Source organism: Periplaneta americana, chromosome 10 (genome assembly GCF_040183065.1).
Source record: "Periplaneta americana isolate PAMFEO1 chromosome 10, P.americana_PAMFEO1_priV1, whole genome shotgun sequence".
Taxonomy (NCBI): Eukaryota; Metazoa; Arthropoda; class Insecta; order Blattodea; family Blattidae; genus Periplaneta; species Periplaneta americana.
The window spans coordinates 15,710,278-15,832,173 of record NC_091126.1 but is presented as its reverse complement, the minus strand read 5'-3'; the positions used below and the strand labels follow the sequence as shown (position 1 = coordinate 15,832,173).

The 121,896-nt window shown below is 34.8% G+C and overlaps 1 protein-coding gene across 5 annotated transcripts; it reads left to right on the top strand.

Annotated features, from left to right (window-relative positions):
• The first annotated feature begins 10,815 nt into the window (after positions 1-10,815).
• LOC138707452 (epidermal growth factor receptor kinase substrate 8-like) lies at positions 10,816-121,459 on the top strand. Of its 5 annotated transcripts, none has more exons than XM_069836922.1 (19): positions 10,816-10,849; positions 31,393-31,478; positions 40,157-40,233; positions 43,169-43,380; positions 44,254-44,409; positions 48,562-48,742; positions 68,561-68,762; positions 73,688-73,808; positions 79,013-79,248; positions 79,564-79,720; positions 81,091-81,230; positions 83,684-83,972; positions 84,952-85,119; positions 87,411-87,516; positions 104,075-104,248; positions 108,994-109,159; positions 110,553-110,688; positions 111,034-111,250; positions 115,312-121,459. In XM_069836922.1, exons 2-19 carry the CDS (start codon positions 31,414-31,416, stop codon positions 115,389-115,391), a joined length of 2,883 nt encoding a protein of 960 aa, XP_069693023.1. In that variant the 5' UTR covers positions 10,816-10,849; positions 31,393-31,413; the 3' UTR covers positions 115,392-121,459. The 5 variants fall into 5 exon arrangements, with proteins under 5 accessions (XP_069693023.1, XP_069693022.1, XP_069693024.1 ...); XM_069836921.1 differs by lacking the exon at positions 10,816-10,849 and adding an exon at positions 22,046-22,485; XM_069836923.1 differs by lacking the exons at positions 10,816-10,849; positions 31,393-31,478 and adding an exon at positions 38,042-38,118.
• The last annotated feature ends 437 nt before the right edge of the window (positions 121,460-121,896 follow it).

Genomic DNA, 121,896 nt, shown 5'->3' with positions numbered 1-121,896 from the left:
TCTTATATTAGATGGAGATATAGATCATACCTGTAAGCACAGACATCATTGGAATTAGCAGCATCCTTAGTCGAAGTATCTGCACTCTCATTGCTTAAAGACTTGTGTGGCCACGCACCACAATAAGCAGATGTTTTATAGTATACTCCAATTTGCAGTGTCTGTGGCTCAAGCACTAGCGTGCTGGTCTTCTATCCAAGTGTCCCTGGTTCGATCTCCAGCCAGATTGTAATGGAATTTGTTGTGGAAAAGCAAACAATTCAGAGGATTTTCCTCTGGGTACTCCCATTACTCTCTCTCATTCCACCAACACTCTCCACCTTCTCATTTCATATATAATCTTCAGTAGTCCAAAACAGCCTGCGTGAAACTTTTGGGGTAGTTTCGGTACGAGTTTCCGATGCTAATATAGGAAGGCTTTAGAACTCTGAGCCTTGGGGCTTATCAGTTATAAGGTACTTGTCTGAGGATAGGACCTGGCTCTCTCAGGGCTGAGGCAGGACGTCCCACCTGCCAGCATCGAATTCACGAATGTCATCCGCCTGACTTGGACAGTCATCACATATACAGAGTGTTTAAAAAATACGGGGCATAATTTCAGGTATGTATTTCCCACATGTAGACAATCAAAATAGTTCATTACAACATGTGTCCGGAAATGCTTCATTTCCGAGTTATGGTCTTCACAACATTGAAATTCACCGGAACGTTTTTCTTTCCGCAGGTCGTTGTCATTACAGAAGATGTTCAAAATGTCCACCTCCTGCTTGAATACAGACCTCACATCGATGTCTCATTGACCTGCGAACACGATCCCAAACTCCAGGAGTATTGCGTATGTCCTCAGAACATGCCACAATTCGATTCCGAAGGGATTCCAAATCAGGCACCGGAGACGAATAAAGCAATGATTTTAAATGGCCCCACAAGTAGAAATCGAGAGGGTTCAGATCAGGTGAGCGTGGAGGCCAAGCAATTGGGCCACCTCTACCTATCCATCGATCAGGAAACCTTCGATCCAAGTACCGGCGAGCCGTACGACTGAAGTGTGCAGGAGCGCCATCATGCAAGAAGTGAATGTGTTGACGATTGAATCCCTTCGGAATCGAATTGTGGCATGTTCTGAGGACATACGCAATACTCCTGGAGTTTGGGATCGTGTTCGCAGGTCAATGAGACATCGATGTGAGGTCTGTATTCAAGCAGGAGGTGGACATTTTGAACATCTTCTGTAATGACAACGACCTGCGGAAAGAAAAACGTTCCGGTGAATTTCAATGTTGTGAAGGCCATAACTCGGAAATGAAGCATTTCCGGACACATGTTGTAATTAACTATTTTGATTGTCTATATGTGGGAAATGCATACCTGAAATTATGCCCCGTATTTTTAAAACACCCTGTATAGAAAGCACAATGGGTCGAAGCAAACCTAACTGCAAGAATCCGTCCCAGGACCAGCGTTCAAAAAGTCAACCCAGTACCGATACCTCTTGAAACTCTTTCACCCCTGTTTTTAAATACGCAGTGCGGCTGCTAATGTAATCCTTACTGAAATTGTGTAGATTTCATGGGCAGTTTTCTTTTCTAAGTTGAAATAGTATTTTAACGTGTACTTCAAACTTGGGTTGTTCAGAAATCAGGATATGGCGATAGTGGAATAACAGTAGAGAATCCATTGGTGTAGCTTAGTGGTACAACGTAAGTTCGGACTCCATTTGTGCTGCTTTTCCCTCCCAAAAGTAATTCGAAAGTCAGGTAATCATGCGAAGCGTCCACCGCTGTGGAATAACGGATAGCATGTTTGACCGTGCAACGACCGGGCTTGGGTTCAAATCCTGTTTGGGACAAGTTACTTGATTGAGGTTTTTTCCGGAGTTTTCTCTCAACCAATTTAGATCAAGTGTTGGGCAACTTTCGGCGCTGGACCCTGGACTCATTTCGCTGAAATTATCACCTTCATCTTACTCAGACACCAGATAACCATCGCAGTTGATGAAGTGTCGTAAAATAAACCAATTTAAAAATCATGTGAAATAACATCTATTACCAATTCTACCGACACTAGATAACAGCCAGCTGACACAGTTAATTTTAACAAATTATTTAAAAAAGAGTAGCCTAGAAAAACCGAAGTACTTGAAGGAAACCTACTCCACAGTTTATTTGTTCATCACAATTCCCAAAGAACCAACCAGGAATCGAATCCTCGCCACTTTGGTGGCTGACGGCTGTAATTGAGACAAATAAATTAATTAATAAACCTATGCAAATTAGATATCGATTACTTAAAATTGCCAGTAATACATTAATTGATTTACCAGCCCCATCAAGTAGAACTTGATGACTTCTGTATTAGTCGTATTCAATCTGGAATATGTTGGGAGTAGAATGCGTAAAAGTAACTTACGACGTCACAGTTTCTTACGAAGAAGCGCACGTAATTTCGTGAAGGCTTCCAAATATATTTAACTTGTCTTATTGCGCAATTGCAAAGATATGAGATACCAAGACAATGAAATGTGTTTACATGAATACGAAGAATGTAGGACATTAATCTCTTGTCATAGTAATCCTTATTTTATCTACGTATAAATATATTTCGAAAAATATGTCAAGCCTCACTTTCAACACTGAACTTTATCCTCTCTTTTATCTTACCTATGAGACGTAAAGAAATAGATAGGGATCCCATAGCGACATCATATCTTGAATGCTATCATCGGCAAACCGTTCTATTTTCGAGTACAGATAACATATAGTTTCTGTTATTAAGTTATATGCGCCGACTGTACAGAGAAAGGGGTCTCCCTAAGTCAGTTTAATGATAATGATATCGTGGATCAAATACTGAACAAAATAAACTTTATATTTTGAATGTAGAATTTTAATATTTATTGCTTTTTTAGTTTAATTGAAAAAAAAGCAATAAATATTAAAATTCTACATTCAAAATATAAAGTTTATTTTGTTCAGTATTTGATCCACGATATCATTATCATTAAACTGACTTAGGGAGACCCCTTTCTCTGTACAGTCGGCGCATATAACTTAGTAAGTTTTTAATTGGAGTCGACCTGGTTGGCAAGTTGGTATAGCGCTGGCCTTCTATGCCCAAGGTTGCGGGTTCGATCCCGGGCCAGGTCGATGGCATTTAAGTGTGCTTAAATGCGACAGGCTCATGTCAGTAGACTTACTGGCATGTAAAAGAACTCCTGCGGGACAAAATTCCGGCACATCCTGCGACGCTGATATAACCTCTGCAGTTGCGAGCGTCGTTAAATAAAACATAACATCATTATAGTTTAATTGGATTGTATGGAAAAGGTTTATTAACCTGAATATTTTGTGTTTATTGTTTTTACATTCATAATTATACTTAGATTTAATTCTAAGAATTTAATTTTGGAAATAGTACCTTCAAGCTATATTTTTTTTTCTTCTTCCCCCCCCCCCTAATGTTTTGCATTTATATTATTGACCCCTTCCAATCTGGATTCAGAAGCGGGCATAGCACTTCTACTGGATTATTGAATTTAACTGAAGATATATGAGAGGCTATGGATAAAAGACTAGCAACATTATTAATTTTATCGAATTCAGCTGTGAGCAGTATGGGATGAAGATAAATGCAAACAAGACGAATACTATGGTCATGGGAAGAAAAATAAAAGACGTAAACTTCTAAATGAGGCAGTAGAGCAAGTGGATAGCTTGAAATACTTGAGGTGTACTATAAGCAGCAACATGAACTGCTACCAGGAAGTCAAAACAAGGATAGCAGCGGCAAAGGAAACTTTTAATGGAAAAAGGAGCACTTCTGCGGGCCTCTGGAAAATGAACTAAGGAAGAGACTAATGAAGTGCTTTGTGTGTATTGTGGCATTGTATGGGACAGAAACATGGATATTACGACAAAATGAAGAGAAACGACTAGAAGCATTCGAAATGTGGATATGGGGAAGAATGGAGCATGTGAAATGGACAGACAGAATAAAAAACGAAGCTGTGTTGGAAAGAGTGGATGAAGAAAGAATGATGCTGAAACTGATCAGGAAGAGTAAAAGGAATTGGTTTGGTCGCTGGCTGAGAAGAAATTGCCTACTGAAGGATCCACTGAAAGGAATGGTGAACGGGATTAGAGTTCGGGACAGAAGAAGATATCAGATGATAGACGACATTAAGATATATGGATTATATGCGGAGACTAAGAGGAAGGCAGAAAATAGGAAAGATTGGAGGAAGCTGGATTTGCAGTGAAAGACCTGCCCTTGGGTAGAACACTATGAATGAATGAATGAATGAATAGTAAAGTCTTTGACTCTGTTGACATGGATCTACTAATAACTAAACTTCGAGTGTTAAATTTTTCTGATAGCGTTATCACCTGGATGCACTCCTATCTTACTGGCCGCCAGCAGCGTGTCGTCTTTAATAATCAGTTCTCCTCCTGATGGACTGTAGAGTCAGGAGTTTCTCAGGGTTCGGTATTGGGTCCACTGCTTTCTTTCTCTATATTAACGACATCGCTAAGTCATTCGAACATTGCAGACATATTTATGCAGATGAAGTTCAATTATACATTTCCGTCAGTTCTGATAAGTTAAGTGAATGTATTAATAGACTAAATAATGATCTCTAATCTATTTCATCTTTGTCTCAACTATTCGGACTTAAATTCAGATAAATCACAGACTATTTTATTTGCGAATAAAAGATTAATCCCCGATATAAATAAGCTGAACCTTTCTCCTGTGAATCTGAATAAAGCGATCATTCCATTCAGTTCAACTGTAAGAAACCTGGGTGTTCATTTTGAATGCAATCTTGCTCGGGATACGAATATCAAACATACACGCAAGAAAGTATTTTACATCCTTCAGTCATTAAAAAGATTGTACTATTACCCAACTAAATCAAAGCAGACGCTTGTACAGACTCTTATTATGCCTCATTTCGATTATTGTGATACTTTATTCAGTGATCTCAGGGTGGATTTAACCCATAATCTGCAACGTGTTCATAATGCGTGTGTTTGTTTCGTTTGTAATGTCCACTACTATGTTCACATTTCACCTTCTTTCAATAAATTATCGTGGCTCAGGTTGTACGAGAGGAGAAAGTTACATTCTCTTTCTTTCTTATACCGAATTTTGTACACTTACGCCCTCTATTACTTATTTGTTCTTTTCCACAATCTTTCTCGCTATCATAACTTAAATACTCAGTCACAACACGATAACACGCTAGAAATTCCGTTTCACACATATCAGATATGTATTCCTTATCTTTCAGTGTTGCTACTTTTCGTCACTGGAGTTTTCTGCCGCCTAAACTCAAGGGCTGCCGAACTTTGATTTCTTTTAAATATAAATTAGAATACTATCTTATGATGAGTTGCCGGACTTAACGCGTTTTAAATATTTAATGTAACGTGTTCCTTTGTGTTTATTTTTATTTTTTGTTTCTTACTTTATTGTGTATACTTAATTAAATTGTCTTTATAATATTATTATGTAAATAATATTTCCCTCTAATTTAATGCTTACATGTTTTCCACAGTGTTCATTTTTGTTTACTCTTTATTCAAATGTCTGTTTATGATTTTACTATGTAAATCGTGTTTATTTATCACTTAACACCGATATGTATTCCACTGTGCTTGTGTTTTATTATTTTTATTGTATACATTTTATTCAATTGTCGGGTTCTGGTTTAATTATGTGAATCGTACTTGCTCGTAACTTAATACCATTATGTATTCGAATGCGTTTATTTTTATTTATGTTGTGTAAATTTCAATGAATTATCGATTTCTGATTTTATGTGAATCGTATTTGATTCTAACAACATTAATTAATATGTATTCCACTGTGTTTATTTTTATTTTAGCCTAGTCGGTAACTTTTTATTTAACTACCTCTTTTGATATCTTAATGTAAGTTGTATCCATCAAATATAAAAAAATAATAATATGTAATTACTTGAATCTGATACAGTTGTATGTTCAACTATGTAAGTAAGTTTTAATCCTGGTTGAGTGTAAGAGAAGGCCCTACGGCCTTAACTCTGCCAGTTTAATTAAAGTCGTCATTATTATTATTATTATTATTATTATTATTATTATTATTATTATTATTATTATTATTACATTACTTTATCGTTGTGCGATGTGTAGGCTACAGCGATTCTTCCTAACTATGGGAGAGGCTCTTCTTATATTCAGTATCAAGAGTCAATTTACCCGAAAATGATCCATATACAACAATGTAATCGTTTTCACTACAAAGAAAGAGTTATTTATTTGAAATAATAATACAAATCAGCGATTTTCTGGAAAAGGACCCTAAGATTTCCATTCAAATTTTTCTTACACAAGTTACAGTGATAAACGAAGTGTTGCAACTCGAGACGTTTCCATATCAGAGAAATTAATTATTATTTATATTTATACAACAAACTGAGGGTGTATTAAAGTAAAAAATATTCAGATCTGAAAAATATCTGTAAAATGTCCTTTTCAAAATTAATGTAAGTTAATTCGAGTCATTAAGGTATGTAGGTTTGGAGGAAAATCTACATTTTTTAACCAACCTTTTTAAGATATTTATCAGACAACATATGAAAGTAGACTAACATAACCATATATCAGATACTTCAATTTCACTTTTTGATTCCTTAAAAAATAATTAATTAAAAATTATTCTATTTCTTCAAAATGCCATATATTTTCTAAAAATTACTCAATTTTGAAATTTCTTTCACTGAGTTTTTGCTGTTTATGCGTACAATGCTCTATACTAGGATTTTGCAGCTAACATTATTACAAAGAAAATTTTAGTCATAAAAACGCCATTTCAGACGTTAATACATACCTTAAGGAAATAGAGTACAAACAACTTTCCTCTTACAAATTAATATATATGTCCATCTCTAGCCGTTACGAAATATAGCAACGAGAAGAGGACTTGGCTTGGCTTTTCCAAGGCCGGAACAAGGACTGATCCTTGCACTTAGGTTTGCTTTCACCCATTGTGCACCCTCTAGGCCTATATGCAGTGAGTTACACAGTCCTATAGGTGGGCTGTGGTGGCATTCATGAATTCGATGTTGACAGGTGGGTCATCCCGCATCGGCCCTGACACAGCCAGTTCCATCCTCTGAAAAGTAAGTGATAAGCCCCAAGCGCTCCCCGTGTATTCCGAGCGTCCAATTAATACTCCGGCAGAAGGGTTTATGTTAGATACCAACATAAATTTCTACCACCACCATACAGAATTAATACATTTTAAACTATAAGAATGCGTTTAATTAAAATTGTTCCTAAAAATTAGTTGCGACGGCCTTCAACCATTCTGAATAGTTTGCCTTTCTTCATCAAGCACAATTTCCATCTTTTCTTAAAATCATTTATAAAATAACAAATAGATTTCTAATTCCCTTAAAAACGCTCTGTGAACACTCTCGTATTTATAATCTAGTCAAAGCATACTCATATAAAGATTCTGAAGAGTTTTTCTTCTCGAGCATTAATTCAAATATAATCTTTACGAGTCACCGAAGACTGTTTTGCTAGCCGTCACCTAAAATAAAAGAATTTTGTAAAAAAAAAAAAAAAAGGGCGCACGTTTGCCGTTTAACCGCAATATGGGGTTTAAAGCCTAAATGTTTTTTTGTATTTTGGTAAAAAAAATCCGTGCGAGTAAGTGCTGATTTTTTTAAAATCTCAGCATAAAAATGAACTTCATGACCGAAAATTCAGTTTTCATTTCAGTAATTTCGACATTATAATTACAGTATTAACGTGAAATAAATTAATTTAACTTTTTATAAACCAAAAGTGCATTCTTTTGGGCAGACTTTTCACGTGGAATTTAAAAAATATACTGTTGTTAATCTTTTCGAATTCCTTTCTGCTTTACGGATTTCTGAAGTACAGACATCTGATTAGTGTTTACAGTGTAGAAACACCAACTTCAGTGACAGAAAAAAAAAATATTTTTTTCCACCTAGATTGAGATTCTGGCCCACTATGCTGTGGGAAGTTTCCTTCTCTGTAAAAAAAAACAGTATAAAATACTAAATCATCGAGGACAATCTTAGCATGATGTCACATGACATGTTTCAGCAGCGTTAAGATGCGGAGTTTTTATGTTTGAGCTACTCTTTTTCGGACACTCTCATTTCTTTTGCAATATTTTTATCATTGTACCATCATCGTTTCAAGAACAACGGAAGTTATTTATTTCTTGTTGTGAGGGCTGCTTTTGCATTCCTTCTACTTCCACGACTGAACATTAACCTAATTACATATTTGGGCTCATACCGGAAGAACACGAACTTTCTAATTGTGATTCGTAGCGTTCCTGTTGCCATACTTGTTAGGAGTGGTGTAGAAGTCCAGATTGGAGTGAGGAAATTAAACGCACATCATTAAAAAATAACAGTTAAAAATACACGCTTAGAAAGGACATTATTATACCGTTTGACGCGATGTAAGAACGCTACTTACGACGGAAAAAAAAAAAAATCGGCATGAATTTCTGAATGTATGTAGGGCTAACTGTTTTATAGTTAAACCTTTCATTTTGAATCTTGCGTACACCACTTTTAACACTTGAATATAATTAATTGATGAACTAGTGGACTTACTCGTGTTAAATATGTAATATTTGTCCGGCTTACAGCTGTTTAAGTGCTTCACGCACCATCTTCAGAGCCTACTAGATCGCGGCGTCATCTCGAACTTCTCTGCCTGTTAAGAGGGTGTGTTTTATTGTTGGAAGGTGCTGAAGTGTGGAGTCGAATAGTATGTGTGTACTGAAATTGATCTATGTGTTGAGGATTTGATCGGGGTGTGTTTTAGTGTGTTTGTATATTTCGTATTGTTCTAGTGTGTTGAGTTTTTGGTTCTTGGGTTGTGTGTGTAGGATTTCCATGTCCATATTTATGTTATTGTATGTATGGTTAGTATTGGTTATGTGATCGGCGTATGTAGATGTATTGTGTCACATAACCAATACTAACCGTACATACAATAGCATAAATACGGACATGGAAATCCTACACACACAACCCAAGAACCAAAAACTCAACACACTAGAACAATACGAAATATACAAACACACTGAAACACACCCCGATCAAATCCTCAATACACAGATCAATTTCAGTACACACACACTATTCGACTCCATACTTCAACACCTTCCAACAATAAAACACACCCTCTTAACAGGCAGAAAAGTTCGAGATGACGCCGCGATCTAGTAGGCTCTGAAGATGGTGCGTGAAGCACTGAAACAGCTGTAAGCCGGACAAATATTACATATTTAACACGAGTAAGTCCAATAGTTCATCAATTAATTAAACCTTTCGCCAAATGTAGAAGAAGCCGATATACTAATACTCGTATTTCTAAAGAAACGTCTATGATTGAACCACAATTTTTCATACCAGTAATCGAAATGTTGGAAATACACACGTTACAACAGGACGTCCTCATTATTATTGTTTAACTTGACATATCATTGAAATTTATCTTTCGTTTACGTATGTATATCCTTAACCGCTTCTGTGTTCAGCGCGGTGCTTTTTCAACCAGGCGGACCCGGGTTCGATCCCGGGCCAAGTCGTGATTGAATTTGTGGTGGACGTTGCAGAGAATTTTTCTCGGGGTACTCCCGTTTCCCTCTGTCATTTCACCTTCCCCTCATTTCGTCTATGATCTGCAGTAATTAAAATAGACTGTGATGAATTCTTGGGGACAGTACGGGCTTCCAGTTGTGATATAGCAAGGGCTTTGTGATCCGGGACCTGGGACTTATCAGGTTACTCACCTGCTGATTGGTTTGATTTTATCAAGGTTGAGGCAGAATGGCCAAACTGTCACTATCGGATTCACGAATGCCATCCAAGCCACCTGTCGGACTTAGGCCCCTTACACACTTGAAGAGATCTCGCTAGCGAGAAATGTATTGCGAGAAAAAGGCGACGAGCCCTCCTCCACACACTTTGCGAGTTCTCGCTATCACAGATCACACTTCGCTATGATCATCTATGCCAGGCCTGCAGAACTATAGCTCTTGAGAGCGACTACTTTCCTCCCCTTTCTTACCCCACCCACCTTTTCTACCTGTGCGGTCACGGCGTTCTAGTTACGCTCGGCTGCATCAACATTCATTCTCGGGGCGAAAGTCGATCATCCCCAATAGAAGTGGAGTGAGGCTGACGTCATAGTTCCCCTCCTTGCGAGTTTTGCAGGCCTGATCTATGCACTGCCTTCATGCAGTGAGTATTTTTCTGATTATAGTAATCACTCGTCGGGGGAAATATTACAGGTTATGTATTTACGTATATTGTAATATTTAAATATATAACCTGTAAGCAATGGAATTTTTTTCAACAGATTTTATTGTGAAAACGTTTCAGATCTTACTTGACATGAGAGTATATATCTTCACGTAAAATATTCAAGTGTGTGTATAAAATCTGCAATGCTTGGGAAAAGTGGCATAAATCAATTTCCACAAAATTTTTTTGCTAGTTTATTGACAACTTAAGGAACATCTGCTCGCTTGGGAAAAGAGACATAAGTATTTCTCCCATTATAATAATTCATACAGAACAAAATCAAATCGACATAAACTACTGTGAAGACAGTTTTTTCCTTCTCCTGTGAAATTAACATTTTTGACTTGTGCCACTTTTACCGAGCACTACAGAAATATAACGTGTTAGCGTTTAACATGGAGATAAACATGTTTCAATTGTCTCAACTAGCAACTTGAGTTCCTACGTATCAGTACTCGTTAGCAAGTGCGACTGAACACAATCATCTGCTTGTTATTCGTAAGTGCGATTAATTGTATACACTATCCTCTTGCTCATTCGTTCCTTGAAGAACTTTGGTCCAAGTAGGCTTACATAATGTGGTGGACTTATTCTTGACCTAACAATAGACAAACATTCGGATTCACGCTTGTTGCCTGGAGTAGACACGGTACCGGGTCTTCATCATAGATAATAGGGATATCTTATGCGAAGTTTTACCGTTAGATGGCAGGAGCGTTCCATGCGGCACAACATGTTGTAGGGCTATATTACGTCATATGCTACAGTTGATTACGTTCTCCCGTTTGTTGTTTTTTTGTGGGTGTCAAAATTATATTTATAATTATTTTGTATAACCTAGTATAATTTAATATAATTCAGTATTTTCTTACATCATAATTTAATTTACCATAAATAATAGCGTAAACTTGTATAATACTTAGCGATTCCCCTTAAGAGGTGGATGAGGAAATCTGCAGTATGCAGAATATAGATACGAGTAAATTGAATATTCATGAACCTAAACGAGAACTTTGAGAATGAGGTGAACGAATAAAAAAAAAATAAATAAAATAGGAACTTTGTCGAAAGTAAATATTACCTCTTTAATCATTAGTATTGTAAGTACCGTAGGCAAAAAACAGGATATGCAGCCACCAATGTGTTTTTTTTTATAGGGAAGGGACTATCGAGATTGAATTCCTCGTATTTTTTTTCCTCTAGTTGCAGAAAGATTAAATGCAATATTTGATAAGATTATATAATATGATCGCAGTAGCTATATAGTATCACGATTATTCCTGTGTTTTGTAGGTTAAGGACAGCAGTTTTGAATACTATGTAGGATGATTTTGAAAATTTGAAGTAAAAACATGGTTTTAATAATTAATCTACAGCACATTAAACATATTATTCACGAAATGGATTTCACTATGAATTGTCCTGGATAATAAACATTTCAGTTAATCGAGAGTTTACTGCAGGCGTGAACTTCGGAGACCCCTAGAAGTACTGAATATAATCTAAGCTAACTTAGCTTGCTGTCGAGTTTGCATATGTTTTTATTAATTTACTTTTCCCTCTTCCAAAATGAAACTGTAGCCAGCAATTCCTTACTTGAAGTAGTTATTTTTGTTTAATTGCTAACACTTTCGAGGCGCAATTTCATTAGTTAAATTTTTAAGGTTCAAAGCATATATTCAAAATATTTCGGGACCTGAATGAAGACAAATGCTTTCCCTGGTTTTTACATATAGGAACACAACAAAAACTTGCCATTTTGAGTTGTTTTTAAGAGTATTTAATGTACTAATACACTACGTAAATCCTCAATGTTTATATACCGGAAAACAAATGCATACGCAAAGCGCATCCCTCAAAGTACATGTGCGCTATCTGTTAGTGCTAGTTCAGGATATCCCTATAACAGTGTCATCTATATGATAGGCCTATTTTGTCATTCTATATTTTATACATTCCGAAAAAAAAAACATTTCTTACGTTATCAGTTACACTCCTCGCTGTGTGAGATAACCATATTTTTAAGACTGCTACAGTGTCTCTGTGCTAGTTTGTTAGTGTCATAAGCAAAGCTCGGAACTTGGGGACTTGTGTCTTTGCACGTGACTAAGCGACTGGACTTCCATGTCAACAACTCCCGCTTCCAGCACGGAGGTACAGTCAGGTCTGCTATAAAAGTAGTTTCTGGCTGTATCAACTTATTGATTGTATTATGGTAGGTTGAAACACTTAATTTTACAGCATATGTATAATGAAAATAAACACGAGAAATATATCAAATTTACTGTTATGCTCTGTACATTTCATTACAGTGTATGACTACGTAAATTCGAAGATTTTCGAACCCGTAACTTCTTCGCCTGTTAGTTAAACATGATTTGAAACGAGAGAAACTTATTCCCACTTCACATGAAATGACGGTAACAAACTTAAAATACTGAATGTTTTCACTGTCACTGTTTTCTATTCGATTTTCAGTAGTTGCTAGCTATCTGAGAAAGATAAGTATTTCCCAAATTTTTCTCGAAAATAGTTTTCAATTTGTGTGTCACTACTAGGGCAGGTCCCTCTACGACTTGTTCCATGGCTGTGGACAAATTTTCCACCGATTTAAGGGACTGCAATGTCTTTCACCGTTTCCAACCTCTAGTTTATGTGTGGCACAACTTACAAAATATAAACTTGCCATTCTCAGAAAATAATGTATCTCCTCCGAAGTCCTCCACGAAATTCTCTACCTAAAATTTAAAAAATGTATTTTCAAACTTCTATAATACTCATTCGAATAACACGTATTTTCTAATTCCTCAAACAAACGTTTACCTGTAATTCTCTGAATGTCATTGGCTTCGACAAGACACAGTTTCCTCGTCCATCTTCTTGTCGTTCGATGTGACCACTTTCTTAGTGTATACGACTGTCCCTGAGCACTTTGCAGCGTGAACATTGTGTACGTTGTACCTGTAACCTTACTCATGCACACGACACACAAGTCCCCAAGTTCCGAGCTTTAGTTATAAGCCAGGGTGCCCGTGTTCAAATCCCTCTCGATCTTGAATTTTAACTTGTGTTGGGCAAGCACGTGGTCCAGGAAACAGAGGGATTTCTCCGGGTACCCGGTTTCCCTCTGACATCCCTATAATTCATCATCATCATCATCATCATCATCATCATCATCATAATCATCATCATCATCACAAGCAGAAGCAGACAAGGAAGGAGATTCTGAAGTATCGCTGTCTTTGTCTGCAGCATGTCGTCTCATGGAGTTTGTCTGTGTGGTCTTGTGCGAACTTAAATTTACAGTCTCCGATTTATTTTTTCCGCTATATGAAGCTAAGAACTACTTAAAATTAAGGAATGGTGACTTCGTGCATAGCATTTGGCTGCAACAACTTGCAGGATAAAAGAATTAAACGGCAATTCCACACGCAAGTATTCAATTCATCACTAGTGCGGGATGCATACTTTTCTGCCGGCCTCACCCAGTAGCGCTTGGAAGCCGTTCCAGTTGTGAAGCATAGAGTTCAATGACAAATAAACATGAAATTGTGTTTATAGAAGAAGAGTAATAGAGGAGGAAAGGAAGAAAGAAATGAGGAATAAAAGAAACGGGAAAACATAACAAAAATAGGAAAAATGAATACATTTTACTCCATTTATAAACCAAAGTTTTAAGTAGATTTACGTAATACAATTTTCAGAGATTTAGATGAAGTACCTATAGTATGTCCATTTCAGAACTTTCCACCTTGAATAATTTTAGATGTGCAGGGAACACAAGTCTGAGTTCAAAACCACTGATGATTTAATTTTCTGTTCCATACCTTTACCTTTTTACCTTTTACCCCTACACCCCACCCCACTTTTGAATTTCAAATTGCACTCCGTATCTTCAGACATGTCATTTTAAATGGGATGATAAACACTAACCGTTTATAAAATAATAATATAATAATAATAATAATAATAATAATAATAATAATAATAATTCGGTTCATCCGTTTCTGAGATACAGCCAGAAATATAAGAACTTACCGTTTAATTAATTAAAGTTTAGTTGATAGCAGACCTATTATGAAGATGCGAGACAAATATGTTTGCTTGGTGTGAGTGGAATTCCTGTTTTGGAATAGTCCGCGGCTTTTTGTTGGTTTGTTTATTTATACAATAGGCCTATACTTTAACATCTTAAATCATATCGCGTGTGTAGAATGTCTGGATATTTATTGGTAGGCCGTGAACTTCCCATTGTTATAAATCTGTTTCTATTGTCATTTGTTTTATGTGGCTTGTATTCATTGTAACCCCTGTAATCGTGTTATTTTTATGCATTACATAATACCAAAAATTGATTCCGTCCATCCGTTTCTGAGAAAGAGCCAGAAACGTATAATTTAATGAATAAAGATAATACGATTACAGGGGTTAAAAATGAATACAAGCCATTTAAAAGAAATGACAATAGAAATAGAATCATAACAATAGGTAGGCCTAGTTCACGGCCTACTTATAAATAGCCTACCCAAAGATCCTACACACGCGATATGACGTAAAATACAAAAGCGTGTTTAAATGAACTTAAAAAATACTCCTTATAATTCAGTGTAATGCTTGTCTTCCGATAAGTCTAATTTAGCCATTCATCGAGTGAGGTGGCTTATGCGTCCTGCAAGGAACTCGTATTCGGGAGGTCCGTGGTTCGATTCCCGGACCGACCAACCTGACTGTGGTCTTTCCGTGGTTTTCCACAGTTACTTAGACAAATGCCGGGTTGGAATTTTCGTTGCCACGGTTAATTTCCCTTCCCCTCCCGTGTAGAAAAAGAATTTAGATTTCATATCATTCATCTTCATCTCATTCAGGTCAAGACGCATGTCTTCGTCGGCTTAGGGGGAGGGGTCCTCTCCACAAACGTTCCTGGGTTCCCAGCCTTCCACAATATATCTGCCAGGATTCATTCCTTAAGAGCACTTCCAAGGGCACTTCGACATCTTGGAAGGGCCGTTCTATGCTGTTTGGTCACCTTGGCGGTATGAACTTAGGGCAGGGGGGTAGGGGGCCCCCATTGGGTCAGCGGGTGAGGGGGCCACATGCTGTCGGTGGGCTGGTACACCTCATCCTCATTCATTTCATAAATTCGGGGTGCACAGTAGGTCTCAGTATGGCCGACGTGCAAAGGGTCGTCCCTAACCCGCCCCTATCCACCGTTACCTAACCTAATCTAACCTATGTATTTTCGTCTAATGACTTACAATTGTAACAAGTACATAACGTATAGCAAGCCTACAACAACTGAACATAACAAGAAAATTAATTTTGTAACATGATGTGAAGCTCATTTGTTAATTGAATTTGCAATTAAGGAATTCTATGACTTATTTTAACGTCATATAATTTTTTATATACAAAGCAGCATTATATTCACGATAACACATTCAGATTTAATAATTTATACAGAATACTATCTATAATTGTGATCAAGAGACTACGCATTACTGTTTTTATTATGACATATTTTGGTTAGATAATTCATACTGAATATTACTGAATTTAAAACTATGGTATTACTTTGTTGACATTCGTCTTTCGCAACACTGAGATCTTGTAGGACTACTTCTTCAGGCGAATTTTTCTGTTGCACTAACTGAATTGACATTGAGTCACAGGTTCGCGGGTTCAAACATGGTTGAGAGTGATGGAATTTAAAGAACAATACATGATTTCCTAAGGGAGGCACCCGGGTATTAACTAGGGACTTCTTCGTCTTCCGTCGAATGCTCTACCACTGAACTATACTTAATATGATCAAGTTTCATATTGCATCAAGGAACAATACAACGGTCGAGAAGTCGGCGGATTATTTCTATACCAGTATGGGCGAACAGTTACTTAAAAAATAGTTATCGACACATTTTATAACTTATTTTATTTTGTTCGTGGGGTTTGCTGCACTCGACCTACAACCTCATTTCGCAAACGTCCCTACTCACAAAATAAAATGTCGTTTTTAATACTTCATACTTCCATCGTAAATAACTATTGATTCATATGCGTCAGTATGCGATGCATTGTTTTTTATACAGTGAATATAAAGAAAATTCTTCCAATTGTCCTGAATAAATTGCAGTGGCGTAGCATGAAATTTTGAGCAGGGGAAGCTAATTCAAGTTGTCTTTCATGCAATATGAGAAAACGTATTACAAAAATATAGCCAAAATAAATAGTAGTCAATGTCAAGTCAGCAGTCGAAGATTGGTTGGAACCTCGTAAGTAACACCAATAAGGCATGACCTCAAATGGTACGTAGTAAAATATGATTTCACGGTTTACACATATCTCTAACAAATAGACACGTATACGTATAACATTAGCTCACTCCCTGTCATACTTAGAGGAATCACAATATTAACGGTCAATAGATACAGTATTAGTATCATTACGTATGTATGCATCTGTCTTTTGGTTGTTCCTTCATTAACAGCAAGGGAGTCGGTCATTTGTTTTTTAGATCACACTTTTGTTCTTAAGTCAGTCTTGATAATAGAATTGTCCTAAAAATTCAAGTAAATTAGTGTCGGGAACTGTTATTTCACTCATTATTTATTATATCAGCCACACTGCACACTAACACTTCAACTAGACACAACTGACGAAAAGGGATAACTCGGAAACTACTTATTTTCAATGTTAAAGCTAGCTTCTTGCGAGCCTTGCGACCAGGGGCGTATTTTGCGGGCTACCGGGGCTACTGGCGGTAGCCCGAGGAAATTACAAAAGAAAAAGTTTATAATATAACATAATGTAATAATTTTGTATTATTAGTTTTACCATAGCAATTAAAATTAAAGCAATTGTTAGATATATTTTGTGTAATAATAGGGTCAGCGGTATCCCAAACCCTTTAACCAGTATACGCCCCTGCTTGCGACCAGGATAGTTTAGTTAGAAAGGGATGGAATATCTGCGGGGTGGGTTACACAGAAGAATGAGTGTGAGAAACCAGTTTGCTTGGAAGCTGGTGTGTGCAGGCTTCTAGTTTACTGATGCATCACAAATCATCCTGAGCTGCCGCATCACAATATTTAACGCGTAATCATAAATTCTATTAAAATTAATAAATAATTTTGTCCATAGACTGCAGGTTTATTATGAAATTATTATTCATTGGGGAAGCTGAGCTTTTTAGCTTACATTGACGCTACGCCACTGATAAATTGTTAATGAGAAAGTATGAATTAGACCTATTAACTGCGGATATTTGTTCACTGTCTTTTTTTTGTACTGAGGAGGGACCCGAAGGCTTACATTGCAGCCTGAGGCTTATTGTGCTTACCACTCCTATTCTGTGAATGATTGGGTAGCCGAACGGCCACGCTCTTGTACAAGTACAGCACGCCATACCTTGAACTAACCCGGGCCATGGTATGGATGATGATGATGATGATGATGATGATATATGAATTAATGGTGTTCAAATGAGTCCGAGGTCCAACTCCGAAAGTTACCCATCAATTCTGCTTCAGTTAGGGAAAACTCCGGGAAAAAACCCAACCATGTAACTTGTCCCAACTGGTATTTGAAACCGAGCCCGCTTGTTTCACGTTCAGACGTGCTAACCGTTACTTCACAGCGTTGGACTTTGTTCACTATTAGGGCAATTTTTTTTTCAATACCGGTACGTTTAGAAAATTCATACGTTTTTTCGTAGATTAAGAGGGATGGAAACCTCACGGTTGTGAGGTTATGAGTCGTGAAACTACTGAAATCTTCTCTCAATGACCTTTCTTACTTACTTTATTTATTTATTTAATCCACTCAACAATGTAATTACAGAGTAGATAAAATGAAAATAACAGTAGTAATACAGTACATAATAATGGTATTAAATTTAAACAGTTACAATCCAATACTAAACAAAAGATATTAAGCAAATATTACATGTAAATCTCGGTTAACAAAAACAAAAGTATTTACAGTATGAAGAAAACATGAAATGCAAATAACTAGTCACAGATTAGTAACAATAATACAACAACTGATGAGGGGCTAGACCTACGTTAAGTCAGAATTAGGAGCGAGTTCGTAATGATAATTGATATGAAATAATTTAAGAAGGAAGACCAAATATACAATATGCAAACCAGTTAAGACCTATTTATTAGTAAAATACTTATTTAGTGTTTTGAATGCTACCGGTATTTATATCTCTCAAGAGTGTGGTTCTATCCTGAAAGATGTCAATATTGCTCAGTTTATTATAGAAGGAACAGATTCTAAGAAGTGTGGAGTACTTATAATAACATGTCCTAGCATAGTTTAAATTAAATGTTTTACTGGTCCTACAGTTCTCTCTTGGTACATGTATTGCTATCCTGGACAGTAGATGACTATTTACAGAACTTGTTAATAAATTATGGAGGCATTTTATATCAATATTATTTCTTCTGTGTTGCAAACTTTCAAAATTAAAGAGAGACAAAAGAGATGAGTACGAGATACTACTTTCATTATTCCAGGAGGGATAGTAACCAAATGATTTAAGAAACAAAAATCTGATGAATCTTTTTTGAACACTCTCAATTTTGTAAATGTATTTAATTTGATAGGGGTTCCATACAGTACTGCAATATTCAAGTTTTGATCTAACTAATGAAAAAAAAATAGAATTTTTAAACTATCTGGAGAGGAGAATTTTGTGATATGTCTTTAGATAAATCCTAGAAGTTTAAGCGACTGAGACACAAGTTCAAGTATATGGATGGAAAAATCCATATTATAAGTGAATACTATGCCTAAATCTTTTACCTTGTCAGTCATTTCCAGGAATTCCCCACCCATTGAGTATCTGTAAGTAAAATAAGCTTTTTTCCTAGTATATATATATATATATATATATATATATATATATATATATATATATATCTCATATGACATTTATTTAAGTTGAAATACAGTTTATTCTTCAGTGACCACTTGTATAACTCATTTAGATCTCTCTGAAGCAAGTGACAGTCATTAGCTGTAGGACAAGATTTAATAATTTTGACATCATCAGCATACATTAAACATAGTGAGTTTGATATCGAGTTCGGTAGGTCATTTATAAATAATAAAAATAAAAGTGGACCCAGATTTGATCCTTGAGGGACCCCCGATGTCGCTGTAAATTCTTCAGATCGACATTTGTTGAAGACAACGAACTGTTTGCGGTTTAATAGGTAACTTCTAAATAGATTTATAAGAGAATTACTAATCCCGTATTTGGCAAGCTTCTTTAACAATATATAGTGATCAATAGTATCAAACTAGTGTTTTATTCTTTAGGCTTTATCTTCCTAAAGGCACGCCTTCATTTCACCTTTCAAATGAAGGAAGACTCGAATTATGAGTGTGATACGAACTAATTAAACATGTATTACGTTGCTTTGCTCTTTATAAAATATTTACTTCGGAATATGTGTGATAAGAACTTTCTTGTGTTAAATTTTAACGTACCTTGTTAACATGTTTCGACCTATTTTCGGTCATCTTCGGAACTGGTCGTTGTTGGTCTTGGTCCGAAGATGACCGAAAATAGGTCGAAACATGTTAACAAGGTATGTTAAAATTTAACACAAGAAAGTTCTTATCATACATATTCCGAAGTGATACAGTGTTAAAAGTTGTGTAATCAAGATGTAAAATATTTACATTTTACTCTATAAATAGACTGGTTATGAAGTGATATTTCATGAATTTATATCCTGATATTCATTTTCTGTTCTCAAAATTGCTTCCAAAAGCGCTCGTAGTTCGCGTCGGTTACTATACATGCAAAATGGACGGAGCGTGCCTGTCACCCCCACTTCTTGACGAGCTTCGGCAAGCTGCCAACTTCCTGCGTGTGAGGGAACTACGCAACTTACGAATGTATTTCACGTGCACTCGTCGATTCGTGAAGGTGGTTGTTGTAGATTGTATTAGGTTGTCTATCTATACTGAAGTTTGTCCGTGTATAAAAGAGAAAAAGCTAGTGGAAATTAAATCCGCCGCAATCTTTACCCATCATTAATTCCAAACCTACCTACCAAGGTCATATCTGTGGCCTTCTCGCGTCCAGTTCCACAATAGCGGTCAGAGTTACTCTGTGAAAGTATGTGTGTATACCGTTTTAATAGGACGGTATAGTCTCGGAACAAAACTAACGTTAAAATGTCTGTTCTTATTTCATGTGAGTTCGGGTAACCTACTTATAGCACTTACGTTGGAACCAACTCAATTCAAATATTTCCTGAATTCTAAGATCGCCTGTAACATATGTCTTCGACAGAAAACATTCCTGGATTAGAGTGTAAATTTAAATAAATGCCTTATAATAATGTTTAAATTAAACTTTGGAACGTACTGTTACTTTCTCGATGTCATACGAGAAGATAGTCTCGTATGTCCGGAAACCAGTCTCCTGCGGAATGAACTTCACTTTGTCAGAATGCTACGTCGCGTCGGTGAGATGAAAGGTTTTATGGTATGGGCGTTCTGAAATAACTTTACCTACAACTATATAGATGGCATCCAAATATTCTTAGTTGCGTAACGGGAAATTCGCCTTCCCTGTGCACTCATGTTTCGAGACATCATCATCATCATCATCATCATCATCATCATCATCAAAATATGTTGAAGGGCTATTCATTTCTGTTTCTCAGAGCTCAAATTTTGCTTTTCCGTCCATTTTTTTACATTTATTTATTTATTTATTTCTGTAGATCAAGTATAATTGATATAGGACATGTGAAGTACAATATTAATTTACAATTTGACCCTGAAATTTTCAAAAGTTACTATAACTATTGTAGTTGAGTGTATGTAACACATAAGGACCAATGGTGTGTCTTAAAAATAAGAGGGAGGCCCTCCGAAGTTGTCTTTTGAGGCCTCTTAACGTATTTTTTTTAATTTGTCACCAGGATCGAACCAGGGACCTTTAGATCTTCAGTAGTACCGGTATTTGATTTATTTCTACCGGGATCTTTTTCTTGTATTCAAATTCGACAACTGAACACTAGTTTGCATATATAAGGAAGAAGCGACAATGTTTATGACGTACCTTCGATGACTCCGCAACCACGCCAAGGCATGTAGGGTGAGCTTTCTTAGAATGACCCTGAAATTTTCAAAAGTTACTATAACTATTTTTTTTTTATTTGTCACTTTTTCTTGTATTCAAATTCGAAAACTGAACACTAGTTTTCATATATAAAGAAAAAGCGACATGGATACGTTAAGAGACCTCAAAAGACAACTTCGGAGGGCCTCCCTCTTATTTTTAAGACACACCATTGGTCCTTAGGTGTTACATACACTCAACTACAATGTTTATGACGTCGTTATATAACTGATTCATAATAAAATACTGAAAGCGGTGCTTGGAACGACATATTGTTTTTTAAGTTTTCATCATTTCTACGGGGGAATAAAATGATCTTTCGAGATAGATCTATAGTACTGCAAATGAGATGTAGAAAAGCAAGTGGCAAGAAACTAGACGTCAAATGAATGCTGCAGACTCTAAGGAATGGAATGTGTATATCCCTTTTCACCGCAGTATAGTAACTGTTAGTCACGCGTTGGAATTCCGGCATGTATTAGACGTCAGATTGTCTCGAGCCCCAAATACCTTCGGGCAAAACATGTGTTGCGTTGTTTTAGTGCCAATAAGGAGTACTGATATTATGAATTATGCAAATAAACGAAGTTCTATATAAGCTGAAAGGTGAAATAAACGTTGAGGTGTATGTCATTAGTGTTATGAATGACATGTTCTTTCCGCCCTCTCAAGTAACATCAAACATAGTAGGCTCTAGTTACGTACTGCGAGAACGACACTAGCGCCAAACTATACGAATGGCGAGTTGGGGACATGAAAGTGGTATTGTGTACGTGGGTTGTTAACTGCGTTGGTGAAAACCACCTGTAGATTCATTCTGGTATTCATTCTATTTCATGCAGGTGTGATAAAGTGACAATTTTAAGTGAACGACGTCATTACGTTGTATCATATTGTTAAAGTGAGACAGGAAATTCATATCTCATATTCACGATATAAGTGTACGAGAAAGTTTGTGCTTAATATGGAGTTTGGTTATCACTATGTAAGTCAAAAAATAGTATGGATTTGTACAGAGGATATATGTTATTATTTTAAGATAGATTAATTTAATTTTAAGCCAACTGTACAGCCTTGAAACAGGAGTATGAAAATCTGGATCAGTAGCAGTGCTCATTCCATCGGTGCGAATCGTTCAGTTACATGCAACCTTGTCATTAACAGTTCATCAATTGTTGTCGGGCTCATCAAACATTTGTGACATTCTTTCGTGTAGAGTTGGGCGCGGCCTCTCGTTTCCCATATTGGTCCTTCCCGTTTGGATGGAATGGAATAGGCGACATCAGAATGGCGTGTTAGGCATTATCGCTAGCTATAACCAGTGTGCCGTGAGTTAGAATGGACGAAGTGCTGATGTTTGAAGTCACGAAGGTTCTGATTTACTAAACATTTCATGAAGACACACTTCAGCGTGACCTTATTGCTATGCTATGACCTGCATTCCTTACCACTGTCGGTTTTATCTGTTCTGTAATTACTAATGTGTCACTTATTGACACTTCAGTGCTTTATCTCTATTTGTTTACAAATATGTGTCGTGTTTATCCTATCACATCTGTAAGCTGTAAGCATACTTTAAATGTTGGAAGGGGTGAGGTCAATTTATATGAACTGCACATCAATCATATTCTTATACAAAATAACGCAGGTATTTCGTAATTCAATTTGCATTTGTAAATAATGGACCGTACTAAACTATACAACTCTTATTACGGGACTTAGAATGCTGATGCCTTTTTGTTTGTGAGACAGAAAGTTTTGAATTTGACGTGTTGTTTTCTTCTATGAAAAATTGGTTTGAATTTTGTACTCTGCAAAATTAAGATTCATCCCTTGACTTAGCACACACGCCCACTTACGTCTGTAAAATACATGATTCACTAAACATTTTGTCATTTTGAGAATGTGAGTAGTTTTTTTTAATAACAATTTTGATGTAGGCCTACTGTATTAATTTTGAGAAAAAGTGTGAGATAGAACAGTAGGTAATTCAGTTGAAGGGTTCTTACCAGAATGACCTGGGTTGCGTTCTCGTCAAATCCTGAGAGGTGACTTGGTGTACAACTACCATGAGGCAGGTTTTCTCCGATTGCTATGATTTATTCCAGCATTATCACTCCAGTAATATCTTACTTTACTCTTGTTTCCTCTGGTAACATACTTCCATCGTCTCTTAATAGTCTCTTTGGATTAAAGTGAACGTCAAGTAAAGAATTACAGCTAAAATAAATGACATTATAAGATTAATACCATTTACTTAGACTACACCTCATCCTTCGATATCCAGACCATTCTTTCGGCATATTTTATTGAAGTTTTCAAACAGTTACTATTTTTTTCCACGTTCTAACCATTAAGCGGTGTTTATGACAGCAATAAATTTTGTTACTGTTTGTAAAACAGTCAAGCCAATCAATCGAAAATAAATGACTAGGTTCTTAAATGTTTTATGATTTCTTCCTGGTGGACTATAAACCACTGCACAATAGGGTCATATTGCCGTTTCCAATTGATCTATAAACAGCTTCAGGGCATGACGTCATGAATTCCTGAATTTAGAAATCGAAAAACAGAGATTATTCTTTTGCTTTCTGGTAGATGCTAGGAGAATAAGCATTTAATTGTTTTTCGTTTGAACAAAGCATGACTGTAACAATAGTAAATTTCTTAAATCGTAAACCAGAATACAATTCAATGTTATAGTTCGGTTCGGTTCACATCAGTCTGTTACAAGGGCCATGTATATAAGTCCTAATAATGTCTCATGTTGAAAGGCGTATATAAACAGAACCTACTTGGTTCTTTAACACAATATTTTCAGGGTTTTAGGCTATAGGCTACTACCGGTACTTGGAAAACGGAGCATTGTTTATGTTGTAGATGACTGAAGAAGTCCACTGCTGTGGAGTAACGATTAGAATGCCTGACCGTCAAACGAGCGTATCCGGGTTCAAATCCTGTTTGGGACAGGTTACCTGCTTTAGGTTTTTACAGGAGTTTTCCCTCAACCCATTAGGAGCAAATGCTGGGTAACTTTCGGCACCGGAGCCTGAACTCATTTTTCTGGCATTATCACCTTCATCTCATTCAGACGCTAGATAACCATAGCAGTTGGTAAAGAGTCGTAGAATTACTGAAGAAACTGTGATGGTTTTATTTCATCCATAAGCAATCGTTTGATTACCTTGCTATTCATGTAGACCAGGAATGTCAAAGCGCCTGCGTTGCGTGCTCTCAAGAACCCGCACAATATTTCCTTAAGAGCGATGATTGCACTTTATCTTGATAAAAAGTGAACCTTGTTGGATTTGTATTGCTTGTAGTATAAGCATGTAATACAGCCACTTTGATATCCCTGATGTAGATATAAGTAGGCTACTACAGTTCCCTAACATTTTTGTTTTTAAATAATAAAATTGGCGGAAAATATAATTAAAGAAGAACTTTAAATAACTCTTGATGAAAGATTTGATTTAAAAATCAACCGCCCTTTAATGCGCATGACCACAAGGATCCAGAACAATCATAACAAAGGTCTTACAATCTTGAAGGCAATGTAATGAATATAAAGGTAAATTAATTTGACAATAATAAATATTTAAATATTGGCTTATTCAAAATTATTTAAAAAATAGATGACTCATTTAAAATGCCGATTAAGATAAAATAATTGAAACCTAAGATTTCAATATAACATGGGTACATTATTTTAATAGAGAGCATCGTGCACCAAAAAGAACACCTTCAACAATCCATTTGGTTGGTGAAATGTTATATGTCTGAAGCATAGAATTCAAGGCTCATAAATCAACTTCTTTTAATTGTCAGTGGGACTGCATTGCATCTCTCGAACCGGATGGTGGGATTTAGTGTCAATCATATATTGCGTTTTGTATCAATGGTGACAATGTTGACCCGTCTTTTTAGTGGACCTGTTCATTTTATTCTTTATAATTCAATTCCTGTAGTACTTCACGTGAAGTGTTATAGGTTTGCATTGATTGTTTCAGATTTTTAAGAAAAAAAAAAATGCAATGATTTTAGACCATGAAAGGAACAAACTTGTATTTCGAGCAGAAACTTAGAGATCTGTGGTTGGCAAAATAATTGAAGTAGGGAAGAACAGCATTCTTCGGGTATAAAATTTTACTTAGCATTTCTCACTAAAACGTCGCTATTCGTCGTCGCATTATAACTTCACTAACTATGAATAGCCTTCACATTTAATAAAATGTATGAATTAAAACAGCTGCGTATCACGTTTTACAAACCCATGGGCTATATTCATTTCTTTCATTTCTCTTGTAGATTGTTGAACAAATATCTACTGAAGCACACAAAGAAAGGAAAGAAAAGATAGGCTACATTTAGACATGACTTGGTGAAATAATTCAGACTTGCGTTACGAAATGTAAAATGTTTGTTCTGCTACATATCTTTATGACACAAAAGAGGGTTAAATTGCTTAATAATAATGATAAGGCGACTTTTTTTTTAATCGTTGCCATTGTTTTCTGTTTGTCGAAACATGAACAATTTCTCCGTGAATTAGATTTATTACTCATAATATTTTATTAGGCATACACTGCATAGCATTAATTCTTATTGATATTTTGGTTGGCAAATGAAACTAAATTGTTATGACAATTGGTTCACTGGTTAAAACTCTGGTAACACACCCATGAACTTGATAGTTCCTTGTTCAGCTTTGTTAAGAAGGCCAGAAATGTTGGTATGCAGCCTCAGGTGACCTTGTGGGATAACTAAAGTATGTAAGGTCACATGACTTTTTTATACTTATTTCTTTACGTCTTTGTCTTCCTCTCTTTCTCGCCCTTTTGTATCTGTTCCTTCTTTCCTTACAATTCTACTCCATTCTTTCTTTTCATTCAATCCTCAGTCGTCAGATCTATTGTTCCATATTTCCATATTCTAAAATTCGTTTTGTGTTGCGTAATAAAATTAGCTTCTGAGTTAAATTAATTTACCTTCCGAAGGATCATGGTACAGCTAGTCATGTTTCACACTAATTATCGCGTAGTGTCGCAAGCTATTTAACATAGTGAAGTCAGTTAACATCACAGCTTAAATCTAGTTCTTAGCTTGTACCAAATACTATCTAACATTGTAGAGTATTTGCTTGTACTAACATTTGTGTGTGTATGTGTTATATGATGACCATAGCTATGCAGAACACTGATTATCGACGAAATACACGTACATTTTAGCTTTGCAATAGAATGTAACCTAATGTAGCATGTAGCCTAATTCAGGCTACGTGCTTGATATAAGTTAATTTGAACAAAAGTTGACAATGAGACATAAATTATAGGCGTAAGTAAATATAATCTGCACTGCACAGTAAGAATTCAGAATAATGGGCAGGTGCATCAACATTATTCAAGTTTTAACAACCATTAACTGCTGACTTAGTACCTGTTAAGTTACAAGTACGGTACACCAACGATGATTGTTAAAGGTTTGCCTAACAGCGTAAACTTTAATTGTGATCGATAGCCAACTAAGTTAGTTAACAATAGTTAATTACTTTGAAAGAGCACAAGATGGCGGAAATATTCCACAATGATAAGTTTGAAAATGAAATGCTGTATTTATATCTAAATCAAAATGAAGACCAACGTATTAAATAAAATTAGGACACCCAAAGAAACACAAGAACAAAAAATGTAGAACTATTTTTGTTGTATCTGTCCCTCCATTATTGCTTTGTTTTTTCTATAATTTTATTGTTGTTAATAATAAGATTTGCATTTTTTTATTTGGACTGAAACCCGCCCGTAAGAACAAAAATTACTTTAATTTTCCAGTCACCTTCACATGCAGAATCATTACCTAAACTGCCGATATCTATATAGCTACGCCTTCTGCTACGTCGCCGAATTGGTGCATGAATAAAATACTTTATTCTGAATTAAACTCATTGTTTATACACACACACACACACACTTGTTCATTTTCACTTCAATATCTTTGGTTAAACAAATAAGAATTCATTTTCTTTTAAGCATGAAGAAGTTTGATTTGGAACACCCTACTTCATAAAAAGACACAGCCACTACTGCTACCTGCTTCGAGAAAGACTTATAAAAACTACGTCTTATAACTCGTTGCTGTCCATAAAGGAAACTCAGCTGATTAGTGAACATAACCTACCTGGTCCGTAAAATGAGGTTTCAGTGTATACAAAATTGCATTTTGGTTGAAACTAATGTAGGCCTAATAGTTGATATAACCAATTACATTATTTTTACGTTACAAATAATGACGAAACTATGGTATCTCCCAACACTACACAATTCCTCGGCCTCATATCACTTAAATAATCCCATAAACTAACCCACTAAGCTTGTCACATACCTCGGCCCAATGCCAATTAGCTATTCTCTCATTTAATCATCGAACCCATAAAGAAATTTAAATCAGACGTCAGTACCATGTTTAGTGTGGGGTGATATCAAAGATTGGCCCTGATAATTAAAATATTATTAGATGTGTTTGAAAAAATGTAATTAGTTTAAATTAGTAGCATACAAATATCTCGGTGAAATTGAAGACAAGAATCATTATACACTGCATAGCATTCCACATTGTTTTAATGAGTAATCAAACTTCATATTTGTTAGAATGTTAAAATGTTATGTTTTATTTAACGACGCTCGCAACTGCAGAGGTTATATCAGCGTCGCCGGATGTGCCGGAATTTTGTCCCGCAGGAGTTCTTTTACATGCCAGTAAATCTACTGACATGAGCCTGTCGCATTTAAGCACACTTAAATACCATCGTCCTGGCCCTGGATCGAACCCGCAACCTTGAGCATAGAAGGCCATAGAGAAATTACGTCTTTGTATTGACACAAACTCTCTACCAACTAATTCCACTTCATATTTCGAAAATTTCCTGTTCTCAGTCTCTTCTTAATTTGATCCATTTTAACAACAATATCAAAGCTTTCGTATTGCGAGCCAAGCAATCTACAAACGGAACGACTAAAATGCGTTCAATTTTACATTCAGCGGAGAAATCGGTAGATTGAAAGGTTGTAGGTATTAATCGTTAAGTTCAGTAGGTACACCCTACAAACTGTTTTAATACCCGTAAACTTTAGTAGTCTTTACGAAACGAGGTCGGTGCACTTGGCCATTAGACTTTTAAATGCGTTTTATGTTATAACTTAAATAACAGCGTAAAAAGCTTATGTGCTATTTCCGTTGAAGCACAAAGCAGTTTTATTTAGCATAAAGTGGACGGCATGGAGGTAGCCTAATCCATGTTGTTATAAATATAATGCTTGCCTTTTTAGTTTATGTCAGCATTTAAATTGCGGAACCAATAAATTGGGCTAAATGTTAATTCTGGTCAGTACGGAACATTTTGTAGTTACATTTCTTGCGAAAGTTTTAAAAAATAAGATAATTTATGTTGAGGTACATAACTGATTTTTGAATTAAATACTATTATAGTCACAATCATGCCATGGTATGAAAGACCGGAGAACAGGAAGTCGCAGGTTCGATTCCCGCTCGAGGTTGTGAAATTTTTCTTTCATACCATGGCATGATTGTGACTATAATAGTATTTAATTCAGTAATATGTCACATCAGCGGACGTATATACGTCATCCAAACATCGTAAGATGAAGATTACATAACTGATGTTTGTTCCGTATAAACTGGTACAGACACTGAATTGGGCTTGACTTGTATAAATCGACACAATTACCTAGCATAGACTAACATATAATCAGCTGATTATAAATGTAAAGTGGAAAAGAAAACCAATGAAAAGTGTCAGTCATTCAGTATCTTCTCAGAACAGAAAGATCATTGCACACGGTACAATACATAAACATCATATATAATGCAAGCGTCCTTCCATATGATCATATGATAATACCAAAAGAAAACAGATGGCCTGTTAGTGACACAGTTTTCATGTATCTGATATGTTTGGCCTTCTAATTATGTTTACGAAACTTGGAGACGCAATCTATAATGTGCTAACTCTAGTATAGTCAAGTGGAAAAATTCAGAAAATTTTGTTTCTGTGTTGAGAAATTGAAAGCTTAAATACCGGTATTATAAAATTATGCATATTAACATCTTGAGAGAGCAAGGAAAATGAAAATTATGTAGCTAAAATTTCATTAAGTTTGGAGAAGTTAACATGGAAGACTTTGTGTCAGTTGACAATGGTCTAGTGATCTCATAAATCTGCGATGTTGACATGATTGCGGATAATGCTGCCACTACTGTTCAAAGTGAAGACAGTGATGAGTAAATTGAATCTGCAGAGGAAAGTGTCCCCACACCAAACGAAGTCATCGAAGCAGTAAATGTGCTTCGAAAATACATTAGTGTTACTCCTAGCATTGTATCAAGTGAAGTTATCTGTACCGGTAGTTCCTTGAATTGCATAGAAAATGTTATCATTTATACTAATAGTAGTACAAACACATCAAACAATAATAAAAGAATGTTTTCGTATGAGATGAGCTCTTAATTTGCATTTTGCACTGCAGCTAATGCACAATAAAATATGTTTCCTCTGAAGTGGTGTCTAAATTGTTTTTCCCATTTCATAAATAATTTCCCATCTATAGTGCTGTCCCGCTTATTACACTTGATGGCCATAAACTCTTGACGAGCCCATTAATGGGGTTATATATTCGTAGACATGTTATGGTTTATTTAGTTTATTTAATAATGATATAACTAAAAATTTGGAAGCGTTGTGTACCGGTAAATCTTCAATTAGAGAGACAATGATTAATTCGGAATACTTACACGAAACATCTTCACTTTCAGGAGAGGAGAATATAGTTTATAAATTATGAAACTAATAATTTTATATTTTTTATATGCAAATGACATTCAATATCTGCGGTTTTCCAGAAAAAGGATGTCGTAAATGATTTTTCTGAAATTTCCTTTATAAAATTTGCGATGAAACATTAACTTATGTATTTTGACATTATTTATTTTCCTGTTCACGCAAGAAACAGATTTGCATTACGACATATACCAGTACATCTGTGCAAGAGCTTGCTTGTTTATATTAATAAAATTGAGTAGGTAATTAGAAGAGATTTTTTCCCTTCATAAATTACCTTTGTGGTAAGAGTGAAATTCAAAGTAACATTTCATTATCTGTATTGTAGTGAAAGCATAACAGTTGTAGGTTTCTGACTATATGTTATTTTGTTGGTATGACAGGATTACAAGATTCATATTAGGCTTATGCATAGAGCATTCTTCATGACGGATGCTTCTTCTTGCATGTCAATGTGAGAAAGCATTGTGATCATTTGGTTACTTGAAATGAGGATACATATTTGCCGTTCATTGTAATATTGTCTCAGCTAGGGTCGTAAGTGACATTAATTTTTTATTATTTGTCCATGAATGGAGAACCCTATGTTGCATTTATTTACTTGAAGTTTCGTGGTTTCCTGCCAGAGAAGTAAATATTTATTTTCCTTTTATAGACATTGATTGTGCGTATCCCTTCACTTGTGTTTATTACGTTTTGTCTGAAGAGGTGTTATGCCATGCTCATGACATAGCCAGGGAATTCTGCCACTTGTGAATGTTTGGTTTTGACGATTCTCATAAAAGAGTGAAAACAAGTGAAACACTTAACCTTTAAAAAATGTAGATGATGTGACTTAAATGTGTTAGGTATGATATTTTTACATATTTTGTTATGCTTTCGGAGAAAAAAATACTATATATTAATTTTCTTACTAGTATTAATAATTACGTATTATAAATATTCGCGTTTCCCAATAGGTTACAGTTCTATAAGTATGTATATAAAATTTTATTTGTTGCAGCAGTCTTGTGTTGAGAAAATTTATTTCTTTGCTTCTAGCCCCTTGAGTAAAGGGGAGTCATGCCGGGAGTTGAAGGGCAGCCGTCGCCGTCACCGGACCATAGCTGGGACGCACACAGCTATAGGTAAGTTGGAAAGAATGAGATGCATAGCCACAAATTGATGGAAGGAAGTATTTTATACAAACATTATTTTGTATGAGGCTTTATGAAAAAGTATTGAAGGTAATTTGGAAATTCTGAAAATCCTCTGCTTCTCTCTATATATGACAGTCCCACCAATTGACTAACTAGCAGCAGTTATCAGTCATGAATTTCAAATAAAAATATTTTTTTGGCAGATTTCATTATTATGAAAGATCCAAGGGATTTTGTTGTCTCGTTAGTTCTCTCACATTCTTTTCTTATAGAAGGTAAAAGTCTGTATACACACATTGAAAGATACAAGGAGCAGGGAGGTAGAGTTCCCAGGCTTTCTGAACTTCGGCACTAGTGTGAGTGCTGTTGTCAGTTTCATATTTCATTTGCCTGTTACCTCTCTTAGGGCTCAAAATAGATTGGAAGAGACCAGAATGGTGTTCCAGTTCGTGAATTTCAGGAACCTGTCCATTCCATCTCGTAAGAAATGAGTATTGTCCATTCTGGATCGCTTTAATTTAGTATTAATTATATAGGGCTATGATATTTCAATACATATTTCAATTAAGTGTGAATTAAATTGTTAAAAATTCTGACGACACTTTTGACACTGTTGGTACTGCTTTATCGTACTATAGCATTTACATAAGCTTTTACTGATTTATAATACTCTTGCTATGTTTGACTCTGAATTGAGTATTGCTGAGATGCTGAATAAAGCACGAAATTAATTAAATTAGGACTGGGACTGAGCAACACTTTATCATTCCATATCGAGCTAATTAAGAGATGTTATAGGCCACTGCTAGACATTGAGTCAGATTTCTTATTGTTTACAGTGCAATCTGATTATCCATTTGAAAGACTTCGCGAAACAAAGGTTTCTGTCATAAGTGTAGGGCTGGAAATTATTTTCTTTCACTATTAATATATGCGTAGAAGTAAATTATTAAAGATGTTTGCATTTTATTCAATATATATATTTTTTCGGCTCAATGTAGTGATTACAGTTCGTGATTTCTGTTTGTGTAAATATGATAAGGGGATGAAAATTTCTGAGGACATGTGTCCGAAATTTTTATATTAATTATTGTGTATATAAATACTTCATTGTAATACTCGGCATCATTCCACTGGCCATCAGTTTCATCGTTGTCATCAATGGCATTATGTCCACGAAAATAACAGAGCTTCTGGTTTGCGAAAACGTCCTTTTCAAACCCGACCACTGTGAAAGTTCTATTACTGTTTTGAAGGAGCCATTCTTCAAGGTGGCAAGATGAAAAATCCTACTACTACCAGGGACTAAACCCAAGATTTTCAAGTACATAGTCTGTCATTGTATTGGAAATGGTAACTTCACTTCTACGTAAAAGTATAATATAATTTGATGTACACAATGAATATGCCTAAATTGGTAGGAGTATATTATTCAGGTACAGATGATGATGTTGCTGTTATTACAGAAATACATTGTTCTAATCATAATCATGAGCATTAATAGAAAGCTATAATATTCCACCTTTAAGCTTAATTACTTTTCAAATAAATTTACTTGAAAAATATTGCCTGTCTTAGAACTTAAATATGCATACAGTAGTGAAAGCCATAGGTATTCGATAAGATATATAAAACTACCCCATTACCCAACCATAAACTTCGCATATTAATGTCTTGCGTTATGTGTTCTGTCATCATCTGAAACTGACTTGTTTTTCACTTACCTAATGTATTTAACATTTTTACCATTAAAAATGCTGCCCCCTCAATATAAATACTAGTTTAAGGAATTTTAATCGAAACGAAGACAGAGAATTGAATAATCAATACTCAAATGAAAGTAGTAAAGAGGAAATAATGCACATTGAATAAAATTAAATGTGCATTTCAAAGTCAGTAAAATTATAATTGGTTTGTTTACTCACCAATACGAGTTCACTGCTGAAGAGGTTTCCTTTGTGCTTTCAACTCGGCAAAAATGCCGGTCATATCATCATAATCTACAGTTCCTAAGAGGTCACTTTCAATGCATAGAAGAGGTAAGTCCTGATAAATTTTCCTGAGGTAGAGAATAACGAAGGTATGTTCTGATTCGTCATAATGATGAAAACAAACTCCCAGCTGAGCTGTTGGATGTAGTGGTGCACAGAAACAAACGCAAACTTATATCCACATATGGATAAGTTAACCATATTTTTAAATCCTTCTGTCTAATCCTAAAACTCATGATCAGTTTATTTTCTGATTAATCACTACAATACAATTTCTTGTAAATACCAGCCTTTATATTTTCTTCACATTTACTCTTTAGTATAAATAGAAATGTACCTATTTTTAAGTGACAATTGTTAAGGATATTATATAGTTTTATAAACACTGTATTAAAAATAATATTCAAACCCTTGTATCAATCCATAATTCTTTTAAGTTTTCAGCCTGGGAAAATAAAAACAATATGTTTCACTGAATAACTTTATGATATCTTTACTGTGTTAACTTTGAAATTTACCTGGCTAACACTTTGGACAATGAAGGATACTACTTCGAAACTAGTCAGCCAGATAAATTGCAAAAGTTAACACAATAAAGATATCATAAAGATATTCAGTGATTATAAATGTTAAAAGAGTATATCGAACAATGAATGCTGTAATATGTTTCACTTCTAATTTTGCCTGCACAGGGGACAGATATCCGTTCCCACATTTCCTCTTCTATTATTCTTTAATTTCCATACACCAATCTCCATCATGCCATGCCAGCTCTCTCCTCTCTGGTGTTAGTTCTTAGGTATTCCTCACGTTCCCATATAGTTTTTATATATCTGTAATTCTTTAATGACCTTAATTCACGTACATTTTGGTAAAGTTCTTGTCTTAATATTCCATTACTCCTTTCCTTTATGATTTTACATATTGCTCTTATGTACCTTCCATAGCCAATTAAGCCCTAATCTAAAAACATTGTTTTCTAATTCCCATAGTCAATTATATTTCAAATTAGTAAACTATAGAAAGAATAGATATTTCTTCATAATAATAACTTCCCCCATCATATAATACAGTAATATGTTTTAAAAGTTCAATTTTTCTCACTTGCATAGTGTCTATAATAATTACTACCTACACCCATTTCACATCTAGAAGCTAGGTTAGATGCATTCCCAGGGATTCCAAGATATTTTTTGCTGAAATTAGCTCTAATTATGTAAATGTGATCACCAGATATGTTATTACTCTGTATTCTGTATAGAGTCAGGTTAAAGTAATAGTGGATTTGATATGCAGTGATTTATTGGCCATGTAACTATCCGATTGGTACTGGTCAATGTAGTATTTATGTTTAGCTATTAATGTGGAATATTTTTGCGATGAGTAGAATTAAGTACTGTTGAAATAAATAATATGACATTGTGTGTCATGCAAAGGGAAATTTATATATGTGTGTCCCTAAATGACACCTGTTTGTCATTGCTCTTGCACTCTCTGAAGTTTGATGTGTGTCTTTTCCTCCTTTTACTTCGTTATTAACAACACTGCTGACTGAACAGGTACCTGTAGAGCACATCATTTTAATACAGAAAACATGGTTTTAAATTCCTTTACACTAATTTGAAATATTTGGTTACCAAAATTTGGATAGATTTTAGCGGGGTATTTCTCTATCTCCTACTATTATTTCACAATTTCTCCATTAATAATAACAATCATCATCATCTTTGGTGTAACATAGATCCACAGCCATAAAGTGCACTGCAAGCAATGTCTAATACAGTAAAATTATCTGTAGTTCCACTGTATTGCTCCTAGAGGGGACACTAGTCAACTTTAACATCAATAAGGCATCACTCATGAGGTAACCAAGCCAGGAGATAATTGGGTAGGGTGGCCAGTTCCTTTCCCCCTCCATTGAATATATTGCTGACTACTGACATATTACACTAGCCACACTTCAGATGTATACAAACAATTGTTCTTCCTCTGACATATATTGTCAAGTGAGATGTACCTGTACTCCCTGTTAATACATGTAGGTACTACATATCAGCCAGAACCTCTATCAGAGGTAACCTGGGCCAGTGGTGATAATTTTAAGTACTTGTCGTTGTAGAGGCTCATGGAGAGGAAAGGAAACTTCCCTATAATGCAAGATAAGAGAAAATACTCTGATGCTGCAAAATAACGGATTTTGAGATTTTCTCGGAAACATAGTTTTCCAACATCCGTCAAAGTGGCTTTCAGGGATAGTGCTTATATATTTGTGTGTACAGTTTTTCTCTGAAGTTACTGGACTTATGTTGTTAATATATTTGAGTTACCGTAATTCAATTGACAAATTTGCAAGTGAAATGTACTAACTTGCAGTGTGAACATATGTCCCCAAAAATATTTGCTTTAGAGGAATTGTAATTTGATTTACTCATAGCACTTATGTATCAGTTTTGTTGGTAACATGTTTAAGTCTTCAGGTTTCTTAATCAACATGATGTCTTATATAAGCATTGTGTTGTTTTCATGACGAAAAGAGCACTTTGAAATCCTTCTTGACAACATTGGAAGTTTACTTAATTTTCTTTCCAAGAAAATATTTTTGCTAGATTCCATATGTTTTGCCAACGTGATTAGAAGTCGTATACTTCTATTTGTTCCGTTTTTCTTATTTAGATGTCTGAAAAAAACATTTCATAACATTTGGTAATTTACAAGTTTAATTCTGGAATCATATATTTGAACTATAAAAACATTCTGGTATGAATGTATATCAAATATTTGATAAGATTTTTTATTTACAAATTCGGTCATAAAGTCATGTATAGTTCAACTACGAGAAGTATTTTATAAAGAGAATTTATAATGATTTCTGATGATCTTTGATGCTGTTGTAAATTAAAGAAAAGTTTTTTTTTTTTTTTTACCTATACTTATATCATTTGACATAACATTTCGGTACTGGTATGTTAAATTTCTTTCATGTTTGGTACAGGCTTCTTCCATTTTCGCTAAAAAAATTCTCTGTTTCAACTCAGAAAGTTATTGTTGTTCGTATGGAGGAAAACCTTGCCACCATTTTTAGTCCTTGTAACCATGTCTGCTATTGCTTGGTGTATATACATGAAATGAAATCAGTTACCTGGACACAACATTAATTTTGAGGAATATAAAGTACAATTTTGATCATTTACTCTTAAACCTTTGCTCATTGCACTGCCAGTTAGTGTTACAGGTATTTTAGTCAATGGGTGGAAGGTTTGAAAGGGAGTAGAATTTAATCCCCTTCAAAAAGTCGAAAAGCAGTTGTGTAGACTTTCTCTGAATACATTTATTTTCTCTTCATTGTTCATTCCATCATTACTTCATTGTCTCTCTGTCACTAACTTATTTGTGACAAGCCTCCCATTTAAATAAATTAAATAAAGAATAATTTAATCAATCATATCTGATTAACCTTCCGAAATTGAAGGACTTGGTGGAATAAGAGCCTTTCCCATTCTTCCATAAAAATTACTTTTTTTATTGCAAAAAGTGGAAGCGTATGCCATCTAGTGTGTACGTTCGCGAGCTTTTTTTGTTGTGGGATATGCCTAACCTCCTGTTATCTTTGTTGTTGAAGAGAGGAGCACACCGCACTGTTTTCCTTCTTGGTGAACGAAGATTCGTTTTCTTCAGAAGTTTAAAAACGTGGAATAGGCCCTTCTTCCATCAAGTCCTTAAATTTTTAGATAAAGATTTGTAACAAGCTGACTCTTGTATAATGGCTTTAAAGTTTATCCTGACTGTTTTGTTTTATCTGATAATCAGTTAATGAAAAGATACTAATGTGTTTATCTTTATTTATTAAAGTTACAAGATTTATTGAAAGACTTCTTTGTTTGATAAACCAGACAAATATTAATGATAGATTACTTTTAAATATTTTGATGTCTGGTATTTAGGTAGGTACTCATGGGATGGTGAAGTTAATAATATTTGCTGCATGTTTATGGAAAGAATAAGGACCTTTTTTTTTAACCAAGGCCAACATAAAAAAAATCCTTTGCGTGTAATGAGGTATAAAGAAGCAAAATATTTCCAACTAGATATTAATTACTAACTACCAGTACTGACATTGTTCTTCACACGAATTCATTGGTGCTCATCAGAATTGTTTTTTAATTCCATCGTGAAATTCAGCAATACTCCTCATACTTTAACATTGATAGATCTGATGGGTTGTAAAGGCGAGTTTTTAATATTTTTTTTACCCCTTTGTAGCATTTAGCAGATGAGAGAGAAGCGTTAATAACTTTCTCTACTCATATGTAAAAATTGGATTCGTTACTCACTTTTTCAGAACCACAAATTAAGTGAAAATGGCGTTCCCATAAGGATCCTTAGCTCAGCTGTTCAGCTGTAACGATATTGTAAACACTTACTTCCGCACTTATCAGTAATTAACGCAAAATTTCTGCCTACTTCTCCGCCTGTTCTCTGCATCTGGGGCCTGAGATGAGGAGGGAAGGGAAGAGGGAATGCTGCAAGCTGTAATGCCACAACCTGGCTCTATACCTTCCATGTGCTTCAGTATAAATGTCAGAAGTCGATCCTTTTGTGGTAGCAGTACTCAGCACGGGGAAATCATATGTTATTGTGTGGGTGTAGTTGGTTATCCTATTTATTTCATAAGTAAAATCCAAAATTATTTAGCTAAGTACACTGCATATTTATTTGTTATACCACTAAATTAAACAAATATTTGAAATTGTTCTAAACATAAATGAAAGACTGAAGTATGATGTAACTATTAACTAATAACGTAATGGAAAAGATAAAGATAAGCATGGGGCCATAGAGGTAAGAAAAGGTCAATGCTTACGCCATTCGGAATTGAAATGAGATAGTGTAGTCGACATCATGCTCCAATCAAATTGTACTCCCAAGGAAGAATAGGTACTCAGTTTCACAGGAGGCTGCATGGACTTCCAGAGTCCAGAGTTATTCTGAATGTTTTGACAATGAGAAAAATCACGCCATCATATGGGATTTTGTAGTCCATAATTAGTTGCTCTACCAACTGAACTGGCTGCTTAAAATAATATATAATTGATTAAATGGCGATCTTACTCGTGTTAGTTGTGTAAGCATGTGCGGCTTGCAGCTGTTTCGGTGCTTCTTCACACATCCTCAGAGCCTGCTAGATCTCGGCATCATCTCGATCTTCGCTGCCTGTTGTGTGGGTGCGTTCAATTGTGGAATAGTGTTGAAGTGTGGTGTCAAATAGTGTGTGTGTTCTGAAATTGATCTGTGTGTTGAGGCTCTGAGGATGGTGTGAAGAAGCACCGAAACAGCTGTAAGCCACACATGCTTATACAATTAACACGAGTAAGATCGCCATTTAATCAATTATTTATATTCAAGTGTTAAAAGTTGTGTACGAAAGTTTCAACATATATATATATATATATATATATATATATATATACTGGGTGTTCATTTCAAAGTGTGTCATGACGTCACTGTTGTTGGGTCACCGATTTGAAGCGAGTTTCAGCTTATATGTTAGAGAAGTTTCCTATTATTTAAGGCGTTCTTCAATCTGAACTTGAGAATGTGTACTGTATAACTTGAACGTCGTAGCAACAGATGGCGGTCTTTATGGTCTGTGTGCTACCATAACCTCTTTTAAACTGTGTTTTGCGCCAGCAAGTCGTACGCAGGGTATTTGTTATCATCGGTTGCGTACGACAACATTCCACAATACAAATCAAATGCACCGTGTCCATTTTGACCGTCGAAGTTAATGTCAACAAATACGTAAGTAATCGTCTTAACCCTCTCCCCATATCCCGACAGTACGTATTTCCAAACAGTTCACATTCCTGCCACTACTGGCGTTACCGTACGTATTGGTACGTACTCTTCAGAATGAACGCCGTACTTGCTAGGCAACTTCTCTACCTCATAGGTTATACACCTCTGCGGAAGTGTAGGAAGATTGAATTCTCTAGGCTCATCGGCTAGCCACATGACGGCATACAGCGAGCCATGACACACTTTGAACTGAACACCCAGTATATATATATATATATATATATATATATATATATATATACTGCTGGTTTGGAGTTAAAGAAGTCATCAAGCCAAGTTTATAAAGCATCTTAATTGTGGTAGTTTGTGAAATGTGGGACACAGTAATAATGCCAGTAATCAAATTTCTGCCATTAATAATATTAAAGGAATGTGTTACCTAATGAATCACGAAAATGTTTCACTCACAGCAGCAGCAGCTGTTTACGATCACCAATTAAATCAAAACAAAGGGTGGGTCACATTATAGATAACTTGACATTGGACTTACAAACTTCAGGCAATGCATAAGTGACACTTCATGTGATGCTTGATTTGTATTGGATCATAAGTTTATTAAGAGAGCTATTTTTAAGGATGTTTCACACATCGGAATTTTATGACAGCATTGAAACCTATTGGTTATCAGTATTCCTCAGAACTTATCAATCATGATACAATTCAGCATTGCTGTGAACACTGTGTCTTCGGTCTGATAAAAGTGACAATAGTGAAGGTGTTACAAATATAGTGGATTAATGATTCTTCAGCAGAATGTATTTCTGCGCACAATTTTATTAACGAAAACTTAGGCTGTGTGTGTGTTTTTTTTTATTACAGATCATCATATTCAACTGACCACATTCCTACAATGTCATACCACCGCTCAAGTGTCCATTCCAATGGATATTCTCCAGGTAAGTTTCATATCGGTACAAGTGTGGAGAACTGAGAGTTAAGCTGGATATGGGTAGAGTATTCAGGTAGTCATTATTGATACGATGTATTACCGTAGTTGGATTGTTAACAATATTTTTATGAAGAATGTTGCAGTGTTTAATGTGTTTTATGAGGAATGTACAATTTTAATTTCACCATTAACCTTGAAGTTGGGAATCTGCACAATTTTATGATGGTCACTTTTTAACAATTGCTTTTAACTCTAAGTCATATCTAAACATTCACTCATGCCATAATCATCAAGATTATCCACTTGTTGCATAAATAACTATTATGGGCTACTTTTTTAACCGTACCCGTAGTTGCATTTCTTCAGTTGAACTTGTTCCTTTAGAAATTTATGACTCTTTCATCAAGCAGTAAGTTTAATAGATATGATTTTTATTGTTTTCAATAATTAAACATAATTTATGGATATATTGTTATAGATGTCTTTCAAGTTCTTATGTAAAAATTTTACCGAGGTTGACAGCTTGGGACAAAGTGTAAAATTTAAATGAAATCCAACATAGTTTTAAAGACGAGTTTCCTGACAAGCAGAAAACAGAACTGAATGTGACGTGGATGTGATTATATTCAAAGTAAAGAAAATTATGAAAAATAAACCAGTGAACATGAAAAAGATATTTCAAATGAGGAATTGGAGGAACTCACAGAATATGGAAAGTATTTTGTCAGCAGAAACATATTATCTAGTAGACTATAACTAAAAATCAGACATTTAAAGTGATTTCTGGTCGAAAGGATGTGAAGGATGAAATTGAAGTATATATATTTTTTTAAGTTAATGAATTCACAATACAGAATTCTTCAACTAGTTTCTGTTATTTTTACAAATTCGTTCTACATTAAAAAAATTTTAGATGAACTTCTTTCTTTTTTAAAATACGAACATGACATTGCACGTCTCCTAGCTCTTCAAGAGAGTGAGTCTGGAGCTTGGTTATATATGCATTACTATCTCCTCACATCAGCACTCTAATAGATAGTACATCCTTTAAAATCGCAATGGCTTTACGCCTTGGTTGTAAACTCTGCCAGCTACACCAATGTATTTGCGAAGGAATTGCTGATATTTACGGCCATCATGCACTCGGCTGTGCGAGGAGTAAGGGTCGCATTCCCAGACATTCATCACTCAATGATATCATTAAAAGATCTCTGACTTCTTGTGGCATCCCGTCTCTTTTGGAACCACCAGGTATTAGTCACATGGATGGTAAACGACCTGATGGTCTCACCTTAATTCCACGGTATAGAGGAAAATCTTTAATTTGGGACTCCACTTGAGTTGACACTCTAGCTCCATCTCATTTGCCGAATACCTCCAGACACACAGCGTCTGCTGCTGAATTAGCCGTGAAAAAAAAGCCAATAAATATGCACATCTTTTAGACAATTATATCTTTATCCCTTTTGCTGTGGAGACCTTCGATCCTTAGAGTCATGAAGCTGAAGTTCTGGTATCTCAAATTGGCTAAATTTTGATCTCCATTACTGGTGATTACCATTGCACTAATTATTTGCATCAGCGCTTAAGTATAACTATTCAACGCAGAAATGCAATGAGCATTTTAGGTACTCTTACCGAATCCAGCCCTTTGGACGAACATTTCCCTCTTTAAAATTTATTAAATTTTCTGTTTGCGTAAGTTTATTTACTATAAATATAAATAGTGATGTACCGTAATTCTATTTCTGTCACTAACTGGTCTGGTTCAGTAAAATGCTTATTTCATTAAGTGGGTCATTTAGGAAATAAAAATGATTAAAGTATTTTGTACACGTGAAATTGTTTTAAAATTAATGTACTTCATTCTCTACTTTTAACGTAGAAATGCATGTATTGTAAACTGTTAATCAATTTATCACTTTGTTAATTGTAACACAAGATACACCATTTTCTTATTATGGTCAGTTGTACTATAGGTTATGTAGGCTACTTGTTACAATTCTTTTTGACACACAAGCATGAGTTATATACTATAGTTGATTAATATGAATCAGTGTTGTAAATTATTATATATTTAATTATCTGTTGTAATATTGTAGATGATAAATACACATTAAAATATAGTGAATTAATTCATATTTTAAAAAGCTCAAAGTTTCTTTGATTCGAACATATTCATTCAGACAATTACATTTTGTTGTATTGTCGTAATGTACAGAAAAAAAAGGTGTATAATAACAAATGTGACGTGCTTGGACATGTTATTAACGATAGTGTGTCTGCTGGAACGTTAAATCTCTAGAAGAATAGTTATGTCTATACAGTTTGAAAAGTTGTTTATATCCATGAATGTGTTGTCATTATTCTCCAGAATTATTTTCAAGTTGGCAGTCTCGTTAGATATTTTTTTTACGCGAGATCATAGTTAATGTAACTCTCTCGTTAATAATAATTTCTCAAAACTTCATAATTATTTTTCCTATTAACAATAATAAATTGTACGTATATTATCATGATCGAATGTTCTGGAATATTCGTAATGTTTGTGTAAAACGAGAACTTTTAGTCCTGTTACTCCAGACGAGAAGAAAATAAGTTTTTGAATTTACATATTCTAGTTCTGAATAATATAGATGTTAAAGTAACATAGTAGACCTACCTGGTTGTAGTATTTTTTTATATTCAGTCTGTGATGGATTAGAGTATTCCTTTAATTTTGTTTTGAAATATTAATATTATTACTTAAATCACTAAAAAATTAGTGATGATTATGATGATGATGATGATGATGATTATTATTATTATTATTATTATTATTATTATTATTATTATTATTATTATTATTATTATCATCATCGGAGTATATTATATTATATTATATTATATTATATTATACATTTGTTTTTTATTTAATTGTGAAAATATCTTTCTTTGTGTAGATGGCCCGCAGAGTGGGATTGGAGAAGAAGCCCCCACATATCTCATGGAGCATCTGGCAACATTTACAGTTGCAAAAGAAACAGGAATTGTATATCCAGCAGATGGAATGCGTAGACTTCTTCAGCTTGAAAAATCGAATGGAATCTGGTCTCAGAAAATGCAACTGCGACTTGATATGTCATGGGTGCTTATAATGGACTACGAAACTGGGGTAAGAAATCTTCGTGTTTAGACTTTTTTTGTGCATTTCTATTATAGAAGTACCTTGGTTAGATACACATGAATCAATTGATGAAAAAATCCTTAGGAATATCTTAGGCATATTGAAGCTTAATAATAAACTTAGCTCTCCATTTCTTATAGGCTTCAGAATATTCACGTAAGCCTAGCATTCTTTGTTATTTTATGAACGTCTCATTACATTGCACATTTGTATAATTCAGTACTTAGTGAAGAGACTACACACGGTATTTCAGTACCTGTGTTACAACTTAGAAATCCATACCTGGAAATGCTTCTCTAGCGTGTTATAACCCAAGACAATTTTCATTAGAACATCAAACTATGCATGAATATTGGGATGCCTCTCACATAGGCGATTCTGTCAAGAGATCAGTAACAACTCTTCCGAAATCCTGAAGTCATTGTTGTCTTGCGGATTTTGGAAAACTTATTTATAATATGCTAATGAAGTTTTCCTGTGCTACAGACGTCACAGTATAATACATTCGAGAGAATGTGTCTAGTTTCTTGGCAATTTAGTAAAAATCACTTTGATTTGTAACTCGTAACTGTGGCGTCTGTTACGAAATTGTTTGACATTACTTGTTCCACTTGCCCTAAAAGTTTCTAACATAACTTGAAGAGTCCTTATATGCATGATATTTTACAAGCACAGTGAACATAAATACACTCTACAGTGTTTTGAAAGTCAAAACGCATTTTCCAATCATGCTATTCTAAACGCCAAAAATGTTTCATTATATTAATATATGTAATGGGAAAGATACAATCAATGGCAAGAGTTGAAATATTTCCTTTGACAGTACCCAGTTTTTATATTTGTTGTTAATTTGTGTTGCAGGCAGTGATGGAGAGATTTCCAGTGGCACTGATCCAGGAACCCACAGCCTTTACAAGTCACGACCCCATGGAAATGTATAATAACATTCTTGTGTTCATTGTGGGTGAAGAAAGGGCAGAACGCCTAGGCTCTCGTTCAGAAATGCATATTTTCCAGGTTTGTTATTAGGCCTACTAATTTTATTTATTGTAAGAAGTCAACATTACAGAAATTAGTAAGAATCTTAAAGTTATGTAGCAGAATAATTTTAACCATTTTATTAATACAGGGACATCATTTTATTTTTACTAACATTTTTAATATTAACCTGGCTATGCCTTTGGATCAACACCGTTTCCTACCCCCTTCCACAACTGGAGTTCGATGATACTGGCGTAATATACAAACAAATCACTTTACTACGTATAGGAGGGAAGAAAAGTAGTTCATCCATTTACGTAAACTAGGAAATATCGCGCTTTTGAGTTTGATCATTTTCATTAGGTTTTTGTTTAATCAAAATACAGTATAGTATTAACAATGAGTGTTTTTACTCATGAACTGAGCTGTCCATGTGGACGTATTCATTATGCAGTGTATATTATACTGTCTACAGCACATTACCGTACAATATAGAGAATGAAGTTAAATTGAAAAATAACCATAATATGGATATTTAAACACATTTTTGAAAATGGTGGCCGTTCCTTTCGATACAGGCTTTAGTTCTAATGTGCATATTATCGCACTATAGACTATTGTACCTAATCCCATGTTGAAATAATTCTGTACCTACTCTATAAAAGAGTACCTTACGTACTGTAAATTCAATCTTCACTTCTGCCCGATCCTAAAAGATAAAATTACTCAGACATACTACCTACTGTCCGTCCAAGTGGTTATGTCGTAGGGTCGTAGAAAGGGAGGAAATCACGCGACAGTTAATTACTTAATGAGGCCCTTTTATTTAAGTTGTTTTAAACAGTTGTATAATATAACGTAGACGTCCAATTTCTAACAGAAATTAATGGTCTCACAAAAGAGCTAAGACAACAGCCCAGCCAATAGCTGGCGAATAAAAGCTGGTAGGGGAAACCGGGATACGACATAGAAAAATGGACGACAGTACCTGTGCGAAAATGGTTCAATATTGAAAGCTCTTTCGTCACTGGAAAACGCGAACATATTTTTGGAACGTACTGTTTACTATGACCATAAGGCTACTATGACTGTATATGCGGTCTTCGATCTGTGTGCAGGACGGTTCAACTTCATTAGTAGAAGGGGTGGGAGTGAAGTACATTCAAAAACTGAGGTACAATAAAAATTGAAGTAAAAATAAAATTATGTCCCTGTATATTCCAATCAATTCAGATCATGGAACTTGAAAATTAATTTCATGGTAATGAATTTATTAACTAATGTTCTACATTAAATGGATTACCAGTATCTACGAATTCTTTGTCTGACTTTCTTATGTAATGTGTACAGAAAGAATAGCAACACAAAAATGAGATTATTTTTGTAACATGTACATGATCATTGCGTGTCCAGGCAGAACAAAGCTTTTAAAATTCTGTCTGTCAGTGCCTTGTCAATTTAGTTAAAAGACAGAGTAGCTAGCAACAGTCCCCTACTTCAAATTGCAATATGATAGCTATGCAAATTGACCAAATGGGGCTGGAGAGGCGATTGTGAAGTAAACATGATAGAAAGTTGCCTTCCTTATGGCCAGCTGGCTGCACTTCACTCACAGTTTAGAATAAAGGACGAAAAATAACTGTGAAATGAATATTTAAGTCTTCTCTTTGCCTGTCGTCATAACTCGAGCCTTAAATATGCCAGTATAATATACAGTGGCATAGCATGAACTTTTGAGCAGGGGAAGCTAACTCAAGTTGTCTTTCATGCAACGTATTACAAAAATACAGTCTTAAAATAAATAGTAGTCAATGTCAAGTCAGCAGTTGAAGATTGGTTGGAACATCGTAAGTAACAGCAATAAGGCATGACCTCAAATGATACGTAGTAAAATATGATTTCACGGTTTACACATATCTCTTAACAAATAGACACGTATACGTATAACATTAGCTCACTCCCTGTCATACTTAGAGAAATCACAATATTAGTATCATTACGTAAGTATGCGTCTGTCTTTTGGTTGTGTCCTTCATTGACAGCAAGGGAGTCGGTCATTTGTTTTTTTAAATCACACTTTTGTTCTTAAGTCAGTCTTAATAATACAATTGTCCTAAAAAAATTCAAGTAAATTAGTGTCAGGAACTGTTATTTCGCTCATTATTTATTATATCAGCCACAATGCACACTAACACTTCAACTGAACACAACTGACGAAAAGGGATAACTCTGAAACTACTTATTTTGAATGTTAAAGCTAGCTTCTTGCGAGCCTTGCGACTAGGGTAGTTTAGTTAGAAAGGGATGGAAAATCTGCGGGGTGGATTACACAGAAAAAACCAGTCTGCTTGGAAGCTGGTGTGTGCAGGCTTCTTGTTTACTGCTGCATCACAAATCATCCTGAGCTGCCGCATCACAATATTTAACGTGTAAATATAAATTCTATTAAAATTAATAAATAATTTTCTCCATAAACTGCAGGTTTATTATGAAATTATTATTAATTGGGGAAGCTAAGCTTTTTAGCTTACATTGACGCTACGCCACTGGTAATATGTTAGTAACAATTGTTTACACTGATATCATTGTGCCAGTTCCATTCACAATGGATTATAGAATGTATTGTATTATAGTTTTTGCAGTATAAGGTTTCAAAGAAAAAAAAAATAGCATGCCATATTTCACAAAGTACATATCAATGGCTAAGAGCACAAAGGTTGTAGGTCCAAAAAATTGAAGAAGAAAGAAAAAAAGAGTTGTTCGTATGGTACTACTTCATTTATCTTTGTGTAATCCTCATTCTGGACAAAAGTAGTGTGTCCTTCCTTGAAGGAAATGTCATAAAAATGATTATGACAAGAAGTCAAAATCCCATGATTGACTACTTTGCAAAAACTTATTTTGCCATTTCCCACAAATGTTGTTTTATGGACATACAACCTTTGTATTCTTACCCATCGATATTGACACATAACTTTTATGGTACTATAACTTACAAGAAGTTTTGAAAATGCAGTAATGAATTTTGAAATGCCTGTTATTATTCTGTTGAGAAGCTTTTGTTATCTAGTCTGCTGTCAAAAAATCTGAAAGTTAAAATATAGAAAACAGTTATATTACCAGATGTTCTGTATGGTTGTGAAACTTGGACTCTCACTTTGAGAGAGGAACAGAGGCTAAAGGTGTTTGAGACTAAGGCTCTTAGAAAAATATTTGGGGCTAAGAGGGATGAAGTTACAGGAGAATTGAGAAAGTTACACAACGCAGAACTGCATGCATTCTATTTTTGACCTGACATAATTAGGAACATTAAATCCAGACGTTTGAGATGAGCAGGACATGTAGCAAGTGGTATGAGCAAATCCAGAAATGGATATAGAGTGTTAGTTGGGAGGCCGGAGGGAAAAAGACCTTTGTGGAGACTGAAACATAGATGGGAGGATAATATTAAAATAGATTTGAGGGAGCTGGGATATGACGATAGAGACTGGATTAATCTTGCACAGGATAGGGACTGATTGCCCCGGGTTCCTTAAAAACCATAAGTAAGTAAGTAATGAATTTTACATGTAATAATCTTTTTGGATGGAGATTATTTCTTTGTAACTATAGGCCTACACAAGAAATTCTTCAGACAAAATGGATCAGAAAGCTATTCTGGAATCTCTTCCTTCAAAGTTAGTAGGAACCATTTACTAGAAATGCTATTTGTAATTATCGGTGTCATCATATTGAGAGTGCGGAAAAAACTAAAAAGGAAATGTTTATTTCGAAAGGTTGGTTTATGTGGAATAGTTCTAAAAACTCGTAAATTTGTTGGCATAATACGAGTCGTGGGAAAAATGTGAGTGATATTCTGTACTAAACAGATAGTCATTTTTATGTATCACATGCCTATTTATAATTTACAATTTTTAAACAACACAAAATTTCATCCAACTATCATAATTTTTTTCTCAAGATATGGCGAGAAATTTAATGTGTCTTCAAGTGGCTGTCTCTATATAAGTCCCTGATAATTTCTTGCACAAAGTGTTTTAGTTTTCTAGTTTGAATAATGTTCATTTTTATAAAGTCTTGAGTATTGTTTCAGAATTATTAAAATTATTTAATACATCATAATAGTGCTGTTGATAACTTAATCATTTTTGTAAATTAATAATTGGAATTAAATTATTTATTTTTCAGTGCCAGAGCATTTCTGCACAGGATCTGGTGGAAGATTTAAAATTGTTACGAGCAGGGAAGGTTCCTGCTCGCCGTCGTTCACGCCATATCCCTCCTCCCCCTGCCACACCCCCACCAGAACCTCCAGGAAATGGAGTTAATGTTCGAGAACAAGTGTCAGTATTCAATGCAGCAGCTCATCGTAAGTAACATTAATTCATTGTTAACTGTTGGTTGTGGCTTGATATTTGATCTAATGATCACTGGGATCAGTTTTTAAATTGTTTTTGTGTGATGTAACAGAGTAGATATTATTTTTAAATAAAGGCATGACTTCTTTGTGCAAAATATGAAGTTAGTGAAAATTAGAATTCCATAATGACAGCTTCTTTTAAAGGTGGCTGGTTGTATTAGGTTCATTCCAACAAGCGGTTCACGGATCAGTTCATGTACGGTTCCTGTACCATCTTATGCGCATGTGCTAGTTGAGCATCTGCTATGGGATGGAAACTGGACTGGACGCTGTTGGAACGCTTTCACGGATCGTTATGTACTAAATCCAGAGATGCTATAACTGTGATCATCTTTGCTAAGAACGGGATGCTTATTATTATTATTATCGTTTCGCAGCTAATTCTAATTGCAGAAAATAGAATTTCGATCATTTTCTATAAAAAGATGACAAAAAATATGGAAGGCAAGAATTCCGCTAATTCAATGTGTACTGGGGGACTCTCATCTAAAATAGTTCTTTTTTAATTATTAATGTATGTACGTTATTTATTATACTTTTAATCAAAGCTGCATTTTGAAATTGTAATTAACTATTTCAATATCCAAATAATTTCCATTCCCTTTCTTTTTGGCGAAAATTTAAATTAAATGTCTAGTTTTATTATTTGTCTGTACTGTCATGTCTTTCTTCAGTATCCAGGAGACGTTGGTGAGCTTATGCGCATGCGCGTCTTGCGTACTCTTCCGTACATGCCTCAATCCGCAGACTATTCCTGACCGTTCCGAACCAGTGTCAAAAGCTTGTTGGAACGCCCGACTGCAGTACATATTTCCGGTTTAGGACTGGTTCGGATTGTGTTGGAACGCTTTTTCTGTACTGCGCATGCTCACGATGGTTACGGACGGTTCCTGACTGTTGTTGGAACGAACCTATTACCTGCAATTTTATATTTATGTAAGCGAGTCAATCGTCAGTTGGTTTTAAATATTATGCAATTTTATTTCATGTGGCCATTATTATTACGCGATATGTTTCACTTTGGGGAAAGGTGTTATTTTAGCACAGGTGCAACAACTTAGCTCTGTGTATGTCGCAAGTGTGTGCACTCACTTTACAGGCAGTCCATAGGCAAAACAGTGGCTTCTCATACCAGGGGTGGACAAAATTATTTACTTGAGAGCCAAATGAAAAACCAAAATATTTGGCAGGCCAAAGGTTTTTATTCGTTAATTTTCCTTCAATATACATAAAAAAAAACTGCAAATGCACATAACAGATTATCATGAATTCATGAATATGTTAAATTTAATCACATATTCTTAATAAGCCCTAATTAAAAAACCATACTTACCTAAAAACCGATATTCATTTGTATAAATCTGGAATAAAAAAACACGTAAGACAAACAGGCTTATTATTGTATTATGTGAAACAGTACTTCTGCAATCACTCATCTTTCAACGCTTTGCATCAAATTTCCGTTTTTTAGAAGAATTAGCCATTGTTTGAAAATAAAATATGAACACAAGATTTTACATGGAAGCAAGTGAACTAGGTGTCATGTGCTGGCAAAGAAGCTGGTTTGCCACTTTTATTGAATAATGCAAGAGGAGGGGTGTCAGAATGGAATCGTAACTTAACTCGGCCATCGAGCAGCGGCTCTGCGGGGTTCACTTAGAATTCTGAAACATCACCTCTGTAGCCTACTTTATGTAAATCTTTTGCACGATAAACTTAATTAGGCCTATCTAACATCAATCTCCTTTACATATTTTATTATAGTCTTTTTTTCTTTCCTTTTATTGAAACAGTTTCTAAAAAATTTACGAATGTAATATGTGATTTTCGACGTACGGCAATATTTTACTGAGAGTGTGTTATGCTGCATTCTGGTGATGTGGCTCAGTTGAACCTGAGGCAATCATGCTTGAATTGTGATCATACAGAAGAATGCTACAGCTTCTTTTCTTTGTGTATGTAGGAGATCTGTTTCTGTATATCTTGATATGGCTTGCATTGTAGCTGCAATTTTTGATTGGCAACTCAGGACTCATAAACTGAACTAAAAGAAGCATGCGAAAAAATCATAGCATACTACAATATCAAATTCCATATTTTTGCTTGCTTCTCATGTGCATTTTATTCTTAAATAAATAGTTCATTGTCATAAACTGATTTACTAATTTATTTTGCAACTGAAATGATTACCTAATTATAATATTGTTAGGTCATATTTTTTATGTTATAGTGAATATTTCTGGAAATTTTAAGTCATAAATGCATATTTTGTACTGCATATTTTGGAGATTTTTAGGTCATAAAAAACCCAGCCCTACTGATCAGCTTCAGAATGGTCTGTATATCATATTTTTGGGAGCTAGTTCTATTGGTTTAATTTCTCCGTCAAAATTATTTCCGTTGTGTTCCAAAGAATTTACAGTTCCTGTTTGTTATTTAGGTAGGATCCCTTTGAATAAGTTCTTAGCCAGTTTTGTTCTGGATACTTTTCCTGAAATGTGTTAAGTGTAATTTGTCGTAGTACATCTGATATGTCTTGTTTGCCGGTGAAGCATATTAGTTGTGTTTCTGTTCTGATGCTTATGTAGTCTAATGGGCTGGTTTAAGTTGGTAGATGATACAAATTTTGCTGCTGTATTGATTGGTGAAAGTTTCTGTTCTACGTAATATTATTTGAGTCTATATTGCGTCTTAAGATTGGGGGTGGTATTGCTTTTCCTGTACCAGCTGATTGTATCCATTTTCTTTAATCTTTCTTGTAAGTATAATTGCTTTCATGCAGGGGCGAATGCTAGTCACGAAAGTTAGGCTTGCTCTTTTATTCATAGGGGAAGATGGGAGGATATAAAAATTCATAATTAATAAAAATAATCAGAGCCACATAAATAATTTATTTTATAATTATGAAATCATTATGAGTCATGGATCATATTCGCTTATCAGATGTAGAAGTTCGACATAATATAACAAACATGGCCAACAAAACAGTTTATTTAGTTTTCTCGACCCTGCCAAACAATGCATATTGTTGTATTGAGCTGCACTGAACGAGCGCACATATTCTCTATAATGTCTGTCTTCTCTTGAATAGTCCTTCGGGAAAATGGATTTAATAATAAGGTTTCAGTAACACACAATTTCGAACTCATTGCAATACTTCAAATTAATGTTTAAGAATTAATAATACATGCAGCAGCTAACACATGCATTCCGCTCATACAATTACATTGCACTCGCAAATCACAGCACATTCCCGCTGTCAATACTGCTCTGTGTAACGTTAAATAGTCGTTGATGTAGCTCTCGGACCAGAGCTTCAAACAACACATAACAGAAGCATGTGCGTCTAGGACGGACTAAGGAGAAAGGCACTTTCGCACCATCATATTCTCGCTATTTCTACGTCTTTCCTGTAGCTCCGAGAAATGAGCAAGCATTGCGATACTTGCGGTGTGCAACCTTCGGATGGTATTATGCCTATACAGTATTCCAAAAATCAAAATAAATTTTAATGTACGTAATCCCATTTTTAGAAATACACATTCTACGAAAATATTGGGCTTGCGCAGCAAGCATAGCATGCCCTGAGAAATCGCCCCTGCTTTCATGTCATATTCAGTGTTTGCATTAAGGACTGCACATTGTAGCTTTCGATGTTGTTCTGACAGCTATTCTTATTAATCTGAGGACATTTGTGTGTGCTATTTCTAGTTTTATTTGTTCATATTATTCATTGTTAATTCTTAAATAATAGAGTACAGTTAATAATGGTGAAATAGGCAGCCAAATTTTTACATACGTTTTATACCATATTATTCCAGTTATACTCGTACTTCGGTTTGTTCGTCATTAGTTGATTGTAGTTTACACTCTCTCACAACTGCAAGCTTATGCCCATTGCTACTCACGGGCACCTGCAGAAAATAGACACATGCTGACCCAGTTTTGCACAAGGTCACTTCTCACAGTGGCATTAATGGCTCTTACTACCTATCTAACTTTATATACTTTCTAGTGTTATGCATAACGAAATAGACAGGGATGTTATATCCTGTGGCAGCGAAACAGAATACTCATTTTCAGTAGTGAACACTAAACTACCGTTGATGTATTAGATATTAGACTATCCTCAACTTTCTCTTTCTGCAAACTTAAATTCTTTTGCTCTTCTCTCATTGCCACATACACCACGACAATTAGGTAAACTGTACAGTAGAACTGCTTTGTAACGAATCTCTGGGTTATTACTTTTTCTTTTCCTTAAATAGGTGTTTTCCTTAAAAGGGAGTTTACATAAAATGGAAAGGAAAGGCTAAAATAAGAGTGTTGTATAAAAAACTTTATTATAACCATTTTATTAGACCTACAATTATTATTTATAATAAATTTCATTACACTATTTTCTAACTCTTCAAATGGTGCAACACGAACGTTTTTTTTCTGTTTGGTTGAACCCGAACCACACTGAAATTCGGCATTTAAAATTTCTTCTTTCTTCTTTATTATTCCCTACAATGAAGTAGTTGGCAAACCGTGCTTTTTGCCATATGAAGAGTCCACTGCAAGAATGATGGATGTCACTTTCTTGTCGAAAATGAACCAAGACTGTCAATGCATAGCTTAAGACATATAGAATATATATAGAGAGTTATATGGCATTAACACTGGTAGTCATTGTCCAGTAATGATCGGAAAATCACAGTTAAGCTTTGGGCGCTAAGCATTTCAAACTTTCAATTGCTTCTCCTGAAAAATGTATTCCAAATGACATCCATCATTCTTGCAGTGGACTCTTCATATGTGATAGTGTTATTTGAGGATTAGCTTTGACATCCCTTATTATTTTCTCTTTCTGTCCTATAGTTAATTTCTTCCGTTTAATCACCTTTATGCTGGGTAACTTTCGGTGCTGGACCCCGGACTCGTTTCACCGTCATTATCATCTTCATTTCATTCAGACGCTAAATAACCTAGATGTTGATACAGCGTCGTAAAATAACCCAATAAAAAAATAAAAATAATCACCTTTATAACGATGCATAAACAATATAAACTGACAAAAAAGAAATTGGAAACAGGATCCAAATAACTTGAGAGAGCAAAGCGAGCAAAGTAACCACTCTGTGAAAGCAACACAAAGCTAGACCATAAAGAACGATAAAGAATAACGCTGCCACATGACACCACATTACTATCAATTGAGATGCACTATCGTATATGCCAGTACTATTGATTATTGAAAGTCGAGTCGATATTTCGAGTTTTATTATTACAAACTCACTTGAAAAGTATTCTTTAAAAGTAGGATTTTCCTTAAACTGGGTTTCCTTTAAAAGCGGGAATTAATTATATTATTCTTATGGCAATTTGACTGGGACTTTACAGATTATTCCTTAAAGATGGGAACGTTAAAACAGGGCTTTACTGTATTGAATGCATACCATTTCATACAGAAGACAAATGTTTCTGCTGTTGTGGAATGAACCTTCCCACTCTCAAGTTCTCCCTCTTCTGTTATTTGCATCAATGTATTTATTAGTACGAATTGCATATGTTAATTGTACTCAGTGTGCTTGCTATTTTCTCAGTCACGTGTTTGCAATGATCAATACAATCAAAATTTTAGTTTCTAAGCCTCTTTCTTTGCAGCATGCATAAGAGAAATGTTTAAGTGAATGATATGAAGTATCCCTTATCACTATCGTTATAAGTGCTCACAAATTAGTTTCTTTTCATATTTGAGCAATATCCTTCTCTCTGAGTTTAAACATCTCTCTCATTACATAATATTGCAGCCTAGTGTTGCAGTACATTCTCAGTAGGAATTTGTAGATCAATGGAATTTAGTTTAAATAATGTATTCACTCAGCTCTGTATTGTGTGTTTTATAATAAATCTAGTTGGGTATTATTTCCATGACTGGACAAGGTGATCAAAAATTTTGGAGCCAGCAAAATGTTTTGGTTGGCAGGCAGTAAACAATTTTAAATCTCACTTGCTTCCCTCTACAAGCCCTCTGTTTGAAAATTCTTGTTCTATTAATTGTATTGCATCGAAATATTCACGTATATCATGACTCATATTAATCATCATTAAAATAATCCATGCCATCTGTGATAAAGAAGATCTGCATTTTTTATTTATCAGTAGATTGATAACACTAAATCCCCTTTTATATGAAGCTGTGACGTTGGTAATACTCTAGAAATGCTGATGAGTTTCCTTAGAAAAGGAAATCTTTTACTCATGGAGACAAGTTTATCAAGGAGATCACAAAGTGGTAGCTTCTGCCCAATTACTCAGAATTCATATCATTCACTCATTGTGACATTCAACATTTCTTCCTCTTCTTCACAAATCAGTTTTGTCTTGGAGCAAGTAACCAATTTTATTTTGTGCTTTTATCACAGATATCTATAAAAATCAGAAAATTAATTTTGTTTAATTATACACTTCATTATTAATGTCGAGAAAATGTAAATAACATATATTGAAGTAATATCGGAATAGGATTTTAGCAGTCACAAATTGAATATTTTTGATGCCAGATTAAATTTTTTCATTGCCAAGGTGACCTGGCGCCTGGGAATTGTCTGCTCCTGGGTATTTCTGTGGTTAAGTATTAATGCTAAGACCTTCTTGGACATCAAATCTTTAACAAGTTTATTTACACAGTAATTTGTGCACCTTTATTGTATGTCATTTTAATTGCAATTAAAAAAGCAGTTTGGGAAATGTAAGACACTACTATCAGTATTTAGTTGTCTTGCAATCTCTATCCTTGTAGCAAAAGTAACATCTCCTATTATATTTCGTGAAATTGTAATAATTTTATTGTACAGGCAAAAATGTTCTTTCACTGTATCCACCATCGTGGTATTAAAGACAGAGACTAATGTACACATTTCGTCTGGATTTCACTAAAAAATTTAGCTTTGTAGATAATTTTACACCAGTGAATACATTAGCTACCCCAGTAGATTTCGACCACAGTTTTATTTCCTGTTTGCATGTGCTATTGTGAGATGTATTTTATTTCCTCATTGATTTGCATATCCACACCTGTGGAGTAACGATCAGCACGTCTGGCCGCGAAACCAGGTGGCCCGGGTTCGAATCCTGGTCGGGGCATTTACCTGTTTGAGGTTTTTTCCGGGGTTTTCCCTCAACCCAATACGAGCAAATGCTGGGTAACTTTCGGTGTTGGACCCCGGACTCATTTCACTGCCATTATCACCTTCATATCATTCAGGCACTAAATAACCTCATAAAATAACCCAATAAAAAAAATTGATTTGCATTATGCTGGGTTATCAAGCTATGGTTTCTTGTAACTGATTTGTTACAAACTTAGTAATGAGACCGGCTTTAGATCAACTAACATTAAGTATAGTCATCATACTTACTTACAAATGGCTTTTAAGGAACCCGAAGGTTCATTGCCGCCCTGACATAAGCCCGCCATCGGTCCCTATCCTGTGCAAGATTAATCCAGTCTCTATCATCATATCCCACCTCCCTCAAATCCATTTTAATATTATCCTCCCATCTACGTCTCGGCCTCCCTAAAGGTCTTTTTCCCTCCGGTCTCCCAACTAACACTCTATATGCATTTCTGGATTCGCCCATACGTGCTACATGCCCTGCCCATCTCAAACGTCTGGATTTAATGTTCCTAATTATGTCAGGTGAAGAATACAATGTGTGCAGTTCTGTGTTGTGTAACTTTCTCCATTCTCCTGTAACTTCATCCCGCTTAGCCCAAAATATTTTCCTAAGCACCTTATTCTCAAACACCCTTAACCTATGTTCCTCTCTCAGAGTGAGAGTCCAAGTTTCACAACCATACAGAAGAACCGGTAATATAACTGTTTTATAAATTCTAACTTTCAGATTTTTGGACAGCAGACTGGATGATAAGAGCTTCTCAATGAAATAATAACACGCATTTCCCATATTTATTCTGAGTTTAATTTCCTCCCGAGTGTCATTTATATTTGTTACTGTTGCTCCAAGATATTTGAATTTTTCCACCTCTTCGAAGGATAAATCTCCAATTTTTATATTTCCATTTCGTACAATATTCTGGTCACGAGACAATCATATACTTTGTCTTTTCGGGATTTAGTTCCAAACCGATCGCTTTACTTGCTTCAAGCAAAATTCCCGTGTTTTCCCTAATCGTTTGTGGATTTTCTCCTAACATATTCACGTCATCTGCATAGACAAGAAGCTGATGTAACCCATTCAATTCCAAACCCTGCCTGTTATCCTGAACTTTCCTAATGGCTTATTCTAAAGCGAAGTTAGAAAGTAAAGGTGATAATGCATCTCCCTGCTTTAGTCCGCAGTGAATTGGAAAAACATCAGATAGAAACTGACCTATACGGACTCTGCGCTATGTTTCACTGAGACACATTTTAATTAATCGAACTAGTTTCTTGGGAATACCAAATTCAATAAGAATATCATATAATACTTCCCTCTTAACCGAGTCATATGCCTTTTTGAAATCTATGAATAACTAATGTACTGTACCCTTATACTCCCATTTTTTCTCCATTATCTGTCGAATACAAAAAATCTGATCAATAGTCGATCTATTACGCCGAAAACCGCACTGATGATCCCCAATAATTTCATCTATGTACGGAGTTAATCTTCCCAAAAGAATATTGGACAAAATTTTGTATGACGTCAACAAAAGTGATATTCCTCGAAAGTTACCACAGTTGGTTTTGTCCCCCTTTTTAAAAATAGGTACAATAGTATAGTCATCATATATTTAATTAACTGTAAACTTAGTTGATTAATGAAGTCACGTCATTCAATTTTTTCTTTCACCAAACCTTTTTTTCGTTTCTCTCAAAATGTACATATTGATACTCATTTATGGATTGTTTCACGAGTTGGAACCTTCACACCAGGAACTCTTTCTGTAAATAGTCTTCCAACTTGATGACCAGACTTTGTACACACACAAGAATTGTACATGATCACACGATTTTCTAAATGTAACCTAAACTCATATTACTTTTTAAGGAAATACTGTATTCTGAATACACATATGCATTGTAACCACAGTTGAATGACTCAGATGGACTGAGAACACTCTACACATATGTGATGTAGTTTGACCATAATGCGCAAGGAACCATCTGGTATTGAGAAACACAGCATGTGGCCTACATTAGACTGAGACACCCAATATTGTATATATAAGACTGTAGCTGGCGACTTATACATAAATATAGAATTAAATTAGTACATAGACGTAAATAATAATATAAAGAGTGTTACACCTTTAAGTTTTAAATGTCCATAGTGAGTTTATGAAGCTCAGATCAGTTTTTATTGTTGGTACATCCATGCAGTAAAGAAATTACAGTAATATAAAGTATTAAGAATGAAAGAAAGTATTTCGTGTATTTTCTTCATCCATTTAATAGGCATTGGCTTCTATTAACATATCTGTTTGAAATTGAACGTGTGGATTGCATCTCACTGATGAAAGCAGAATCTTATTTAGTCACTATCAGGATTCCCAGCTTATATTTATCATGTTAGTATTTAGCTAAGTTTATTGTATGACAGGGGAAATTATAAAAATGAAAATAGTAAATATATTTGACACGTTCCTCTTAGTATTTCACGGAAAAATGAAAATACTAGTTCACACCTGTGGCGTAACAGTCAGCACGTCTGACCGCAAAACCAGGTGGCCCGAGTTTAAACCCTGGTTAGGACAAGTTACCTAGTTGAAGTTTTTTATGGGGTTTTCCCTCAACACATTAAGAGCAAATGCTGTTTAATTTTTGGCATTGGATCTTGGACTCGTTTCTCTGGCATTATTACTTTCATCTCACTCTGATGCTAGGTAACCATCACAGTTGATAAAGTGTCGTAAAATAATTCAATTAAAACATATACAGTAGAACCTCGATTATCCATCTCTTGATTAACTAATCATTGGTGCCTGACTCGTGTGTTTCACTGCAAACTGCACTTGAGTCAACGGAATCCTCATGAGGTTTTTGAAGAAAAAAGGTGACACATTAGTCTCGGACATTATTTGAATTCCAATAATTAGAATGGAGATCAGAAAAAAGATCGCTGGAAGTAAAGTTCAGAAAATAGTGACAGACTTATTTAAAAGAACATAAAAATAAGGTAACAACAAGGAGAGTCGATTATCCGTTTCTTTAGATTAACTAGGAATTCAAACTATGTATATATATATTTATTTATGTATTTTCGAAGGATAGTAGCTTATTTATGCGGCTTTAATGTCTTTAGAGGACCAATTGTTGTGAAATACTTATTCATTAATAACAGCAATGCAATAGTCCAATCTGTATTATCTCTTCTTAACATTGTACACAAATTGTTTTAAATTAGGAAACAAAATTTGAATCAAATTTCGTCTTAATCAGCACCGTGGTGACTGGGATGGTCTAGGGATAATGAGAGGGAGTGATGCTCTGAGATTCGAATATTGCTTTGAGCTGATTATCCAGCTTCTGAGGCTTTCGCCAAATGTTAGACAATATTATGGTGAATTCTCGAGCTCATCCTGCCAAATACAATCTCGCTAATCACCAATTTCACTGACGTTAGATAAACTCGCAGTTGATAAAGCATTGTTAAATAAAAGAAAGAAAAGAAAAACAGATACAGACTATTGATTTGGTCGAGCATCACTTAATGTATTGATTTCTATCACAACCGATGCCTCTTCTACTATTTGACTTGTATTTATATGCCAGCACTGAAGACCTATTATTATTATTGTTATCAATTCTCTGTAAGTGTCTGACGACTTACTGTATATCTTTAATTTTCTACAACCTGTGTTATCTCAGCAACCTTTGTCTCTTCTCTCCATCGTTATCACGAAATAAATCATTTCTAGAGCAGTCTTTAATGGGTCTTAGAAACTGCATTCCTTCTGCTGTTAGATACCACAGCATTGTTTTTTCTAATTTCCCCAAGTTTCACTGCCATATTTATTGTTACTATTCTGTACAACATGTGGTTGTATTTTGTATTTTCATAGCAAAAATGATCATAAAAACAAGAACAACTCTTTGAAAAATAAATGTAAGCATCCATAGTCAAAATGAAGGATGACTTGCTTTCGTCAAGATTTTCAAGTGTGACGTGATGCTTAAGTTTCCCTGCCTCTAAGCCAGCACTGACTGATAACATTGTTATAGAAGTGAATAGTCTGAGGAGGATTCTCAGTCGAACATCAATTATATGCAAAGGAAAATTAAGGACATCTTTGCAAATGTTCGAAAATACTGATCTGCCCAATGTAATGTTTGCTACAAACAATTATTATTTAGCAGAATGTTAACTTATCACATATATTAAATGAATTATTGCCTTTTGCAGTCATTCTTCGGCAGATTATGGTTTAAAAGAATCTTTTCCACCAAACTTTAATAGAAGCTACTGAATTGTAATCTCTGTATGTAATCATTGCCTAACTTTATCTGTATCAGATAATGATATCTCATGTTCTGAAGGACCAGCTAAACGTATCGTGAGTTCTTTTAACCTTTTGCCCAGCAGTAGTGTAATGTTCCTAACTGTGCTAGGTCTGGCAGTGGCAGAAGACTGTTTAAAAAAGAACACTTGATAGAATTTTTGGTAGATGAATGTGCAATTGATGAAGTTTTCTTATTTTACTTCAGTATTCTCTTTTTGTGACTTCACCAGTTCTCAAGTATAGTGTTATAGTGTAATTACTGCTGTTTCACACCTCACCTGCCAGCACAGCATGTACTCGTATTACAACAAATATGGTACCAAAGGTATTGTATCTGACCAGTTATCTCAGCTGAATGAAGTTTAGAAGAGGAAAAGAAGTTACTGTTAGGGTAAAAAATAATGCCTAATATTAAACACTTATGAAGTCATTCATATACAGTCTTAGAAAAATGTTTTGTCGCACAGATACTTTATAAGCCCCAGAAAGGAGGCAGTGTGCATGATCAGACATACAAGAAACAAAATTAATTCTATTACCTCAACTAGTCCTTCTCTTCTGAACCAGGTAGCTCGTCGTCTGATCATGCGTACTGCCTCCTTTATGGGGCTTATAACATATTTGTGCAACAAAACTTTTTTCAAAGACTGCACATGACATATTTCTTAAAAAAATAATCATACCGGTACTTTTGCAATCATACGAATTCATCTAAAATTGGGAAGTAGTATTTTCATTTTTTTAGTGGGTTATTTTACGATGCTGTATCAACCAACATCTCAGATTATTTAGCGTCTGAATGAAATGAAAGTGATAATGCTGTTGAAATGAGTTCGGAGTCCAGCACCAATAGTAACCCAACAGTTGCTCATATTGAGTTGAGGGAAATTCCTGGAAAAATCCTCAACCAGGTAACTTGCCCCGACCAGGATTTGAACCCGGGCCACCTGATTTTGCGGTCAGACACGCTGACTGTTACTCCACAGGTGTGAACTAGTATTTTCATTTTTCCGTGAAATACTAAGAGGAACGTGTCAATTATATATATATATATATATATATATATATATATATATATATATATATATAATTTTCATTTTTATAATTTCCTCTTTACGAGTGGATGTCAATGTTAGAGTTGATGGCATTTGGAAAGGTGATTGTCTGCTATATGCACTGTAGGATTTCTGGTATGTGACATCACAAGCTTGTACAGTAGAACCAATCAGAATCAGTCGGTAAAAAGTGCTTCCCGATTTCGTTTGTTCACGTGTGAGTGTTTCAGTACATTGAATAAGTAAAACTAACTTATACTGTGTATGTGTGCAAGATAAATAAATGGAAGGAGAGACTGTAAAAAGACAAGTACTGCGGAGGCAGACACGTGAAATAGTGTTTAAGATGTATAATTATTTTAAAAACGTTGACTTGCAGAATGCTGTCGGCCATCATGATGTTGGCTGCAATATTGCCAATGTGCAAGAAACGACTGCAGAAGTATGTGATGTGGGTTTGAGAACCGTGCAAAGAATATTGTTAGTGAAGGGAAGAGGGTTTGTTTGATGTCATGTTTACAGTAATCAACGGCTAAGGTCATTATTGTCTTTTGATAATTTAAATTCTCTCTAGCGCTATTTGTGTTGCACATGTGCATGAAGTACAATATGGAAATATTGTATGCTGCCTTGCTCTCTCTATCTCTCTCGACGCAAACACTAGCAGACGACCGCCTTCCCAATTGCCGTCAGCTCTAGCTAATGGTCATGATTAGAGAGTTAGCTTTGATATAATTGAAAGCAATTTTGCTGTGTAATGGAAGCTATTGTTTCCAAACTTAAAATTGCCTGTAATTTGACACAATCATTTTAATTTATAAGGAAAGGAAATAGAAATCATACAAATATTTGAGGAATATTTTTGACTACTTATACTGTGTTGTGGAGGTAGCTATCACCAACAGAGGTTTCATCTTCAGAGGGAAGAGAGATAAATGAAGTGCAGTCTTTCATAGTAAACACACTTTGTTACCAGTGAAGGATAACCTTTTAAGTATACGTTTGACAATTGGCCATTTGTTTTCTTTGCTAGAGGAATAGAGGTAGTTATTGGGAGGAACATTGAACATTCCTAAGCACTTCGGCCCAAAGAGGCATTTTGTGTACCTGTGATGGAATGCATTGCATGCTAACTATACTGTTCGGTTAAGCAGGTCCCACCATCTGCCACACTACACATTCCTCTCCAGCCTAAACATATATCATACCTCGAGTGGTAATTTGCTGTACGTTATAGTTCTATTATATACAGAGTGTTTCAATAGGAATAGTAAACATTTTAGGGGATGGTAGTGTGGATTATTCTGAGTAAAAAAGTTCACATATACATGTGTCCAGTTTTCAATGGATGTGGAGATATCGCTGTTTGACTAAAACACAAAACAAGCTCTACAAATGGTATGAAGGGACGATAAATGACTACGTACTATTGACTCTGTACAAAGGAACAGTATGTTTCACTCTTCTGAAATCGCCTGAAGGCAGCACTGTTCAAAATTAATTAATTAATTAATTAATTAATTAATTAATTAATTAATGTATTTATTTATTCATTCAATTTATTAATTTAATTTAATTTATTTAATTAAATTAATTAATTAAATTTATTTATTTTAATTAATTCGTTTAATTAATTGATTAATTAATTTTATTAATTTAATTTAATTAATTAATTTACTTATTTATTTATTTATTTATTTATTTATTTATTTATTTATTTATTTATTTATTCTGGTGGAGTTAAGGCCATCAGGCCTTCTTTTCCACACCACCAGAAATACAATACAACTACAAGAAAAATACGTCTGTGCAGTTAATCTACTGTAATAACGAGTTATAGAATGAATATCACTTAAAAAAACAACTGAACAAACAAATACAAATTGAAAATAATAAAAATTAGTCTAACATATTAAATGATGCAAAAAAAAAAAAAAAAGAAGAAACAAAAAGTGAAAACATATACAACAAATACAGACACAAAATAGTAGTGTCACTCAGCATTATTGTTATTAATCAAGGGACAATAAGCTGTTCTAGTATCCTGGCACAAAGACAAGATAAATAGTTAATCTAACAAAAGGAAATTATTGCCAAAATACTAAAGATAAAAACTTCGGCATAAATCTAGCAACTTCTCAGAAACACATAATGGGTGTAGAGAAACATCTGTTTATAATTCCCTTGGCTACAAGGATGGGCATAAATCTCACATTCCCAGAATGCTGAATTGGCTTCAGTAGTCACGTGCATTGGCCACCAAAGTCCCCAGATCTTATTCCTGTCTATTTTTGTCTGTGGGGATGGATGAAAGGCGATATGTACAAAAACAAAATGAACACAAAGTATGAAATTGGTTGCTATCACTATGAATCATTCTGTCCTCATAAAATTACAAGACAACCTCAGAAGAACAACTGTTACTATTGTCAACAGAGCGGAAATGTGCATTGAAGTGTTGAAATGTATTGATTGCTACCATGTAAAGAAGCAACAAATGTAATGATGAAGTCATCTGTTTTTCTTCTTGCCACTTATAACATTTGTTATGTGTAACATTCAAACAGCTGTATGTCCATAGCCACTGAAAATTGGATACATGTTTACACGGGCATTTTTACTAGAATAGTCCATACTGCCACACCCCCTGAGATATTTACTAAATCATCCTGTATATGTATGAGATGTTATATCCCCGCCAGATGTGAGATCTGAGGAGGGAGGGCTTGGTGCTTCTTATACAAATCTATGAGACATCAAGAAATCACCACCACTACCATCTACCAATTGATGCCCTATTTTACGAGATGGAGATTATAATGAACGGTTGATTGATTGATTGATTGATTGGTTGTTTATTCTATACGTGGATGTACACGTCAGATATAATTACATTATAAATAAGAAACACAATAGGATTGAAAAAACACTATGAATTAAAATACATTTAAAATAAATAACATATCAAGCACTATTACATATATTATAATTTAAGAATTCTAAGGGAATTGTGTAGTGTGTTGATGTAATAACAAGAGGAAAAGAGAGAACCCCAATAAAACTCTCACAACCTTGGGTTTTTCCACTACAAATACAAATGCCATCATCCAGATTTGAACTCGGTTCCATGAGCAGTGCTCTGGCTATCAAGGTGGATTTTATCCTTGTTAAGTCATTGTAGTCTAGAGAAGGAACATAGGTACATCGAGCATTGTACATTTTTGCACATGCTACTTCCACGAAGTACTGTAACATAGCCATAACTAACCGCAAATGTCAAGTTGGGTTATTGGTACATCCCAAATTTGGTTGTCTACAGTTGTTTCTAGTAGTTAGAGTGATCCTTCTTGTTATTTTCGTTGTGCTGTACCGGTACTCATTTAAACAGTGTTCTTTCTATAGATCTTTCTTTTTTTTTGCAAAACTGCAAATGTATTTTAGAATACTGTACAGAAGAGAGTAAAATGTGGGCTGAGATAGCATAAAGGGAATTACTCTTCTGCCTGTATTCCTTATCTGGACTATAAGTGGAGATTGCTATTTATGTGACGCATCTCAGTTATCTCTTTTTCCATGAAGATGGAATCAGTAAGGAGTTTCGAAACAAAGGAGACAGTTTTCTTCACAATATGCTGACAATTGCCCACAAATTACATAGTGACGTGAAAGCTTTAAATCCTTCAAATTCCATAGGCTGTACTTATCGTAATTGCGAAGACAGTAGTTCGTTCATTTATAATAAAGTGATTGGTTGCAATTATTCTCTAAGAATTTATATTTAATTACGAATTAAGGAGAGAGGGTGGTTAAATATGATAAAAAGCAGTTAATTAAAAAAATCCTTTGAAATACTCTTCGATGTGGGGAAAACACATTAAGATTTAGGCTACATCAAATTTAACTCGCCTTTATGAACTTGGCTGCTGTGATGCTATTTTTAGAGCTGTGTTGTGTAGGGTTTTTAAATTACACTAACCTTTGATTGCAATTTGCCTTTAAAATACTGCTCGATATGTGAAAAATGAATTATGTGAAATATAATGCGCAATTATTGCATTGTCAGTTGCTGTGACGCCATTTTTAAAGCTCTGGTGCACAGGCTTTTTTAATGACACTAAACTTCGATTGCAATTTCCCGTAACTTTAATTTTATGCTTCATTCCATACCGAAGGTTACATATCTTCGGAACTATTAATGGCACATGTATGGTATTTGGTACATATATTCTTCAGGCTATTAGAAACCTTTTCTCTGTAATTGAAATGTGATATTTTCTTGCATTATTTTGAAAAATATGCCACCATATTTCTATAAAAAAAATTGCTGTAAAATTAATTCTTAGATTCTAATTTTTATCTTAAAATGCTGAAAAGCAGTATCAAAATTGTGCGAGATACATTTTAAAATACGTACAGTACTTTTAAGAGTAACATTTTGTAGAAATTTTGAATTTATCTTTAAAAATGGCTGGGATATATACATTTTTATGAATTACTGTATCCTGGCACTTTTCTTACCCAAATTTGGGCCACTTTTTAAATTTTTTCTAAAGATAGTTTCGAATTTAAGTTGTTACAGCAATAACATACAAAAAATGAAAACTGTGCATCAGTTAGAAAAAAAAAATGTAATTATCCTCTCCCCTTAGAACCTTATTGTATGTACTTATATCTCCGTCATATTCGCGTTTTCTATCTTTAGTTGCAAACATAGAACCTGTAAAACGTGTTTCAATGAAAGTGTCCTAACATGTGTAATTCCTGATAGACGAGACTGCGTGTATTATTTCTGTTGTATTGGTCATTATTTTTTCCTCGTAATTTTAAATTCCTTTAATTATTATTAATATGCTTTAATATTTCTGTTTCTTATTCTCAAAAGTGACGTGACTCAATTTAAAATTAAGCATACGGTATTATGTGTTCATTGTATAATATCTCTTTTAATATACACTATAATGCAGGTTTAAAACAGATACCCAGGAAGTCACCTGTCTTATGATCTGATTCCCCTCCGCATACTTTCACTCTCACTGTTCTCTCTCTCTTTCTCTCTCACCTCCCACCTCGATCCCAATAACTCCTTTTTAACCTGTAATAGCCCATTTCTGCTTGGAATGGAATGGAAGCAACTTTCACTGGCTGGGAACTTCCTGACCCAGTTTCATGTCTTGCATTCTCATACTCAGTTCTGCTACAGTTTACCTACTATGAATATTTGTTACACATTAATTCCAAGAACACGGTGAATGGAATTGCAAGATGATAGTTAGGTCTGTGGTGTTTGGACAGTAGAGGTCGCCTAAATCTGATGGCTTCCAGCAGTAGAAGTCGTTATTCAGATGGGTTTTGGGATTCTAAATCTGTAGGACTTCAGGGTAAAGGAAAATGTCTCCCTGCATATTGGAAAGATTCAGGTGAGTACTTCCGTACTTCCCACAACTTTTTCAAAATAGTGCGTAATGAATAGGTATGTTTCAAATTAAAAATTAAATTTGTGTTATTCTTTTAAGAAGTACCTACCGAAAATGACATTCTGCACATATCATGAGGACTCGTTTTATTATGACATTTACATGGCTCCTCTTTAATAGGATGGTCGTTACTTACATAAGAAGTTAAAAAAAAACCCTAAAGAGAATTAAATAAAATATCATAATATCTTAGTACTGTATTAAGACTGCATTTGCTTTTTTCTTTCTTAGTCTTTTTATGAATTTTACAGAAGAATCAGTTTTCCTTATATGTTTAGTACACGTATAGACACAATTAAGTAAAATGAAAGGACTTGTAATGGAATTATGAAACAGGAAATAAGTTAACCTTTTTTTTTTTTTTTAAATATCCCACTGATTTTTTTGTTTAACAGAGATGCAACTAGAAAGCTTAGACATTACTGGTTGTGGATATGAATTATCTGGTAAATACCTGAATCTTTGCATATTGGGAAATACATGTGAAATAGGCAAATGAATATTGAGAGAAAACTGCACTGTGACTTGTGTAAAACTTGACTGTAAACGACTTCGAATATCATTGGCATAACTCTCTAGTGCTGACTAGATCAGACGCTATGGACAATACTCTATAACAGAGTCGCCAGTATGAAAGGATAATTCCAAGCCTTTGGCGTGAGACGAACTCGATAGCTCAGTGGTAGAGCGCCTGACCGGAGTACAGGAAGTCGCAGGTTCGAATCCCGCTCGAGGTTGTGAAATTTTTCTTTCATACCATGGCATGATTGTGACTATAATAGTATTTAAATTCATTAATATGGCACATCAACGGACGTACAGTATATACGTCACCAAACATCGTAAGATGAAGATTACATTTGTAAAGTTTCTTCACACCCATGAGCAGTGCTGACTAGATCAGACGCTATGGACAGTACTCTATAACAGAGTCGCCAGTATGAAAGGATAATTACAAGCCTTTGGCGTGAGACGAACTCGATAGCTCAGTGGTAGAGCGCCTGACCGAAGTACAGGAAGTCGCAGGTTCGAATCCCGCTCGAGGTTGTGAAATTTTTCTTTCATACCATGGCATGATTGTGACTATAATAGTATTTAAATTCATTAATATGTCACATCAACGGACATACAGTATATACATCACCAAACATCGTAAGATGAAGATTACTCTCTAGTGTTCTTCCATTGGTTACAAATTTAAGTTGTAGGACTTGTAGCATTGTTTCTTTCCTCATTTTGTTGTTCAGGATTCTTTTAATTGTGCCGTTTATGTAATACTTGATGATAGGGACAAGTTAAAAGAATACTTCAATGCTCCCAGTCCTCCATGATCTGTCAAACTGATTCCTAGTCATTTGAAAATTATCTCATATTCAAACCTTATTAACCGTATACATAGTTCTGAGTTGTGTGTAATTTGAATCTTTCCTCTTCAGTTACGTAAAACCCAGGTTTTAATGTAAACTTATAATGTTGTCGGAACTTCGAAACTTGCAGTTTTATGTAAATGGATTGTTGCTGGAATTTTTTGTGTGTAATATAATTTTGGGCTAATATCCGAACTCTCTTACATGTTTATTCAGAAACCTTGGAGATGTTAATTTCCAGTACACAGTGAAATACCCAAAAGTCTTCTGAAGACAATGAAAAAGTATATTATTGTAATTGCCATAGTTTTCAGCATTGTGGTCAGGTTTTTATATAAGTAAGATTATTTTTCAAAATATGATTTTGTTCTTTACAGAATCAGTTCATTCAGAACTTGGACCAGGCACAGGAGGTGTATTTCCATCACACAACCGAGATGATGAAGTGAGCTCCACCTCTAGTGAAAAGTACGAACGAGATGTGACAATACTAAACCACTGCTTTGATGACATCGAGAAATTCATCGCAAGATTACAGCATGCAGCTGCTGCCTCTAGAGAACTAGAACGCAGGCGCAGGTTAGTTGCATGTGCACCAATGAAGAACTTGTACCATTAGTGCATAATAAGCTGAGCATGTCTAATCTGGCCCCTTAATAATGGAATAATTGCGACGAAAATAAATTGAGTATCAGAAATTGAGATACATTTACTACAACTTGGCAAACTGTTACAACTTGGCAGATCAAAGTAAATCTCTGGTTGTTTCGTGCTTTCAAAGAGCAGATATGTTCAGTGGCGGATTTAGGTCTAGGCAACCTAAGAAGTTGCCTAGGGCGGCAATTTCCGGGGGGGGGGTTCTCTCCCCCCCTCCCTCCCTTTTTTGTTTACTTTTTTTCCATTTTCATTTTACAGTGAAATTTGTTTTTATAACACTTGTTGGTAAAGCTTTTCTGAAGTTTGTTTTTGAACACCTTGTGGAAGTCGGTAGTCGCGGCGAGAGTAAAAGGAAATTGCAGCTCCATAATTATATTGTAATAGAACAAACTGCCTACTGAAAGATGCACTGGAAGGAATGGTGAATGGAAGAAGAGTTTGTGGCAGAAGAAGATATCAGATAATAGACGACATTAATATATTTGGATCATATGCGCAGACAAAGAGGAAGGCAGAAAATAGGAAAGACTGGAGAATGCTGGGTTTGCAGTGAAAGACATAGCAAAGACGTAGCAAAGTCAAGTTATACAATGCTCAAAAATTGCTGTGTTGTTAGCAGTTAAATTTTCGATCTCCCAAGTCCTGTTTAGCTAATACACTTTTCATCTTTCTATTTTCTTGTAGATAACCAAGATAGCTCAGTGCGTAAGGCTGGTAAAGGAGCAGTTCCTAGATCAAGATCCGTTCATTTTAAAACTTTTAATGTATATTTTAAATTGGTTATTTAACGATGCTATATCAAGTGCGAGGTTATCAAGTATCAGTGGAATTGGTGTTAGTGAGATAATTTTTTTTGGTAATATGAGACAGAGGATTTGCCATGAATTACCTGAAATTGGCTTTACAGTTGGGGAAAACCTAGGAAAAAGTCGAATCAAGTAATGTGTCCAACCAACATTCGAAACAACATCTGAGTTCCTTATCCCTCATATATGTTAGCATTCTCCCTTTTATTTCTTATTGTAAATTCTAGCTTATTTTCATGTGACAGCGTTTTTTAGTTCGTGTTTGCTTTTAGCTTATGATATTGTTTGTGTTTTGTTTTTGAAAGAATTTTAGATAAGGGTGCAAATAGGCATAGTAGCTGACGCGGCCCTTTTTTAACTTCACTAAGTTTCTTGTATGTTTGAAATAACAGAAGAAGACTGCTTTTTCATTAATGCAGTGATAAATAAGGTTTAATGTCTTAATGGTTATCATTATTGGTTTAAACATGCACTAAAACCAGATGTAAGTGCAAGTTTGAACCAATAAATTATTGAGATTTGCGTTAAAATAATAAGTCTAGGAAATTGTATATTTAGTATGTAGAACTACATTTGTTTATAGATCTTTTGTTATATTATTAAGTTTTGTACTTGTGAACTATATCAATAAATCAATCAATCAATCATTAATGCAGTGCGTTCCTGTGAGTGATACTATCTCAAAAATTACTGTGAAGTAGTCATCACTACTAAGCAAAGATAATGACACATCCATTTTCATTTTCACGATAAAGCGAACTGAACTACTCTCTAATAATACCACTACAGTTCGTTTTTGAACAAGGCAAAACAGTTATAGTTAAGTGGATGAAGTTTTTATGTCATGTCTCTTCCCTTCATGAAACAGTAATGTGTCTTTGAATGTGATCACAGGGTAAAGATAATGTAAATGTCTCGAACTCGAGACCTCTCCATTACCAGTCGTGGTTACACATTAAGCTACTGCTGATATCTGACGAAAGTAGGAAGAAGGTAATCATTAACTAAAAACAAGGCAGACCACAACTTTCTCTGCCACCAACTCGACAGCCCATGAGCATTATATAATTTGGTTTTGCTATACTTAGTATTGCATCAATAACTTCCATTCAAATAGTATCATCAAAATCGGTTAGAGAAGCATGTCCTCTGCTTGTTAATGTTACGTAATTGGTGAGAAAGAAAGGGGATTGGAGAGATAGAGAGAGAGAGAGAGAGAGAGAGAGAGAGAGGGAGGGAGAGGGGGGGTGGCAGGAGGAGAGGGAAGATTATGGTGTTTTCTGATCCACTAGGTTAGGCTGACTTAAGGAGAGAGGATGGTATTTTTTGGTGAAAAATGAATAACTTAAAAAAAAATCTTTAAAATACCCTGTGATATGTGTGGAATGCATAGCATAACATTTTGTGGGTATTTGTGCCCTTAGCGGATGTTGAGTCACCATTTTTAAACTTCCTGCGTTATGGATTTTTAAATGACTCGCCCACTTTTATTATTGTTTCCGGTAAATCAAATTTTCAAAAAAATTTGTTTTTCTTTAAAATACTCTTTGATATGTGTGGAATGCATTGCATAACATTTTGTTGGTATTTGTGCCCTTATCGGATGTTGAGACGTCATTTTTAAACTTCCTGCGCTATGGATTTTTAAATCACACACCCACATTTATAGGTTTCCAGTAACTTCATTTTTTTTGCTATATTGCCAGACAAAAATGGATATAATTTCTGAACTATTAAAGATACATCCATGAAATTTAGAACACACATTCTTTAGACTATTAGGAAACTTTTCCCTGTAACATCATTTTGTTAATTGATTTCATTTTAAAAATACGTCCATTTGTTTGCAAGAAAGGAAATCAGAAAATTGCTATTAAATTTTAATTGTTTATTTTACAAACGTAGGGAATAATATCAAAATTCTGTTATAGACAGTTTGTAAAATATGCTTTTGCAAATACACTGCAAAAAACTGTTTGAATCTATCTTTAAAAACGGTTTAGATATATCGGTTTTAGTACAATCCTGCATTTGGTATATTTTTTTCAAATTTGGGCCCCCAAATAATTTTTTTTTTTCAGAATGTTTTTATTTTTGAGTTTCCACAGCTATGAGCTCTCTACATACAAAAAAAACTTATATTTTACACCAAATAGGAAAAAAAGTTTTAAAAAATACCATCCTCTCCCCTTAAGATTTATGCTATTGAAATGATTTCTAATATTTCTTAAATATGATCAAACCTGAATAAAGAATTCCTGAGTGTAGCAAGGTTTATATTCACTGCAATGCCTAATGTAAACTAAACTAAACTAAACTAAACTAAACTAAACTCTGTGGTGTTATAACCACTTAAGGGCCAGAACTGAATTGGACACCTGCCAACTAGTAATCAACTGTGTAACTACCAGATGGGATAAGATTGTCGCATGGTCAGTGCTGAGAATCCCCACATGTGTTATTAATCTGGTTTTCTTGAACTGGAGTTGGTCACCTATTATGGCTTCCCAATTTTTCGATCATGAGGCTAGAGCAAGCCCTTGAGAAAAGTTTCTTTGGTGCAGGTAACTGGGAACCGAACATGGGAACTCCTGGTTTATAGTTGGCAAACTAATAACTGTATTTCTACACATATTCTCTCAGATATTTGTGGTGATATGTGCCCAAAGAGGGAAGAATAGGAAAGACCAGAATTCATAATTGTAATTATTTAGTGTGGTTTTACTTCCAGTTGCCTTGCTCTGGTTCATTATTTTGTTCATTTGTTTTTACATTTTTTTTCTTATTTAATTATCAATGATACACGTAATGAAAGGTATAATTAAAATTTTGCATTTCTTTCTTAAGGCAAACAAGGTTTCCTAGTGATATTATATTTCTAATTTTAGTGAAATGTAATATTTTCTGATTTGAATAATAAGAATTCCGCGTTAAGTTGCAAGTGTTCATCATCATCATCATCATCATCATCATCATCATCATCATCATCATCATCATCATCCACGATTATAAATGAGGCACACTGAATGAAATCGTCAGTTTGACAATTTACTGGTCTTACTGATCTCCTTTTTCCTATCGGATTCTGTTGTCATCTATTCTTTTAGTACTTATGTGTTGTATATAATTCCGCTTATAATTTTGTTCTTTCTAAATAGAGGTAATTTTTAATTCCAGTAAAATATCTTAATTTCTTTATACAAATTGTATTCAGCTATTTTCCTAAAAAAATATATATCTCTGCATTTTGTAATCTTGTTAAATCTTGTTTTCGAAGTGTCCAAATTTTGCTACCTGTACCATACAGTAAAATCAGAGCTTGTCAGAACTTTTAAATAGTTTTTATTTCAAGTCTTGTATTTTTTTAACCTAATTAGTTTTGAAAATTTGATTTAATAGTGACAAAATTTATCCTTTTACTTTATTGGAGAGTAGACTTTGAGAACAGAGTATTGTGACTATGAATACTACCGGTATATATTTTAGTAAGTCATTTACCAGTACTTAATCAAGTAATTAAATGTTAAAAGTTCACGAGATGGGAGTATTGAAATCATTTGGTTATTGGTGTATATGTAAAGGTAAAAAAAGGTAAAGGTATCCCCGTAACATGCCATGAAGGCACTTGGGGGGCATGGAGGTAGAGCCCGATGCTTTCCATGACCTCGGCACTAGAATGAGGTGGTGTGGTCGGCACCACGCTCTGACCGCCTTTTACCCCCGGGAAGGGCCCGGTACTCAATTTTATAGGAGGCTGAGTGAACCTCAGGGCCGTTCTGAAAGTTTGGCAACGAGAAAAAACCCTGTCACCACCTGGGATCGATCCCCAGACCTTCCAGTCCGTAGCCAGCTGCTCTACCAACTGAGCTACCCAGCCGCCATTGGTGTATATGTATGAAAATAAATTTAAATTAATGTCAGTGGAATTTTTAAAATCTACTTTCCTTTACGGGAATAAGTTTATATGTTTAGATTAGGATTTTTGCAAATATATTTAACAGCTCTTTCAGCAGATGTTACACTTTCATTTAATTTGTACAGAAATCGTAAATCTAAGAAGAAGGATTTGGGAGATGGAATGCTGACCATGCGTGCCAAGCCACCTCCAGAACTGGAATTTATAGACATCTTCCAGAAGTTTAAACTTTCATTCAACTTACTGGTAAGCTGTTTTGATTAATAAAATAATAAACAAATATGTATTTAATGAAATGAAACTTAGAGAAAGGATAAAAAATATATTTTTGTCTCTGCATAGCAAATTTTGAAATTTAGTTAAATCTCAACTTTGCTGATGTGAGACCATTATACCAGATTAAAGATTATTTTGACACTTTTATAATCCTTTAATTTGGATGATGTACTGTAGAGTAAACATTGTAGATATATAATCATTTTTGCTAGAAACAACTAGGAGAGCCATTCAACTACAAATTTAAAACCGGCTATATACTTTATCTCATAGTCAGAAATGTTCTTTATTGTTGTCTGTGTTGAAGCATATTATGTCGTGTTTGTAGAAATGTAATAGTTTGATTAAATACAGAGCATTTAGCTCGTCTTCTGACTGAGAAGTCAGATATGCACCATGTTTCCAGAGTTACTATACTGTCATTGAAAGTGAACTTTGTGAATTGATCTTAATTTCTGTAGATGTACAAAATTAATCGAATTATTTATTGCTCAATTTGAGGGAATTTTAGTCAGATTACAAGTATTTTCAAGTGTCAGTCCCTTAAACTATTACAGTTAAATTCTTAGTATATGTTGCGAGTGGGAGCTTTTATCTTTATGAATGTGTTGCGTTTACTAATGTTCTTATCTGAAATGTCGTTGTGATATGAGACATGATAACTATGATATCATTATTAAATGTATGATTATATGATATGGTGGAATTATTACCCTCTGAATTTTAAAGACAATTTCTTTATAGATAAGCAACAAAATGTTGTATTGTTTAATATTTATATATCTTCCAAGATCATAAAAATCATATAAGAAAATGCTGGATCGATCCCAGAGTCTACATATTTTTTTATGCTCCGTAAATTCTAAAGTGTCCCGCGCCGTAGTGTCGCGGTCTAAGGCATCCCGCTTAGGACTCGCGTTACGGAATGCGCGCTGGTTCGATTTCTCATGGGGAAGAAATTTTCTCATGAAAGTTCAGCCAGTGTATGGGACCGGTGCCCACCCAGCATCGTGATGCACTTGGGGCACTACGATAGGTAGCGAAATCCGGTTGCGAATACCAGCTATAACGGCTGGGGGGATCATTGTGCTAACCACACAATACCTCCATTCTGGTTGGATGATCGTCCACCTCTGCTTCGGCATGTGGGCGTGAGGCCAGCAGCCGGCTGGTCGGTCTAGGCCCTTCATGGGCTGTAGCGCCACGGATTATTATTTAAATTCTAAAGTATTGTGGGACTTAATGGGCCTCCTATAAATAAATGTAATTTTTCTTCTTCTTTTTTTTTTCTTTACTTGGTTATTTAATGACGCTGTATCAACTACGAGGTTATTTAGCGTCGATGGAATTGGTGATAGCGAGATGATATTTGGCGAAATGAGGCCGAGGATTCGCCATAGATTACCTGACATTTGCCTTACGGTTGGGAAAACCTCGGAAAAAACCCAAGCAGGAATCGAACCGAGCGCAACTCTGGATTGGCAGGCAAGTGCCTTAGCTGACTGAGCTATGCGGTGGCTCTTTTTCTTCTTCAAAACAATTCAGAGCTGTTTAATAACTTCTGATCATCAACTAACCCACTATATAGGCTACTTCGGTAAAGTGCTTCTTCAAAAAAGAAAAAGAATGTATATCATTATGCAACAACACCTCTCAAGAAGAGTCCTGTAGCAAACTTCATTGTTGCTGTTATGCAGAAAGGTAAAGACATTTTAAACTTCTCTTTCGCTTATTATTTGAGTAGCAGGGACTCTTTCTCAATGCTCTGATTTTTATCTAAACTCCTCTCATCATATCTTCAAGATATGTTGATTAATCAATTGGTATTTCATTCTTATCTTTGTAATTCATATTGATTTGTGTATCTGATTCCTCACTAGATGGATATATGGGGATGCAGGAGAGGAAACATGTTTTTGAGACCATCTCTAGCAGTACGTTCAGTCAGCATGATTGAACACAATCTGGGTCCACCTAGTGAGGTTGAAAATGCATTTCATTTGTTTAGTATGTCACTTCATTTGCAGAGACTTCCAAATTTGAAAGAAGAGTCCCTGTTAATGCATTAATATCTACTAGTGCTAACTTAATTAATATATAGTGTCCACCAGAAATATGACTCCTCTCAAAAATATATTATTGTGACCTGTTCTTACATGTTTTTTCATTCTACAACTCATTGTTATATATAAAAACGCAATTAAGATGCTACATTTTGGTAAAAATGGAGTAATCTTGCTTAAAAATAGCCATTAAATTGCACAATTTGTGTTCTACAACATGCATAATAGTACATTATGCAACAAGCCTATAATGATAGTAATTAAGACGCGAGGATGTTTATGAAACGAGAGCAAGCGAGTTTCATAATTTTCATACGCACATCTTAATTACCATTATAGGCAAGTTTCATTACGACTTTTTATGCTCGACCATATTTCTAACTTGAAATTATTCGTAAGTATTCATGTTATTCTTATGTGACTGGGGAGCGAACTGACCTTGTGCAATCTCGTAAATTGTGAGATGTGCGCAGACGCGTTAGTATTGATTTTTTCTGGGCAATGAATGTCGACGACCTTGATATAATTTAGAGAGTAAGATAAACGTTAAACTTGTTATAACCTTGAAATTCAATTCGACATTGAAAAACGAGATGACAAATTGAATTTATTTGAATATTATTTACAATTAACGCTAATTATTATAGTAACAGAACATAACCTTCTGCGACAGTATTGGATTTCCAGCCTGTGTGACGTTTTGCTAGTTGTCTTTCGATTGCATATCCAAGAATAATCGAAAACCTGAACTTTAATGAATAGGTGTACTTTAATGACATGCATTGAAGGACTGCTACCAGTTGTATAATTACTACATTTCGGCATGGTCGAGCATAAAGATATTATATTCTTTTAATTAAAAATATTATAACTTGTAAATGGTAAGTTCCATGACAATGAAATTCTGTATCATAGTAGGCCATTTGGACCTCAGTACTGAACCAAAATAAACATTCATAAGCGAATAGATATAAGCCTTTTAGGGCATTTAAATTTTTTGGAAACATGGTAAAGTGCGAAAAAAAAAAAACAATATTCGAGTTAAAAATAACAAAATTTGAATGTGGCGCCTTTCATTCAGTTGATATTTATTTGCTCTGACAACATTGCTTGTTTGCTAACATTACTACATCGATTTACCTTGAAAATAGCTAGTGCATACGTCTTGTGAAGTAATTCGAAGTTATGTGTGGTTTGAATATCCTTGTGCTAGTTGTGTGAAGTTCTGTGAGCAGTGGGACGAAAAGTTGTGGCAGAAGGAAAACAGTGTCAAATAGTTTTTACGCGCAAATCATGTAGCATTGAAATCCCTATGGTGCGTGTTTCAAGTCATCACCCAGTATATATCTTTCTTTCTTATGCTTTCTGCTTCATGTGGTAATGGATTGAATTTAGAACATGACTGACAGAGTTACAGGACTGGGCAAAATACTGACATTCAAGTATTTCAAATACAAATACAAAATACTTAAAAAAATTGTATTTGAAATACAAATATAAAATACTTTAAAAAAATTAACCAAAATACATTTGTATTTCAAATACTCAAAATACATTTGTATTTCAAATACTCGATACAATGTATAGGCCTAAAGAAATAAGAATATTACTGAAAATCTAAAATATCATACTAACATTAAAAGTATTTTTATCTCGAAGTTTTATATAAACACTGTAACTGAACATTCTTCCTTTACCCAGTCAGCAATGAAATTATGCTACATATGAATAATTACTGCTCCCTTTCAAAAAAAACCAGTTTCTCAAGAAGTTTATCAGATAAGGATCTCCTTGCTTGTGAATGAATAAATCCTGCAAAACAGAACAGTCTTTCTACAGGTGCAGAGGAACACAAACTTGTATTATACTTTATAAAAGCTTGTTTCACTATTGGATAATTCTCTGGAGTGCACAGGATTGTCCCTTTGCCATTGAAGAATTGTATGCGCTCATACTCCACAGTAGACAAGTCCTTTTCTTTTTGATTTTCAAAGTCTGTTGTACTTGAGTTGAAAACATAAAAATTGTTTTCATCTTCTGAACTGACCAAAGGTGTAGCAGAGAACTGCTCAGCTGATCACGCACATATTCTGTATTCTCTTCTTATCATTTGATGAGGCAGTGTCAGACAGCCATCTCATCTTCAATGATGGGTGGAAGCAAGCTGCCAAAATAGCTCAGTTTGCTTCTGGGGTCAGATCAAACATTGCTTTAAATCTTGATGAAAGCGAACTTATTAAGACTGGAGTTACTTGGAATAGATGGCGTAGATTGCTAGATACCAAAATATGTAATCTGTTTTTGAGGGAAATTAATGTGGATAAAAGTTGGCCGTAATAGCACGTCTTCTCATTTTGCATTAAATCAAGGGCTACGGCAATAGGTTTCAGAACTGCACAATATTCTTCAAGGTACTGAAACTCAATATCTTTGAAGATTGGCAATCTCAGTTTTTCACATATACTGTTTATATCATGTTTGAATTGCAGTATTTGAGAGATAGAGTCATAAAGAGAATTCCATCGAGTTGGGCAAGGAAACTTTAATGAATATTTCAAGATATCCGATCTAATTTCTGAGGATTTGGTTTCCCTAGATGCATTCCATAATGCTGAACATTTAGTGAGTGTTGGATGATGGATCCTTGATGCTGTTGGAGATTTCTTTATGGCATTAAGGAAATCAGTTGTGGCAAGAAAACTAAGTGTATGGCTAGCACATCTGAAATGGGTACGCAAATAAGACAAAAGTTCATTCTTCAAATCCAAATCCAAAACTTGAAGGCCAAGAAGAAGAAAAAAGTATTTTGAGTATTTGAAATACAAAATACATCAATTTTATGTATTTAAATACAAAATACAAAATACTTTCGAAAATCCTTACAAATAACAAAATACAAAATACAAATGTATTTCAATTACGTATTTCAAATACATGTATTTCAAATACTGCCCAGCCCTGCAGAGTTACATGTGTGTGTGCGTGCGTGTGTGTGTGTGTGTGTGTGTGTGCGCGCGTTTTGAAAAAGAATGCAATTATGTCTATATATTTTAAATGTAGAATGACGTATGTGAAAATTGTACATTAATTTCATGTGAACTGCATTGACAGGCAAAGTTGAAAGCTCACATCCACGACCCAAATGCACCAGAGTTGGTCCACTTCCTGTTCACACCACTGGCACTTATTGTGGATGCTTCTCATGATACACATTATGGACCAAACCTGCCTGCGAAAGTAGTGTCACCTCTTCTTACCAGAGAAGCAGTAAATTTGCTCATCAACTGTGTGACAAGTAAAGAAACGGAACTGTGGCATTCACTAGGAGATGCGTGGCTCATTCCAAGGTATTGTCACAAAAAGCAAATAGGTTGAAGTATTTGCAGCCTCACGTTTTTGAGTAAAGCTACTAATTGTGATGTATTCTGTAGCAATGTGAAAACTAAAAGTTATCTTGTCACATCTACTTACTGGATGTGTAGAGATGCATTACCAAACACCAATATTTCATCTGGTTAGGAGAGATACAGATCACTAATTGAATGCAATATTAGCTTCTTGAATTTTACTCATTCTCGTTACAGTGAGATTCAACTGTAGTTTTATACAACCAGTACATAAGCTTAATTGTGAGAAATACATTCTTTGTTTGTGTTTATCAGGGATCAGTGGAAGGGGTATGTTGCCCCCTATCACCCAGTGTTCTTGGATGGCTGGTCACCAGAATACCCTGTGGCAGATGAAAGGGAACACATTGGTGCTGGTGGCACCAATACCACTGCTGTAGCAGCAGAAGGTAGTCGAACTCGTGGTGATGAGGTGAGTTCATTTTTAACTAATGTCACCATCTTTGCCTTGCATGTATTCGTCATAGTGTAAGCCACTGTTTTTTTTTTTTTTTCATTATTAATTCTATTAGATTTTCAGAGTTATTTTTCAAACACTTGGAAGTGTATCCAGTAATATAATTATAGCGGAAAGCATCAGAATGCCATTCTGGTACCTTTTTGTTGTATTTTTCATCATGGAACAGAGAAACATATTATTAATTATGTTTCAAACATCATGAACTCTGCTTAGGCCTTGAAAGTCTTGAAGTTGGACGAAAAAGAGGTTAAAAACTACAAAAATACCGAGCACTGGATGGTAGACCTAATCTTCTCGTCCGCTATAATATATTCTAGACAAAGTTCCACCACATTTTTTTTCCAGAAGAAAAGCACTGATTATATATAAATATATTGTTTCCAAATATTAGTGACATCAAAAACAGCTCGAGGCCACCAATTAAAGTTTATAGATTCTCTGATTATAATCTTTAGTGGATCTGTGATCTGAATACTAGTGACACTGAAGTAGGATTTGAAAAATTTGATTTTGTGTCTGTCTCGATGTTTTAAGGTGTCCTCAGTGAGACAAAAGGAAATATGGGAGCTTTACTACCTCGGACTCTGTACTCCTCAGTGGAACATAAAGGACTTTTTAATTTTCATCCATTTTGTATTGTTTTGAAATCCAGAGCTTGTAAATTTCTAATTTCAAGATGTTATTTATAATCGTGGAATTCGAAGCGAATTTTTAAATAGAGTTTTACCTCTGAAACTTGCACGACTGTAATACACCATTAGCTGAATGGCTACAATAAGTCCAACTAGAATTTGTGGTGGATAAAAATGGTATTTGTGCAAGTTTCTTGGGACACTCTCATTTACCCTGCTATTCCACTATATCTCCATTCGTTACGTATAAAATGAAACAGTTGGGATTGTCCATGGATCTGCTGATTGACAGTTACACAACCAAGAGAGATGTTCAGGGACTTGTCGAATAACCAAGGGATAAGACATACATATGCACGTGCGTGCTCCATATACACACATGTACACACGTACACACTTTTGGAGATGATCTGGCTCAGTAACAAGATTGGCTGTGGACTGTAAGGCAATGTGTTCGATCCTGGGTATAGACAAATGGTTTTTCTCTTTGTTGTAATGCACATGGAAGTTCTTGGTTTCACTCAGTCTTCTGCAAAATGAATTCTGGGGCTTCTTTTCGTATGTGGGTAAATTGCAGGAGTGTAGAGCTAACCATCTTATATTAATGCTACAGCCAAATAAATCTCCCTGCATCCCGTTGTTGTAGGGACATAAGAATCGTAGCTTGACACTTGTGTTGCGGTTTTGCAGCCCGAGCATGATGACTCCCACTACAGCAGCGATTATTTTGAATACGAGCATCAAGAGGCATCTCCAACTGAGGCTGGGCGCTATGCATATGACAATCGAAACTATGGCACAAGACAAGAGTTGTACAGCCGCGAAGAGAGGTTGGTGTTTTAGATTATATTTTACTTTTATATAGAGATATTAAGAGTTTCCTATTGGGTTTCAAGTATGTTTCTCTGTGTAATATTGTCACCTTTGAAGTTGAAACCCTCTATTTACTAGCGTAACTTCCTCCTGTCCCCTCTCTGTATAAATTTTCATAGAAAATCGGAGTGATAATAGATGGTTACTTCCAAGAAAAGGGGAAATGAAAGCACACTATTTTAAGCAACATATTCTTTATCACTTACTTACTGGCTTTTAAGGAACCCGGAGGTTCATTGCCACCCTCACATAAGCCCGCCATCGGTCCCTATCCTGTGCAAGATTAATCCAGTCTCTACAATCATATCTCACCTCCCTCGAATTTGTCGGGTATAAATGGCTCAGCAGTTTGTATTTAAATTTCGTCCCGATAATTTCTATTTGGCATATGTACATTTAGTAGTTGCCCAAAATAGTTTTTCCGTCTGTTCAGGATTGAATGAGAGTCTGCAAGCAAGTCACCATTCTCATCCTTGATCATGTTTACCCTTGCCTGATAGACATTCTTAAATTCCTTTATGCCTTTATACAAATCTCTAATGTTTTTATTCTTACTATTTGTTTCTACCTCATTCAGTTTTTCCTTCAAGTAATCTCGCTTTTTATTCCTAAGTGTACGACTTGCTTCCCATCTTTCAATGAAATAATTATCTCTATTCGCCTCAACTGGATCCTGTTAGAATTTCAATTTCACCCGTTTCCTTCTTTATCACAGCTTCTAAAATTTCATCTTCCTCCTCTTCCTCTTCTCCTCCTTCTTAATCACTGTTATCATATCACCACCACCATCATAATCAGTAGCAGTAACAATAACAACAATCACTCACTATAACCACAACTTCTGCTGTCCTGCCTCTGCTGCCGCTGCTGCCATTGTTACCAGCACCATCTTCACACATAGCATTGGTTTCAAAAGAGCTATTCAACTGGCTTTTTTTCCTATTAATGGGGAATAAAGGGAGTAATTTGTGTATCTACATATGCTGTCATTTGTTGCTAGGTTGGGATAGTCATGAGCTTGTCCACTTGTGTTTTAGTTTAAGATCAGAAAATATTACTTTCTTCCATATTCCAGTTTCACAGTCATACTTGTTCACTTTTTCCCTTCCTAAAATTTTTACTATCTCATGAGCTGTTAAAGTACGTGCCATGTAACTAAACAGATTAATGTCAATTGACTCGAAGATCAGATGTTCTTTGTCGTCCATCTTTTTCTTCTCTCCTCATTCTTTAGCAGAGTCTTGGTACGCTACACTGCTGATTGAGTGCATTGCCTATTTTTGATCTTCTAGAAGCTTTATCTAGATTTGACAGTCTAATCTCAAGCTAAAAGAATTCAAGAACAAATGAGTTGTATAGAGTGCCTTTAAATTGGTCTGCTTGAAGTAAGGTTGTGAGCCTAAGAATATTTTATATATATTATTTTAATGTACCGAAGTACATATGATATTTCCATGCAGATATTCTGCGTCATCATATGATGAAAGAGTAATGGAACGGAGGAAAATTCTCTCTGGCGCCGGGATTTGAACCCGGGTTTTCAACTCTACGTGCTGATGCTTTATCCACTAAGCCACACCGGATACCACCCCGGCATCGGACAGAATCGTCTCAGATTAAGCTCCAACTCTTGGGTTCCCTCTAGTGGCCGCCCTCTGCACTACGTCATAGATATCTATGAACGTAGGACTGAAGTCCACACATGTGCTGAGGTGCACTCGATATGAGTGACTAGTTGGCTGGGATCCGACGGAAGAAGCGCTGTCTTAAATCACGAAGTGATTTACGCATATCCTATATATTATTTTAATGTACCGAAGGCCAACTAGTCACTCATAATGAGTGCACCTCAGCACATGTGTGGACTTCGGTCCTACATTCATAGACATCTATGACGTAGTGCAGACCTTTAAAGGGTTTGTCGATAGAAGTGTTCAGTTGTGGAGTAAGGAGATCAGACTGCAGGAATCATAGCCTCAGGTGTTCATCATGAGTTTCAACTGCAACGAAAGGCATTGAAATATATTAAGAAATTGCAAAATTGATAGAAAGAAGTGAAGCCAGAAATTTCATATAGATTTATGTTGTGCAAAAGAACCTTGAGTGATAGAAGCAAAATTACTAGTCAGTCCTTTGAGGCACACGAAGTTTTGCTTTGTAGACGGATGTTTCTGCAGAGCAACATCTTCATAGAGACTGAAGATGTCTTTGGAAGATACCATCGTGTGAGACCACAGAGACCTCTGACAGACACAGTAGGAAAGAAATTGTGGGTGCTATAAACTTTGAAATGCAGTTTATAAGGGACCTAAATTGGATATCATAACTGCAAATTATTTAGGTTTAGATGTGTACAAATGTCCACCTGACATTGGCTTCTAGTTGAACTTGATTAACATGTTGTTTTCAGAGATCGTTCACCAAGTCCAGGTGGATCGGAGCGTGACTTGCCAGGAGCCCCACGTGATCGTGATCTGAGTGCTCGCAGTGACATATCAGCAGACTCGATTGAACGCAATGGGGGCGGTGGTGTAGCACTGAGTGCAGCTGGCATGGAAGGCCAGCAGAGGTTCGAGCGCTCACAGGCTCGCTTCTTGGATGAGCTCAGGTCACGTGGTGCTAAAATTGTGCAGGTGACTTACCCTCGTACAGCCAATAACGACAAGGAGTTGACAGTGATTCGGGGAGAGTACCTTGAGGTGAGTTTTGTACACATTTTAGAAGAAATTGTAATATATACAGTATTGAAACCTTGCCCTTGCATATTTCAAGTTATCAAGAAAAATTATGTAAATGGAGAGAAGTTGTATGTTCTTGTTAATGAAACTTTACTTAATATGCAGAAGTTTATGTTCTATCTCAGTGGTTTCTCAGATCGAAGTAATTAATTATGTGTATACTTCAATTCAGCAAATTAAAATGTTTGAATTTCACAGTAGCCCTCAATTCAAGATATAAATTATAACAGATAGAATTAATTACACAAGTAACCCTTAATACATAATTGTTAGAGCTCGGATTTTATGTAATTACATATTCTATTCCTGTATATTCAGCTAAGTGAAAAACAAAAATGTCAACAAAACATACTAAAGAGGTCCTTATTCCGAAGTTTTAAGTTACATATTTTTACTTATGATGTAAATTACATATCGATGGTGTTCAGATGAAAGGGCTTATCCCACAAAAGATACATTTTTCAGAAACATCTATAATTAAATTTTAACACATTATTATTAGTTACATTATATGGAGGAATGTAAATATAATTGTCAAAAAATATATCTTCACGTTCTGTAATTAAATTTGAACTATTTACACTAATTACAGCAAAAAAGTGACATTTAAAAAATGAGGGTTAAGCCCTTTTACCTAAACACCGTCAATATTTTGAAGTACCTATATTGTCTATTTTGAAAATGTAACACAAATAAATTTATATATTTCTTTTACACTTTAACCTCGATCTCATCAATTAATATCCATTTGGGAATTGTTTATAACATGTCCCTCTATGTCAAACATACGTTATTTATGCGCCAGAATAGATTCAGATTCTGACAATTAAAGAATGGACACCCTTATGCCATGTTGATCCTTTGTTTGTCCCCTAGAGTGAAATGGTAAATAATGCTAGAAGACTTTTTGATATATGAGATGCCACGTTGTTGATTACAGGTGGTGGATGACAGTAGAAAATGGTGGAAAGCCCGGAATTGCCGAGGTCAAGTTGCTCATGTTCCACATACAATTGTGACGCCTTACCAGGGTGGTGATCCAAGTGATGTCTTCAGCAACCCTCTGTATGCACCACCTCGTGGCTATGACAAACATTATGCCGGCCAGGTGAGCACTATTTGTAATACTTCATAGATTGTCACCTACATTTGGCTGAGTGATATAGACCATCAGAATGTCACAGTCAGACTTGAGATTATTTATACAAAAATTCGTGACACTTGTAGTGGTCAAGGTCGCTGTTGGAGTTTATCTTGGAGTACTCCCATTTCCCTATATTGGTCATCAACACCATTCTGCTCGAGCTCCATTCCATTATCATTCTATAGTAGGGGAGAATCTCCGAAATTGGACCAATTCCAACATTTTCTAATTTTTTGTCTAAACGGAAACACTTAAAATTTTCACTTTATCACCAAAACATACCTTGACATTTTAGAAATATACATGTAAAACTACAACACGTTATAAGTAACAGTTTAGACAATACCAAATAAAATGTAATGATCTGCACTCGGTCCAATATGCAAGAAAGGTCTTCTAAATTGGACCTGGAGTTTTTAAATTGGACCACTTTTATCATTCTTATGGTTTAGTTTATTAATGAGATAGACGTTACATGAATTTAACTTTAACGGTTATAGAACAATTTTATGCTTGAACACTTAACACACTTTGCACAAAAGTACTTTTTATATTAATCTTTGTTTTCGTCTTCATTTTAATCTTCTCCATCTTCATTGACGTTCTTGGTTTTATCTTCATCATCGTCTACGTCTCCGTTTTTATCGTTGTTCTGGTGTTCATTTATTTTACATTGCCGTATTTGGTATACATTTCCATCTTCATCATCATTTTGATCTTCGACATCATTGTTGTCTTGGTTCTCAGCTTCAGTGTTGTCTTGGTCTTTGACATCATTGCTGTCTTGGTTCTCAGCTTCAGTGTTGTCTTGGTCTTTGACATCATTGTTGTCTTGGTTCTCAGCTTCAGTGTTGTCTTGGTCTTTGACATCATTGTTGTTTTGGTCCTCAACTTCAGTGTTGTCTTGGTCTTTGACATCATTGCTGTCTTGGTACTCGACTTCATCATCATGTTCATTCATCGTAATATCTTTCTTTATTTCCATTTTATCATCGTCTTCAAGTTCATCCACATCCTCATCTTCATCTTTCCCTCCATCCGCATCATCGCTGTCTCTTGCTCTTTATCGTCATTGTCTTACTCTGCTTCATCGTTGTCTTGCTTTTATCTTCATCATCTGTGCCTTTGCTGTACATCTTTGTCTTACCAAAGTTTTTGTCTTTATGTTCGTCTTCATCATGGTATTTATTTCATTGTTTTTGTTTTATCTTTGTCGTAATTTTTATCTCGCATGTTGCCATTTTTCTTCAACTTCATCGTCTCCGTCTTCATTTTCCTTTCATTTATCTAATTATCTGTAATTTCATCTTCCAAGATCCACTTGAACGCCTTCCGAGGTTACGACCGCTTAGCTGAAAGTTGTACCTTAGTGCTCTGTATCTTACGAGATGAATTTCAAACTACACTTTACTAGGGCTGGTTGTTACTTTTGATGTGAAACACTCGCGTATTGTTATTTGGATTCATACATTTCATTACATAAGCAAAAAACAATATTATACATAAATCTAATAACGGTCCAATTAAAAAACCTTTTCGGTTCAATTTGCAGGAAACAGTAAATTTATTTCTCTAGACATCCAACAAAACTTAAAAAGGACACAGATTTATATAACTTTGCGAAAAGGTACGTTGTTCTACATACTACTGCACAGTATTAATAAAAAATTCTTCACTCAATTGTCTTTTCTTAAATATCTTACGATAATGGTAACGACAATAACATCAGAAGCTTAAAAAAAATATAAAACTGCGTTACTAAGTTTACACAATTGCCAACTGCATAATATTTATAAAATTAGATGAGGGAAGCTAGTAGTTCATAAATCTGCCACTAGATGGCAGGTACTGCATTAGGTTACTTGAAAAAACGATCGGTCCAATTTGCATGCCGGTCCAATTTCAGGTACTTTCCCCTATTCCCTGGTTGCCAGCTGGCAACTCATGTGAGTATATTACATAATATTAATATTACTATATAAACTGACAGATGCATAAAATTCTATGTCCATAACATTGAAGCATTTAAAACGTATATTTCTGTGAAAATGTTGAAATTAATTTTCTGCAACATCATAGTAATTTTTCATACTTCGTCTAATGAGAAAATAAAAATAGACCAAAGAGTCTTTCTATTTATACTGAATTTTGTAGGATATATCATTTCATCGAGTATGCATTTAATCACAATTAAGAAATTATTACCTGGTTATTAGTACAGAATAGAGAAAGTTTGAATTACGCGAAATTTGCAGGATTCATCACGAGACCCAGCAGAAATGTCTCGTCCTGCCCGATCTCCACCCATACCGCCACCTGCACCTGCAGATTGGGTGAGGAAGGAACGACTTGGCAAGAAAGGTGAATTCCGATACTTCTAACTGGGGCTGTATGTGTGTGTGACTTGGAGATTCATTGGACTGCAATGAGGTGTTTTCTCTGTATAGTGGGTACACTTGGACATCCAACCCAAATCAAATGACTAAAATATTGTCCTTCAGTCAACACGAATAATAATGATTTTAGTGCCTTAAATAATCTTTATAAACAGTAGCTAGTTACGGTATGTAATATAAATATATATAAAACTTACATGCAAAGGTGCTGGGGATTGGGAGTCTGACGTGGATTCCACTTTCCTCATTGTTTGAGAATTCGATACAAAGTAACAAGTAATTTTGTAGAGATAAGTATAACATGCCAGTGCAGTATAGAAAAAATGAATACAAAATACAGTTAGCATCCTTAAAAGTTGAGTATTCCAGGAATATTATTACCTGATATTTGTGTATTTTGGAATATTTGAAGGAGCTGTATGCATACTTTGTAGTTTGAGTTGAAACCAAATTGGACACTAACTATTGATTAAATTACCTTTAAAGTATGCAGTATTAATGACAACTTGCTCTTATTTATCTCACTCAAAACATGCACTTTAATTGACAGAATTTATTTAGATCTGCTGAGTGATTGAAGGGCTTTATTCACTATAATATCTCATCCACTGCAGTGTAATTGTCGTGTGTACTAAATAAGGCCAGTTTCTGTAGTTTGCTCAGTTTGACAGTTTATATGTGCCTTTTAGTAATGTAATATAATTTTGATTTGGATTGGAAACTCTCTCGATTTACACAGGTCAGTGCAGTGAAAATAGTACAAGTGCACTCAGCTTTTTTGTCATTGTGATTGTCAGCTTACAAGTTCTGTCCATATCATGATCTTGGAATCCTGTGACTTTTCAATGTTCTTCTCTGCATTTCGCCAGCTATAATGAAGATTATTTCTATAATTTTTCTCTCACGATCTTCGTGGGAAGAAATTAGCCCGATTTCTCTCACTGACTTTACGTTTATGAGATATCCATTTGCAGACTTGTGAAAATTGGTAATGTGATGGTAGATGTATCTTATGAATCAAAACAAATGTATACACTGCTTGTTAATGATCAGTCTACATCAATTAAGGATTTTTAGTGTGAAGTATTGCTTAATTGAAGGACATTTTGTACAGTTAATAAATTGAAAACTGTCTGGATAAATATACTGAATTCATCAATACGAATTAATAAATTGGAAATTTCGTGAGAATTCATTGCTAATTATATACATTTTTTTTTTATTTACCCATGGTGGATGTGAATTTTATTCGGACTGGTATTAATACAAAGCCCTTACATTGTCACTGGGGCTGCAGCTCAAAACACTTGCAGCTATTGTAATGCAGAATAAACAATTGAATCATCTGAATACTGGAAACTAAGATCAGAGCTTTATGTGAGTTGTCTTCCATGTTAAAATTGCAGCTGCTCGAAATACAGGAGTATTTTGTGTGACTTTTGTACTATATTATGCTCTAATACAATATCAATAATATTGTGTGTTCACCTCCATTACAAGTACCTACTTAAAAATGAATATTTTAGAGGCATATTTAAGAATTTATAGAGTTTATAACTTTACAAGAGATATTCATAATTTCTGATATACAAACAGCAATTTTTATCAATTTTTCAAACCATTTTTTTAACGTTAACATTATCTAACTTCATATGTAATAGAAGACTGGGAAAATTGAGAACATTTACTCAACCCACAACAAATGAAGTTGATCAAAATGCTTGTTATTGAGTACGTGTCATAATGATTAAGTTTTACGATACTTTTACTATAATTCTGTCACTTCAGTTTCAGTTAGCACATAGATTTTCTGCTAAGACACCGGCTAAACGTTTTTTTCGTTACTTTCTGTTTCAGATAACATATCGAATTTGTGTTCTGTAATGGAATTTAATCATTTCCTTTTAGTTCTATCACTATCTCCTCTTATTTCTGTATAGTTCCAAGTAATTATATTCAAAATTTCGAATCAATTTAGAATTCGATTAAAATTCCACCAAATCCAAACTAATAAAAGAATATGTTTTGTTTATTGTCTTATTCCATTCACATCAGAGTCTTATAATATTAAGTTCTGAAGATTAGAAAACTACAAAGAATTTTATCAATTGTTACGAGAACTTAGTAGATCTTATTTCCTTTTTAGGTGACAATGGCCATTGTATTACTAATTTTTTAATTTCCATATTTGTACATTCATTTTTATAGGTCCTCCAGTTTATACTTCCAGTTCTACTTCTCCCACTTTGATTCATTCATGATTTATATTTTACCTATATATTCTTCATATGAAGAACATTTGACTTCTTAATTTTAATTCCATTTTTTCTAAAGTAGCTCGAAAACTCATTTAGGCAGCTCTGTCAGTATGTCTTTTATTCTTAAGCCTTCGAGCATTTTACATAGGCTACTTCATTGTTAAAACAGTTTAGTGATTACATACGTCAAAATTTCTGAAGCTCATTTATAATACTCACTTTTTTCTTTAATTTTTTACACTTTTTTATATAAATGCAGATGATTTGTGTGATGGCAGCTTATTTCATGTTTGTGAAACGTTTACAAATTGCTTTTATTCTGTTTTCAACTTATAAAAACAGAACAATTATGTACAGTGATATCTATGTATATTGGTTATATACTCCATACGCAAGTACAATGAAAAATCTCTAGAAGTTATCATATTTCTTTTGAGCATGAACATAAATATGTAGGTTGTGATTCATAGAATTTCTGAGCAGATAAATATGTTTTTAAATTTTTATTGAAATTGTGGTCTGTGTGAGTAATAGGAGTAGGAAGAGGAAGGTGTGTGAAGTTACAGAAAATTTTGCTAATAATATAATTTAGCATTTCTTACGAAAATATGGCCGTGAGTGTTACACAGGTTCACTCTACTGGATTCTTTAATAACACACATTAATGCAGCATTAAGATACACATTATAATCCAGAAGGATATATTTGTTCTTATTGCATGTTAGCCATTTGTTGCTTAGTGCAGAATTTTTGGCACTAAAGGCTGGTTCACAATAAACCGGAAATGAGAATCAGAACGAAAACGAAAATGGTAAAATTGTTAAAATGTGTACATTTAAATGTGATCGGGAATGGAGATTTGGCCAAGTTTCAACTTTGGTGTTCACGTTTCCGATCACAGCCCACTAGAGTCATTCTGTTGCCATCGAAAAGCTATTTTGTCGTCGTATATTTTGTAGCAAGAAGACCGTGACATAACCTATGCATTATTTTGTTCTGTGCTGTGCATCATGGAGCAAGTTTTATTTGATGAGATTCTAATATTGAGTGTTGAGGGAAATCCTCATGTTTATGATAAGCAGCGCGCCTAGTATAAAGATGAGAAAATGAAGGAAAATACGTGTCTTTCAATAGCTGCATCTTTGAACACCGATCGATCGGAAGCGAAACATATTTTATTACTGTATTGGTTGTATTACACACTACATATTCATGCTTCAATTCAATAACTACTGTTGTGTTCATTTTTGTTCTATTACAAATGTTTCTTCTGTAATTATTTTACATTATGGTAGACTTAAAATAGGTTGTGATAATAAAGATGCATGGGCATATTTATAGTACCGTACCTAATGAAATGTTTCAGTTGAAATTTCGAAGTTGGTTAACCTGTGTTTATGTTGGCTGCCTTGTACTCATGAGAGAACGTCATTGGTTAATTATACACAAATAACATCAGAATGCGTAATATTGACTTTACATATCGATATGCATAGTCATCTACGTTCTCGGTTTATCGTGACTCAAAAATTTTCATATTCACGTCCTCTCCTTCTCGTTTTCATTCTGGTTCTTGTTCCCGGTTTGTTTTGAACCAGCCTTTACTGTTACCACCTTTAATATGTCATGTGTATCAGCAGTTTTGGATTCGTGTTGAGGGAAGCATAGCTGCCAAAAGGTTTTGCATCATGCTGACCATCATGGAAACTTGGAATGTCATGTGTTGCTTATTGTGTGTTTGAGATTGACATATCAAATGCAGCTAGATGTATTTCTTTTAGAAGTTTTATCACCTGGAGAGAAAATTATGTAGTGGTAGAACTTTAAATACATCAATTTTTATTATTTTAATGGGAATAACAAACAGTTGTGTGTCCACAAAATGTTGTCTTACTTGGTAGATGTGAGTGTAAAACTGAAATCGATCTTCATATACAGTGAAACCTCTTACCTCGGAGATGAGAAAAAGAAGATAATGCCGGAAAATAGTAGCTTGGGAAATGAAAGAAGAAAGGAGTGTGGAGTTACAGAAATTTATAGTATTTCAATGTTCTTTCTTGTGTGATGTATGGTTCCTGATGGGTGTCTGTTTCATTGAAATTTTGCATTTAAAAAAAAAGTCTTAGCATAAAAAACAGCTTCTTGTTCACTGTCTCTCTTCATCAATGTTATGCAGGAAGTAGAGACTTTCACTTTCTAGTTCAGGCTCAGGTTTATCATCTTTACAGCCACCAAACTCTCCTGCTCATGACACAATTCAGTGATGCTTGATATCCCACAAATGCCAAGAGGCATATGCAGTAGAATTTGTACTATCCAGCAACTATGGGACAAAACCAGTACTACCAGATAACTGATTTCGCTGGTTAATTAGAAAATAATTTTATAGGTTATTCGAATCGGTACACTGATGTTGAGATACCACCATCTTGCAACTGCTTTTTCCAAACCTATCTACAATGGTCGCTGAGAAAGATTCGATTTGTGACGTCTTTAGTAAAGCACGTGGAAAATACAGAGCCTGAGCACGATGCTGCACATAACAGCATTCCCCCTCCCTTACCTCGATGGCAGACAGTCGTCTATGAACTATAATCTAGATTTCTTCTGTGTAACAACCCTAAGGACTGATGAGGTCCAGATCTGTAGATGTGACCTACAAAGTGACAGTTTTCCTGTATCAGTGACAAATTTTCAGCCCATTGAGTTTTGAAGACTAGTTAACAAGGAACAGTATCCAAACTTGCAAAATTTGGCTTTGAATATAATTGAAGGGTTTGCTGCAAAATGGAGGTAGCTTTACTTTTGGCTAAGTGGAGCTACCTCCTTTTTACAGCAAACCCTTCAATTACAACCCATGTTTGGTAGCACATACGTATGTGAATGTGCATTTTCTACCATTAAATTTTTAAAAACTTAGCACGGAAACAAGTTAACAACAAGATTTACTGAAATTGTCACTGCAGCTTGCCACTACACAAATCGAATGGATATTCAATCTATTGTAAAACAACACGCAGCTCAATTTTCTTGTTAAGTATAACTCTGATTGTTATATTTGTATCTTTGAGTTTGGAAAATAGAAGTCTAAATAGTTTGATGTGTATCATATTTCTTTCCATTTTCTAATATAATATTATTAATAAATTTAATATTATTATATCTTCCTGGCCAGTGAATTAGTTTTGAAAGTGTCATCTGGCCCTCTAACCAAAAACAGTTGGAGCACACTGCAATAAACCAACCCCTGCTTTCTTGTTCTATCAATCAGCTGGGTGAAAAGTACTGTGCCGGACTTCTACACTTAGCCTACTTCTCTCAAAAGCGATAATATTATTACTTCAGGACCAAGAATTCTCAACGATTGATGCAGTAAAATGATACAATGATGAAAAATTGATGTGATATACATAAAGATTATTTATACGTACCTTTTCTTGAGACTGGAAAAATTGAATGATGCACCTAAAAAAAAAATTTGACACAAATGGAAATAGTATATAGAGGTTTCACTGTATCCATAAACTAGACAAATTGTTCTCGTTTCAAATTCATATTCCATAATTTAGGGAGTTAGAACTCGAGATAAAGTTTAAAATTTGAAAATATTAAATGGTTGTCTCATATTTGTGAATTGCAGGAGTGAATTAGTTGACATCTTCAATGACCTGTATATTTTTAAAGACTCATAAAGACGTGTACTTGTTGTGATGTGCTCTTTCCTGTTAAATCATTTCGTTCCTATAAATGTGGCATAGGTTCCAAATTCTGATAATTTTTCCGTGTTTTTTTTTTTTTTTTTGTGATCCATCTTTATTCTCACATTATTTCTTACACTCCTGTCATTCATTTACATTTAGAATCTCCAGAGATATGTTAAAAGTTGTTTTAAGTAAGCAGTGAAATCTTTGAAGACATTATTTACAAGAGAAACCTTGTAAAATATTGCTAAAAATGGTTCAAGAAAGCAACTATTTATTTACATAAAAAGTTATAACAAGCTGCAGTATAAGGAGTGTTAAAACCTACCTCCTGGAGGATATTCATTCCAGTCCTAGACATTTTTCACGTTTCGAGATAGTTAACCATTTATAAATTTAACTGATGTAAGAACTCCTGCTACTTCTGATACAGTGCTGTAGGAGGTATTATTCTATTCTATGAAGGAGCTGTTTTATTGACTCTGATTTTGCTTTTGTTTCCTCAGGGTTTAATACAAATTGTAAAATTGTTGTAGGTATGTGTTCATATAATTCTTTCCTTCCGTGATATGGTGCTGCTATTAATGTGTGATGTGCTGTCTGTATGTGGATATAATTCTTGTATTTGTGCATGGTACTCTCTGTTGCTTTCTATTAGTGAACTTCATTGTGATTTGTCATGTACAACCTGTGGGTTGTTTGGAGTGTTATTGAGCGTTTCTTGTATGTTGAAAGTTATTTAATTATAAATATTTGAAGGTACTTAAAATATACATCAGAATTAATACTTAAAATTATTAAGTATATGGGAGCTGAATAAATAATGCCGGTTTTCATTTAATTTTTATACTTAAAAAGTAGTGGCTCTTACAGATTCTTTCTGCTCTTGAAAACAGGGAAATAGTAAGAATTATCGAAAACAGGAAATACTTTCTTAACTAATTCACTGCTCATATAATCAGCTGATAGTTTTAATTGTATGCATACTCTGAATTTATGTACTGGTAAAAAATACATTTTATGTACAAAAATTATCAGCTTTACAAAATGCCCCAGGATGTGATACTGAGTAAGGAAGTTGATATATATTTTTTTCTTTTTTACGTGTTTCATAATTACGGAAATTTTAAGTTGTGTAGAGAAAAAATACAGACGAATATTGATTTAGTAATAATGTATGTAATTGCTCAAGAATTTCGACTTTCAAACCATGAACATTTTCGAACAAATATATTTCTTTTGTGTGAAGCATATACTTTCAGCATCACGTATCTTTCCATGAAAGTCACTGTTTCTGAATCTCAACTTTTACGAAAAAGACCATCAAAATAAATAAGGTTTGTATCTATGGAAGAAAAATATGTATCAATTATCATTTTGGGAGCAGAAGTCAAGGGCAATTCACTTTCTTAAAAAAAAAAAAAATTGTGCAATGTCACATTTGACATTCACCACTTATCAAATCTAAGTTTGAAAGAGAAGGAACAGAATAACTAACATATTCAACCGAAATTTTTACTGTCAGGTTTTAGTTGGAAAAGTATCTTTTCTGGTGTGAGGCATTCTGACTGTTATTATACAAATATATTTATCATGTCATGTTTTGATAACTGAACCCATCGCCAGGTCATTGCTTGTTTCTTGTAACGTGTTACCATTTTCAAGCATAGCAACTATTTCTTTATGTCATATTTATTATATTTGTACTGCTGTTGTCCAGATTTCCGACCTTCAGCCTGGAAAACTTTCAGACACTTAAGTCAAATAGTATCAAATAAACTATAGTAGTCCACACATGTGGAGTAATGGCTAGCGTGTCTGGCCGTGAAACCAGGTGGCTCGGGTTCGAATCCCGGTCAGGGCAAGTTACCTGGTGAGGTTTTTTTCCGGGGTTTTCCCTCAACCCAATATGAGCAATGCTAGGTAACTAGTGGTGTTGGACCCCGGACTCATTTCACCGGCATTATCACCTTCACTTCATTCAGACACTAAATAACCTGAGATGTTGATACAGCATCGTAAAATAACCCACTAAAAAAAACTATAGTAGTGTCCACAGATATTGCACTTAATCACTGAAGGCTACGTAATTAATAACATATGGACATATGGAAATGAAACAATCTTGAAGGTAAAATCGTCACCTGATCAATTCACCAGGCGAGGTCTGACTTTTGAATGCACAAGCATGAAATATTGGACATGAAAAAAATCACCGTGCCTTTCAAACAGAAAACACTCGAAAAATTCAGGAAGGAACTTGACAAAAGTTTTATGGATTAACTGAAACAAAACACTGAACTCGAAGTTCTGCCTAAATTTCAACTGCCAGTAGAGTAATATAATGTTGTTCGATATCTCAATATAACTGGCATCTATCTAGCTGAATATGTTCGCGGAAATGAATGTCCTGAATAAAGAACAAATTTCTGCACTGCCTTAAGTTGAATTATGGAACCCAACAAACTGGCTATATTGCCGGCTTGTACTGAGAAACTAGAGGAAAAATGACTCAACTATCAAGTCCTATAATTAACATACATATGCAATGTTCAAATACTATTTGCAAAAACAGAGGATGAATTACAGAAAGCAATGAAGTAAGAACATTTCTAGCTCTCAGACAAAAACATTGTCTGTGTGTAGGAAAATCACTGAGAATCAAAGCTGAAATTGGGAACACAAATAACTGAACATTTTTTGTATATCTTTAGAGAGTACATTTTAGGATTATCGCTGTTACTGATGTCAAACTACAATGATATGACAAAATGAACTGAGTTGTAGAAGAAATTAAAAAAAAAAGTGTTAACCAGCACAAAATTGAGACTTTATGAAGTTTAATCAAAATAAGCATTGAAATATAGAAATTAAATTTGGATTTTAAGAAGAAAGGAATGTTAACATCTCAATTCAAATAACTACTGAATTCAATTCAAATGTTACTTTTTAAAGACTGCTTTCAGATTTCGTACATTTATCTCATTAAAGAAATACTTACATATGAATACACATAGAGGTATACAAGAACATTAGTACATTTCACTGAAACACATATATTGATTAAATAGGTGGAAACATTGAAATATTTAGTCACAAAAGTTGTTAAAGATGGAATTCGATCTGTAGATATTAAAATTACTATTATTGAACAGAGAATAAGGATTTTAGGATTTCTGAACCCAATATGGTAGGGCAAAAGATCTCTAGAAAGACTAAAATAATATAAGCAAAGCATTGGTTGAGACTCCTTTGTTATAATAGCGAAGTAATATGGATTCTCTTGAGAGCAGAATGCAAAATAGCATTAGAATGAACGACTTAATAAGAAGCGAAAGGGTATACTGACTATAAGGAATCCAGAATGAAGAAATAAGGAGATGAACGAAAGCAGAGGAGACGTTATGGGATAGAATTAAAAAAAAGGGGAATTGAATTGGTTTGGAAACCTGATGAGAATGGGGTTTCCAGGTGTAAGAAGAATATGTGACAGACCAAGGAGATCGTGGTACGAGCATTACAGAAGTCATTTCTGCCAAAGGAAGAGGAAGATGTTCTAGATCGAGAGGGGTGTTGATTAGAAATGGGAAGGCGGTAATAGTTGCAAAATCCCTGTTGCTATTACATTGACAGAATGAATAATGATTAACTTCCTAAAATTGCTCCCACTCATAGATCTAAGAAACAGTGAGACAATAGGAGATTCAAAAGAAGAAGAAGAAGATGATGATATTTATTATTATTATTATTATTATTGATAAATAATTCACTTTGGTCTGTTGTATCAAATTTCACCAAAGTAGAATCTTCTTTGCATGTCTTGAAATTTCCGTAACTCCATAGTGCTGAAGAAGGAAATATTTTACTCCGCATTTGGCTCGATAATAATCTTCACTGATGCATTTCACACATAATTGGTAATAAAGAATAATTAGCTACGTTTTAAAATTCTGTAAATATTCCGTCCATTTTGAAATTGTCTTTCTATACATTACGCTCTGCCTTGCTTAAACTTGCAGGAATACATCTTCAAGTTGTAAGATTGTGTAGTCCTTATTGAACATGGCCCCAGACCTTTTGTGTTTTAAAATGATGTCATTACTAGAATGCCATCCATGTAACAGATATTAGTGTAATATAAAAGACTTTTAATTTGTAACATAGAGGAACAGTATATTTTAGCAAACAGTGTATGCTGTTGAGATTTAGACGACCTTCCACATTTTTGTCAGTATTTATCCTTTGTTATTCTGTGAATATGTAACAATTTCGAAATAGTAGAGTCAGCCTTGGGTTTCATTATTAAAAAAAAAGGGACAGCCTATTGTATAATTGCCACATGGAGTATGTACATTTATTTGTAGCTGAAATTGAGCCATTCTGTTCTGAAGTAAATTTTACTTAACCTTGATTGTTGAAGTTATCTTCAATAGATTAATGATTAATATGGTAGCCAACAAATATATGAAGGAAGCTGCTAACTTGTTTACTTAGTGACTGATGTCTGATGGTTGTATTCTTATCACAACTTTTGGACACAACTAAGCTTCCTTCTACTGGATACCACTCTACTTCCGAACAAAATGGCTTACATAAGAGTCATCTGACGTCAACATAGTTTCCTGAAGGTGGAGTTATCTCTATCCCTGCCACAGCAGCTAAAAAAAACAGAGTTCACGTGCTTTCTTAACTTTGATGTGAGAAATAAGTGAGTGTGGGAACTCTTGCCATTAGGGAAGGAAAACCTCGCACTTGGTTAAATGTTATGAGCATCAGAATTATTATAGAAATTATGGTGAAGGAAAAAAAAAATCCCTTGCATTAATGAGAGTAAAAATACGGGATGACCTGGTCTCTGATAATTTTTATGTAGTGGCAATTAATACACTGCGTTTTATATTTTATTATCATAAGAGACAAAACATCACAATAGCAAGAAGTGAATAAATGCAAGGAACCAAATGAAATTAAGAGAAGAAACGTGGCCCAAGGTTGTAATCAGTTGTATGAAGAATGCACGCAGTTATTCCAGTACCGGTAGATGTCCAGTACACACAACGTACAAACACATTGTGGGTGGACAGCATACGTTCAGTGTTTAACAAGCATTGTCAGTGATTTCGTTTTCTATCATAACACGTACAAGTTACATGGGGAGGTTTTTCGTTTGTTGGATTAAGTTGGCAAACTGTGTATTTGTGGGAGGACTATTGAAGGTTTATTGAAAGCAGAGTAGTGTAAGAAGCATTCTAGTTATTATTTAATTAAATACATTTATTGCTGGTATTAGTTTACTGAAATAAACTATTTATTACTAAATAAATAATACGTTTTGTATATGTCGGCCAGGTATGATGGGTGACCAGATTTTTAGGATTTAAATGTGTGCAACACAAAGGAGTTGCTATGATATTTGTAGGGCTAGCATTTTCTATTTAATATACCTGTGTACATTGATTGCTCTTAGTAACAAATATACATATACCATTTTAATCTTTATAGCTACTTCTGAATTCAAATTCTGCCATAATTATATAATTTCGGAATATTTTAAATATATATATATATATATATATATATAGTAAAACTTCTATATATATATATATATATATATATATATATATATATATATATATATAGTAAAACTTCTTTTGTAAGTTTCGCACTTATCACTTATACATGATTCACACATATACGTTTTTTTCTGAAGTCGTGGCAAAATTTCTATACTTTCTAATTTAAATTATTTTGGTTATACATATTTTTTATATGTTTCTTATACGTATATGGACTACTTTAAACTCTAGGAGATACGAAACGTCATTTATGTGTTCTAAATCAATTTTGCTCAAAATTAAGGTAGCCATGAAAATGTAAGAATGCGAAAATAGATATACAGTAGCATGTGTTCATTGTTAAGATGCGGCCCACTTTGAAATTCGTGGAAATTCGAAGCTGCCCATGCTTACCTTCAACTATCTTGTGTCCTTTAGTGACACTGTTACTGTTTTGGAGACAGTGAAACATTTCGTGACACACCATGATGTATAGGTCATTCGTTATCTCGTGAAACCAAATGCCTGTGTGCACCATAGCTTATAATAAGAACCTTATGATGGAGGTGTGTGTGCTAGCTAGCTGCAAGTGGAAACGTAGGTACTAGCGAGGGAGGGAAGCTTCTCAATCCACTTTATGCTTCCTCTTATGCGCAGGTAGGTTTCACAAAATACTGAATGGCCTATAACTGAACTAATTATAGAACAGTTATAACTTATCACAACTTTAGGCATGGTTTATCCTTTTTAGGAGCAAGCAGTCCACAATAACTTACTTTTTTTTTTCGTAAACTAATAACATGTTACTAAATGAAGATTCACAGAAAGAACAAGGCAAGTCAAAGTCGTAAAATTTTCTTGATTGGAGTTTGAAATGTAATATATCAACCACATTTGGCTCAAAGCAGCTAAGATCCAAAAAAAAAAAAAGCCACCGGCATGGCTCAGTCAGGTAAGGCGCTTGCCTGGCGGTGTGAAGTTGCACTCGGGCACGGGTTTGATCCCCGCTTGGGCTGATTACCTGGTTGGGTTTTTTCCGAGGTTTTCCCCAACCATAAGGTGAATGCCAGGTAATCTATGCCTAATCCTTGGCCTCATCTCGCTATCAGCAATCTCATCGATGCTAAATAACCTCGTAGTTGATACAGCGTCGTTAAATAACCAACTTAAAAAAAAAACTTTCCAAAATATAGTCTTACATCATTCAAGAATGTGTTATAAATTTGAGTACTGTATTATAGAATCAAAATGTCTTAACTGTGAAGTTATAAATTTGTCTTGTGAAAATGTTACTAAATTGACTTAACTCACTCCCTGTTTAGTCTTCAAGTGCTATTTCAGATGTCATTAAATGTCTTTTCAGTTATACTGTACATTCTTCTCACTTAAGGTTTTTTCTTCAGAACCCATAAAAAAACGTATAAATGAAGTTTTACTGAAATATATTGTATAATGTCACTGTAATTTTCAAACATAGTTCAGTCAGTTTTCAGTTTCAAAGTTGCATTATTTTAAACAAAATATTTACTATTCACAACACTCCTCTTTGCGGAGGAACTGATGTGGACTAGGAATCACAGATAGGACATTTGGTTTTAGTTGCAGAGTTTAGTCTAAAAATTAGTATATATCTGGTCACCCCAGTGCACAGTGGATTAGGAATTACCTGATTAGTTTTTTGTCTTGCATAATAATGTCTGAAAAGTGTACAGGTTTCCTGACATAGTTTTCCTTCTTTGACCCATTCACTCTCGTAATGTTTTGGTGTTTGTGTGGTTAAGTATTTGTAACTGTATTTATTTCAATGTCAATATGGTGCTACATATGCATTGTACCAGACTGAAACGTACTGTTCAGTCCTGTGTGTGAATTTGTGTGCCTGCTGACGATCACAGTAATGTTTACCAGAACTAACTTGGACACTTAATTTATTTTTAATTGTGGACAAAATGAGGTTAAGAAATTGAAACCAATATCACATTTCAAAGATTGACTTTGTGATGGACGAAGTGTGCTAGTTTCACCTCAGAAACGAGAATTCTCTGAAATCTTTATTTTCTTTGTCTGGTACTAAAATATGATGGACAGTCCAAGTATAGTTCAAACAGTAATCCCTTCTTGGCAATATGCAGTGATTTACAGTGTAAAAAGATATATTGATTTTTATCTGATGGAATCTGAATCGTGTAGAAGGATATGTTTGCATTTAAAGCAGATTTATGCCATCAATTTTGCAGATAGTTCTCCATTTTGTAAGGTATAAATAAATAAAATCGGGCAGTGTTTATTATCGAAATATCTTGACATGGTTGAAATGTTTCTATTCAAGATTTTCATTATATTTTGTCTTATTTACTACAGATAGAATTAAAATGATTCGTTTGTGTTGGCATTAAGTCATGAGCCTGTAATTTCTGCTTATTTGAGTAATGACATTTGCAGCAAGCACACAGAACCCCATTTCGAATTTGGTGTGGCGATGCTTCACTGTGCCCTTGTTTCGGATAATGGTAATGAGTACAACATGCAGTTATATTTAATGATTTTATATCAGAAAGCATGTATTAATTGCAGATGTTATGTTATTTAATATTTTTCTTGAAAGAACCAAAACTAATAATCATATTAATATATTGAATATATACTTAATAAAGATGCTAAGTATCATTTCATGTTTCCGCATTGTTCTATATGGAGTAGTGATCCGTGTTCATGGAAGGTTATATAGAAAGAGGGAAGTGACTGTTATACCTGCCCTCTCTCTCTCTCTATTTTGCAAGGAACTTGTTCCAGTACATTTTATTAGACGTAAGTAAACACAGATGTTCGCTGTAGATTTACATGCCAAAATGAAGAAGGCAGAAATTTACAGCAGTAAATATGAACAACTTTTCAAGGCTTTCTTGAATGTGTTCCTTTATACTTGAAATAATTGTTTCGCATGTGTGACTGTTTGCTTTTTTATTTATGTATGTATGCATGCAGGTATGTGTGTACATAAATACATACCAATTTAAAAATGATGCTTATGAAAATGTAACAACATCACAGTATACTATATACAGTCACGAAGCTTGAGTTTTGAGGGTGCTAGAAACAATAGACTGTGACAGTACTATTTTGCATTGCCTGTAATGAGGTGATATTAGCGATCCTAGTGGTGAGTAACTATCTAATGTTTGCATATTTACTACGTATTAAGCTTCGCGACTGTATATACTAGACTGTGACAACATTGTGAGAGACATCTCTTTGGCTTCTTCACTTGTTTTGAAGTGTTTCTATGTGTCATATAAAAGATTTTAGATTCAGCTTACAGTTATTCGAGTGAAATTTGAACAAGTAAGAAATAAGAGCAAAAATGACAGAAATTGACAGATCCAGCAACATTTAGTTGACAGCAAGATAATTATAAATTGAATTAATTGCTTTCTGCTCGATGTTCAGTGGATGCTTAAAGTTACAATAAATGAAATTAGCAATTCTCTCAACTTCTGAAAACATAGTTCTTTAAATCACAAATAAAGATATTTATTAATTTGTTAAATAAATTTAGTTGAATAATATATTAATTGCATGAGAATATACGCCATTAATTGAGAATTAAGTAGATTTTATATGACAGAAATACATTTAAAACAATATTTAATTAGACTTTTAAACGACAATGAACACATACCATTAAGTAAATTGAACTGGATTTTGAATGACTAAAATACTTTTCACGAAATAGGACTAAACTAGTTATTAAGTGACAAAGAATGCATATTATTAAATAAAATTTAACTAACTTCACAGTGACTAAGACATTCCATTAAGAAAGAAGTATACTGTGCTCCAACCACGAGAAAGTCTTTGCGGAATGAAACGGAGCGGGGTGATGCTGTGAATGAATGTTGATGTCATAAGATGTCATAAGGTCACACACGTGGGTACTCCTATCTCTATTGGCTAGCTCTCACAGCACAAACAATAACATTGACACACATATTTATACTACCCTAGTTACAAAATTAGATCATTGTTAATCTCCTGATCTTTTAATCTCTCCATACAGGAAATAACATATGCAGGAGAGCGCATGGTTTTTAAACTGACGTTATAACGATAATATTATCTATCTACTTCGCTCCAATAGATGATGCAATAGTAAGCACATTCCTTTCACGGTTGATCTCCTGGTTGGAGAACAGTAGCTTTAAAATTGGTAAGAGTATATTCCATTTAATAAGAATGAAATAGCTTTTCAGTGATCAAGAATGCATTCCAATAAATAATAGTCATATTTTTTAGTACTACCAGTAAAATAACAGTGGACTAGCTTTTCAATGACTAAAAGTACATTCCATTAAATCAGAAAGATCAAGATTTCAGTTACTGAGAGTACTTCCCATTTCTGATGAGTGATCTTCACTTTAATTAGTTCACATCTTATGACACATACTGATCTTGAGGTAGTATAAATTTCATGTTACCATATCTGTGATTCATGTACTTAAGATGTGCGGTATAGATTTGCATAATATAGAGGGCTTTGAAGAGTTGTGAATACTTTCGCTAACATGTTCACATTTGCACGAGACATGTGTACTATGTCTCTTAGTGATTGCCGTCTTGTACTGGAATGAGGGCCTAAACAGCACACGTGTGTTGTTGTTTTCGAATGTGATTGTGTTATGTATTCCAATCATATTTTCATGTTTAATATTCCAAAGATCTGTTGTTGTTTATATCTTGTATAGTCAGGTTTTAATTTTAACAAAAAGTATTACAGAACTTAACTATTACAGGTGAATGTATATTTTTAATAGTTTTATATAAGTTAACTCCAATTGAAGCTATGTATTCATGTACCAGTAAATAAATTGGTATTTGTGGAAATGTATGCTGGCTTTTGCATTTGTTGAGCTTGATGTGTGTACCTGTCTGCAGTTCCCTTCTCTTTGAAATCTCCTTGTTGGATAATTATTATTGTTTCTTGCGTTGCTTTACTTAATGATGACTTGCAGACAAATACCAAGACTCCGAATTGAGTTCAGATGAAGATGGGCTTCCAGTTTCTCGGAAACATTGGGATGACATGGATGGCAAGTCACCTCCTCCTCCCCCGCCTCCACCCACGAATGGTGCACCCGCATCTCCTAATAATTCACGGTCACAAAATGGAACTCTTATATCCAGAAGTAAGTAAACATACCACTATTGAGTAGCAAGTATTCTGTTCACAAATGTTCCTAGCCTACTCACTTGTATTGAGAGTATTACCAGTCGGTACTGGGTTACTGTTGGCTCTCTCTAATATACAGTAGCATGCAAATTAATCCGAACAACGTAATTACTTATGCAAAAACACTCAAACGGGATAAAAAAAAAAGGATCTAAGACATATCTTAGTAATCTATGTGGCCTCCCTTGTTCCTAATAACAGCTCTGAGACGATTTGGCATGGATTCCACTAATTTCCCACAAATATTCTTAATTTCTTCATCACGAAACCATACACCAATGAGGGCAGAAATCATCTTCTCCTTTGTAGAACAATCCATTTTTTGCATTCTTCTTTTGCAAATTGACCACAAGTTCTCAATGGGGTTGATGTTGGGTGAGTTGCCTGGCCAGGGGAGTACCTGAATATTCTTCTTGTTGAAGAATTCTGTAGTTTTCGAGACGTATGGCATGGTGCCAGGTCTTGTTGGAACACACCTCTGCCATCCGGAAATGATTTTTGCAGCTGGGGTATGATTCTGGTTTCCAATAAGTGAATATATTTGTCAGAATTCATCATTCCCTTGATAGGTATTAATGCTCCAGGCCCTTCATGTGTAAAACAACCCCAAAACATTACTTTAGGGGGTATTTGGGTGCTAGCTGGAGATGAGCTGCTGTTACTTTTTCGGATCCTTTCCGTACGTAAGAAACACCGTGGCCGTGGACCTCGAAATGAGACTCATCGGAAAAAAAAGTACATTCTTCCAGTCATTCACTATCCAGTGTTGATGTAATTTTGCCCACATTAAGCATTTTTTGCACATAACAGGGGTTAGCAGTTGCTTCTTAATAGGCTTACGAGCCCTTCGTCCAGCTTCCAAAAGCCTACGCCGCTCTGTTGTGACATGAATATTCGCCCCAGTGGTAGCCATTAACTCGCGGGTTAAGTCGACAGCAGTTAGTCTAGGATTTAATTTACTTTTCCTGACAATTAAACGATCATCTGCAGGTGAAGTCTTCCTTTTCTGGCCACAGTTTCCTTTTTTCTGGGGTGTGATGGATCCAGTCTCCCTGTATTGTTTTATGATCGAATTAACAGTAGCCAAACCGATGTGACATTCTGCAGCAATTTGCCTCTGTGTCATAGAAGAATGCTCTGCTAATGTTTTAATTTTAGACTGTTTTCGTGGAGTTGTATCCATTTGTGAAGACGACAGAATGTACACAGGATTGCAGTATTAAGTCTTCAACACAACTGAAATGCTTATAAGTACAAAACGACAGGCAAAATGTCACATATTATAAAAAAAATAATAACGACAGACCTTCAACAATGGAATTACACGTACTACAGATGTTAATTAAAGCAGTATGAGCAGCTGTGAGGCCAACAATGACAGAAAATGTAAAAATATGTCGTGTTCGGATTAATTTGCATGCTACTGTAGGCCTAAACATTGTGACACTAGCAGTAGCTTGGTCTCATGATCTGGGGTTGCACTTGAACATCAGTTCTATTCCACTTGGGCTAATTATTGCCTGGTTGGTAGAGTCCCATGCCGTGGAAATAGTTTCATTTTGAAGGAAAAGTCGGCCTGTGTGGGACAGTCGGTAGATTGCTGTTCTTCTGTGCCTGAGGTTGTGGGTTCGATCCCAGTCCAGGTCGATGGCATTTAAGTGTGCTTAAATACGACAGGCTCATGTCATGTCATGTCATAAAAGAACTGCGGAAAAATATTCTGGAACAATGGCGACGCTGATATAACCTCAGCAGTTGTGAGCAACGTTAAATAAATCAATTAATAATTTACAATTTTTGAAGGGAAGTTCTTCTTAAAATATCAGTCAATCAATCAATCATTTATTAATGTCGCAAGTATAATAGACATATGTTTTAAACTGCAGGAGACTATATAAAACAATAAAAGGTAAAAGGTAAAGGTAAAGGTATCCCCGTAACATGCCATGAAGGCACTTGGGGGGCATGGAGGTAGAGCCCCATGCTTTCCATGACCTTGGCACTAGAATGAGGTGGTGTGGTCGGCACCACGCTCTGACCGCCTTTTACCCCTGGGAAAGACCCGGTACTCAATTTTATAGAAGGCTGAGTGAACCTTGGGGCCGTTCTGAAAGTTTGGCAACGAGAAAAAATCCTGTCACCACCTGGGATCGAACCCCGGACCTTCCAGTCCGTAGCCAGCTGCTCTACCAACTGAACTACCCGATATAAAACACTATTTTACATAAAAGGCAAAAAACAAGTCATTGCTTAAGTTGCAAATACTCGTAAGCCTAAAAATTTTCGAAACGAGTTTTTGGTACCATTGAATTCGTCTAAGTGACGTGCATCTAGCTACAAAGTCTCCAAAACCAAAATTCTCTCCGGCTCTGTTCTAGCCATTCTTCATCATATGGTAATGCAGATTTCCTGCACGAAAATATCATATGTTCTTCGGTACATCATAGTAATATGATAAGCATAAGTAATCACTTCGTGATTCAAGATGGCGCCATGTTCCATCGGACCCCAGCCACTTAGTCACTCGTAATGAGTGCACCTCTGTACATAGTGTTGGACATTGTGCCACTGTCACATTTTCTGTGACATAGTACATGAGGGGGAACAGAGAGGTAGAACTTAAAACTGAGAGAAATTATCCGGCATCGTAGTTTGAATCTGGTGTGGCTTAGTGGATAATGCGTCAGCACGTAGAGCTGAAAACCCGGGTTCGAATCCGTGCTGGAAAGAATTTTTCTCCATTCTACCCATTCTTCACCATATGGTAATGCAGAATTCCTGCACGGAAATATCATATGTACTTCAGTACATCATAGTTATAGAATTTGTAACCACTATATTTCTGAGCACGGAAGATGCTTATTCATCTCCCCTTAAGCATTATCTGTACACATTTACTGTCTTTTTAATATATATTTATATATGACACCTCGCCATCCTCAATTAATAATCATTACCGGTACTATGTGTAGTCAACATGTAGATATCTGTTTTTAATGTACCAGTATTAAAAAGTACTAAAATGTTACAAATTATTTTATAAAGTCGTTGAATACAGTTTCCTCTTTGTCGTTCTATTTTTTTTTCAATAATAGAATATATAAAATAATATAACGAAATGGGTAGCTCAGTTGGAAGAACAACTGGCTATGAACTTGGAAGGCTCCTGGTTCTCGTTGCCAAAACTACAGAATGGCCCGTCCACTTTTAACATTAGTTACTTTTTTTTTTACCTATTTCAGAATTCCGCATGTTTTGTAATAGTCATTCTTTCATGTTTGCGACTTTTGTACGTGAAGGGATTGGGAGTAGGGGATACCATCCTTTCATTTCGATTAATTTTGAGTAATGGGTACTAGGTGTCTTCACTATTTATAGGCTTTGCAGTCATAACAAGATGAAATACTTAAAATTGTTACCAACAGATGGAGTGTGAGGCCTTGCTGGTCATTTTGTGTAGAACTAGTCTAGTCTAAGTCTAGTAGATACAGTCACGAAACTCAATACGTTAGAAATATGCATTCATAGATAGTTGCTAACCACTAGGATCGCTATTATCGCCTCATCACAGACAATGCGAAATAGTACCTGCACAGTCTATTGTTCTTATCAACTCAAGCTTTGTGACTGTATATACTACACTGTGATAGAACTTTGTAAGTGACCTGATCTCCAAGAGGACTGTCTCTCAGAATGGATTGCTTGTGGAATTGTGACAGACATGCGTACTGTCATTCAGTAGGCATAATTCCCTCTCGTTTAGGTTACAAAACAGATAACAAGAAATATACAGTGAAGTGAATATGACGAAGCGTCAAAGCAATGTCAATGGGAGGAGAAACTTTTGAAAGGTACGTGGAAACGCGTCCTTGCAAGGTAATTTGGGGCTGAGAGAAACATGAGCTGTTCTACTGAAGGGGAAAACCGAAAATGGACGTAACCTATTAGCTATCACTTTTTATGGTAATTTATGTGTAATCAACATGTTAAAGTTTATTATAATTTAAGGTATAGAATAGATATTTTTTCAGACGAAATAGAGAGTACCTATGCCACGCGATATACCATATAAGGTTTTCTTTGAACAGTCTTGCCCCCCCCCCCCCCAAGCAAAAACTGAAATGACGTCTCAGATGACTGCCAATTGATCGTTTGGGTAGCCCAGATCACATTATTTATGTCATGTGATCAGGGGTAGTAGGTACTTCCGTCTTGTACCCCGCCATGGTAGTATCACTGTCAGCCGGAGTTTAGGTTAGGGTAACAAATAATATTGATAAAATGCCAGCTATTGGTTACAGGTTAGCTACAAGAGCTTTCGTCATGTGTGCTGCTGTGTGAGATCCGTTGCTTCGGTGAGATCAGTGACACTGAGAACGTGTATATCCGCGAAAATGCTGAAATCTATTATAAAAATGTTTTGTATAATATTCTAATGAGTTGAAATTAGTCATGCCTTGTTGGAAACGATTTATAAACATCCAAATATGGCTTAGAGTATACATTGATAAGGGAATGGAAAACTCTTGCTATATTAATCATACCATAATCGCACTATCTCCTCAACCCCAACAAGTTCTGAATTAAATAACGAGTATATAAGTTACACTTTCGCCGGATTTATTTTCTACTGTCATTTCTTGTTAAATGATTATATATGATGTGTTTCTTCTTATTCATCTTTTTCCCTGTCCTTTTTAGCCCAGAGCAGTCAAGACTTACACGAAGAACTTAAGACTGTGCTAACTTTATTCCGAGAGAAGAAGCATAATCTTGAGATTCTGAAAACTCCAGAGGTGTTCATCAGTCAAAGCTCCGATCCAGAGGAAGTACAAAACTGGCTACGTGCTAAGGGCTTCACTGACAAGTATGTTATTAGTTTTGTTGAGTTAATAGAAAAACCAAGATACCAGTACATTTTATAAGTATAAAAGATTTACCATAGTTTTCCAGTGAATAATTTACCAAATTCAGGTCGTAGGTGTATTGTAATAAAATGAATTGCGTTAGGTGGCAGGTTAGCTCAACTGGCTAGGGATTCCACCATTGTGGAGTAAGTTTGCTTGTTTGACCGTGAAATTAACGGGTCCAGGTTGAATTCCTGGTTGGGTTCTTTTCCAAGATTTTCCCTCAACCAATTGAAAAAAAATTCTAAAATTCTAAAAATTGTGCTAATTCTTTAGGAAAGTGTTTAATATGCGTTATGCATTTCTTCATGAATATTGTGAGTGCTGACTGTGCGCACCCATACCTTTCAGCCACTTCAATGTTCTTCAATTCCCTATCTAAGTCAATGAATACAGCTAATTTAGTGTCCAAACTACTTTGTTTCCGTTTTACACTTGCCATCATTAACAACTAACACTGGAATATGAAAGGTGTCCACTCTTTGCACAGAATGCCAAGATCGATCAACAGATAGTACATTATGCAACGAGCCTATAATGAAGGTAATTAAGAAGCGAGTATGGATATTTATGAAACGAGCGCAAGCGAGTTTCATAATTTTCATACGAGCTTCTTAATTACCATTATAAGCGAGTTTCATACGACTTTTTATGCTCGACCATATTTCTAACTTGATATTATTAATTTTCTTTCTATCTGACCTTGACGAATGTCCCGTATGTTGTGAGATGTGCGCAGACGCGAAAGTATTGATTTTTTTCCGAGGAACAGATGTTCACATTGACCTTGCTAGGCCATAAGAACCTACAGAGATAACATTGAAATAAAATTAGACATTGAAAAACGAGATGACAAATTGAATTTATTTGAATATTATTTACAATTAACACTAATTATTATAGTAACAGAACATAACCTTCTGCGACAGTATTGGATTTCCAGCCTCCGTGACTTTTCGCTAATTCTCTTTCGATTGCATATCCGAGAATAATCGATACTTGCGGTTTTATAACGGTAGAAAGCTGACCTGTCATTGGCTGAACAGTTGTAACCTGAGTCGTCATTGGCTGAAAGACCTGACCTTTAATGAGTAGGTGTACTTTAATGACATGCATTAAAGGTCTGCTACCAGGTGTACAATTACTACATTTCGGCATGGTCGAGCATAAAGTATGAAAAAGTATAGACGAAGTAACGGGAAAATATTTTTAAGAAGACGATACCAAGTGAAAAGAAAAATATTGAAAAGAGGGCGTATTTCAATATTGTAGAGCAAGAGTGATATAGTTTTAAGATATTGCAGAGTGAGTCATAATGATGGATAGTTTACAGGCAGCAATATTTAATTTCAGAATTCGTAAGCAGCTTCATGGTATGACAGGCAATGAGCTCTTTTCTCTCACGAAAACACAGCTTGAGAAACACTGTGGCAAAGATGAAGGTCGGCGACTGGACTCTCAACTTACAATACAAAGAAATGTGTCAGGGGTAAGTTATGCCAAATACTTATTCTGTTTAAAGGCGAGCGATAGTAATGATACCGCTTCCAAAGACAGTATCAGGAAAAAGTTGGGAGAAAGTGTGTTATTACCTAAATTAATATCTTATGAAAGGAGAAAGTAAATACAGAAATGTAAACTCTCATAACTAGGGAGGTTAACATTATGGGATGTATGAGTGCAGGCACAGGTGTCCTCCGTAAAACTTCTTCTTCAGCAAAAAGTAAAAATATATCTCTATATAATAATTAATTTCCCTTAGGAAACAGCATTTCCTTCTTCACACACAAGGAAAAAATCACTTGTAATGTTCTGTTGTTATGTATTCTTGTAGTACAAGACTGCACGGTCATCAGAACTAAGGGCTATCCTCGCTCGAGCTCGCGAGAAGGCAGAGGAGAATGGATCAGATCGAGATTCTGAATGGGAGTCAGATCGGTCTTCAATGAACCACCGTCAGAGACCTGCCCTTCCAGGAATTGATCGAGGTGCAAAGCAATATACGTCATCTGAGAATTCGAGTCAGGGTTTTGGGGGTGATGAATCTGATGGTAAGTAAACATATATATGACCCATATTGATTAGGTACAGGTCTTATGTTCCTACAAGAAGAACCATTTTCGTGTGAACCTAATGTATCTGGGTATATTATAAAGTAATAGACCTCTCATTTCCAAACCTATATCCAATTTCAGGTCTAAAGTTCCTATGACAAGAACAATTCTTGTGGATCACATATATCTGGGTATCTTATCAAGAAATAAATTTCTGATTTCCACCTGTGTTTAACTACAGGTCTCATGTTCCTGCACCAAGAATCATTCTTGTGGATCACATATTATATCTGGGTTTCTTATGAAATACTAATAAATATTTCATTTGCAGCCTATTTCCTTGCTCAAGGAAAAACAAAGTGCATTTTCCCAGTATCCATAATGTAACACTATTGATTTTGAACTTTTGACGAAATCTCAATTCCATTTTTATTGCCTGTCCTTTATTGTAGATCTTAAAATTTCCAAGTGGATAAAATTTTTAACCTTCTGTTAAAAATTATTTTTGTGATTTTCAAAAAGATATGTTTAGGGCCTACATGCAAAGGTAGGTAGTTTGCATTGGTAGGCTCTTACTTCCAAGCAGTGTCTTTTCATGGTGTAGTTTATAGTAGTTGCAGTTACCATAACTGATATCTATACATTTTATATTCTGAAAATGGTCTTCAAACTTTTCAACATAGATGTAACCCCAATGGAAAGAAATTAATAATGAAATATTAGGAAGGGTGTTTCTTTCTATAATTAAATTACGAACAAATATAAACTATGTACAGTATGAGTTATTATTAAAGTCATATAAACAATTAAAAGACCAAATAATACTGTATATAATATATTAAACATCTTCTTTGAAAACACTTAGTCTTACTTGAATAGAATGTCCATTCTACGATCTTTGCTATGAGCAAACTTATCAGTAACTTTTAGTTAAAGTTGGAAATTCGTGATAATGTCTGGACTGTGCGAACTGTAATTGTTGCTAAGCTGTCTGATTTTATCCATGTATTTCTCAAGAAGACTTTTATCCTCTACAATATAGAGTAACAACACTCATCTGAGTGCCACCTCCAATTGCAGTACACAGCTTAACCATTCCATTTGTGAAAAAGCTGTGTGTTTGATACGCACACACGAGAAATAAGTGACAAATTCGTTTATAAGCTGGCAGGCAGGACAATTGCTACAGCTCGCCGAATGAAAATGAATGTTGTGTCGTTGTTGAACAACTTTCTACTGAGAAAGAATTAATGAAACTGCTGTTGAGAAAAGTAACAATCAATCCTCGATTCAGTTATAATATAATAATGGTGGTGCTAAAGATGGTGGTTGCAAACCTGCTTTCAAGTTACAAGAGACAATGTTGTCTAATAAAATTCTTTCCATGACTTCCGTTGGAAGGGAAGAAAAACTGATTTACTGCACATGAAGAATCCTGGCCCTCACAGAAGGCTACAGACATGAATTTACCTTTCATTTCTCACTTGTTTCAAAATTTGGAGGTAGTACAAGGGGTCCACATCAGATGCGAGCTTAAACAAGTGACTCTTAATGGACAGGTCCCGAGTCTAAACCCATTTTGGATTTGTCCCTTCTTGCGATGTTATTGTAATTTTAGGATTGTTGCTCTTGCTCTAAATTATTTGTGGATGTGTTTCTTTTACGTATAAAACAATAAAAAATAGAGATGTTGCTTCTTTCTGTAATACAGTGTCTTACTCTATGTCAGCAGTCATCAGCACAGTGCACCCTCAGGCTAGTGTCTCTTACCCGCAGATGAGAGGCACTAGTGTGCATCCGTGGCTGCTGGTGGGTATGCTTTCCCTTTTACACGACGGTGTATATTCCGATACACTCCTTACCTGTTACCTATTTCAGTGAGTGCTGACGACCACGGCTCTATGTGATGCCACCTTAACATTACTTGTATTCGCATATCCAAAACCACCAAACTTTTACAGACTGTGAAGATGATGGTTAGATCCTGTTATACCATGTCCGTTTGTAAATTCGATAGTGTCCATAGCAAACAAAAAATAGAACTGACTGCATTCTTCGTGTTGACTGCTAGAAATTGCACCCTTACTGAAACTTGAGTATCGTACTGTAATCTGTGTATCTGTTAGGGAAGCATTCTGCTGAATGTCTTTTATGAAGTTTGAACAATTTTAACACATTTTTCTTTGTGAAACTATGATGTCTGAAAGGGAGATGTATTGTATATGAACACTAAAATGAAATTAAGAAAATTGTTGATACTATTGAAAATGAAAACTAACAGTGAAATAAATTGTCAGAAAGTGCAAGTATATTTTATTAAAAAAAAAAATTCTTCTTGAAAATTTAAAGATGGAAGAACTCAAATTTATGGCATTCTAAAATTGAAGCATGAGGTAACAAATCAGTGACTATTGTTATTGCAATGAAAGAACCGACTTCTGACAGCTCCATGACATCTGCCAGCCAATGGGAACTGGATTCGTCACTTGCCTTTCTGTCACCACAAGTTGTCCTTATATTGTAAACACATCCTTTCACGTTTACCATAATGAACACTAAGGGTCGATTTCTAAAACGAGGTCTAGACCACGACCATGGCTTTAAACCGCGTTTGGATTTATAAAATGAGGTCTTTTTCATTTTTCTGAGCCATGGCTCGAAACCATGGTCTGAAGCAGAGACCACGGCTGGGGTAGGTTTAAAACCACGGTTTTATGTATACAAGATGGAGGAAGTAGATCAGCTGGATGATTATCAAATGAAAATTTGTCTCTACGGGTATTAAATCCCAGGATTAGAGTGATGAGAGACAGGAATAATCCTTTGTAACTATGTAACGACGATAATTTCAGGCGAATATTTCGATTTTCGAAGGAATCAACGCAAAATTTAGCAAGAACGCTAAATAATAATCTGCAATGAAATGCAAGAGGCGACAGGTTGACAATTTTTTCACAACTTCTTGTTGCTTTGAAGGAAGTAAGATATAATACTTTATATTAATTATATCTTTATGCCTATAAGACGATATAACTTAATTCTTAGTCTTTACAGTGGTTTTGGTCATTTTATTTAATACTCGAAATTGATGTGAGCCTATAAGAATATAAAGCAAACTTGATTTTGTCTTCTCATTTTAAGTTTTATGCTACTTGGGCTTTGCACGTAGTAAGTCTAGTATATGTGAATATATATATATATATATATATATATATATATGGAACTACACTACATTTTAGTTTCAATTGAAATTTTAATCCAGTTAATACTTACGTTATTAATTCCTTAGAACCGGGTTTTAGGTAGATAATGTTGGTAGTAGTTATGAACAAATGATAAACTACAACATGAACGCTCGATTTGTGCTAATTATTTGGGCAATATCATTCCAGTACCTAAAAATCTGTTTACTATTAAATACTAAGTAATGCTAGTATTTTAAACGCACATATATTCTGTAAATTAGTAAATATAACAATACCTTAGCTGAGAACAAAAGAATGTGACTTACTGCAATTCAATAAAAATATTAATCCCAATGTACATTTATTTCTAATATCGACTGTTTACAAGAATAAAAATCGATTCTTAGCTGCATTGCCATATATAAAACCGACGAACCTCGGTTTCTTCTCAAGCCGCGTCTCGACTTCGTTTTAGAAATCGCATAAAGAATCAGACCTCGATCGTGGTTTAAAAGCTGGGGTTTGGAACCACGTTTTCTTCTGTGTTTTAGAAATCGACCCTAAATCTCTGTCTGCCTGCAGGAGTGGGGAGGTGAAATGCTGGTAGCTGCAATGCCACTCTCTGGTCATGTACCAGTACCTCCCACATGCTTCACTAGATACATCAGAAATCGATTCTTTCATTGTGATAGCAGTAAATAATGATGTTTCATTACCAGTAGTGGATATATGAGAGATGTGCTTGTATTGTATCTGATATTAATCTACAATTAGGCTTAGCAGAATCCTGTCTATTGGGAATAAATTCTGATCCATTGAATTCAACTACAGGCAGATTTTAATGTTCTGTTGTGATATCTTTTCTTTCATCAGGTTCAGTAGATGAGGGCAACAACGGTTCAAACTTGAGTGATCTTTTGAAACAACAGCTTCGCAAGATCCACAACAAATAGTAACTGCTACAATGATTATTTTCTTATTGGGCAATTTTCATGTTTGAGTAGTAAGATTACTTTAAGGGGAGAGGATAGTATTTTTTAAAACTGTTTTCCTATTTGGTGTAAAATATTAATTTTTGTATGTAGAGAGCTCATAGCTGTAGCAATTCAAACAAATTTAAATATTTTGGAAAAAAATTATTTGGGGGGCCAAGTTTGAAAAAAATATACCCAATGCAGGATTGTACTAAAACCGATATATCTAAACCGTTTTTAAAGATAGATTCAAACGGTGTTTTGCAATGTATTTGAAAAAGCATGTTCTACAAACTGTCTGTAACAGAATTTTGATATTAGTCCCTACGTTTGTAAAATAAACAATTAAAATTTAATAACAATTTTCTGATTTCCTTTCTTGCAAACAAACGGACGTATTTTTAAAATGAAATCAATTAACAAAATTATGTTACTGAGAAAAGTTTCCCAATAGTCTAAAGAATATGTGTTCTAAATTTAATGCAGGTATCTTTAATAGTTCAGAAATTATATCCATTTTTGTCTGTCAATGTAGCAAAAAAATGAGGTTACTGGAAACCGATAAAAATGGACGTGTGATTTAAAAATCCATAGCGCAGGAAGTTTAAAAATGACGTCTCAACTTCCGATAAGGGCACAAATACCCACAAAGTTTTATGCAATGCATTCCGCACATATCAAAGAATATTTTAAAGAAAACAATTTTTTTTTTTTCAAAATTTAATTTACCGAAAACAACAATAAAAGTTGGCGAGTGATTTAAAAATCCATAACGCAGGGAGTTTAAAAATGGCGACTCAACATGCGGTAAGGGCACAAATACCCACAAAATGTTATGCTATGCATTCCACACATATCGCAGAGTACTTTAAAGATTTTTTTAAATTTACTCATTTTTCACCAAAAAATACCATCCTCTCCCCTTAAGTTGAAGAAATATTCAAACTGCCATTTCATATGAAGAATTGTGTTGCTGTTTTCCAAAACCCTCTAAATTCATTTTTTTAGGAATTTGAGTAGAGTACTTCATATGTCTAATATAATGTTTCTAGTGCCTGCATTTCGTCAGTTATATAAAAATTGTTCATTATTTAAAAATAATACCTAATTTGGAATAGTTTTGTAGTTATTATTGTATGTTTTTGGAAAACCTTTACAGTAAAAGCCACTGTTTCCACTATTATCTTGGTCTAAGATTAATGACTAGGCTTATACATATTATGAAGGGTTGATTATCAATCTGGCAAGTTAGAGGACATGATTAGAAGCATCAGACTGTCCACTGTTCTGAAACAGTTTCATTAATAACACCAACCATTTATAATATGGACCTAGACTTTCAACATATTCTTTTCGATCTCTTAAGGAAAACAGAATTCCAGTTTTCCAAAACTGACCACTTTCTACAGATCTTATATTTTATCTCTGCCTCTGTGCGATGTCACGTTTGTGATGGGAAGGCAAGGAGATGGCAGGAAGTTTGCAATGCTTTTTAATATGCTGACGTCCATGACTAAGATAAGCCACTTGAAATTTAACGGTCACTGACCGGCAGAGATAAATGTAAGATCTGTACCGTTACAGTTTCTTCATCCATTGCAAATAGAATCACCAGAAAACAGTACTATTCACAAATCGTACCAATAAAATTTAAAAAGATTGTGTAGACTTCTAAAACACACTTTATTTAAATTACATAAGTTAGGTCAGATGCAACAGTGTTCATGAGTAAGATAGTTATATATAATAAAAGTAATATAATACAGTTATATGAACACTTTTTAATGATTGAATAAAATTAATAAAATCGGTTAAAAACCATACATGTTTCGGAGGAATGCTCTTCCATCTTCAGTGGTAGTACCACAGTACTTTACACAATTTATGTTTCCTGTTATACAGTCGTGGTACTACCACTGAAGATGGAGGAGCATTCCTCCGAAACATGTATGGTTTTTAACCGATTTTATTAATTTTATTCAATCATTAAAAAGTGTTCATATAACTGTATTATATTACTTTTATTATATATAACACTTTATTTAGTTTTTATGGATTATAATAGAACGTAATTAATGAATTAGCTGGTTTGATGGGAAAGTGGGTTTTGAACAAAATTTTGTTTCAACCTATTAAATTTATTTTAGAGGTAGTTGTTTTGTTTAAAAAGTGAAAATAGTGGCTATTGGATTAAAACTGAATATAATGTAGCGTGGAATAAGTTGATTTTTAGAAAAACTCGAACGTTAACTTTAATAATTCATAAGGGAAGAGTGGATTTAGCTCAAAATGAAATGCACCAATGAATTGAAGTTGCTAGAAAATATATGATGGGACGTACAAGTAATTTTCTGTAATTTAGGAGAAAGTGGGATCTGAAAAATAGCAATGCAATTGTTCTTTGTAGTAATACATAAACCATCTCAGATATGCAGTAAATTTGGAAGATTCTTTAAAATGTGCTATTAGTAATATCTGCTAATGAGGTTTTAAAGGTACATCCAACCTTTTCGATTTTCAAATATTTTTAGAGGAATAGATACAGATATAAAGAAAACTCTCAACAAATAACTTGCCGCCACTGCTTCATCCCACAGAAACTGTAAAATGTAATGAAATGACAGTGAATTTTATGTTGTATTAATACATTGTGAATCAGAGACGTTTGTTTGTTGGACCGATTTAATGCAAATGAGCTCATGTCATCAGTATCAGCAGCTACATTTTTTGTATTTCCCTAACTACTGTGGAGATCTAACAGTATGCACAATTTTAGAGGAGGTTTCGCCATGAGCTCTTTAACAGTTCCCTTGTGAACAATAGAATAGAATTAAACGTTTGATAAATCTGTCAGTTTTATAGTTGTAGCTCAGAGTGCTGACAGTTGTATAAATTTTAAGCTGATAATGTATGGATCTTTTTATATTTAGGACAGTACCGTACCGTATTTGTCCTGTTCCTAATCTGAGGGAATCTTCTTCATTAAACAAAGACTTACTTACCAGATGTCCATATTTTTATTACATGTTTTATATAGTCTGATAATGAAGAAGTCACCGTCCAGTATATTTACATTTCAGAGGTACACAAAATATCTTTAATACATGGACTTACATATTTTCTGTGATTTGTCAGTATTACATTTATTTCATTCTGAACGGGTTTCACAACTCCAGACTTGTTTCTCCGTTATAGTACAGTAGAAACTAGTAAAATGTATTACTCTTAGCTACTGGAATACGACAAATATTTACGTAAATAGTTGTAGCAGAGCAGTATTTATTATTTATAAAGTTTGTTTAAATGTTCCTAAGGATTGGTGCTTTTGAAGAGTCACATTCTTAAGGGTAGTGCATCATGCCATATTCATATGAATGTTATTTACTTAGAATGATAATTTTATGTATAAATGAAATATTTTTGGAAGCAAGTTTAATGTTTTTGTTAAAAATGTGACCCTATTTTAGAGAATATAATGAATGCATTCTTGGTATATTTATGATTATTGAAAGTATCTACCTAATGATTGGCATTTTCACAAAAACTAATTAAAAGAATTACTTACACAGAAGAAAATTATACGAAGGGGATCCAGGAAATAACGACCGTTTTGTTGTAATATTAAAAAAAATATATATTTATTTGAAAAAACAAAGTCTGTTACATAACTGAAGCTTCCTTTACTTCTCTACATAATCACCACCTACATTTAAACATTTGTCGTATCTGTTCACTAGCTTCAGAATTCCCGTGTTATACTCCTCTGCCACCAGTTCATTAAGCCAGGTGTTCACTGTCTTCTTCAACTCATCATCACTTCCAAAACGCGTACCACCCAGAAAGTCTTTCAGCTTAGTGAAAAGGTGAAAATCGCTAGGAGCAAGGTCTGGACTATAGGGCGGATGATCAAAGATTTCCCAACCGAATTGATCCAGCAATTCTCGAGTTGAAGCAGCAGTGTCGTGAAGAAGCACAACTCCTCTCGAAAGCATTCCTCGCCTCTTGTTTTGGATGGCTCGCCGTAGTTTTCGTAAAGTCTCACAATAACGATTTGCATTGATTGTAGTGCCATTTGGCATGAAATCCAGCAAAAGAACACCTTTGCGATCCCAAAAGACAGTAGCCATGACTTTTTGTGTTGAGAGAGTCTGTTTGAATTTTCTCGGTTTCTTGGGTGATGAGGGATGATGCCACTGACGTGATTGGCGCTTGGTCTCTGGGGTGTTGTGAGACACTCAGGTCTCATCACCAGTCACAATTTGATCAAGAAAGGCGTCTCCATCTGTGTGATATCGCATCAAGAATGTCAATGCTGAGGCCATTCTCTGAGTTTTGTGTTGGTCACTCAGTTGCCGTGGAACCCATCGTGCACAGATTTTGTGGTAGCCAAGATGTTGCGACACAATTTCACCAAGCAAAGAACGAGAAATGTCAGGAAAGGCAATATGCAATTTGTCGAGTGATGTGCGCCTGTCTTGCAAGATTCTGTCGTTCACTTTAGTCTTCAGGTCTTCTGTGATGAGTGATGGGCGTCCGGGTCGAGTTTCATCGTGGACATTTGTTCGCCCATTGTTGAACATTTCGCACCATTTTCTCACATTTCTTTCATTCATTCATTACAGTATCACCATACACTTCTTTCAATTGCCGGTAAATTTCTGCAGGTTTCAAATGTCGGGCATTCAAAAATCGAATCACACTCCTCACCTCACAGTCAGCGGGATTATCAATCACAAAATGCACAATGGCGACTTGTTGCAACCAGTACTCACAACATTATGAGAACACATGTTAAGGAAGCCAGTTGACCTTCAAATAAGGAAGGGGAGTCAGCTGCATGGCTGGTATGCGCCGAATGGTCGTTATTTCCTGGATCCCCCTCGTATTAGTTCAAGCCAATTATTGACATCAATCAGTATGAAAATAATACAAAATCAGTAAGCCAAGAAATGGAATCAGTTATTGAAAACAGAGACTCGTCTCATTATTTTCCACGCTACTGGTACCGGTAGCAAATGCCGGTGGTGAGGAAGAATCATGATGAAGTGTATGTGTGCAAGAAGACTTGCAGGTCTCGTTTATATTCAGACTCGTCAAACTGAACATAGCACTTCTCTGTGGTGTTACAGTTTGTGACTATATGCATTGGGTATAATTTGCTTTGTTCAAGATAGAGGAGCAGCACTTAACAGTTAGCATGGACACTATGCCTCTGAAACATTTCCTTTCATATATAGGATTTTACAACAAAATTCATTCTGATTCATCTTCAAGAAATTAGTATCCATAATTTTTTCCAACACAAAATATTGTATAAGTTTTAAGAGAGAATAACAAAAATGTTGACTTATTTTTTTTTTGTTATACAATTGTAATTGATTTCAGGTAAACATGTATGATATCTTATTTCTTATACAGCAGTTCAAGAATTAAAACCATAATGGACTATTGAAAGCAAGTCAATGGAGAAACTCGAAATTAATACCATTCTTGCCCCTGTTTATGTTAAAAAAAGGACACTTTATCATCTATGTTAAATATATTTTATTAACTTAAGACAGATATGTTAACAGTGAAATTCACAACTTAGATGAATTCTCGGTTAATTGAAGTATTTTTTTCTTTTCTTTCTGCTGACTAAACCATAGATCTACATCTTAACATGGAGACATGGATTCGAAATAGACCTAATATGCTACCATATTTTATATAAATATTTTTGGAATTACAATTATATTGTAAAATTTGAATTTAATTTGTTCTTTAACGCAATTTTGAATAATGATGTAGAATTGTTACAGGAGGATTTGTTTGTTTGTTTTTTTTTTTTTTTTTGTGAAGTCTTACAACAGTATCATATTTTAGAAAAGTTGTTAGTGGAAAAAAATATTACATTCTTTGCTACCATTGATTTTAAAAAATGTATCTTTATTTGATGTGTCCTGTATTACATTCCCTCATTTATTATAACTATGTCATTGTTACTCAATTTATATTTACCTAAATGTATTTAGATAATATATATAAAATAAATTATGTAGAATATACATTCTTGCTATTACTCTCTCAATGTAAAGGAAATCCTATAATTTTGAAATTTCGCCAGTGTGCAAATGTTTTTGTGCGAGATCATGCGTATTTGCTTGTTTTCTGCACAGAACCAATACGCGGTAAGTGTGAAATACCACATTCAGTATTCCCAACATAACACATAACAATTTCCATCTTCTTACCACTTAAGCGCGACATTCATTTTACTGCTTTAGGCTTTTAACATATTATTTTTAGAGACTTTTAACATAGTAATAATTATAAATTGGAAACTTACCACTGCAATTTCACCTAAATTGCAATGTTAATTATTGTTTCTAAATATTTGCAAAAATTAAGTAAAGTCTACTACTCCACGAAACTTATTGCATTCCTGATACAAGTAGCATTAAGGAAGCCGTGAAAAAATCAACAAGATTCCAGATGCCGATGT

What these genes read in the sequence shown, in the direction of transcription:
- LOC138707452 (XM_069836920.1), top strand. Translation starts at nt 39,708, where the DNA reads ATGTGTTACCTAATGAATCACGAAAATGTTTCACTCACAGCAGCAGCA. An exon ending in CAATTAAATCAAAACAAAGG is followed by an intron (nt 39,791 to 40,156) that starts GTGGGTCACATT and finishes TTTTTATTACAG; the next exon opens with ATCATCATATTCAACTGACC. An exon ending in TTCGGGGAGAGTACCTTGAG is followed by an intron (nt 83,973 to 84,951) that starts GTGAGTTTTGTA and finishes TGTTGATTACAG; the next exon opens with GTGGTGGATGACAGTAGAAA.